Source organism: Schistocerca cancellata, chromosome 11 (genome assembly GCF_023864275.1).
Source record: "Schistocerca cancellata isolate TAMUIC-IGC-003103 chromosome 11, iqSchCanc2.1, whole genome shotgun sequence".
In the NCBI taxonomy this organism is placed as follows: domain Eukaryota; kingdom Metazoa; phylum Arthropoda; class Insecta; order Orthoptera; family Acrididae; genus Schistocerca; species Schistocerca cancellata.
Window position 1 is genome coordinate 121,867,511 of NC_064636.1, and position 144,179 is coordinate 122,011,689.

At 42.6% G+C, this 144,179-nt stretch overlaps 1 protein-coding gene across 2 annotated transcripts; it reads left to right on the forward strand.

Moving 5' to 3' along the window:
* Nucleotides 1-887: 887 nt before the first annotated feature.
* On the forward strand, nt 888-72,188 carry LOC126108824 (uncharacterized). Of its 2 annotated transcripts, none has more exons than XM_049914188.1 (4): nt 888-985; nt 56,713-57,286; nt 60,682-60,828; nt 71,778-72,188. In XM_049914188.1, exons 2-4 carry the CDS (start codon nt 56,724-56,726, stop codon nt 72,169-72,171), a joined length of 1,104 nt encoding a protein of 367 aa, XP_049770145.1. In that variant the 5' UTR covers nt 888-985; nt 56,713-56,723; the 3' UTR covers nt 72,172-72,188. The 2 variants fall into 2 exon arrangements, with proteins under 2 accessions (XP_049770145.1, XP_049770144.1); XM_049914187.1 differs by lacking the exon at nt 888-985 and adding an exon at nt 23,488-23,591.
* The last annotated feature ends 71,991 nt before the right edge of the window (nt 72,189-144,179 follow it).

Consider the following 144,179-nt stretch of genomic DNA (forward strand, 5'->3'; position numbering starts at 1 on the left):
TAGTTCACGTCCGTTTTCCAAGTAAAGGTCAGTTATGGTCAACTTGAGAAACTCCCTTTGTTTAATATCTTATGCTCAGTACAACGCTCTGCAACTGTGAATTGTCTGACGCATGTAAATGCTGCCACATTTACAAGGAACGCCGCACTTACTGGGCACATGAACAGCTGTGCTGCCTTTAAGGGGGTAGGACGTCAAACGGCCCGACTTGTAACAGGAGAGGCACCACAGGACATTTTATTCAGAAATCACACTCATAGCAGTGGAAGTTCAAAAACATAACAAAATAATTTTCTTTCTACATGTGGAATTTCAACATTTTTCACCCACTATTGGCTGCATTTGTTGCTATAGGTATACTTTTCTTCATAAGTAAGAGAGATTCTACTATGAATTTGGCACAGCATACAAACCATACTTACAGCTGTATGAAGCTCTAGAGTTTACTTAATTTATGAAAAAATGAGTAAGCTGTTACATTTTAAACTTTATGTTTAGATAAAAAATCTAATTTTATTGTCAATTATCTCAGTTTTTACCAGAGTTTTTATAGATTTGGAAAATTCTAGATTTTCATACACCTGTAAGCATGGTTTGTACGCTGTGCCAAATTAACCGAAGAGTCTGTCTTACCTATGAAGAAAAGCCGATATCAAGTGAAAAAATGATGAAATTTAATTACTTTATTTTTTTGAATTTATCAGCAATAACAAAATTATGGGCGACAGTCTTCGTATTACGTTCGCATGTTCTGCGCGGGGTCCCTGGGAGCGCTGCCCCCTGTGTGAGGCCCCATAGCAGACTGCAGTTGGTACCTGCCGACCTCGCAGCCGTTGGCAGCACTGACTGCGTGCCACAGCCCTGCCGCTTCAGGCGTCTGTCGCATTTGTAGCGAGTCGCGTCCAGAGTGACGTTCTGCGTTGGGATTTCGTGCTGCTGTTTCTGCGCCGAGAATTTTTTCTGCTACACCCACACCCTTAATAAGGTAAGGACGACTGTTTTCATGTGTTCCCACAGTATTTAATTATTTTCTTTGTTTTCTTTTGGTTTGTTTCTGCAAAGTCATGGTAGCTGTAAGGTTTCCTTTAGGTTCACTATGGAGACTATCGCGTATAAAACAAACCGCGTTCGTTTATTACGCTCTCAAAATACTAACGAATTTCGTATTACAAATCTTGATATTTTAAAGTCCTACCGACATTCCTATTAATTCTGCTGTTCTACGGACTTTAGGTATGAGTGAAAAGCATAGGCTCGGACGAGATTTCTACTTGTATTCGCACCATTTTGTTGAATTTTTTTTTCCCCGAAATGTAGGTTCGTATTTGTACACATGTGATCCATAAAAGGATTATTCTGCTTGTTAGGAATAACAGAACAGAATGACGGAACACTGCTTGTGCAAGTAGATAAGATGCTATGGCAACTTCGACTGTTGAGGAATTAAACAATTACTTTACGTCAGAATACTGCGTAGACCTAGGGACAGTCTGATCCTACTCCTGATGGCTTGAAATCAAACCAAGCGAGACGCATTTTGACAGTTCCGTAGTGGAGCATTGAATCAGATATTTCCCGAAGCAGTCGGCTCCACGAAAACTGCCGAATTTAGTACAACTAATCTGTTCGCGTCTTTCCCCCAGTCCTGCATTAGCAATCGTCAGCACGTTAAGTCACGCAAATGTGCTTTAGTACAGAACGCTGTTCCATTTAATTTCGATATCTTCACTTTTCTAGAGAAATGTTTTAGGTGACAAGGTAGTCTGTTGGGTAGTCAGTAAGACAGATAATTTTATCGTCCATTTCGTCTTTGTTCTATATGTGTAAGTGCAGAAATGAATGAATTCTTACGTTGACCTAAAATTGATCCTCTTGCTAGAAAAGTTGTCAAAATTCCCGGCGTTAGGGGCTTAGTCTTCACTTCTGTTAATAATCGTGCATCTCCAGGCAGTGACTGTGCCGTACACTTACCAAAAAAGTTGTCGGTTTTCTGCTAAGGGGGTATCTGGATGTGTGAAGCAGTGCCCCACGTAAAGGACCAGTACTCAAACATTTTTGAAGTAAAACCAGCCATCCTCAGAATCCTTTCTGACAAGTGTTTGTCATTGCTCAGAACGATATCAAAATACAGAGTATCAGTTACAAATCTCACTGCAGAACTCAACTATTGTATATATTCTTGATGGAACAGTCCATAGCTGTACTTTCGGTTCATAGCGTGCACGTTGGACACTACAAACAGGCATTTCACCTGTTGACTGTTCCATCAAAAAATAAGCTGGGAGAAACTGAAGATTCACATACATGTTCTTGTCAAACCAAACGGGTGCTCCTGAGTAATACTTTACTACGTCAAATAAAGAATTATTAAACTGTTGTGGCTTTAAGAAGAACGCATTGTTACATCTGTAGGTGCCTACAGTATAAAGTGTGTTGCTGTTGCGTAGAGAAAGGAATACACAGTTTATATCACAGCAAGCGGATCTCTTGACATTAATACGTTAAGAGTAATTTCATCGTCTTTTGTGGAAGTAAATGAAATATAGCAATGCAGGTGGTTGTAGACAAACTTCCACAAAGAAGGGCTGATACGATAGCCACCTCCTCACCTCCCTGAAATAAGGATTGTGTTGACAAATTGGTCTGCATACATACATACGTACATACAGACATACATACATTGATCCTTGTTGCGTAGAGCATTAATACATTTCGTAATGATGTGGGATGTGTCATTTTAACATAAGTTTTCTTTATACAAAATAGTAAATATTTTTATAGTTAATACTTCATGTCTAAAGATTCATCTATTCAGTAGGAGCTGTCATTCAGGAATACTTTTATTTTCTTTTAAATGTTCTTTAGATATCTGCCGGATTTTTAATGCTATTTGGCAAATGACCAAATATTTTTGTGGCAGCATAATTCACACCTTTTTGTGACAAAGTGAGATTTAATCCTGAGTAGTGAAGATCTTCGTTTCTTCTAGTGTTGTAGCTATGCACTTTGCTGTTATTTTTGAATTGGGGTGAGTCATTGACAAATGTCATAAATGAATATATGTACTGCGAAGGTACTGTGAATATCTCAAGTTCATTAAATAAATGTCTGCAAGGTCATCTTCGGTGGGCTCCAGCTGTTAGCCTGATGCTATGAATACTTTTCCTCTTAGTGACGAATTGCCCCCAAACACGATACCATGTGTAAGCAGTGAATGAAAATAGGCATAGTAGGCTAATTTAATGATGTTCGTCACCAATATTTTGCAATAAACCCAGTAGCATAAGTAGCTCAACCTAATCATTTCAGCAGATCATTGATGTTTCTTCAAATTCAATTTCTCATCAGTGTACACATCCAGAAATTTTTAATACTCTGCCTTAGCAATAGACTTGCTTTCATAGCCTATATTTATCAATGGTGTTACGCCATTTACTGCACAGAATTGCATACACTTTTTTCTCAAAATTTAATGAGAGTCCATTTGCAGAGAACCACTTAATAATTTTGTGAAAGACATTATTTACAATTTCCTTGAGTGTGATTACTGTACTTGTATCATTAGCAAAAAGAACTAGCTTTGCATGCATTAATATATATTGAGAACAGTAAGGGACCCAAGACTGAACTCTGTGGGACACCATTCTTGATACCTCCTCAGTTAAAGGACTCTGCTGATTTTTGCAGACAATCTGTAGTGCTAATTTCAGCCTTCTGCATTCTTCCAGTTAAATATGAATTAAACCATTTGTGCACTGTCCCACTCATGCCACAGTACTTAAGCTTGTGTAGAAGAAATTCATGATTCACACCATCAAAAGCCTTTGAGAGGTGACAAAATATCCTAATGGGTGATGTTGGGTTATTCAGTGCATTTAATATTTATTCAGTGAAAGCATATTTATAGCATTTTCTCTTAAAAAGCCTTTCTGAAAACCAAATTGACATTTTGTTAGTACTTCATTTTTACAGGTACGTGATGCTACTCCTGAATACATTACTTTTTCAAGACTTTTGAAAAAAGCTATCAGAAGTGAGACTGGCTGGTAGTTGTTAGCATCAGACCTATCCCCATTTTGGAAATACGCAAGCGTCCGATCTCGCCCATCTGCTTTGACGTCACAAATATGGCGGAAACGACCATAAACCACGATTCCAATATGGCGCATATAAAGTCGTTACATACACATTATGAGGACGAAAATACATCGAAAAACAAACGCACATACTATCCACAAAAAGCCTAATGAGGCTAACGGGACAAGCGCGGGAAATGGGGTGTTTTTGGGTGGGGGCAAACTAAATATAAACTAATTTAGACACCCACCCCAATACAAAACAACACAAAACTCTCCAAATACCACTAAACACAATATCATCTGGAATCGGACACTTCCCTTGACCTATATAGCTCAACAGCGCTCCCGATGCCATAAATTAGGATCAAACACTTTCCTTGGCCTATATAGCTCGAAAAACATCTGCCGATACCAATACCAACATATGCAGCCACACATTGGGATCGAACACTTCCCTTGACCTGTGCACTGTTAATTTTATCCGTCATATCCATTCCTGAACAAAAACAACAACCGATTAATTTTACTAAAATTACCACACGATGTACAGCGAACACTAAATTAACTTTCACACAAAATCGTTAACTCACTGAGACGAATTCCACCACAAACACAGCCGACACTCGAACAATTCTGGATAATGATCAAAAGCAAACTGAGCCCATTACACCACACAAACGAAAACCCTGAACGTTCCACCAGAGCACAACAAACCACAACACGACGACATCTACAAACACGCCACATTCACAAACCAAACTCCGCGCCGTCATGACGTCACACACGACACCCTTACGTCACGGGTCAAAGCCGACGCGTGAGATCGGACGCTTCTGTCGACCCCTCATTTTACGCAGTTTTTGAACAACAGCGTATTTCAGTCTATCAGGAAAAATACATATCTGGCTGAGACTCCTACTTATTTGTTGGGAACAAGCTTTCAGTACTCCGTAGCACAGCGAGAGGTCTAGGTTGGTGTGGAGTAAGGTGGTATTGCTGTGAGACAGGTAAGACAATGAACGTGAATGCGAAATAAAGGGTGGGGCTACGGGGTTCGTATGTAGCATGTACTTCATCATAAGAGCAAACCAGATGTAAACAAACGCAAGCGGGATGATTGGTCAGCAGCCGTAGCTCTCTTAAACTGGTGGTGTTCCGCTCTTGGAAGTAGGTCCAACTTAAGTGTTCGGTAGCTTATTAGTATGTCAGTGCGGAAGAACCTTTCAGACATTCTGACGTATTAACAGCCATCAACGTCTATCTTAATCGTACTTTACCTACGTAACTTTTATCTTAAATTGTGTACAGCCAGTGTCTCTGTAACCAGTACTTGTGCTCTGAGTGTCTCGCTGTTCATACGTACCGCGAAAATGGACGACACTGCTTCCTGCTTCGTAGTGAAACACGCGGGTGGAACACCGTTAATGGCGAGAAACAAGTAGTTAATGTTCTTCACAAGATTACAGACAAAAATCAGCTTTTGACTTTTTTCGAGTAGGACTATGTATCAGAAACAAGGGAGGTGTTAACTACATGCGTGGCGTGATAGACAGGGTCGTAGACTGACCATCGTGTGTGCCGGCGGGCGGTGGTTCTACACTCCTGGAAATTGAAATAAGAACACCTTGAATTCATTGTCCCAGGAAGGGGAAACTTTATTGACACATTCCTGGGGTCAGATACATCACATGATCACACTGACAGAACCACAGGCACATAGACACAGGCAACAGAGCATGCACAATGTCGGCACTAGTACAGTGTGTATCCACCTTTCGCAGCAATGCAGGCTGCTATTCTCCCATGGAGACGATCGTAGAGATGCTGGATGTAGTCCTGTGGAACGGCTTGCCATGCCATTTCCACCTGGCGCCTCAGTTGGACCAGCGTTCGTGCTGGACGTGCAGATCGCGTGAGACGACGCTTCATCCAGTCCCAAACATGCTCAATGGGGGACAGATCCGGAGATCTTGCTGGCCAGGGTAGTTGACTTACACCTTCCAGAGCACGTTGGGTGGCACGGGATACATGCGGACGTGCTTTGTCCTGTTGGAACAGCAAGTTTCCTTGCCGGTCTAGGAATGGTAGAACGATGGGTTCGATGAAGGTTTGGATGTACCGTGCACTATTGAGTGTCCCCTCGACGATCACCAGTGGTGTACGGCCAGTGTAGGAGATCACTCCCCACACCATGATGCCGGGTGTTGGCCCTGTGTGCCTCGGCCGTATGCAGTCCTGATTGTGGCGCTCACCTGCACGGCGCCAAACACGCATACGACCAACATTGGCACCAAGGCAGAAGCGACTCTCATCGCTGAAGACGACACTCCATTCGTCCCTCCATTCACGCCTGTCGCGACACCACTGGAGGCGGGCTGCACGATGTTGGGGCGTGAGCGGAAGACGGCCTAACAGTGTGCGGGACCATAGCCCAGCTTCATGGAGATGGTTGCGAATGGTCCTCGCCGATACCCCAGGAGCAACAGTGTCCCTAATTTGCTGGGAAGTGGCGGTGCGGTCCCCTACGGCACTGCGTAGGATCCTACGGTCTTGGCGTGCATCCGTGCGTCGCTGCGGTCCGGTCCCAGGTCGACGGGCACGTGCACCTTCCGCCGACCACTGGCGACAACATCGATGTACTGTGGAGACCTCACGCCCCACGTGTTGAGCAATTCGGCGGTACGTCCACCCGGCCTCCCGCATGCCCACTATACGCCCTCGCTCAAAGTCCGTCAACTGCACATACGGTTCACGTCCATGCTGTCGCGGCATGCTACCAGTGTTAAAGACTGCGATGGAGCTCCGTATGCCACGGCAAACTGGCTGACACTGACGGCGGCGGTGCACAAATGCTGCGCAGCTAGCGCCATTCGACGGCCAACACCGCTGTTCCTGGTGTGTCCGCTGTGCCGTGCGTGTGATCATTGCTTGTACAGCCCTCTCGCAGTGTCCGGAGCAAGTATGGTGGGTCTGACACACCGGTGTCAATGTGTTCTTTTTTCCATTTCCAGGAGTGTACACTCCACGTGGTGCGTAATTTTCTTTGTTCGGTTTGAATACCTAAAGCATATAAATATGAAACTCATCACATCTACGTATACATCTATATGGTTACTCTGCAATTCACACTCAAGTGCTGGGCAGAGAGTTTATCGAACCATTTTCATACTACTTCTCAACCATTCCACTCTCGAATGGCGCGTGGGAAAAAGGAACACCTACATCTTTCCGTTCGAGCTCTGATTTCTCTTATTTTAATATCATGATCATTTCTTCCAACGTAGTTGGGTGTCGACAAATTATTTACACATTCGGGAGAGAAAGTTGGAGATTGAAATTTCGTAAATAGATATCTCCTCAATCAAGACTGCCTTTGATTCAGTGACTCTCACCCCAACTCGCGTATCATATCAGTTACACTCTCACCCCTATTTCGCAATAACACGAAATGAGCTGCCCTCCCTTGAACTTTTTCGATGTCCTCCGTCAATCCTACCTGGTAAGGATTCCAGCAGAGGATGGACAAGTGTGATGTAGGCTGTCTCTTTAGTGTCCTGCCAACAAAGCGCAGTCTGTTTCGCCTTCCACACAATATTATCTATGTGGTCTTCCCAATTTAAGTTGCTCGTAATTGTAATTCCTAGGTATTTAGTCGAATTGACAGTCCTAAGATTTGTGCGATTTATCGTATACCCAAAATTACTCGGATTTCTTTTAGTACCCATGTGGATGACCTCGCACTTTTCTTTGCTTAGTGCCAATTTTCACTTTTCTTGCCATACAGAAATTCTCTCTGGGTCATTTTGTAGTTGGAATTGATCGTCTGATGACTTTAATAGACTGTAAATTACAGCGTCATCTGCAGACAATCTAAGGGGGCTGCTCAGATATCTCCTAGATCATGTATGTAAACCAGGAACAGCAGAGGGCCTATGACACTACCTTGTGGAACGCCTGATATCACTTCCTTTCCGCTCGATGATTTACCGTCTATCGCCACGAACTGTGACCTCTCTCGGAGAGGAAATCACGAATCCAATCACACAACTGAGACGATACTCCATACGCACGCAATTTGATTAATAGTCGCTTGTGAGGAACGGTATCGAAAACTGTATGGAAATCTAGGAATATCGAATCGATATGAGATCCCTTGTCGACAGCACTCATTACTTCATGGGAATAAAGAACGATATTTTCTGAAGCCGTGTTGGCTATGTATCAATAAGTCATTTTCTTCAAAGTGATTCATAATGTTAAAGTACAGTATGTGCTCCAAAACCCTACTGCAAATTGAGTTAGTGATACGGGTCTGTAATTAAATCGGTTACTCCTATTTCCTTTCTTGAATATTGGTGTGACCTTTGCTACTTTCCAGTCTTTAGGAACAGACCTTTCGTCAAGTGAGCGGTTGTATATGATTCATAAGAAAGGCGGTGTTGTCTGCATACTCTGAAAGCAACCTGATTGCTATATCATCTAGACCTGCAGACTTGCGTTAGTTAAGTGATTTGTTTCGCAACACCAATCTACTTTAGTCACTCACGCTAACAACTGTTCTGGTTTCGAATTCTGGAATATTTACTTCGTGTTCTTTCGTGAAGGAATTACGGAAAACTGTTTTTAGTAACTCCGCTTCGGTGGCACTGTCATCGGTAAGGCTGCGTTCACAGTGGCGGCCGGGCCGCGCCGACACGGCGTGAGCCTCCCGGAGCCGAGCCGGCCACATCGCGAGTGTCTTAATATTGCCGGCGCGAGCCGCCCGCAGGCGCGAGCCCGTGGAGCAACACTGCAGCTTCTGCACTACACGCCTTACACGCCTCCCTTCTGCTTTCATCTCAAGTGACAGCACAAGCCTTTTATTTCAAGATGTTACCTCACATTTCACAATCAGTGAGGAAAAAGTTACGTTTATTACAATGATACTTGCGAAATTACTTTTATTTCATTTATTTAATCTACCGTATTTACATGCATTTACAACAATAGCTTTCCAGCGATAGCGGCACTGCCGCCACTGAATAGATCGCATTTTCTTGTAAACGGAGACAGATATGAGTGAGTGTCACTGAGGGACGCAAATGTGTCCCTACCAGATGCCAATGCATTGTAAAGTCATGCTGTGGCACGTTACTATAAGCTGTTGTCTGTGACATCTTTTTGCGATGTTCTTACTTTAATGAATGCAGAATAACATATACGTGACATTAACTTGTGTCCATCAATTTGGGATCAGAAATTCGGCTAATATGGCAGTAATGATGCAGTTTCCAGATTATGGAACGAAGTAACCAAGGAGTGTGTTTCAGATAGTACACACAAATATAAATTATTTTCCTTTATATTTTTTTTGTTTTATTTACGATGAAACGAGATACACAAAAATACAATAAATAGCTAAGTACTTTCAATTCCTAAATTTATTTTCGAAAGGTTCTTTAATTATTTTAGGTCGCTTTTTAAAACTAAATATTCAACAAAATTGTTCCTGACAGTTTTCGAACGTAATGTGGAATTTCTGTTGAATGTGGCACCAGCTTTCTGCATATCAGCATTGTTACAAAACTTTTCAGCTTCAACATTGCATCCTTCTCTGTCAATGACAACATCATGAAGTAGACAAATGCACTTGACTCGGTCAAAGGGCATTATCTCAAAACTCTTCGCCTATAAATCTGTCTATCTTACAAGGTAATGAAAAGAATTCTGTGAGGTCATCAGTGGCTCCACATGATGAACCATCACCACTGCCAAGCGCTGCATCATGAAGAAAAAAGTTGGAAAATTCTGAAGGAGTATTTCTGCGATTCTTCGTTGAAGGCACAGCAAGACATTACTCAAAATGACGAAGCTAATTACTTCCTAATGATTCTCAGGACTCCCATAAACTCTTCCCCTCAGACGAAAACGTTTGTGAAATTTAAAATGCAAAAACATGACTACAATTAATTGGAGGTAGTGCATGCTGTGCAAAGTTCTACTGCAAACCAAAAAGTGTGTACTAACTTGCTTTATCGTTATACACAACTTTTCTTCTGCTGTTATACTTCTGCGAAAATTTGTGTTCTGTTTCGAAATTGTGTCTTGAATGCTCTGCAGCACATACTGAAAAGTATTATGATTCATTCTGTAATCTGAATAAAAAATTTTCTGGGTAGTTTTTAAAAAGTTCATGTAAAGATAAAAACTCTCCTAAATGTCTGTCGCTATTTATGGGATGAATCCATAACCTCCTAGTTCTTCTGTACTTCAAAACTCGACGAGTTACTGCAGAGTCAAAACAATACCAATAAGAGAGTGAAGACATTGTTGTACACGACAGCACAGACTAGCTGAAGGCGAGCACGTGTTGACTGCAGCTGCGTTTTCTACTGACTTGCTTGTCAGCTGTCGAAGGGTGGGGATTTTTAAATTTATTTATTTGGCGTCCGGCAGCTAACAGCCATTTAGCCAAAGAGTGGGGATTACCTTGACAGTGCAGCGCAGCCCGCCAAGGAAGAAAAAAAAAAAAAAAACAATGAAGAACAATGAAACGCACATCTGTGTCGATGTACAGCAGTTTCATTAACTCTCCATTATTTTTTCTGTCAAAGTAGACAACGAGACTATAGAATTGCGCTTCAGTTTCTCCAGTAAACGTATTACAAATCTCCAGTTCGTTTTTGTGATTAGTTTTACACCAAATGTTATCAGACCTATGTCATTGACACTTCTACCTGTACATGTGCGCAATCGCACACACATACAGACGATACATTTAGGTTTTTTAATGGGTTGATTGAAACGCTGTCCCACTCAGCTTTGGTTTCATTGTATTCATTTTCTGAAATAGACTGTTTTTAAGAGCTATCCACAGATATTTCTAAGTGGAGATAGGGTCGATCTAAAGAATGTAATTATTTACAGCTTGCGGTACTACACTCACATAAACTGTAAAAGCGATAAAAAATGAACTTTTTGCGCCTTAGTCAAACTTAGACATAGAAACATCTGTAAATGTATTTATATTTTTTAACATCTGCTGTTTATTGTATGCAACTAGAAAGAAATCATGTAGAATGTTGCAAGCTTTTATTACAATGCATCAGGAGCAAGATCTCATCTTAGATTAATATACTCTTATCTCTTAGTTCGACCGCGGTGGTCTAGCAGTTCTAGGCACGCAGTCCGGAACCGCGCGACTGCTACGGTCGCAGGTTCGAATCCTGCCTCGGGCATGGATGTGTGTGATGTCCTTAGGTTAGTTAGGTTTAATTAGTTCTAAGTTCTAGGCGACTGATAACCTCAGCAGTTAAGTCGCATAGTGGTCAGAGCCATTTTTTCTCTTAGTTCGAAATACGAAATGTACACTACACTAATTGTAGGATGTTGATGATAAATAATTGTTTGTGTTTTGTGATGCAACGTGTGGCCAATTATAAAAGCATAGCAGATGATTGTCCAGTAGCCGAGGGAAAAATTCTTGTACATTTGGATTTATCTAGACAATGAGATCATTAAAATAATAAGAGGGACCGACACTAGGTCTACGATGATCACTAGTAATTAGTTTTTTTCTGTCCCGCATTACATGACTACACTAAACCAAGCTGTAACCGCGCGAACTCGGTGGCTTACGGACGCGGCACTGACGCCGCTGAGTAGCTCGCATTACTTGAGACCAGAGACAGATATCAGTATCATTATCATTTCAAAAACTTTTTGGTACTTTTTGCTACATTTCATTCCCAGCAATGTATGGTCTAAAACGGATCTAACAGTAAGCTACCCGCTACAAAACTTTTTCGCTACAAGATCAGTAAATCAAGTGCACAATGTTGACAAATAGCATCATTTCACAATGACTGTTAAGAGATATGGAAAGATAAATGACTCAATACGAGGCTAAGATGTTACACTACCACGTGTACAAAAGTCAGATTTTTGAGCCGCACACTTTCTTCAAAACCTGTTGGAAAGCGTTACGAAACTAAGAAATCACGCTAAACGAAAAGTAGACTTTTTCTTTTTTCACGACGTAAGTAACGCTTTTAAGGAAAAAATAAGTTAATAAAACGATGTGGCGAAGACTTGTCTACCGCTAAGAATTTTTACAACATGAAAATCGGAGAAGTGGATTTTCCCCCATTTGGCCGTCCCGGCGCGGCGCGCAATGCGAACGCAGCCTAACTTCTCCATCGCTATCGCGCAGTGGCGGTGTTGACTGTTTTTTGCCACTGGTGTACTTTACATACGACCAGAGTCTCTTTGGGTTTTCTACCATGTTTTGAGACAATTCTTAATTGTGGAAACTATTAAAAGCATCTAGCATTGACGTCCACACTATTTCGAGGTTCCGTGAAACTTTGCCAGTCCTCGAGATTTTGCGTTCCTCTGAATTTGGAATGCGTTTCTCGTTGCTTATGCAACAGTGATCTGACGTGTTTTGTGTACCATCGTGGATCAGTCCCGTCTCTTAACTTAGGCGGCATGAATCTATTGCTGTCGACATTGTATCTGTGAATTTGAGCCATATCTGGTCTACACTTACATAATTAGCTTGGGAGGAATGGAGACTCTTTCTTAGGAAGGCATCAAGCGAATTTTTATCTGCTGTTTTAAATAGATATATTTTGCGTTTATTTTTAGTGGTTTTGGTTGATACGGTTTTGCGCCATATATGTCAATTAACTCATGAGTCACCAATTTTAAGAAAAATGCAGATCTTGTAGTTCACAATTACATATCACATGAAAATTTCAGGTTTTCATTGCAACTATACATTCTGAATTACCGATGTTTTATAAAAGATTGTAAAAGATGGTTGAAGATAAATCGTTATATAAATAAGTTTCTTGGAGAAAAATTGTGAAGTCAAGTACGCTCTTCGCATATGCCCATTGTTTTGTAGGACAGATGTGATCTAACATGAGCCAGAGTGATAAATGGCGCAGAAACATGGAAGACAATTTTGACGGCGTCGAGCACGCTGTACAAATGGAGCATTTTTAGAGTTGTGGTTTTAACACTGCAGTCTGAACCCGACAGAATTGATATGGAGCCAAGTTAAGGTATTTGTCGCGAGAAATAAGACATTAAGCTGTCAAACGTACTGCAACTAATGCACGAAGCTTTGTGACACGCCACTGCCAAACGTTCGAGAACTGCAGAACAGCACGTCACGAAAGAGAAGGAGGAGGAGGAAATGTGGACTTTTTTGTGGCTTGGGGTTCTGTCTCTGATAGACTCGTTATCAACGTAGCTGTACTGAAGTGTGTTCAGCGGTGTGCGATGTGGTAGGAGTTCAGAGATTACCAGACAACTGACTCAGATACCTTCAGTGGCTTACGTATTTTACTACATTACGCTACTACAGTGCGCTTTTACGCCACACATACCTCATGTAGAAAAATTACCCTCGTTAGTCACGGATTTTCATCACTCCTGCTTTTAATTAAAATACTATGTTCGCTAATATCGATGGCGTGTTATACTTTCCGTCCGGTCACCTGAGGAGAAAATCACCCGAGTTTTACCATGTATTATTTCCTTCTGTTTAAAAATTCACATCCAAAGCTGTGTCGTCCTCTGCTCGTCTCTGTTTACGTCTGAACTGCCACTGCTCACACCAGTGCACGTTAGCTGGACCACTTGCCCGGTCAGCGCTGTCAAAGCTAAACGCGCCGGTAAAGCTGTTGCCCCGTATTACAGCACAAGTCGATACGCACAGCACAAAACGAAACGTCATCATCGTACTTGATTGCACTTCTGACCGCTTGGTTTCCGCTCCACCTGAAACTAAATCCAAAGAGGTTCCAGCAAACGCGGAAGGGTACATAGTGTAATGTTCACATGAAGTTTAATGTGATGAACGGACTATAGTCCGATGTCCAGATTTGCAATATACTCAACGCACTTTGCCGTATATATCATGCCTTCCAAATTAAAATCTTAAACTGCTAGGGCACAACCACGTACTGTAAAACAAGACTCCCCACCGAGTGTCCTAGCTATGCCACACACTGGCTTTGACCTATGTCGTGATTTCACGGGACTCTCTCTACTCCCAGTGCAGAGGCAGAACACAGCACTGACGTTTGTTTCCCTCCCACATTGTTGCTTGGAAGGCAGGGTGTGATGACACGTTTCTGCAGCTGAGACTGAAAGGGCAGTTTGTGATTTGGTGAAGTGTATGAATGTGCTGTGATGGAAACAAACTAAATAGTCTTTGTTACTACACGTATTTTACGCATACTGCTTTTTGGTGAGTGGTTTATCCGGCATTTTCGTCGTCGGTCAAACACGGGCAGTGGTAACAACACGAACGGTACATTCTTACTGGTAGTGTGGACACATCTTGTAGGGTACTGGGGCCGGCCGCGGTGGTCTAGCGGTTCTGGCGCTGCAGTCCGGAACCGCGGGACTGCTACGGTCGCAGGTTCGAATCCTGCCTCGGGCATGGGTGTGTGTGATGTCCTTAGGTTAGTTAGGTTTAAGTAGTTCTAAGTTCTAGGGGACTTATGACCTAAGATGTTGAGTCCCATAGTGCTCAGAGCCATTTGAACCATTTTTGAACCATTTGTAGGGTACTGGTCCATATTTCCTTTCACGAAATTCGTACAGCAAGAATCGTCATATGCTGTTAAATGTGCATTCAGTCTGCGTCGGAAAACAATATCTTTACTATTCACTCTTTAGGTGTTTCTGATCATGTGATCTTCTGATGCAAACCTGTTAAGTGTTATACGGAACCCAGAATTCAAATGGTGGTTCACTCATCAGTATGCAAGTGTACAGACAGTAATAAATTTGTCATCGGAATGGAAGTTTCATTTTTAGCTACGTAATGCATACGAAGTTGTACGGAGAATTTTCCCGTCATTTACAATTAGCGGGAAGTCAGTGAATTCTCCCATGACTTCAGTTGTGTCGTGTTGTGGTTGGTTGGAAACAGCAGTCGCAGTAGACGCCAGGTTACATTCAGTTTCCGCGAAGCTTAAGTGGTGCATTTCGTAGTCCTTACTTACTAAATTGCACGCCACGAAACTCTTAGTGATACGTTTTAGGGTACATAGATATTGGAAAACGGAAACGTCCTTCGCAAGTGTGCAGTCCAGGCATGCAGTACGGAGCATTGGACAGCGTTTCCAGTACTTGGAGCTGGAACAACGGTTCTGCCCGCTTGGTCGGCTGTGTTCCTGTGAAGACAAACAAAGGAAATGGCGGAAGACCAGACTTGATGTGGGCCGTCAAGAATGGTTAAAAAAAGAAACTTATCACACTGTTATCCCGTGAGTTGACGACATTTGCACGTGACCGTTATAATTATTTATCCATCAAAAAAGTAGTCATTTGTCATGGCTGCTACTGCATATGAGGTCCTAAATTCCGTATTATGAAACAGCACCGTTTCAAGGCAACAGTACATGGAAGATATGTAAAAACACGTCACTTTCTTTCGGATGTGTTATAATCAGACGTCATGTAAGGACGTATCGGCTGCTGAAGCCTTCATTACATTCAGTTTACGGTGCGGGGGCTGATCTTCCAGCGGTTGATTGTGAGGCAGCGGCTGTAAGCGTTGAGTCACAGAGCAGAGGGTGGCTGCGGAGGTGACTCGCGTCCTACCATCTCACCTTCACGTTTTTAAAGGTTGTGGGACTTCTTTATTACGTTAATTGCAGTTAGTTCTTAAATATTAGATATTTTGTACGTACAGTAGTTCCCTCTCTCTGGAGGTGTGCGTATCAGGTCTGGGTTGTCATTGACAATAATTTACAAATCTACATAAGTGTGAAACTCGCAAATGCGAATAAATATGCACACGTTGATCATCTGGCAAAGCTAATTACCATTCAAAATAAAAAGCATAGAACTGACTAACACATTTGCAACAGAATAAAAAGGTGGCGTAGTCTCAGCTATACATAAAATTTAGCCATATGTCAAGTGTACAAAATACAATTTACCGGCTAGTTTTCCTAGGCCACTTCTTTCCCGGACAAAAATCTCCCATTAAAGTACCTCTTCAACCACTTACATTACGCTTTTCTTGATTTTATTACACCAACTGCTACAGATAGTGACGTGTTTTCCAGAGATGCTAGCTGTGTTGTTTCGAAACGGCTCTACTTACTGGACACAAGGTAAGTGAGCTGCTGGTTTACCTCACTTGTTAGAATGGCTACCCCCCTTTTTTTCTGACTACGGACCAACACCACACATCAGTTTTCAGATCATTTAAAAATTTTATTTTCTTGAAAAACTTGAATGAGCAGAATATTGGAATCTGTGCAGGCTGGCTTATGATTCTTTTTGCTTGTAAATCAGTTATTGGTCTCACTTTTGGTGTTGATGAAGGCGTATTAGCAAAAGCAGTTGGCACAACTTTTTCAGTAAGTTTCGGAGCTAATTCTTGCCAACATTATAATCTCTCCCTTATCCACAGCCCGGTCCACATGAATGCAAAACTTATGGTGTCAAAATAACGTCACGTTTGCAGAAACTCCTGTGAACTGTAGGTTGCCCTTAACACAGCTGCAAGATCACACTCTACGGAAGACGAAATACACTACTGGCCATTAAAATTGCTACACCAAGAAGAAATGCAGATGATAAACGGTTATTCATTGGACAAATATATTATACTAGAACTGCTATGTGCTTATATTTTCACGCAATTTGGGTGCATAGATCCTGAGAAACCAGTACCCAGAACAACCACCTCTGGCCGTAATAACGGCCTTGATACGCCTGGGCATTGCATCAAACAGAGCTTGGATGGCGTGTACAGGTACAGCTGCCCATGCAGCTTCAACACGGTAGCACAGTTCATCAAGAGTAGTGACTGGCGTATCGTAACGAGCCAGTTCCTCGGCCACCATTGACCAGACGTTTTCAATTGGTGACAGATCTGGAGAATGTGCTGGCCAGTGCAGCAGTCGAACATTTTCTGTATGCAGAAAGGCCCGTACAGGACCTGCAACATGCGGTCGTGCATTATCCTGCTGAAATGTAGGGTTTCACAGGGATCGAATGAATGGTAGAGCCACGGGTCATAACACATCTGAAATGTAACGTCCACTGTTCAAAGTACCGTCAATGCGAACACGGGGTGACAGACGTGTAACCGATGGCACCCCATACCATCACGCCGGGTGATACGACAGTATGGCGATGACGAATACACGCTTTCAATGTGCGTTCACCGCTATGTCGCCAAACACGGATGCTGTAAACACAACCTGGATTCATCCGAAAAAATGTTTTACCATTTGTGCATCCAGGTTCGTCGTTGAGTACACCATCGCAGGCGCTCCTGTCTGTGATGCAGCATCAAGGGTAACCGCAGCCATTGTCTTCGAGCTGATAGTCCATGCTGCTGCAAACGTCGTCGAACTGTTCGTGCAGATGGTTGTTGTCTTGCAAGGGTCCCCATCTGTTGACTCAGGGATCGAGACGTGGCTGAACGACCCGTTACAGCCGTGCGGATAAGATGCCTGTCATCTCGACTGCTAGTGATACGAGGCCGTTGGGATCCAGCACGGCGTTCCGTATAACCCTCCTGAACCCACCGATTCCATTTTCTGCTAACAGTCATTGGATCTCGACCATCGCGACCAGCAATGTCGCGATAGGATAAACCGCAATCGCGATAGGCTACAATCCGACCTTTATCAAAGTCGGAAACGTGATGGTACGCATTTCTCCTCCTTACACGAGGCATCAGAACAACGTTTCACCAGGCAACGCATGTCAACTGCTCTTTGTGTATGAGAAATCGGTTGGAAACTTTCCTCATGTCAGCACGTTGTAGGTGTCGCCACCGGCGCCAACCTCGTGTGAATGCTCTGAAAAGCTAATTGTTTGCGTATCACAGCATCTTCCTGTTGGTTAAATTTCGCATCTGTAGCACGTCATCTTCGTGGTGTAGCAATTTTAATGGCCAGTAGTGTATTAATAATAATAGTAACCTCAGAGTTTTTCAGATGATCCAGTTATCTGTAATGTATTGTCTGCAAGAAGCTGCATAAGTATTCAGTCAGATCTTGATAAGAATTCAAAGTGGTGGAAAAACGGCAACTTGATTTAAATGTTCATAAATGTAAGACTGTGCCTCCACAAAACGAAAAAACTGGTATTCTATGACTATAATATCAACGAGTCACTGTTGGAATCGGCCGACACATAAAAAGTACCTGGTATGAAATGGAATGACGACATACGCTTAGTTGTGGGTAAAGCTGGTGACAGACTTCCGTTCACTGGAAGAATACTGGCGGAGGTAAGTCAGCCTACAAAGGACTTTGCTTACAAACCACTCGTACCACAGGTTCTAGAATGTTGCTCAAGTATGTGGGATCCGCACCAAATAAGACTAACAAGGGATACTGAACGTATACAGAGAATGGCAGCACGAATTGTCATGGATTTGTTTGACCGTAGGAGTGTAACCGAAGTACGCAAGTAACTGAATTTCCAGACTGACAGACCCAAACTATCCCGAGAAAGTCTATTAACAAAGTTTCAAGAACCGCCTTTAGATGGTAATGCTAGGAATATACTTACAACCCTCTACGTACCGCTCACATAGGGATCGTGAGGATAAGATTAAAATAAGTACTATGCGTACAAAGGCATTCAGTCATTCTTCCCGCGCTCCATACGTGAATGGAACAGGAAGAAACCCTGACAACTGGTACTGTGGGACGCACTCTCTGCCACGGTCGTGTGCAGAGCATGTAGATGTAGATGTAGATGCAAATGTAGAAGATGCTGTTCAGCATCGTATTATCACAGCGTCTTCCGTAGTTTCGGGCAATTCTGGTTCTCATTTTCTTTTCTTTTTTCATCGCAGTGCATCTTAGTTTTCGTTACATCACAGACGCAGGGTTTCTGCTGAAGATTTCTTCTGCACTTTCTCGAGCCGGCCTATTCATCCACAGTTGTTCCTACGTGTACTTCGGTCGATTCCAAGTTGAGCTCCCATTTTCTCTTTCAAAATTACCTAATGTTGTTTCTCATTTCAGCTCGCAAATACTGTGGATTCCTATAAAATGTTAAAGATTCCAGTTTAAGTGGACTGCCTGTATGTATTTGTTACGAGTTGCCTAACGCTTCTGTGCATGTACTGTATTTGCAACATCGAGCGTTTCCTTAACTGTACTTTCCAGTTGCAAAACTCCTGCTGTTTATTCGCTCCCAAGTGTCTCGATAATGTCCGTACTTGGCGTACATACAGGGTGGTGCACGAAATAAGTTACCACTTTGTTTTTGAATATAAACTTTGTCAATACAATCTGAAAGAACATATACTACAATGAGGAGCCGTCCATGGAGATTTGTTCTAACTGAGCACATGCTCAATATGTCCGCCATTGGGGAGCCAATTTTGTCCGTCATTGAAGCGACCTGGGAGCCTGAGTGAAATGATCTGCACGTCGAAAAGCTCGTGTAAAAACTCCAATAGTCCAGACCTCAATCCACGTGACCTTCTTCTTTGGGGGTACCTAAAGGAAAAAATTTCCCCGAAACGTCCACTTGATTTAATGGAGGTCAGAAAACTTATTTTTCAAGCTTGCACTGAAATTGCGGAAGACATGTGCCGTAGGTAATCACTAACTTCAGTATTCGTTTGAAGGAAGGTCGGAAACGAAATGGTGGACATATTGAGTATGCGCTGAGTTAGAACAAATCTCCATGGACGACTCTTCATTATAGTATATGTTCCTTTCAGATCGTATTGACAGTAAAGTTCATATTCAAAAACAAAATGGTAACACATTTTGTGCGCCACCCTGTATGTTGCCAGTGAACATGAGCATTCGTTTTAGTAGATTAAAGAATCCCCTATGATCACCATCAGTCACACCCCCCATGCTCCTGTTCTAGCCTCCTGGCAACCAGCCTTTCCCGCTCACTCTTTCCTGTTCTCCTGCTGTCCCCTGTTTCCTGCCTCTCCAAGTGCCGCGCGGTTTGAGGCGCCGTGTCACGGATTGCGCGGCCCCACCCGCCGGAGGTTCGAGTCCCCCCACGGGCATGGGTGTGTGTGTGTTGTTCTTTGCATAAGTTAGTTTACATTAGTTTAAGTAGTGTTTAAGTCTAGAGAGCGATGACCTTAGCTTCTTCAAATTGCGCAGTGTCGTCCTTTGATTTTGATTGCTAAGTTCTGAACGTTTCTTCCATATCATCATCAATTTCTGAGCTCACTGATTCTACTGTATTCGTTAAGGTACCATATTCGGCAACTAAATCTCAGTTTAGCTGCTCCTTTGACGCCAGCAAGTCTGCAGTCTGCCTTTAACTCTTCGCTGTGTGCTTATTCTTTTTATCAGCGTGGCCAAATTGGCCAATCATGTTCTGCTCAGAGCTACATGCACTGCTGCCCTCTGTTCACTTCTCGTTGCTTCAGCCTCGCCCGCACTCACACTTAGTAAATTGTGCACTCGACCCGAAACACTGCTAGCTGTGAGTGGAACAGGCTGTGCACGTCCTAAATCTAAACATCTCCGCTGCACCACTGAAGTCTGGCTCACTCATCGGAGGAACCTGCTGTTTCATTTTGCACATTTTCGTGGCTAAAAGTGGGGAGAATCCATCTCCCACACGTCTCTGTACCGTCGCAGTCTCTTTTTTGGGCATTTCGTCTGCTGACTCCTCACCTCGTACTGCTTTTGGAGCGACTACACGTAAACTATTTTCGAATAACGCAAATGAAAATTTTATACAGAAAAAACACTAACTGAAACACACTTAAATAAAATGCTAAATTTTTACTAAGTTCGTCACACTGGCTAAACATGCGTATTCATCACATGCAACCTAGTAGAATGAAAATGAGCTTCACACGCAATTCCCAGCGAAAAATCGTCACACGAGCATTAATTACATTTAAAAAAAACTCCCCAATGAAAAGGATTGCAACGAAAAGCTCCCAAAGTACCATAAACACACTTCACACAAAATTCAAAACAGACATCAAAGACGACACTGTTTCATAAAGCAAGCAACAACGCTGATCAACCACAATGAAGTAATTGTGTGAGATCTGTAGAAAATAAAATTTACATGTTAGTACACCCTAACAATGTCACAGCATCAACATAAGATCCCTGGGTGACCGAAATCCTGTGCAAAAGGGTCTCGCCATTATGATGGCAACCTGTTCTCCGCAAAATTCAGATTTAATGGCAATGTCGGTGTTCAGAATGAAACATGTTCCTGACTTCAAATACCAACAGCCACCAGGCAAACAGAGGTTATTTTCGTTTTCGTTTCATTGAGCACGCACCAGACACACAAACTTAGATTGTGGCTGAAATTCGTTCAAGTACTGGAAAAATAGCCGAGAAAACCACCACCTGTCAGCCGGCCGAAGTGGCCGTGCGGTTAAAGGCGCTGCAGTCTGGAACCGCAAGGCCGCTACGGTCGCAGGTTCGAATCCTGCCTCGGGCATGGATGTTTGTGATGTCCTTAGGTTAGTTCGGTTTAACTAGTTCTAAGTTCTAGGGGACTAATGACCTCAGCAGTTGCGTCCCATAGTGCTCAAAGCCATTTGAACGATTTGAACCACCACCTGTCAGGCTGTTGTATGAGCTAAGGAATGAAATATCCTCGTACTGGATACACAAGACAACATATTACAATTTTGTTGATTGATCGCTATTAAGGGAAGATAAGAACTGAATGATTTGAGGGAGCTTGACTAGGAAGCAGATTGGCTCTATGAGGTGGTAAGTAAAGAGCCACTCGACATTTATGTCTGAATTAAAACACACGAAAATATTAAATGGTGCTTAAACTTCGACATATGGTACGTGTCTCTCGAATGCAGCCCCCAAATGCAGAACCCAATCTGCTAAATATGGGGTAGGATTTACTTGATGCAGACACTGACCATCCATACATTATATAGTTTTGAAGAATGCTTCCTTATTCTGCTTTTAAGTACACTGGGACAGACAACTTCTGAGGACAAAGGCCCGTTGCAAGAATTCACTATAAATCCCATAATTAGACAGTACAGTTACCGAATGAGAACACCTCTACTCTGTACTTGTCAAAGAATTTTATGTTCGGTGTTGGCCTCTAATATGAGACACACTAACACCTGTGGGGAATGAAGTGGTTCTGGCACTACAGATTCCACCCTCCAAAGGGAACTCACAATTGAAAATATTCTTTCCACGACAATATTTATGTCTGGTACAGCAGGAGCAAAACTCACAAGCGTGTCTATATTTTTACATGAAATACCTGTACTTTTAAGTGTATTGAATACATCGCATAGTCTCTCATCTGTTTCCAAATTATCTTTTTGCAATTCCTCAAGTTTGTGGGATACAATGTTGTTCACGCATCCTTCTCGTCTGAAACGTTGCACATGAGTCTACTGCCTTAAGAATTATCAGAAAATTTAAAAGTTCAGCCCAAGAAACAGTTTTTTTTTGTGTTCTCCAATGAAATGATTTCAGAGGTTGAAGTGGAGAACTCTACTTTTCCAAACAAGTCACAAAAGTGTCGAAGTGTCTTAGAATTGGTAAAAGGCTCGTATTTTGACTGAGTGAAAGTACCTTCGTTTTCCAAGTTAATTAAAATGGTATTTATTATTTCTTGAAGCAAGCTGAAACCGTGATTATTTCCAATTTTTGGATTGAATTTAAAAACATTTTCAATGGGCATTGTGTGAAATGAAGCCATAGAAGTGACTGTTGGTTTTCGAAAATTTGTTTCAGCAACGTGGGACACCTATTCTGAGATAGAAAACAAGATTTCAAAGGTTCAATAACTTTCATAACTCCTGGCAACAATGACAACCATATAGTTTTAATACTACCCAGAACTTTGCCGTATCCAGTATCAACGAAATCACAGAATGATTTCAGTTGGTCCACACGTTGAGGGTAAATGTGTGTCGTGCTCAGTGTAACTTATTTTAAGTTAGAGTAAGTAGTACGTGAGCCCAGGCACCGATGATCTCAGCATTGATATCCCTGTAACCTTCTTTAACGAAAACTTGTCACATTCGTCCGTCATTTCTGGTGTAGCAAATGATCGATACGAATCGCGAAGCTCGCGCGTAAGTCACTGGTACTCAGCACGATGACGGAAGATGTTGTGTTCACACCTCTCCTCATCCCGTGACCAAAATGCAGCGTCTTTGTTCCAACTTTGCGTTGACCAAAAGCGGTGCTGGGAAATCGGTTGACGAAATCCGGTTTTTGGGGCGCCAGGCGAAGGGGGTGTGTGTTGCCAGCTGCATAGCGCGGTTCGAGATAACTGACTGTGGCGTGGATGGGACGCAGGCGGTCCGGCAGTGCCGACACAGACGTAGACGCCCTGCTGCAGCAGTTCCCTCGCCTGCCGCGCGAGCTGGCAACGCCGCCCCGTGACGTCAGCGCTGGGTGGGGCAGCCGGCTGTCTGTGCGGCCCAGTTGTGACGCAGCAGCCTGGAGGGAAGCAGCGTGCCACGTTGTCCTGCCTGCCCAGACAGAGCTTGTGTATCTTGTGTCTGCACGGGAATACCACAGAAAGGTAAGGCAGGAATTTATGGGAGCGGCGGGTGTTCTGCACCCTTCTGTGTGGTTTGTCGTGTAACTCACTTACTGCTCTTGTCTAATACTTTGTCTTACTTTGAAAAATTACGACCGCTACGAACAAAGGGGGTGGCTAACAGTGTGTTAAATTACCGTTTTGAGTGTTCAGTCATTTATTGGTCGTTACTTATGGCCTTGCTCCAGACTATGAAAACTTGAGCGAGAATAACGTGTAACGAATGGAAAATAACGCCACATTCAGTCGGCTAGTGTTTCGATGTGCCAGTGTAGATTTCCACGGAATTCACGTACAACAGGCATTCAAAATGAAAACCTCGCGTTCTTGATTATGTTCGTAGGACGCAAGTTTACGAAAACCATCAAACGCAGAACTTTGCAGTAAGCGAGTTTTAGTGCGACAAGGCGTGTAGCGGCTTGCAGGCGTGGCAGAAATTTATTTTTTAATGTTTCGCGTAATGTGGCCGAATGCAGACATCTAAAATGTTGTCGTGATGTACTCATTCAGAAGTATAATCTTAAATTGCGGTTGTCACACAGTAAGAGAAGTACCGAAGTTGGAAACATTGCGCGTCGCGAGGTAACGTGACTAAGGGCGCTGAAATACGCGGACGTTATTCAGACAGTATTTCAGAATGAGGGCAGTTACCGACTTCCAAGAAACTGCACGCAAGACTACGAGAACTGGAGAGATTTTTCCGCTACCCCCCTACTCCGGCCACGTTGTCGCTGTTCATGGAGTCAACTTAGGCATCAGACGTTGCGGACAGTATCCCCACACCCCGTAGGGTATCTGCAAAAATTACATCGTCGTACGGCCCACACATCGGTAGACATGACGTGTCAAAAATTTAGACGCGCGATAAACGGGCTTTTCTTTAAAAAGCAGCGCAAATTAAGCAGACTGTGTTTACCCAGTATTTCGGAATGAGCACTTGCTTTCGAACAGACATTAAGAACAATTTCAAACCGTTTCTAAACTTTATCTCGCTTACATGCTTAACGTCAGACGTTACACACGTAAACTCGCCTGCAAAGTAATGAGACGTAGGAAGCTGTTTCGTGCGTGGGCGTTGCGGATCCTGAAATCCGTTCGCGAATCACAACTCGTGGCGTCACGCCGGCACGCTTGTGGGGATGAGACACAGCACTCGCGTTCATTTCCGTATTTTCACAATTTTCTGGAATTAAGGTGTAAGTAGGCTGCTTACGTTTTCTTATTGGCAACGCCACGTAGCGCTCTGTATGAAAATCACTGGCTGTGCTGTGTGCAGTCTGTGGCGCTCGCTGTATTGCAGTAGTTCGAGTAATGAAGATTTTTGTGAGGTAAGTGATTTGTGAAAGGTATATGTTAATGTTAGTCAGAGCCATTCTTTTGTAGGGATTTTTGAAAGTCAGATTGCGTTGCGCTAAAAATATTGTGTGTCAGTTTAAGCACAGTCGTATATAATAGTTCTAAGGGGACGTTTCAAAGGTTATGGTGAACGAGCAATCTGTAGCTTTCCCCAACACCCTCATTACAAACAGGCGACCATTTGCGTAGTAGTTGGCTAATTCTTGAGAATTTATCGTAATGTTCGTGCTTCACGAAATAAACATTTCGTATTTTTTATCGCTCTGTCACGTCTCCTCGTTTGTGATTTGCTGATGAAAATTTTTTTTAGCACTCTACAACGCTGCATCGCTTTGTTTGGCTGTTCTCGTGTTACTATTTGCCTGATGAGAGAGCCCGGTGTGTCGACAAAGCAACGCGTCAGCGACCTGTGAGACCGCCATGTTCTGTGCGGCCTGCGCTTCAGTCGTATATTATGTGAGGGAGGGATGAATGTCGGTGATTCTGACGCCGTCACTTACCAGCTTCTTTATTTGACGTTGAAATGACACGATTAAAGTGCAGTGTAGATTTCTATGTGCAGGCACTAATGTCGGCAGAACCTAGATTTAATTTGTGCCATTTGCAGTGCAACAGTTGAATAGAGGTAGATTTGTTGTTAGTTTCCGTCAGAGGACCTAATCACGTCAGAATTATAACATTTGTAGGGGCATTTGCTAATTATGTTTGACAGAAACATACAGCAAACATTATATCGTTTAGCCAGATACTGTTACAGAAACCGTACCCGTTATTGATGGTAAGTCACAGTTGCGGAATCGTGGGTGGCCACTGACGTCACATTTACCGACACTTGGGCGTGACAAAGTACTGAATATGACCTGTCTTGAAAAGTTCAGAAATTTCGTGTATCAGGTAGACTGCACATCGTCCTAAAACGCAAATTTCACTATCAAAACTATGAAATTGACAATTTTAACTTCGCAAACAGGTAGATCAACACGACTGTTCAGTGTGCTTCCCTCATCCACTGCCAGCAAAGAACGTGTGACGTCAGGGAAAAGTGACTGTCGTCACACGTGAGGGACCGGATGATTTGATAAAAGTTGCGCGAATTTTATGTATAATAAGTAACCCGGAATCTGTGCTCTAAATGCCCTTCGCTTTCGTGACGTGGAACTATGTGTGGTGGCTTTCGTATTTATACTCGCCTATCACAAAATATACAACGCAATTGATGCACGCCGTATTAAAGACCTGTTCAAAACGTGTCGTGTGTAGCGAGACAAGATTTGCTGAATTGTAGAAAACTGTGGCGTTCACGGATGAGCAGTAGCGGCAGCCAAAACAGTTTCCTAAGAAGGCCGCCATTTAATCGCGATTGTGTGGAATCGGCTCTTTAGGTCACACTTAGATATCCAATAATAAGGGAGTAAGGTCACTCGTGACTTGGGAATGTGTACAGTGTTTCCGGGTGCTTTCAATTCATTAGGTGTTCTGTCCACCAGTAAAATGTGATAGCTGCATAAAATTTCACACTGTGGTGTCTCACATGATACTTCGGCTGGCAGTAAACGTGGAGACGGTGGCGAGGTGTCGCCCTGACACGTGGCTGAGGGTAACCTGCGTGCAGGAGTAACCGTCCTGTACCGGTGTGCGGACATTCGCCACGATTTTAGCTGCTCCGAAGGGTTGGCTCCCTTGTCTCCCCCTCCCCCTCCGCACCCGCCGCGTAGTAAAGCTACTTACTGAGCCTTTCCGCTGGTTTACTTAACACAGGACCAGAAGCTCTTTGGAGTTTCCGCCACATTTATGGGGTATCAGTTCCGCCTCTTATTAATTTATTTGCTACGAATCTCTCGAGTGCTGTTGATAACATTTCTTTGACCTTTAAGCCTCATATGGTCTTCACTTACATAGTTTGGAAGGATTGGGGAGTGTCTCTTAGAAAGAAGTCTACCGAATTTTTAGCAGCTTTTATAAATAGATATATTTCGCCTTTAGTTTTGGTGAATTTCTTTTTTACGGAATTGATCCTCGCTATGACTGTGTGTTCACTAACCCTCTATCCGTCGTGATGCTCGTGATTATTTGTGGCGAAGAGGTCAAGTGTGTTTTCGTAACCATTTACAATTTGAACGGCCACGTGGACTAATTGTTGAAAATATTTCTTAAAAAAGCATTTAGAACAATAACGCAACTTGTTTTCTATCTACAATAGGGTGTGAAAATGTATTTTTCTCAACATACGGAAGGTATATTGAAGTCACTGCCAACTATAACTGTATGAGTAGGGTACCTATTTGTGATGACTCAAGTTTTCTTTCAACTGTTCAGCAACTGTTTCGTCTGATACCGGGGGTTGTCGAATATAATCTTTGCCCACACTAAGTGACAGGAACTATCTGCTTCAATGTCACTTGTGAGTTGGAACAGGCATTACATTATTTTTCCTTACGTTGTGCTTCTTGTTTCTGTTCTAGTGTTTTCCCTCCAAAACCTAGGATGTTTTCTCTGTGACTCTGTAAATACCAGAGCTAAACAATGTAGAACAACGTACGTTACAAGCATAGTATTGTGTATTACAACAGTTCCTTATCTCTAACATTTTTAAAAATGTACGTAGACTTTAGATGACATGCCAATCATAGAAGTTCTTATCTCTATTTAGTAGCGTATTTTCAGTCATGTTTTGAACATTGTCCCGCTACACTTTATTAACTAATGTTTCGCCGCAAGAGATATCGGATTTTAGAGAGTAAATTATATGGAGTATGTCGTTCTTTTCAAACGTTCACATACCTATTTCTTCTTTCCTTATTGTCTTTTGGGCATGCAGTTTTAGTAATTAAAGTAGGCACAAATGCAGCGATCAAAAAGAAATGATTAGCGTACATTCGCACTCTTTTACATCTTTCCGTCCTTGTTGTTCCCTTGGCGATGGACTGTTTCTATCTCACTATCAGACTTAATCGTCGGTATTGCTTTCGTTTCCCAAAAGTTATAAATGTTTCGATTTCGGAGAAGAAGCTCTGTATTTCCCCAAGATGTCGATGAAGGAGGTCCCTTATGTACTGGTTTTATTGAGTAAGATGTGGAGACAGCGGTTCGAAAGCGGACACAAGTAGTACGAGGAAGGGCGTCCCTAACCTGAGGGATCGCTAGTCAAGCTAGTCAAGTGTTGCATATGTCCAGCGTGGCAAATGTCCGTCATTCGCTGTACCACTGTGTGCTTGTAGTCTGAAGTTGAGCCACTCACAGAGGTCCATCGTGGGCTGTAACTGCTGTATGGCAGCGAAACTTGGTATGCTAATGCGCCCTTGCGGAACCGATTTACACTGGAAAGAAATGTTCCCATATCTAATGCATTGGGAACGGAACGTGCGCAGGAAGGGACAAAAAAGTGAGAAAGGCAGAATGTCGATATTGTTAACCGCCACTTGCAGAACTTGTTCAGTGTGAGCACCGGAGACTTCCGCGAGGTGTTGCACAGTGACAGATTCGCACCTGCTAACCAACATTGGAATTGATTTCCTCCGGCGCCAACTGGTTTCGCGTTAACGCATTAGCATGTCTACAGTGTTTCGCTGCCTTACCATACTCAGACCACAGTGGATTTGGGTCAGTAGCTGCATTTTACTTATGAACACCCGGTACTTCAGTGTCTCAGATGAAGAAAAAAAAACGGTTCGCGAAAATTTCGCTGTCACCATGGTGGTCCATTTGGTGATAAACCATTCAGTAGTTAATCAGTTAAAAAAATCTGCAGTTTTCTCAGACTTCCGTCGTGTGTTTCACTTTTCTCAAAGCATCAAGGCTCTGCAAGTACCCGTATTTCCAGTACAGGCGGCTGCCTGAACTGGAGCAGCTCGCAGCTGCTGATAGCGGCCGTCGGCATTGACCCGTGGCGTAATGGTGTGCTGCGTGACGTCACACACACTCACGGATACAACAGAACGCGTGGCTGCTATATTATTTTCTGTAAAGTGAGTTGTGGTGGAAAAGTCATCTGTTGCTTGGCCAGAGTTCTGGGACAGGTTGTCAGGTTACAGTATGGTTGTCAGTCAGCGGAGCCAAAGAAATGGAATGTTACAGTAACAGTTTTTGTGTGGCACGTATTTCACGCATGTTAGCTTTCGAAAAGTGTTGTATGTCCGTTTTGGTGACGCACAGTTGGAATCGGCAGGTTCAGTGCTGGGCGCCGCTTGTCCCTGGTGTGGAGGCAGGTCAGGTCGACACCTGTGCAGCCGCGCACGCCCCTTGACACGTGAGCACGGCGGCCCGCGGCAGCCCCCACTCTCCGGACGAGCGCAGACCGCGCTCTCCCGCCCACCGTTTTTTTGTCTTTTGTACTGCGTCTCACTGTTGCGTCCCTGTGTTTCGCGCCCTTTCAAATTTTCGCAAGCCCATTGGCCGAGTGGTCTAAACAGAAACAAAATGGCTCTGAAGATCATACCTGTGACGCGAGTTCTCGGTAACATCCATTATGGCCTCTATTTTGTGTAGTCAGTGATCGAGTGGCCTTCTGCTAATATTTCAAGTTCATTTGAGACAGCCACAGTGCAATGAAACCCTACTTTAATCGCTACATTTTCGAAAATAAACACTAAGAGAAACAAAGCTGTAGTAGAATTATAAACATTATGACTTAAATATAGGAGACAACCGCAATTACGACACACACTGTTTAATTACACAAACCCGTGACCAGTTTCAGATTTTCAAACATCCATTGTTAAGTGCTTTTGCAAGCTGATCAGTACTTGCGCTAACCGCCTACGGGCAATCCAGCGATGCGAAATTTCGTCGTTTAGGTAGCAACAAACATCGATGCTCCCTCGAGGGTAGGCTTGTATTGCTGGAAGATGAAATTTCTGGAATCCGGAATGAGCAGTCCAAACAACTACAACTCCAACATATCGAGATAAGATGTATCCGCCACAGTTGTCTCACAGTATTAAAACGGCATTTTGGCAAGTCGCTGAATTCGTAACGGCATGCAATCATATTCGTCCACTTAATACTTCGGAAAAATTCGAATTCTGCAAACTAGTGAATCGTTGACGGTAGCCCTCTGTTTCGCCTTTTACCCGTCGTCTTTAGTTTCTGCACCAGTACGGTACTGAGCAGCCCAACTCATGATCTCGATCCCCTTGCTCATTTTACACAAGGCCAAGAAGTCTTTAAATTCTAATTCAGTCTGGTTGACAATATTGCATTTACAAATTATTTCAATGACGTACATAATATCTGTACACATAATGTGCTTCCAGGAACACCCGCGAAATGTTAACCATCAAATTCACAGAATCTGGTACTTTCTGAACGCGCTTGGTTACACTTCACGTGCTGACTTTAATCCCAGTACATACACTGTGTACCTTAGTGTCGGGAATCTTTCCGTAAGCAATGAAAGATAATGTACGTAAGTGATCAGTATACGCCTACTTCTATTGAACCCATATCACTCCTCCGTGGTACACAAGTTAATTATGTACGTACATGTAACCGATGCAGTTCCGCGTGTAACTGACGTATACAAAGACGCGGGTATCGTTAATAGGTCGAGTGTAAGTGTTTGAATTCTAAAATTGGATGTAGAAGTTCGTTATGTGGAGAGCCAAGTACGAAAAACCACTGCACCAATGGCTTTATTCTTCTTTCAAAATAATGCTGAGAAATTTATACACGAGTGCTTTCTAACGCGTAAATACCTAGTGTATGGTGAGCTGTCAGTGTTGCTGTTCATTAACTTGTAATTCACGCCCCACCTACCCTTAGTTCACTTCCAGTATCCTTTCCGTACGTAAAACTGCGATAACAAGTTACGAAATGCCACAGTAGGTGAAGTAACGTCCTCTATAAAGCACTGCAGGACCTTTGCTTGTCTCTGAGTTGCACAGCAGATACAATGAATTTTCGTTACCACTCACGAATAATTCCGTCTCTCGTTTATTGACGATTAAAATGCTTAATACTTGCGCAAATCTGCTGATAGCAAATATCGTTCTCCTTACTGTTTATTTAAATATGCCCCCGACCTTCATGCCTTCTTTCTTCTGTCGTGTAAATTTTGACAACTCCAAGGAAACAGGACGGCCGGCAAGTCAGGGATTTCAGTCCCCTTATCTGTCAGTTTCAAACAGCTGTTTGTCTTTCTTTTTCTCTAACAGAAATTAGTATTGCGTATTTCTTTATACTTACCGCGTGTACAAATTATTTCCTCTTTTTTACTTATTTACATAAAAATATGCGAATAATCGTTACCACCTAGATGCTCGTACAACATGAAAATTATATCTGTGGACGGTTAGTCTCTAAATTGGCTAAAAGAGAATTACTACCATCTTTGTAGTCTCTTTCATGTAGGTGCTTTAAAAATATATTCATTACGTGATGAACGGTGCAGTTTTTTATAAACTCACGCAAAGATTTATTAACGTGACTTTTCTCGACCGAAATATTTCAGAAAGGACTAAAGAAAACAACGATGGCGTCAACTCTTGACAGTTTTTGTGTGGTGATCCACAGTGAGGACCATACTGTAGTTACTTTCTTACTGTGCTTAGTTTGAAGCGTCAGAAATTAAACTTGGTATTTGAACCTAAAGTAAGTGCAGCTTGCGGGGATGACGTGATACAGCGGTATTCTGCGCGGTTATATTGTAAGAATTCGTACCTGTAGCTACGAGATTTCGAGGGATTTTTTCCTTGCTCTTGGTTCAATACAAAGCCACAAAATGTGGCACCAGTGCTCCGGTAGTATAAAACCGAATACGGCGACCGGTCAGTCTCTTCTGCATCAACGAATCACAGCGCAGACAACAGCCACTTACTGGGAACTGTTGAAAGTGACCAGCCCAAATATATAAGGGTTACCGCAAAAAAACAGCCGCCACAAAATAAGTTCCGGCCATCGTACTCGGCGCAGCACGAGGGAACAGACAGGAAAAATTTAGGTTCCTGTTCCGCCCACGAATGGCGCGTGGGTAGGGTGATCCTCCGTAAGGCGTCTTTATTGGCCGCAGTTTCTCGATTGTTCTCGTCATTTCGCTGCAAGCCTGGAAGCTTCGAGGAGACGTGCTGGCGCTGCGGAACAGCGGTTTGTGGGCGGGAAGCGGGCGTCCGCGCAGTGCAGACAACTGCGAGTCGCCAGTCCAGGGTCAGCGGGTGACGTCACGCGGCGAGGCTGGTGGAGACCGGCTGCTGCGAGCACCCCGTTGAGGGGGTGGGGGGAGGGGTGCGACGGCGGCAGCAGCAACACTGACGTCACGGCGCAGCGAAGAACCGCTTCGGTGAACGAAGTACCCACCATCACATTCCGCAAAGTCGTCTCAGGTTTGGATCTGTAGGTGGTTACTTAGTTTCACTGCATGCCCCATCACGATATTAATTTTGTGGTGCTTTAGGTTTAGATTTGATTGATACACGAGAAGTGTGTTGAAAAGGAGCACCGCAACGTATTACGGTTAGGCACATGACGGTATACAGTTACATTCATGACGGTGCATTTTGTGTGCTTCATATCGTTTGAAAGCGATGTTTCACGCTGAGCCGGAAAACATTGGCGCGTAAAAAATGTGTACGCCACAGGAAGTTTTCAGGCAGAAGAACGTTTCCTTCAACTTGGCCGATCTGCTCGGCGGTGGAGATGACCCGAAGTTACGGGGGCGGCGCAGACACCCAGACCCCGAGAGAAGGAAATTAGCGACTCGGCCGGGAATCGAATCTGGGACGCTAAACACGGACTGCGGATTTTGCTGCACGGACCGTGAACACGAGTCGGTCTAGGATACGCTGTGTAGGGCTCACCACCTCTCTTCCCTGTTAGAAGTAGTCAGTGTTTCGAAATTCTTCCGTTCATTACCGCCTTAACAACGTCGCGTTTTGTCTCTGGGGGGGGGGGAGATGTGAAGATGTTCTACAAAACAAAAATCTACTCGCATTTTGACCTAGAACATGCGAATTTCTTCTCAGATGGGTCTCTGATAACAGCCGTGCTGTCCGTTCAACGGAAACAACGATTGTGTTTTGCGGCATGGAATATCCGCTAGCAAAATTCGGGGTCACGTTATTCTGTTTACACTTGTTAATAAATGAAATGGCCATGCTAGTACTCCGAATTATGTAGAAAAATTATATTACAAATCGCCTACTTTCAAAAAGAAATTCATAGCTCAGATCCTCAATAACAGAATTGCGGAATTGTATACAAAGAAAGGTTGGTTAAACAAGAAAGCTTATTAGGTGTATCTTGAAATATCGATGCACTATTCGAAGTCTTAAAATTATCGAATAGATGATTTTTGGGCACAGGCCAGTGATTTCATTGCCAAACAGAAAGAAGAAATCGCTGCAAGGCATGCGAAAAAACTGTCAAATTTGTCTAAGGGTGTTACCAGAGGTAACCAACAAGGATGTTCCAATAATACAGGTTTCACACCCACGTTCTGTGAACGTGTTATTAATAAAACTTCTATAATGTTTTCAACAGCTAAGACCCAGTTACTGTCCAAAGCGCTGAAATTCAATATCGCACCTGCGATTAAGGAACCACACGTGGTAGACAGTTTCATAGCAGGCCTTAAATTAGGTTTGGAGTGTACCAAAACGCCAAAGAATGTTCAAACGCGGTTAGGTTAAGAATTCTGTGAAATCTTAGAAAATGAATTGTCTGTCGCTCAATCAAAGCATTACGTTATAGACCGGTGAAAAGCATTAATCGTAAACTGGAGAATAATGGCGCCCATACTAACGAGTCAATTACAACGGAGGGGTATCTGTTGAGAGGCCAGACAAACGTGTGGTTCCTGAAGAGGGGCAGCAGCCTTTTCAGTAGTTGCAAGGGCAACAGTCTGGATGATTGACTGATCTGGTCTTGTAACAATAACCAAAACGGCCTTGCTGTGCTGGTACTGCGAACGGCTGAAAGCAAGGGGAAACTACGGCCGTAATTTTTCCCGAGGGCATGCAGCTCTACTGTATGATTAAATGATGATGGCGTCCTCTTGGGTAAAATATTCCGGAGGTAAAATAGTCCTCCATTCGGATCTCGGGGCGGGGACTACTCAAGAGCATGTCGTTACCAGGAGAAAGAAAACTGGCGTTCTACGAATCGGAGCGTGGAATGTCAGATCCCTTAATCGGGCAAGTAGGTTAGAAAATTTAAAAAGAGAAATGGATAGGTTAAAGTTAGATATAGTGGGAATTAGTGAAGTTCGGTGGCAGGAGGAACAAGAGTTCTGGTCAGGCGAATACAGGGTTATAAATACAAAATCAAATAGGGGTAATGCAGGAGTAGGTTTAATAATGAATGGGAAAATAGGAATGCGGGTAAGCTACTACAAACAGCATAGGGAACGCATAATTGTGGCCAAGATAGATACGAATCCCACACCTACTACAGTAGTACAAGTTTATATGCCAACTAGCTCTGCAGATGACGAAGAAATTGAAGAAATGTATGATGAAATAAAAGAAATTATTCAGATAATGAAGGGAGACGAAAATATAATAGTCATGGGTGACTGGAATTCGAGTGTAGGAAAAGGGAGAGAAGGAAACGTAGTAGGTGAATATGGATTGTGGCTAAGAAATGAAAGAGGAAGCCGCCTGGTAGAATTTTGCACAGAGCACAACTTGGTTTAAGAATCATGATAGAAGGTTGTATACATGGAAGAACCCTGGAGATACTAAAAGGGATCAGATAGATTATATAATGGTAAGACAGAGATTTAGGAACCAGGTTTTAAATTGTAAGACATTTCCAGGGGCAGATGTGGACTCTGACCACAATCTATTGGTTATGAGCTGTAGATTAAAACTGAAGAAACTGCAAAAAGGTGGGAATTTAAGGAGATGGGACCTGGATAAACTGACTAAACCAGAGGGTGTACAGAGTTTGAGGGAGAGCATAAGGGAACAATTGACGGGAATGGGGGGAAAAATACAGTAGAAGAAGAATGGGTAGCTTTGAGGGATGAAGTAGTGAAGGCAGCAGAGGATCAAGTAGGTAAAAAGACGAGGGCTAGTAGAAACCCTTGGGTAACAGATGAAATATTGAATTTAATTGATGAAGGGAGAAAATATAAAAATGCAGTAAATGAAGCAGGCAAAAAGGAATACAAACGTCTCAAAAATAAGATCGACAGGAAGTGCAAAATGGCTAAGCAGGGATGGCTAGGACAAACGTAAGGATGTAGAGGCTTATCTCACTAGGGGTAAGATAGAAACTGCCTACAGGAAAATTAGAGAGACCTTTGGAGATAAGAGAACCACTTGTATAAACATCAAGAGCTCAGATGGAAACTCAGCTCTAAGCAAAGAAGGGAAAGCAGGAAGGTGGAAGGAGTATATAGAGGGTCTATACAAGGGCGATGTACTTGAGGACAATATTATGGAAATGGAAGAGGATGTAGATCAAGATGAAATGGGAGATATGATACTGCGTGAAGAGTTTGACAGAGCACTGAAAGACCTGAGTCGAAACAAGGCACCGGGAGTAGACAACATTCCATTAGAACTACTGACGGCCTTGGGAGAGCCAGTCCTGACAAAACTCTACCATCTGGTGAGCAAGATGTATGAAACAGGCGAAATACCCTCAGAATTCAAGAAGAATATAATAATTCCAATCTCAAAGAAAGCAGGTGCTGACAGATGTGAAAATTACCGAACAGTCAGTTTAATAAGCCACAGCTGCAAAATATTAACACGAATTCTTTACAGACGAATGGAAAAACTAGTAGAAGCCGACCTCGGGGAAGATCAGTTTGGATTCCGTAGAAATACTGGAACACGTGAGGCAATACTGACCTTACAACTTATCTTAGAAGAAAGATTAAGGAAAGGCAAACCTACATTTCTAGCATTTGTAGACTTAGAGAAAGCTTTTGACAATGTTGACTGGAATACTCTCTTTCAAATTCTAAAGGTGGCAGGGGTAAAATACAAGGAGCGAAAGGCTATTTACAATTTGTACAGAAACCAGGTGGCAGTTATAAGAGTTAAGGGACATGAAAGGGACGCAGTGGTTGGGAAGGGAGTAAGACAGGGTTGTAGCCATCCCCGATGTTATTCAATCTGTATATTGAGCAAGCAGTAAAGGAAACAAAAGAAAAATTCGGAGTAGGTATTAAAATCCATGGAGAACAAATAAAAACTTTGAGGTTCGCCGATGACATTGTAATTCTGTCAGAGACAGCAAAGGACTTGGGAGAGCAGTTGAATGGAATGGATGGTGTCTTGAAGGGAGGATATAAGATGAACATCAACAAAAGCTAAACGAGGATAATGGAATGTAGTCGAATTAAGTTGGGTGATGCTGAGGGAATTAGATTAGGAAATGAGACACTTAAAGCAGTAAAGGAGTTTTGCTATTTGGGGAGCAAAATAACTGATGGTCGAAGTAGAGAGGATATAAAATGTAGACTGGCAATGGCAAGGAAAGCGTTTCTGAAGAAGAGGAATTTGTTAACATCGAGTATAGATTTAAGTGTCAGGAAGTCATTTCTGAAAGTATTTGTATGGAGTGTAGCCATGTATGGAAGTGAAACATGGATGGTAAATAGTTTGGACAAGAAGAGAATAGAAGCTTTCGAAATGTGGTGCTACAGAAGAATGCTGAAGATTAGATGGGTAGATCACATAACTAATGAGGAAGTATTGAATAGGATTGGGGAGAAGAGAAGTTTGTGGCACAACTTGACTAGAAGAAGGGATCGGTTGGTAGGACATGTTCTGAGGCATCAAGGGATCACCAATTTAGTATTGGAGGGCAGCGCGGAGGGTAAAAATCGTAGGGGGAGACCAAGAGATGAATACACTAAGCAGATTCAGAAGGATGTAGGTTGCAGTAGGTGCTGGGAGATGAAGCAGCTTGCACAGGACAGAGTAGCAACGAGAGCTGCATCAAACCAGTCTCAGGACTGAAGACCACAACAACAACAACAATGTAATCTGCCATGCCACATCAAAGCTGGCTCCCTTTCATTTTTCCAGCCTCTCTACCAACGTACTTGTAGATCAGACTTTAAATATTCCGGAACGGAACTTACGCTTCCATAAGAAATTCCCAGATACTGAAATTGATGAGCTCATAAATCTCCTGCGCATTGATTTGAAATAGTCATTTTTGTTTTAATGACAAAATTTACTCACAACCGTACGGGTTAGCAATGGGTAATCCTCTAGCAGGGATTCTTTCCGATATATTTATGAATGTGATAGAATCTCAATTTTTTTTAGTAATTTAGAGATCGCGGAGAAAATAAAGTTAATGCAAGATACGTGGATGATATTCTCATGCTAATTGACTCGTCCCAAGAAGACATAGATCAGATACTGGTAGTGTTTAACGATCTCCACGAGAAAATTATTTTTGCTCTTGAAAGCAAGTCACCCAGTAGGACGTTAAACTACTTATATCTTACGTTATCTATAGTAGATGATCAGATTGAATATGACATCTCCATCTCCACGAAGCATAAATTTTCTGAGAATGTCATACCTGCCGATTCTGCACACCCGCTGGCGCATAAAATGGCACTTTTTCACTCTAGTATACATAGAGCGATATCCATTCCCCTATCCGCAGAAGCCTTGGAACACGAACTGGCAACCCTTGAAACAACAGCGCGAAATAACGGTTACGAGCTTGAAATGGACACGGCTCTAAGACAGGAAAGTAAATAATAATGGAACTAAAAGTTGCACATTAGGTATCATGCCAGAAGTTAGTCCCTTCATAGATAAAGTTTCATATTAAATAGGGCGTCTTCTAAAGAACCCGGAGTTAGACCATTTTGCCTACTAATAGTAGGCTGGAGAAGAACCTGATTCACACTTTAAAAAAGCCTAAATTGTCATTATCTGGAGTTTACAAGATTGCATGTGTCAATTGTTCGAAATTTTACATCGGCCAAACAGGAAGAGCCTTACTAACGAGATACAAGGAGCCTATCCCTACTAAAGTTGCGGATGGCAAGCGTGGTTCGACATTCGCTGGACACTTGGTGCAAACGGCTGACGCACCCAACCCTCCGAATAATACTCAGCTCTTGCATTGCGAAGTTCACGTACTACATGACAAAAAATAACCTTGTTAACAACCAGCTGCAGCTGCGAAGCAAAAACTTGTTTGAAGGAAGGTGTTCAACCGTTATTCCATCCGCCATAATCGTAGGGAGTAATCATTATACCCTTGGCAACATGTTTTAGCACTCATGTTTAGCCGAATAGCTGGGATTATCCGGTATTTCAAACCCGTAGTTATTCCCATGCGGTCAAGTTCGATGTTCAGCTCAAATATGCTAGGTTGGCTTAAAATAGTAAACGCATTGGTCGCTTCACTTCTGACGTCCAACAAATTATTACAAATGTTAAGACAGTCGCTATATCTGTGCTCCTTACAGGACAACGTGTACTTCAATTTCGTTAGCCGCACCTGGTTGTTCATAAAACTTTAAGTTCAGGAGTACACGTTGGTACGAGTGTCAACACACAATGTCGCGCATGCGCTCTCGAGGCTGTGGACAGTACCAGTACAACGTCCGTTGCTGCCACACTGCGGTCGCGGAGTGGGGCCGTGGCTGTTTCCCGGATAAGTTATTACGATGTGGCGACGTATTTCTGTACTATAGTTTTTAGTTTCTGACGTTGCCCAGTATGGACAAATCGTAGTTCCTTTTATTCTGAAGATGGTTGGGTTGTCCCAACTGAAACCTAGGTAAAATTAGGTAAACATTGCAACTGAGGCTGTTGTTAATTTCAAATTAATATTTATACAGGTGCTGACAGGGCCGCGAAATGTTGAAAATGTTACAATAACCTCATCTCCTCTTCATTACTGCTCACACATAAGCAGCTTATTTTCTGGAGTTGGGCTTTAAGAGCGTCGTTGGTGGCTGCTCCACACGCCGTGCAGCGCGGCGTGAGGCGCACACAGATTGTCCCTGCAGCTGAAAGCAGCGTCGTGCCGTATTCGCGGTGCGCGCTAAAGGCTGCCGAAGCTGCCGACACAGACTGCCGCATATCGGCGGCGGCCATATTTGTCTGCACGACATGCAGCCCGTCTTGTTCTCTGGAGTGCGTTAGCTTTTTTCACAAAAACATAACTGGTTTTGGTAGTTATATGCGGACATCAGTTTGAAGAGGTACGGACACAGACAAATTTCAAAATTACCGGTACCGGCTGTGTTTTACACATAAGGACGTTTTGAGATCTCGTGATACCAGAAGACAGGAATGTGCTGCAGGAAACTCTCGTGCCTACGTCACTGGCTATTGCAGTTCGCTGCTGAGCTCGGAATAGAAGTGAAAGAAAACTACAGGTTCCCTTAGAAACGTCCTTTCGTGCAAGAAATATAACTGCGTCTTTGCAAAACAAAACGGAAGCTAATCCTGCCGCTGATGAAGAACAGAGCATACTTTTAAAGTGGGCCAAGCCAAAGCTCCAGTCTCGTATTTACGCCGTGACAACAGTATTGTGGGAAATCGTAACCCATTAGTCTCCGTCAATGCACGATAATTCCAATTGCATATTCCAGTGTACTCAACGAGATTCTAAATCGAAATACAGTGATACGTAGTTCTGAAATTCAATTCCATGTTTGCAATCTACGTGTTAATCTCATCTCCGGATCACACTTCAGTGCCCTTGAGAGGTGCAGACACTCTCTTGTCACGAGTACAGCTGTGGTAAACATTACCAAATGGTTTCGCGTTTTACGAACCCGGATTGACGTGAGCTGTGGAAGTTTGTGCGGCATTCGGGTTAGAGTTCAGATCCGGCCCAAATTCTCGTGTTTCGCAAACAGCGGCGGTCAGTCCGGATTCGCAAAATTCGAATACAGTACCCAATAAATGTAAAACTGTTTCCCGTCTACACGAACCTACCGTTATATATAGGGATATGTTTGTCAAGCCCCAACAACTTGTATATCGGAAAAAAATCAGAATAAATGGCGATTTCGTAAGTTTTTCATTACTGTCAGATGTTACGCTTGCACATGTTCTGTAAAAAGGAGATAACTTAAAGTGAATCGTTACCACTGCCTGGTTGCTTATACTGTTGTAAAACTTGCTGACACTTTAGTTTTGTGAAGCACGATGGATGAAGCTTGCGTATCTAGACATGTTGAAATTTCTGCCGTAAGGCGTGGGCGGATACCTCAGCTGGCAACAGTGAAGCATCCACGTTGGCAACCTCATGTGGGGCGTAAACGTCTCAACAGCCAGAATACGCGGGTGTGGTTGACGCTTTGCTGATAGGCGCGGAGGCAAATACTCTGCCTGCGAGGCTGAAACACTGAGGAGACACACAGCCACTGCGAGAGAGAGAGAGAGAGAGAGAGAGAGAGAGAGCGGTCTGCCACCGGGAAGCGGCCAGCCCAGGCTCCACAGAGGCCGGGACTTCCCCCGGCAGCTGGCGCAGTGCGGCCACACCCGCGGAAAAAAAGTACCTGTTGCTGTGGGGGAGAGGAGTGTGCGGCAGCGAGGCTGACGCGGCGACGGACCGCACAATGGCCTTCCTGCCCCAAGTACCCTCCGCCACACACCGTAAAGTGGCCGGAAGTAGCTGTTCTTTTATTTTTGGATCGCATTCCAGCTCAGGACTCATTTTGTACTGCTAGATGTAGAATGTCGTATCAGAATCAAAGTTCATCGACGAAGCATGTTCGTCGTAAACGATAGTGAAATATAAATATAGCTGTGTCATTGCTTAAAAGAGCTATTTTTGTTTCAATTAAATCTTCCGTAGCTTTAGTAGCTTGCTAACTGTGGACTTTGTTTTAAAGTGACTTCACATTTTTTCAGTAATTAGAAAAATGGTTCAAATGGCTCTGAGCACTATGTGACTTGGCTTCTGAGGTCGTCAGTCCCCTAGAACTTAGAACTACTTAAACCTAACTAACCTAAGGACATCACACACATCCATGCCCGGGGCAGGATTCGAACTTGCGACCGTAGCGTCGCGCGGTTCCAGACTGTAGTGCCTAGAACCCCTCGGCCACTCCGGCCGGCTTCAGTAATTACAGTTTTTAGGTAATTACAGTAATTACGTAATCCAAAACCTGAAAGACGGTACCCATTGTGCTGCACATTACTTTCTATCGATCTGGTCATTTTACACTTTGCCCATAATTCCTTCACGTCCATCATAACGAAAATAAATGATGCACATTGTCTTACGATACTAACAACTGCTTAGCTACTCTTTCCATCGTAAATATTGTTGTGGACTGACAAGACAGCCAGTCCACAGTGACGGGTAACCGAAAGGCACGCGTTTACACACGCCGGCTGGCGTTATGTAATAAATGCTATAAGAAAAGTACGTAGCTGCTGGAATACTTAACTTTAATCCATCATTTGTATACAGCATTCTTGATGATACAAGTGAGACTCTCTCTAGAAATGGTTAATGGCGCCTTGCTAGGTCGTAGCCATGGACTTAGCTGAAGACTATTCTAACTATCTCTCGGCAAATGAGAGAAAGGCTTCGTCAGTGTAGTCGCTAGCAAAGTCGTCGTACAACTGGGGCGAGTGCTAGTACGTCTCTCTAGACCTGCCATGTGGTGGCGCTCGGTCTGCAATTACTGACAGTGGCGACACGCGGGTCCGACATGTACTAATGGACTGCGGCCGATTTAAAGCTACCACCTAGCAAGTGTCGTGTCTGGCGGTGACACCACAAATATTCTCCTAGACTTGGTGAAGGATGTATTGGCTTCAGTAACCATCGCCCCTACGTTGAAATCGTGATCATTAATCCCTATGTCTATAGTCTAATCAGTTGCCATTCTGTGTGGGTTCTCGAATTAGCGGTTCGAGACAGTTGTCGGAAAATGCGCAGTAGCGTTCTCTCCTGTGTGATTCCAGTTGCTTTTCTATCACATGGTCGCATCTTTCGATATCCGCCATTCTGATATTCCTCCGATGGTTAAAGCGGAACTAGGACTAACACCGTCAGTGAAACAGTTTTCGGAGAAGACGTTGGGGCCTCTCTCTGTAATCGCCGTTTTTATGCCATTGTGCTAGAATGTAATAACTCAGATTCCAAACAAAGTAGGTGCTGACAGGTGTGAATATTACCAAAATAGTATCAGTTTAATAAGTCATGGTGGCAAAATGTTGATACGTAATATCTGCAGAAGCTTGGAAAAACTGGAAGTCGTTGACCTCGGAAAAGATGAGTTTGTGCTGCAGAAAATTGTAGGGACGTGACAGTAGTGACCCTATGACTCCTCTTAGAAGATAAAATTAAGCAAAGACAAACCTGTTTTTATAACGTTTTTAGACTTAAGAACACTTGGCAATGATGACCGGAATATTCTTTGAGATTGTGAAGGCAGCAGGAGTAATGAACAGGGAACGAATTGTTCTACGCCACTTGACCAGAACCCAGACAGCAGTGACAAGACGTGGAAGGGAAGGACATGAAAGGGACGCAGTGTTTGAGAAGCGACTGAGACAAGATTATAGCTTATCCCCGATGTTATTCGGTCTTTGCATTGGACACTCCGAAAAAGAAACCAAAGAAAAATGTGGCGAAGGAATTAAAGTTTGTGGAGCAAAATGAATGTTTTGAGGACAAAACGGAATGGACAGTGTTGTGGAAGGAAGATATCATCAAGCGATGCAGTGTAGCCGAATTAAATTAGGCAATGCTGTGGAAATTAATTAGGAAACGACACTAAAATTAGAAGGGTTTTGCTATTTATTCATAACTGATGAGGAACAAGGTAGAGAGGACATAAAATGCAACCTGGTGTGGCCAAGAAAAGTATGTCTGAAGAAGAGAGAGGTTTCAAATTCCAATATAAATTCAAGTTTTTGCAGGTCTTTCTTGAAGGGATTTGTCCGGCACGTAGCTTTGTCTGGAAGTGAAATGTGCAGGATAACGCGTTAGACAGTAGGGAATAGTAGGTTTCGGATTGCAGTGCTGCAGAGGAATTCTAAAGATTTGATGGGTAGATGACGTAGCTGGTAGAATACTGAAGATGGTTCAAATGGCTCTGAGCACTATGGGACTGAACATCTTAGGTCATAAGTCCCCTAGAACTTAGAACTACTTAAACCTAACTAACCTAAGGACATCACACACACCCATGCCCGAGGCAGGATTCGAACCTGCGACCGTAGCAGTCCCGCAGTTCCGGACTGCAGCGATCAGAACTGCTAGACCACCGCGGCCGGCCAAAATACTGAAGAGAATTTGCGAGAAAAGAAATTCGAGGCACAACCTTACTAGAAGAATGCATCGGTTGATGCGGCACAATGAGACAGGGGGATCGCCAGTTTAGTAATGGAGGGAAGTATACAAGGGGTGGGGGGGGGGCAGCTGGACAGATGGTTTCGACCTATTTGTTGACTTAAAACGATCGACAGAATTTATACTTGTAAATTCGTTGAATGCTGCACATAAGGCTCACCGTACGCTAATTTAATTCTGCTGTGGGGCTTTGGCCGCGGGTAGTTTTGCAGTTGAGTTGTGTTGCTCTCTAACGCTGATGTGGAACCACGGCCGGTCTTCGCCCTCCCCCACTACTCTGCCCGGCGCGCGCGCACACACACACACACACACACACACATACGTCTGAAGCGTGTCGCACAGGACTCCAGAACTTTTTCCACTCGTGTTCAACACAGCCACCGGTGGTGATATTTTCATGCTGACCCCTCAGATAACCTGCCTTCCTTTGTATGCGCATTTACAGCCGTACTCAGTGACGCTGTAAGGTACAGTTACCTGTTTGATGGCTCGCTTCAGAAATTGTTGTGGAACATAACAGTGCAGTGGTACTTCAACGGTGATTAATCCGTCACTTATTCAGTATTCTATTTTGGCAAAGTAAATGTTGAGTATCAAGGCACGTCCCTTGGACCTCATACAACCGCTCTCTCGACGAAAGATCCGTAGCTAAAGGCTGGAAAGTCGCACAGGTCACACCAGTATTCAAGAAACGAAATGGAAGTAATGCCATGAACTACAGACACATATCACTGGAATTGATTTGCAGTAGAATTTTGGAAATTACACCTTGTTCGACCATGAGTTACCTCAAGGAAAAGATATATTGACACACACATATAACATGGATTGAGAAAAATTTTCTTGTAAAGCACAAGTAGCTCTTTATTCACACGAAGTAATGAACACTGTTGAAAGAGGATCTCAAATTGATCCCATATTTATAAATTTCGAGAAGGCTCTTGACGGTGGCCAAGCGACTGGTAATCGAACTGCGCACCCAGGGAGTACCTTCTCAGTAGCGCGACTGGATTCGTGGTTTCCTCTCAGAAAGGTCGCAGTTCGCAGTAATTGAAGGAAAGTCGTGCAGTAAAACAGAAGGTGCATCTTTCGTGCTCCGAGCAAGTGTTGAAGGCCCTCTGCTCTTACTGATCTGCGTAAATGCTTTAGGAGACAATGCGAGTAACCATTTTAGATTTTATACAAATGATGCTGTCATTTACCGTCTGGTAAGGTCAGAAGAACATTGAAACCAAATGCAGAATGTTTTGGAGACGATAACTTGTTGGTGAAAAGTGGCAACTGCTCCTAGGTAATGAAAAGTGCGAGGCCAAATAGAGAGCCGACTGAAATTACCATTACGAACAACTTAAATTGGAAAGAACACAAAGAAAATGTTGTGGGGAAGCCGAACCGAAGACTGTGTTTATTCGCAGAACAGTTACGTGCCACAGGTCCACTAAAGGGACTGCCTGCGCTACGCTTGTCCTGCCTCGCTGGGAGTGTTTGCTGTGCGGTGATGGATGGTGACCAGGTGCGACTGACTGAGGACGTCGAGAGTGTCCGAAGAAGGGCAGCTCGTTTGGTTTTATTGCCGAATGTGGGAGAAAGTGTCACGGATATGATACGCGAGTTGGGCTGGCAATAAGTAAAAGGCCATTTCGTTGCGGTGACATCTCTTCACGAAATTTCAGTCACGAGGTTTGTCTCGCGAATGCGAGAATATTCTGCCGAGCCTCACCTGCACGGAGAGAAATGATCAGGGTAGTGAGACAAGTTGTCGTGGGACGTTTTGAAGTGTCCATTCTTCTCCCGCGCTGTTGGAAAGTGGAACGGGAAAGAGTTAGACGGAGGGTAATTCGATGAACCCTTTGCCAGGCTCTTAAGAGCGAATTGTGTGATACTCATGTAGATGGATAAAATGTGGTGTGGCTTAAACTAGATGAATACTTCAGCTGGATAACTTAGTTTTGTATTGGATGATGAAATACACGTAATTTTTTGTTACGTAATATCTTCCTTGGTGCCACAGCGCACACAAACTGATTTCGCCATAAGACGAGAAGCGCATATAGATGCCACAGTAGGTGATGTAACGTGCTGTTAAGCGCAGTTGTACCTCTATTATATCGCTGACTCGTACCGATAATATAATTTTTCGTTACCACTCACGAATGTAACTGTCTCTCGTTTATTTACGCTTAAAATTCTGAATACGTACGCAAATCTAGTGATAGCAAATATTGTTGTACTTACAGTTTATCAAAAAATGGCTTCGATCTTCACGTCGTCTTTCTTTTTTCGTGTAAATTTTGCGAACTGCAAGCCGACAAGTTAACTGGCAAGTCAGCCGCATAATTTGTCTCCTTATTTAACAGTTTCAGAAAGGTATTACTCTTTATCTTTTCCTATTATGAAAATTAGTATTGAATATTTCTTTACACCATCGCGTGTACAAGTGATTTCCTCTTTTTACTCCTTTGCGTAAAAATATCCAAATGATCATTACCGCCTAGCTAGACGTGAATCATGCCAATTGTATCTGTGGACGGTTACTCTCTAATGAGGCCAAGAGAGAATTACTATAATCTTTGTAATCTCATTTGTGTAGTTGTGTTTAAAAATATTTCTTTAATTTTTTTCTGTGTGGCTCAAGATTAATAATGGAGGTATCCTGTTTACTTGAAATGAGAATGAGTCAGCTTACTTATTAATCACATCCTTATTTGATGTTTATTGTAGTCACAGCTGTTTATCGTCGCCTATTAACGAGTATCAGGAAAGCTGAATACTCGGACCAACAGCGATGGTGAATAATCACGAAAAGTGCGAGGAGACAACCCCAGGCGCGCCCTGTGCGGCCGTGGCCCAGCAGGTCGGGCAGCGCCTGCTCCACAGCACGGTGAGGCGCGGAGGAGCTGAGGAGCTGCTGCTGGGAGAGAAGCCGCGACCCCTTGCGTCGGCGCAGTGCAGTCAGGACTCGGCAGCCGACACGGCGCTCACGTACTGTCCCAACGTGTGCAGTCGTCACCCAGGAGGTCACGAAAGAAGTATAAGTGTGGGGCAGTGTGTCTTCTCACAGTATGAGAGATGCAATAGTCAGCCTTGACGTGACGAATGGCGCTGTTTTCATAAGTACATGCAAAACTTTACGGTCGTATCCCGTCTACAAGTAATTCCGGTATTGTCCGGAAATGAGGTGGACGGTGCAAAGCACAGTTTGCAGTTAAACTGCAAAGCAGGGCCTCGGGTATTGAAAACAGGCGCTTACGATCTCAGTCGTGTCGTTCCTGAACAGGGCTGAGTGGAGGTAGCCGCAAGCAGAGGACGGAGTTGTTTATTCGGAACGCGGCGTTCTGTCGCAGGACTTGCGTGTGCTCGCTACGTGGAACAAAATAAGACTACACGAAGCGCGAAGGTCACGGCTTGCAGTGTCATAGTTCAGTTCTTTTATCTTGGCGGCTCCCGCATGCCCGCCCAGACGCGGGAGATTGCTGCGTTGCCAGTTGCACACGACGCACGCGCCAATAGAAGCAGCGCCATAGTATAGCATAGTTCGCAAGCTTACATGTAGGGGGGCAGCGCGCAGTTTATGAAGTAAAGCCACCACGGCCGCATTAACCCTTTCGCTGCTACAAAGACGTGCTCCCTGCATTCCGCGCTGTGCGCGATTTTGTCACTGCACTGCTCGCCTGTGCACACACATCGTGTTCCGACTGCTTTGACACTCTTATCAATCGATTCCACAAAAACTATTTGGCCAATCTTCTTGACTGATACCTTCCCCCCATAAATGACTTAATTTTGTTTCGATGTTCAACGCAGTTATTATGCAGCATTAAATATAGTAAACCACTGCACGAAATTTTGAAGAGTTTGCAGAGTTAAAATTCCATAGAGTATACTTTCCGTATGGTCGATTTTAGTTGCCACAATGTTGAGAATGAAATGTGGACAAGATACCTAAATTTCATATAAAATTTACTGTATAACAATAGCTCATTTAAGTACAACATAGGTGTCGTACGTAATATTGAGAAATATTCCGTCTTTCGCGACTGTAACAAAAGTTTTATTTACACTGAGCACGTTTGGCTTTATTTTAAAGCACTTCAATCAATCAAAAGGAAGTAGACAAAATACATTAAACAAAACTGTGGACTTACAAAAACGTTAGGACTTGAATATACCGTCTGTCAGTGAAGTGCTCTGAGCTATGTCAAATATAATTTTTGTGTGTGGCACACACAAACATCATTTATTTGCTAAAACACTGATCTGCCAACACAAACGTTGAATATTGTGTTACCGCAGCACAAAACTACGAAAGGTGACTTGATAATGGAGGAGACAAAATACTGTCCACTGAAGATGCTTCAAAAGAGAGGAACACGTCTGGTCTAAATAAGTCCCTTATTACAGTTGCAGAAGAGGAATATATTTCAGTACCATTGGTAAAACTTCGACTGTGGAACAAAAACAAGAAAGAGAACATGAGTACCATTGTGTATGTGTCATACCTTTCCTTGAATGAAGTGCTTTAAAATAAAGCCAAACGCGTCCATTGTAAATAACACTTTTATTACAGTCGCGAAAGACGGAATATTTCTCAATATTACATACGACACCTATGTCGTACTTAAATTAAATGAGATATTGTTATACAGTACATTTTATATGAAATTTAGGTATCTTGTACACATTTCATTTTCAACATTGTGGCAACTAAAATCGCCCATACGGAAAGTATACGCTATGGACTTCTACCTCTGCAAACTCTTCAAAATTTCGTGCAATAGTTTACTACATTTAATGCTGCATAATAACTGCGTTGAACATCGAAACAAAATTAAGTCATTTATGGGGGGAAGGTATCAGTCAAGAAGACGTGTAAAAATCAAATTTTTGGGCCAAATAGTTTTCGTGGAATCGAATGATAAGTGTGTCAAAGCAGTGGGAACACCCATGTGTCTGCACAGGCGAGCATTGCAGTGATGACAAAATCGCACACAGCGCGGAATGCGGGGAGCACGTGTCTGCGGCAGTGAAAGGGTTAATGAAGAGACAAAGCACTTGAACTTTCAAAAAATTGCAGTCAAACGAATATCATTCGTGAAGGAAGGCACTTCGATATTGTTTTTAAATAATGAAAATATTAAGCACCGCATGAGGTTTGAACTCTTATCCTTTCGTGTGGCAGCCTAACACCTTAACCATTACGCTAACGCACCTCGACTCATACTGTAACGCGATGAGGAATATAACATGTCACGCAAACTACTGACAAACACTGTTGGTATGACTATGAATTACTCACGCTTCGTCGAAGTACAATAGGAAATAAACAATTACCGCTGTTCTTTATTGCGAAAAAGCGGTTCGTGAGAGTGATACAAACACCTTTCCTTGCTATCGCCTGAATTAGGAGTCTTATTGCATGTTTGGTTTAATTAATTAATAGAATATGAAGCAATTGGTATAAAGAATGCTTTTTCCAAACTTTCTATAAAAGAATGTCTGCTTTCAAGACATTGCTTTTGTTCTATTACTTTATTTATGACTGAACGTTTCTAAAACTGAAGACACTCGTCCATGCTCTGCACTGCAGTCGAGATGTGGCAACGCCGTTCTCTGTTCATTGGCTGACTGTGTTTTGTGACGTCAGATGCGCAGAACGAACCTAAACTCGGCCGCCAACATAAATGACACGCACTTTAGTTGCTGGCGGTAGGGCGAGGGGAGAGGGGGTCACGTGACGTCAGAGCGGCTGCCCCGCCCCGCCACTCGCTTTCCTACGGCAGGGCGAGGGGAGGGGGAGCAGCAGCAGGTGGGAGGGAGCCTCCCTCTTTCCTGGAGACGGGAGGCTGGACTGGACTGGACTGGGACACGGGAGCACGTTTTCGTAAGGCGCTTCGCAAATATCGAAAAGTTTGCAGTGAAAAATAGGGCTTACGATAATTTTGTGTTTGGTGCGTATGAAGTGCTCCTCCGTATGAAATTTAGATGGAAGTGAAACATGGACGATAACTAGTTTGGACAAGAAGAGAATAGCTTTCGAAATGTGGCGCCACAGAAGAATGCTGAAGATTAGATGGGCAGATCATATAACTAAAGAGGAGGTATTGAATAGGATTGGGGAGAAGTTTGTGGCACAACTTGACTAGAAGAAGGGATCGGTTGGTGGGACATGTACTGAGGCATCAAGGGATCACAAATTTAGTATCGGAGGGCAGCGTGGAGGGTAAAAATCGTAGAGGGAGACCAAGCGATGAATACACTAAGCAGATTCAGAAGGATGTATGTTGCAGTAGGCCCTGGGAGATGAAGAAGCTTGCACAGGATAGAGTAGCATGGAGAGCTGCATTAAACCAGCATGGAGAGCTGCTGAAGACAACAACAACAATGAAATTTAGTTAACAACTTGAATCTTTGTTTAGACTTGTTAGGCGGTCTCGATTTCGAGAAAATGGATCCTGCGTAGCGCCTTCGTTCCCTATCTCGCGTCCACGGGAATGAAATACACTCCTGGAAATTGAAATAAGAACACTGTGAATTCATTGTCCCAGAAAGGAGAAACTTTATTGACACATTCCTGGGGTCAGATACATCACATGATCACACTGACAGAACCACAGGCACATACACAGGCAACAGAGCATGCACAATGTCGGCACTAGTACAGTGTATATCCACCTTTCACAGCAATGCAGGCTGCTATTCTCCCATGGAGACGATCGTAGAGATGCTGTGGAACGGCTTGCCATGCCATTTCCACCAGGCGCCTCAGTTGGACCAGCGTTCGTGCTGGACGTGCAGACCGCGTGAGACGACGCTTCATCCAGTCCCAAACATCCTCAATGGGGGACAGATCCGGAGATCTTGCTGGCCAGGGTAGTTGACATACACCTTCTAGAGCACGTTGGGTGGCACGGGATACATGCGGACGTGCATTGTCCTGTTGGAACAGCAAGTTCCTTTGCCGGTCTAGGAATGGTAGAACGATGGGTTCGATGACGGTTTGGATGTACCGTGCACTATTCAGTGTCCCCTCGACGATCACCAGTGGTGTACGGCCAGTGTAGGAGATCGCTCCCCACACCATGATGCCGGGTGTTGGCCCTGTGTGCCTCGGTCGTATGCAGTCCTGATTGTGGCGCTCACCTGCACGGCGCCAAACACGCATACGACCGTCATTGGCACCAAGGCAGAAGCGACTCTCATCGCTGAAGACGACACGTCTCCATTCGTCCCTCCATTCACGCCTGTCGCGACACCACTGGAGGCGGGTTGCACGGTGTTGGGGCGTGAGCGGAAGACGGCCTAACGGTGTGCGGGACCGTAGCCCAGCTTCATGGAGACGGTTGCGAATGGTCCTCGCCGATACCCCAAGAGCAACAGTGTCCCTAATTTGCTGGGAAGTGGCGGTGCGGTCCCCTACGGCACTGCGTAGGATCCTACGGTCTTGGCGTGCATCCGTGCGTCGCTGCGGTCCGGTCCCAGGTCGACGGGCACGTGCACCTTCCGCCGACCACTGGCGACGACATCGATGTACTGTGGAGACCTCACGCCCCACGTGTTGAGCAATTCGGCGGTACGTCCACCCGGCCTCCCGCATGCCCACTATACGCCCTCGCTCAAAGTCCGTCAACTGCACATACGGTTCACGTCCACACTGTCGCGGCATGCTACCAGTGTTAAAGACTGCGATGGAGCTCCGTATGCCACGGCAAACTGGCTGACACTGACGGCGGCGGTGCACAAATGCTGCGCAGCTAGCGCCATTCGACGGCCAACACCGCGGTTCCTGGTGTGTCCGCTGTGCCGTGCGTGTGATCATTGCTTGTACAGCCCTCTCGCAGTGTCCGGAGCAAGTATGGTGGGTCTGACACACCGGTGTCAATGTGTTCTTTTTTCCATTTCCAGGAGTGTATTTAGAACGTGCGTCATATCTCACAAACCGCTACAGACATGGAAACGAAGTATTGCCGAATGATGGCACACAAGGAGGAGATTATTTAGCTTTACCGGTTCATAAACACATCGAACTTTATCTGTGGCGATTTATCTGAAGTTGTGCTTTCTATTTTAGTTGGTAGATTCCAACGACTGTAAATCTTAAGAGTTATCGCAGCTAGCGAAACAAGACTTTCCTAGTATGAAAATAAACAGGAAATTTCTTCTCTTATGCTAAAGTGCGCATCATTTACGATGGCGGCCGAGTTTAGGTTCGTTCTGCACATCTGACGTCACAAAAGTCAACCAATGAACAGAGAACGACGCTGCCAGAGTTCGACTGCAGTGCAGAGCACGGACGAGTGTCTTCAGTTTTAAAAATGTTCAGTCAATAAATAAAGTAATTGATCAAAAGCAATGTCTTGATAGCAGACTTTCTATAAAAGAAAGTTTGGAAAAAGCATTCTTTATACCAATTGCTTCATATTCTATTAATTAATGACACCAAACAAGCAGTAAGCCTCCTAATTCAGGCAATAGCAAGGAAATTCTCACTAACCGCTTTTGCACAATAAAGAACAGCGGTTATTGTTTATTTCCTATTGTTCAAAATGGTTCAAATGGCTGAGCACTATGGGTCTTAACTTCTGAGGTCAGTCCCTTAGAGCTTAGAACTACTTAAACCTAACTAACGTAAGGACATCACACACATCCATGCCTGAGGCAGGATTCGAACCTGCGACCGTAGCGGTCACGCGGTTCCAGGCTGTAGCGCCTATAACCGCTCGGCCACCACGGCCGGCTATTTCCTATTGTACTTCGACGAAACGTGAATAATTCATAGTCATACCAACAGTGTTTGTCGGTATTTTGCGTTATACTTTAAAGTCCTCCAGGAATTATGTTGAATGACGAGCTGCGTTAGCGTAATGGTGAAGGTGCTTGGCTGCTAAGCAAAAGGTTCTGAGTTCAAACCTTGTGCGGTGTTTAATGTTTTCTTTATTTAAAAACAATATCGAAGTGTCTTCATGAATTTTATTCGTTTGAATGTAATTATTTGAAATTTATAGTGGCAACTAAAATCGACCATACGGAAAGTATACGCTGTGGACTTTTACCTCTGCAAACTCTTCAAAATTTCGTGCAATGGTTTGCTACACTTAATGCTGCGCAATAACTGCGTTGAACGTAGAAACAAAATTAAGTCATTTATGGGGGGAAGGTATCAGTGAGGATGTGTTAAAATCAAATTTTTGGGCCAGATAGATTATGTGAAATCGAATAAGTGTGTCAAAGCAGTCGGAACAACATGTCTGCACAGGCGAGCAGTGCAATGATGACAAAATGGCACACAGCACGGAATGCGGGGAGCACGTCTCTGCAGCAGCGAAAGGGTTAATGCGGCCGTGGTGGCTTAACTTCATAAACTGCGCGCTCCCCCCTAAACGTAAGTTGGCGAACTATACTACACTATGGCGCGGCTTCTCTTCGTGCGTGCAACTGGCAACACAGCAATCTCCCTCGTCTGGGCGGGCATGCGCGAGCCGCCAAGATAAAAGAATTGAACTATACCACAAATCGACACAATGAGGTTCTTGGTAAGCTATTGAGCTCTCTGGTCGCCAATTACTTGCTTAATGAGACACACTGTTTCAGAATTGTCACAGTAGCTGTTCCAAAAATGAATGTTAAAATTATAGTGTGTTTCGGCAAGAAGTACAATTAAACCGGTGAACAAGAGGAATATGGGAGTTACTCACAAATAGTGATGCTTATTCGAATTAGAAAAGGTTGACAATTCACACAAAAATAAACCGTCAGTGCTGTTGGAATTGTGATTGAATCCCATAACCCAGCGTATTTTTAACACTGAGCGACTGGAATGGAAACTTAACAAAGGATTTTATTCCTTTTCTTCATCTGAGGAGTATTAAAATAATGACGAGCATAGACGTCGGGCAATACGAGACGCACATGCCATATACTGGTTACTGACTTACGGCTTGCAAACTGACAAAATGCGATTCGCGAATAAAACGGTTGTTACTGAGAAAAGTAAACAGTTGATAGGTGGCACAACACATTGCTCAGTGAGCTGAGAATAATGCGCTCGACAGGAATACGGCAGCTGGCCGTGTGTGCCTTGAGAGAGGAAGAGAACACGTCGTTCGAAAGACATCGCCATGTAATTAGATCTGCCTTCATTGGCAATACAGTTCAACAAGTTAAATACATCAAATCACCACAGACTTTGACGATACTCGTACTTTCGAAATAATACTGACCACTACTTGATTTGTGTAGACTGTTGTATAATTCGTTTATTAATGCTGAGAGAGAGAGAGAGAGAGAGAGAGAGAGAGAGAGAGAGAGAGAGAGAGAGAGAGAAGCATAAATGGTCATGAGTGAGCTATCGTTAAAAGAAATACATCGTATGTCATAGTCCCACTTTCCTGTTTGACGATGGCAATTACCTTTTATTTGTTTTTCCTAGTTGTTACGCTTGGAATTGTCGTAATGCATGTGATCTAAGGCGTAGGATTTGGGTCTAAGAATGTAGTCGCTGTCATGTTGACGCCAGCTACACTCAGCTGTGTAATGTCCCTGAGCTGTCGAAGTCATTCCTAAAGCTCAAGACAGCGTCGCGTTTTATTTCGAGGCTCGTCTAAATGCGCTCGGACCTGCAGGCACAGAACATCGCGTATCCAGTGACACACGTACTGTTCTGTGAAGTGAGTAAGCTTTATTTTGCAGTTGTTGCCGGTAGTAATACCTTGAATTCAGTATAAAGAGCGGCAAAGTAGAGACTAGTATTACAATTAAATAGTCGCCCAGAACAAGGTTGTAACAGACAAAACTAATTTCCTTTTTCATGAAGAAGGAAACATTCTGTTGCACACAGGTTTATACCGCGAAAGACAAAGTTACAATGAAACAAGTGTACTGACCTCGTTATTTGACTAACAAGCACTTGTAAGGGTCACATGTAGATTAAAAAAGAAGTACTTGAAAAATAATCTTGCTCTACATACCTCATCTGGTGATTTTGCCACTATTAACACCCCTTCTTTGATACTTCTGTACACTACTGGCCATTAAAATTGCTACACCACGAAGATGAGGTGCTACAGACGCGAAATTTAAGACAGGAAGAAGATGCTGTAATATGCAAATGATAAGCTTTCCAGAGCATTCACACAAGGTTGGCGCCGGTGGCGACACCTACAACGTGCTGACATGAGGAAAGTCTCCAACCGATTTCTCATAAACAAACAGCAGTTGACCGGCGTTGCCTGGTGAAACGTTCTTGTGATGCCTCGTGTAAGGAGGAGAAATGCGTACCATCACGTTTCCGACTTTGATAAAGGTCGGATTGTAGCCCATCACGATTTCGGTTTATCGTATCGCGACATTGCTGCTCGCGTTGGTCGAGATGCAATGACTGTTAGCAGAATATGGAATCGGTGGGTTCAGGAGGGTAATACGGAACGCCGTGCTGGATCTCAACGGCCTCGTATCACTTGCAGTCGAGATGACAGGCATCTTATCCGCACGGCTGTAACGGATCGTGCAGCCACGTCTCGATCCCCGAGTCAACAGATGGGGACGCTTGCAAGGCAACAACCATCTGCACGAACAGTTCGACGACGTTTACAGCAGCACGGACTATCAGCTCGAAGACAACGGCTGCGGTTACCTTTGACGCTGCATCCACAGACAGGAGCGCCTGCGATGGTGTACTCAACGACGAACCTGGGTGCATGAATGGCAAAACGTCATTTTTCGGATGAATCCAGGTTCTGTTTACAGCATCACGATGGTAGCCTCCGTGTTTGGCGTCATCGCGGTGAACGCACATTGGAAGCGTGTATTGGTCATCGTCGTACTGTCGGGCGCTGATAACCACGCAGTTGAGCGCCCCACAAACCAAACATCATCATCATCGCCGTACTGTCGTATCACCCGGCGTGATGGTATGGGGTGCCATTTGTTACACGTCTCGGTCTGGACACCAGTGTCCAAAGTTTTGAGCCTATAACATTGAGTTCATACTTGGTATGGGGAGGCGAAATAACCACAAAGCGATGTAAAACGGAAACATGTGTACAATTAACTAACGAGGGATGGGAAAGGAAGACTTGGGTTGGTCGGGTGGCTTCCAGAAGACTGCAGTGCACGTGTTGGCCTGCGACCCTGCGCTGACCTCCGGCGCTACGCTCTGTACAGCACTGCCTCGGCGTCTCCATCCACGTCGAGCGGCGGCGACAGAAGCCTTGGGATGAATTCTTATGCGCCCTCCTGGCACCGTAACGGTCCGGCAGACGTCTTTCGCTGGTGGAATGGAGGTGCTAATTCGGCACGATTCGAAAAAAGTGGACGCCGTTCTCGCGAAACCCACTTGTCTGAATTTACGAAACCAGTTTACACTGTAGGGTGTGGAACTATTTCACTGACTCCGTCGTTTGCCCCTCATACGACCAGGAGAGTAAAGAGTGATGTCGGAGCTGTGATAGAGCTTACTTTGGTTTAGCCATGATGTATCTGTCATCTAATAAGTATCCGAACGTTCTGTGGGGGAAAGATGCTATACAAACACGTCCACGCCAAAAGGAGATACAAATATATATTTGTGCGAAAGTTCCACAACACACGTTCAGGAAATGGAGGCAACGAGTTTAATTCCTAAACTGCTGAACCTGGAAATACCTGGGCACACCATAGCTTGCAACATTCGGATAAAATGGCGACATGATTTATGATTGTATTATGCAGCATTGTTTACCACGGAGGTGGGTGCTGAATCTTTTTCTTAAGAAAGAAGACACAGATATCAGTCTGTTAAAAGGAGAGTTAAACATACTAATAAATTTAGACTCTTACAGTGGTTCAGAGGAGTTCATATGGCTCTGAGCACTAAGGGACTTAACATCGGAGGTCATCAGTCCAATGGAACCTAGAACTACTTAAACCTAACTAACCTAAGGACATCACACACATCCATACCCGAGGCAGGATTCGAACCTGCGACCGTAGCAGGCGCGCGGTTCCGGATGGAAGCGACTAGAACCGCTCGGTCAAGGCGGTCGGTCAAGTTTAATCATGCCTACCCTGAGACATTCACCGAGGAAACTGATTTCTGCATTACATGTACATTGCTTCTGATGTGTCACGGATCTGTGGAACCTGAGATAAGGAGGAAGAAAATTTTTCTCAGAGGTGCCACGAGCTTGGATTTACATATAAGTCCTGTAACTTTAGGGCTGAAAGACGTTGTTGCTTTGCCAATTTTTTTGCTATGACATAAATAAACCATCTTTTGACTGAGAACGATAACATTTTTGGAAGGTGAAAGCAGTCTATCATAGTACCACGCTGGTAGTTACAAATCTTAGGTGATCACGAAGCAGTACGGACCCTTGTCATTTGAAGGAAACTGGTGACGAAATTGATTTAGGGTGGACAACACTCACCAGCTGTTGTTCCATTTCATACAGGTCTGCATGCGCTTCGTACAAGTGTTGAGGGTGCAGTGTGAGGGCTGCTCAGTGTCACTGTGTTTCAGGACCACCCACCATGTCGGCAGTTACGGAGGTTCAGAACAACACAACCGAGGCCCTGGCCGCCCTGCTAGACGGGGGTGACGGCGCCCTGGTGACGCTGGTGGCGGGCGAGACGAGGGTGGCGTCTCACAGGGCCGTGTTGGCAGCCGCGAGCCCCGTGTTCGAAGCGATGTTCGCGCACGACATGCTGGAGGCCAGCTGCGGCCAGGTGAGCATCGACGACGTGGAGGGCCCGGTGCTGAGGCTCCTGGTGGCCTACACGTATACCCTGCAGGCCCCCCAGCTGCCCGACACGGCCGCCCAGCTGCTCTCGGCGGCCGACAAGTACGGCTTGTCGGGCCTCAAGGCTGCCTGCGAGCGGCAGCTGATCTCGCAGTTGGCCGTCGAGACCGCAGCGGCGACGGCCGTCACGGCAGTGAGGCACTCGTGCCCGGACGCCACCAGGGCTGCCGTCACCTTCATAAAGGACCACCTGCAGGTGATGGCCACGCGGGGCTGGGCGGACGCTGTGCTCGAGTACCCACAAGAAGTCATTGAAGTCAGCAGAATGCTCGGTGAGCCACCAGCAGAAGCCAGGTAAGCACGATTCCCTTTTTGCCAGTGCTAGTGTGAATTTGACGTCGCCCTTGCTTTGTTCGTCATCTACTTACTGATCGTCAGTCACGATGCTAAGTCTCTCGCTGTTTTCACTTCTTCTGCTTCTTATCAATTTCGCCTTTCTCTGATTTACTCCGATTCCATATTCTGTACGTATTAGGCTGTTCATTCCATTCAGCAAACCCTGTAATTCTTCTTCACTGTCACCGAGAGAATCAGTCATCAGCAAAACTTATATCATTTCACCCTGAATTTTAATTCCACTCTTCAATCTTTCCATTATTTCCGTCATCGCTTCTTCGGTATATAGATTGAACAGTAGAGGCGAAAGATTACATCCCTGTCTGACACCCTTTTTAACCCGAATACTTCGCTCTTGGTCTTCCACTGTTATTTTACCTTCTTGCCTCTTGTACATATTGCAAATTACACGACTTCTCCTGTGGCTTACCCGTATTTTTCTCAGAATTTCAAACATCTTGCAACATTTGATATGGCCGAACGCTTTCGCCAGGACCACAAATCCTATGAATGTTACGGAACGTCAATTTTCTTTTCCGTTCTCCTGTGTATTATCCTTGTCAGAAACGTGGATGTTTGAGCTGTTAAGCTGATTGTGCGATAATTCACACACTTCTCTTCTCTTGCAGTCTCCCAAATCGTGATGATTATATTTCTCTCTGTCAGATTGTATATTGCCAGACTCATACATTCTACACAACAGTGAGAATAGACCTTTTGCCACCTCCTCCAATGATTTTAGAACTTGTGATTGAATGTTGTCTATACCTTATGCCTTCTTTGATCTTAAATTTTCCAAAGCGCTTTTAAAATCTGATTATAATCACCAATATTATCCATACCGAGTCCTGCTTGTTCTTCTGTCACGCCATCAGACAAGTTGTTCCAATCAGAGAGGCCTTCAGTGTACTCTTTCCAACTATCCGATCTCGCCTCTGTATTTAACACTGGAATTCCCATTCTGCTCTTAATGTTACCACGCTTGCTTTTAATTCCGTGGAAGATTGCTTTGACTTTTCTATATGCTGCGTCAGTTGTCCCAAGAATCATTTCTTCTTTGATTTCTTCACTTTTTCGTGCAGCCATTTCACGTTAGCTTCTCTGCACTTCCTATTCATTTCATCCTTAAGTGACATATTTCTCAATTACTGAATTTTTCTGGATATTTTTGAACTTCTGTCTTTGATTGATCAACTGAAGGATTTCTTATGTTTTCCATGGTTTCTTCGCAGTTAGCTTCTTTGTACCTACGTTTTTCTTTCCAACTATTGAGCTGTTAATTATCGCAGCATCTGTAGCCTCAGAGAACATAAATCTCATCTCTTCTTTCCTTAGTACTACTGTATTCCACTTCTTTGTACATCGATTGCTCCTGACGAGTCTCGTAAAATTCAGCCTGCTCTTCATCACCGCTAAATTGTTATGAGTCTATATCTACTCCTGGGTATGCTTTACAGTCCAGTATCTGATTTCAAAATCTGACTTTAAACCTCCCATGTTTCGGTCCTTTCCCAAGTATACCCCCTTGTCTCAAGATTCTTGAATAGACTATACCAGCTATTACTAGGATAAATTTACTATAGAACTTAAGTAGCCTTACTTCTCTCCTATTCCTATTATCAAGTACATATTCTCGTGTAACCCTTTCTTCTTCTCCTTCCCCTACAGTTGCGTTTCAATCCCTCCATGACTATCACATACGTACCGAATTACTTGTTCAATATCCTCACTTTTTCTCTCTTCACCTTCAACTTGCGACGTCATCATGTATACCTGAACTATGGATGTTGTTGGTTTGCTTTCGATTCTCACGAGAACATCTATACTCATCCGTTCACAGTATCTCACTTTCTGCCCTGCCTTTCTATTGATACTGAATCCTGTTATCTGCTGCTGTTGCTATTACCCTATTCTCATGTGACCAGAAATCCTTTCCTTTCCTTTCCGCGTCACTGACACCCACTACAGCTGGATACGTCCTCAGCATTTCCCTTTTCTTATTTTCTAGCTTCCCAACCACATACAAATTCCTTACTTTCCACATGACGACTCGTAGAACGTTATCCTTTTGTTGATTACTCAACTTTTTTCTCATGGTCACCTCCCCCTTGGGCCTCCTCGCCTGGAGGTTTGAATGGGGGACTAGTCTTCCCAGTGGAGAGTCTGTACAGCACAGACTTATTGAATCACATGCCTCATTGACGGACCTTATGTATCTTTATGCAGTGGTTTACATTGCCTTCTGTATTCTCACGTTGTCGATCATTGCCAATTCGTCCTCATTTAGCACCAGTTTCCGACCTCAAGGGAAAGAGAGTGCCCTGAAGCTCTGTCGGGCCCTCCGCCCTCTTTGGAAAGGCTGTTGGCTGAAAGAGGGTGACACCTGATGCTGGAAGTCTTCAGACACCAATGCTGCTGATTCTTATTCAAAATTCAAATGATGGTGAGGTTCCAACCCGGGACTGAGGACTTTCCTGATTACTAAAAAAGACGCTACCACTGGGTGACTCCCTGATATATCCAGTAAAGCAGGAGCTATGAGCACTGGGGCTACTCATACACACTGGGGGCAAACAAGAAGAGAATGCTCCAGGCAGCACAATAACATTGTCACACTCAGTGCTGTGCCTTACAATAACATTTCCTTCTCATCTCTGTTCAGCTATCGCCCTGAATATTTTCCGTGCACTCCCTTTCACTAAACAGACAGGCAATCTCTGCCCCCCCCTGTCTTGTTTGAAGTTCCCTGTGGCGTTACGAGGTCGTCCAGGGAATCCTATCAGGTTTCCTGCTACTGGGATATAGCAGATTATATTCGCTGTCCATCTACAGGTGTACGACATATCTCCCACAACATCAGTATTGATATGACGTTTTCATCCAGCTATCATTTGTTGCCTCTGTCTCCCGGGTACATATATCTCTCTCTCTCTCTCACTCTCTCTCTCTCTCTCTCTCTCTCTCTCTCTTCCTCCATTGATATAATTCAGCATCCATATATCAGTTTTCAAATTACCTCAGAACCAAAAGTACCAGCCAGTTGACTGTAACTGCTTCTAAATTGTGTCTGATAGTTGTTCTGTCAGGGCAGCAAAATTGTTGGCCCTTATGTTTGGGATTTGGTTTATGCTTCATTGTGAACAATTTGTTGTTTTGCATCTTAAGCTACGCCAATGGTGAATATGGCAGTAGTAGTGCAGAAAAAGACCAGTTAATTGGTGGCACAGTCACGTTACAGGCTGGTGTTGTTGGCACTGTGTGTTCTGTTGCCCTGGTGGACAGTCCCTCAGCTGTACCGCCTGCAGTGAGCCCCTGTGTGAACACGCCCACCCACACAGTGTTTCTCTGTGCAGCTCGCCGACCGCCACAGGGGGCGGGCCCACCCCCAACTCTGACCGTCAACCCCACAGCGGCCACAGCCGGACTCCTGCTGCAGCTGCGCCTCCCACGTCTGCCCGACACACCCCTCCACCTGATGACGCAGCCGCCTCGCGCTTCCGGTGAGTTGTGTTGCCACACGTGCCCAAGTCTTACCCTCACAGTACTGCTTATTTTGGCATTAACCAGCCGATATAGTAAATAAAATAAAATACAGATTCCTTCAGTTTTTGGATAGAGGTTACAGTTGCCATTAAACATTACTCCTTTCTCACTGTTTTGGCTATGATATTTTGAAGATTGAGCACATATGCAGAAGATTTCTCGTTCTCTGTATTTGCAGTGAGAATTACGTTCAGTTCAGTCACTCAACTGTAGTTACGTAGGAAGTGTCCCATACAAATCATACCCATTTGCAAAGATTCTTTATATATTGATGTGTTGAATCTGATTTTGTTTTTAGTAACGATTGTGTGTCTTACAAATTGATTCTGAATTAAATGGGCGTGGAAACGGGATTTTTCACACAATTCCACTCAACAAAACTTATGTGAATGGTTGTAGATATAAGTTATTGAAGACACTCAGGAAGAAATGGCGAAAGAAATACAAGTAATAATGACAAAAAGTTAATATTTAGTACAGTAATGAGGATTCAGCTTGTTTTGAGTATGTCTTAAAATGTAATTCGAATATTCCTTAAATGGTTCCCTGGTCAGTTACATCTGTAGTGACTATTGAAAATCTGTGCCGCACTGCACCAGGAACCCAGATTTGCTGCTTATTGCAGGCAGTCTCCTTGAGCAGTAGGCTGCCTGAGCACACCTCCACTTCTGACTCAGTGTCTCATCGACACTTGCACTAGAGTTTATCCCGGGGGACTTGTGGAAAGAGCAGCAAAAGGGAAATCGAGTCAGTGGATGTTATCCTACTTCAGGGGATGTACATGAGAGTCTCTGGCGGTAGTGTTTGCAAACCATGGGTAAAAAACGTCATCCACAGTGGCAGTTCCAGTTACGCCAGCAAACGCACTCAGCTGGTCTAATGGTTGAGGTATCTGCTCTCGAGAAGTGAGAAATGCAGTGGGTGTGGTTGAGTGGAGATGTGTACAGCACTGTATGGCTCGTCACTCGTAAACAAACTCCTGTATTCGATGCATGATGGTCACCAGGTGTGGTGAGTAGTGGATTTGATTCACCGAGGAGAAGTTTTGTATAATTCCATGGTACAGTTAACTATTATTTTTAGAAAAGGGCAACCGACGTGGGCAAAGATAGTTGGTCCTACTGAAAATATATATATAACAAACAGCAGAGTTTCCACAATGATGGTGGTGCCACTGCAGCGGAGTTACTAAATACAGTTTTCCTTAATTCCTTCACGAAAAAAGACAAAGTAACTATTCAAGAATTCGAAACCAGAACAGCTGTTAGCATGAGTGACATAAAAGTATATATTTTAGGTGTTGTGAAACAACTTAAATCACTCAAGAAAGGCAAGTCTTCTGGTCCAGATGGAATACGAATCAGGTTCCTTTCAGAGTATGCAGTGCCTTTCTTAGCAATCATATACAACCGTTTACTTGGCGAAAGGTCTGTTCCTAAAGACTGAAAGTAGCACAGGTCACACCAATACTCAAGAAAGGAAATAGGAGTAACCTATTGAATTATAGACGCATATTACTGGCCTCAATTTGCAGTAGGATTTTGGAGAATATACTGTACTCGAACATTATGACTCACTTTGAAGAAAATGACTTATTGATACATAACCAACACGGATTCAGGAAATATCGTTTTTGTGCAACACAGATTTTTATTCCCATGAAGTAATGAGTGCTGTCGACAAGGGATCTAAGATCTATTCCATATTCCTAGATTTCCAGAAGGGTTTTGATACCATTCCTCACAAGAGACTATTACATGGTGTATACGACCCAGGAGATCCGGGAAAGCCCCAGGAATTTTTTCATCCTCAAGAAAACCGGGAAAAACAGGGGAATTTTCTAGAATCCCGGGAGTTTTTTTATTGATTTAGTTTTCAGTTAATTTTTTGGCATTTTGACTGGTAATAACCGATACTCTAACAAAGGACATTACTGTATTCCGCTACTGCAGAATAATACTGCAGCAAAAAAATATGAACGAGGGAATGAAATTTAAATTGCAAAGGAAATGCTTCGTATATAAACAAAAAACACACAGTGCTCATACAAGCATCTGCCAACAGCAAAATGTGTGAAAGGCTGTAGGAAGACAATGCAGTGCTTCGTAACAACAAATTACCTCCGATGAGCGTTAAGTCACAACTGTTTACATCAGATTCATTTAAGCAGTTACGAGCGGAATCACGCGCATGCGCAGTTGAGTCGCTTCTGAGTAGTACCTTCTCCCGCTTCTGGAAACAGGAATGTCGCTGTTGGTTGTGTACGCAGCAAACCGGAGTATCTGAACCAGGCGGCAATTTCGGTGGCGAGGGGGGGAAAATTCGTATTGTTGAGGAAAAATAACCTTGTTTCACAAAGCACCTAGCATCTAGCGCACATTGGTCTATCGATTATTCAAAAGAGTTTGAAGCTCATCCCTGTTGCTATTTGAACATTTTTGATCACATTCTAAGTTGATTTCTGAAAAAATCATAAGTTGATTTTTGAATGCGTGCATAGTGTACGTGATGTACCTGCCAGGGGAATCCTCGTCGCATCTGGAAATAAACTTTCCTGCAGACAAGAGGGGACGGGGCTACACGAGCTGAGCGGAATAAAGCCGCACGGGTGAATGTAGTATGTGTGTGTGACTGACTGGTATGCAGATGATGAGTGAATGGCTACGTCCATAGATTCAGACTACCAGAGTGGAAATGAACGACCAACAGGAATAACAGATACAAAATGTTAACGTATTATCTTGTCTCTGTATCAAAGAAAATGAAAGTTTGACAGAAAATTTTTGACCAGGTCGCTACACTTGAGAGGGCAAGTTGTACATTTCCTGGTTAGCAGCCTTTAAGTTCCATTCTGGGAGTAGTGCGGAAAACGCGTTGTACGAACACGTAATAACGCCTAACCGGAGAATAATCGCTGGATAATTACTAAACCGGTGATTCTGGCAGAGTCAGTGGAGTTAACTGGCGAATGAGCTTTGACAATGATAGGAATAGTTGCAGAATTAGGGATGGGAAGATTTTGTTAGAACGAGGAAGGAGAAGAAACGGGGCGGTTCCAAATTTATACAAAAATTTCGTACTACTACTTTTCTACTTTTAGATCTCATGCTTAAGAAACGGGAGCTTATGAATGAAACATGAAACTATTTCCTAATATAAAGCCTTTTGCTTGTAGTAGGCCAAACAGGCATTTCATATTATTACTTGGCAGAGTTTTATTCTGCCGTATTATAAAAATGACCATTATTACCAAAACAGTCTCGCTTGTTTGGTGTGTGTTACAGTTGCTGCAATATTAGAAAGACGTATTTTCTTTCGTCCTGCAAACAGTGACTATAGACGAAATGAGATCGAGAAACCACACCAGTCTTTGGTATAATTTGTATTAAAAGCTTTTTGAGTATTAGACAACGACATTTCGATTTTTCACGTAGCAAAACATTTGACGAATTTTGATGAGGTAACAGATTCTTTCGCAGAAAGGAAAGCACAGCATGTAAAGCTAGAGCGAGATTAGTGAGAAAAGAACGCAAGGATTGAAGAAATATGTACTGTCTTGCTTGTCTCTTGTCTTACCTGGTTTTGTGTGTCCTGTATTTCATTTTATGTCACACAGAACAAAGTTATTAGCAATTAGGCAATAAAGAATCCTAATTTTCTGAAGAGTTCTTCTTCTTCCGGCTACAAATAATTCCATCCAGTATTAATTGAGACGTTATTTTGTTTAAAATCAAAGGACATTTTAATTTTTGCTCTCCTGAATGTAGTTCGATGGCATCCGTTGCAAAATACACATTTGAGTCCCACAGTGCGAAGTGCAGTGACGTGCAGTGCAGTAAGAGAACGCTGTGTGAAGAGGCGTGGCGCTGCACTTTGGCACACTTAAGACCAAATACCGCGTCTTAAATTTCCTCGAAGTTATATGTTTTATGCATAGGACTCTTCAGGAAGAAGTGCGCTACAAAATGAACATTGTCTTTTTTTTTTTAATTTTGATGCCCTATCTCAAGCGCTCCAGGGTGGGAGGGGGGGGGGGGGGCGCCGCCATCTAACCGTCTAGTATTGCCCCGGTACGAAATATCATAGATCCAGGGTTGATGCACAGATCAGGTTGACTTGTAGTGGGGAGGGGTGTAGTGGGGACGGGGGGGGGGGGTGATCTGTGTTCACATTTAGTGACTTCGCTGTTTCCTCTTTGTTCACTGCTGTCATGTCAAATGAAAGAGAGTGGTTTCTGTGGCTGGGAGATATCAAGTGAATTAAAATACATTCACATAATTACGGAAGATTAAAATATGTCATTAGTTCCAGATTTTAATACAATTTCCATCTTTCTGATAGTCAAGCATTAATTATCTTGCAGAACAATTAAGGTACTTTTGTCGCTTTCCTGAAGTAATTCGGCTTTTATTGATCTTTCCGCTGAGGCAGCTAGTTTATTTGAAACGAAGTGTTCAATTCCACACTATTGGCTAGTTTCAACTGTTCGCTGCATTTCAAGGGCACATTTTCATCTTCTACAGGCTGTATACGACCTGGGACAACCGGGAGATCTGGGAAAAACCCGGGAATTTTTTCATCCGGGAGAAAACCAGGAAAAACCCGGGAATTTTTTAGAATTCTGGGAATTTTTCATTGTTTTAGTTTTCAGTTAAATTTTTGTAATTTTGACTGGTAAGAACCGTTACTCTAACAAATGATATTACTGTATCCTGCAACTGCAGAATAATACTGCAACAATGAAACTTAATGAGAGAAAAAACCAAAATAACTTAAAATGCAAACGAAATGCGCCATATACGACGATGACACAGTGTCCTCATGCAAGCGTCTGCCAACAGCAAAATGTGTCAAAGGCTTTAGGAAGACTGTGCAATACTTCGTAACAACAAATTCCTTCCGATGACCGTGAAGTCACAACTGTTTACATTACATTCGTGGTAGCAGTTACGAGCGAGCTCATGCGCGTGCGCAGTTGAGTCGCGTTTGAGAAGCAGATTCTCCCGCTTCTGGCTACAGGAATGTGGCTCTCCGCTGTGCAAGCAGTCGCAGCAAGCAGCTAGATGGTACCGGGAAAAGGGGGCGCCAAATTCATATTCTCAAGGAAAAACTTATTTCACAAAGTGCCTAGCATCCAGCGCACGTTGATCTATCAGTCATGTATATGATTTTGAAACGCATCCTTGTTGGTTTCTGAACACATTTTAAGTTCATTTCTGAATGAATCATAAGTTGATTTTTGAATGCATGCGTAGTGTACGTGATGTCTGTCAGGAGAATCCTAATCGCATCTAGAAAATAATCTTTCTGCAGACAAAAGGGGATGGGGCCGTACGAGCTGAGCGGAGTAAAGCCGAACGGATAAATGCCAGTCACTGTCTGATTATGTGGTTGATTGGGTTTTCGAATGATCAGCTTTCTTATAATTCGTAGCGAAATCCATAGATTCAGTCTACGAGAATGGAAATAAAAGACTGCAGGAATAACAAGTGGGTAAGATTACGTATTATCTTCTCGTTGTATCCAAGAAAATGAAATTTTGACAGAAACTTTCTGGCCAGATCGCTACACTAGTAAGGTCCAGTTGTACAGCCCCTGGCTAGCAGCCGCTTAAGTTCTGATTCGGAAGTAACGCAGAAAACGTTTTGTACGAATTTGTAACAACGCCTAATGGCAGAACAATCGCGGGGTAACTAAACCGGTGATTCTGGCGGGGTTACTGAAGTTAATCGGCGAACAAATTTTGACAGTGGCAGGAATGTCCACAGAATTGGTGATGACAAGATTGTTAGAACGAGGAAGCAGAATAAACGGGGACATCACACAAATTATGGAAGGACGAGACTATTCCTAATTTATATAAGAATTTCGTAATACTACTTTCCGATCTCATGCTTGAGAAACTGGTGCGTATGAATGAAATGTGAAACTATTTCCTAACATCAAGCTTTTTGCTTGTTGTGGGCCTAATAGGCATTTGATATATGAACGTAGTGAATTATATTCTATCGTGTATTAAAAATGACTATCTGTGCCAATACAGTCTCGCTAATATGGTGTGTGTGTGTGTGTGTGTGTGTGTGTGTGTGTGTGTGTTTTATAAAATTTGCTACTATATTAGAAAGGCCTGTTTTGTTTTATTTAGCATACATCGACAAAATAGATGTAATCAGATCCAGAAACCACACCAGTCTTGGGTATTATTTGTATTAACAGCTTTTTCAGTATTAGATAACGAAATTTCGAATTTTCATGCTGCAAAAAGTTTGACCAACTTTGGTGAGGTAATAGATTCTTGTGCAGAAAGCAAAAGCACGCCATTTAAAGCTGTAGCAAGAGTAGAGAGAAAAAATGCTAGGAGGTAAGAATTGAAATGTGTACTTTCTTGCTTGTCTCTTGTCTATATTGGTTTTATGCATGCTATATTTTACTTTCGTCACACAAAACAGGAAGTTATTAGCTATTAGGCAATAAAGAGTCCAAATTGTCTGAAGAGTTCTTGTTCTCCCGATTACAAATAATCCCATCCGCTATTAATGGCGAGTTTTTTTAAAAAAATAAAGAGGGGCAGGCTGTCAAACTGGCTGACTGAGAGCAGGAGAGGCAGCACAGGACATTTCTATTTCCACAGTCCTGAATATAGTTTGATGTCATCGCTTACAAAATATACCAGTTTCAATTCCACAGAGTGAAATACAGTGACGTGCGATAGAAGAATGCTGTATGAAGAGGCGTGGCTCTGCACTTTGGCACACTTAAGGCCAAATAACATGTCTTATATTTTCTCGAACACGTATGTTTTTGTTTCAAATTTTTCAGAATGATGTGTTTTACAAGATACCCTAGGGTATGTTCGAAAATTCGATTTTTTTAGTGTTGACCGGTTCGCAAATATCGTAGATGCGAGGCTGATGCGCAGAGAAGTCTGAACTACAGTGGGCAGTCTCCACGTGGCCCGCGTTAACGTTCAGTGGTTTTGCTGTTTCTCCTTCGTTTACTCTCGCGTCACATGAAAGCAAAACGGATATCTTTGGCCGGGAGGTATCAAGTGAATTAAAATACATTCACATAATTACCGAAGGCTGATATACGTTATTAGTTTCAGATTTTATTTTGTTTCCACCTTTCTGACAGTCAAGCACCAGTCGCCTTGCAGAACAATGAAGTTATTTTTGTCTCTTTGCTAAAGAAATTTGGCTTTCATTAACCTTTTCCGCAGAGGCATCCAATGTATTTGAAACGAAATGTTTAATTCCACAGTACTGGCTAGTTTCAACTGTTCGCTGCATTTCAAGTGCAAATTTCCATCTTCTATCACGTATGGCATTATGCCATAATAAAGAACCAAACATGAGATAATGCAGCACTGGTACTCCAAGAAAATTTACATCTGAATCTGGACACACGAATGTGCGCTTTAAGTTGCAGTTTAAATGTGCACATTTTAGTATGGTTCACGAAATTCTGATATCTTGGAGTACCCTGTGACGTCTTACTGCTTTTACAACGTAATGTAAGATCTTTTAATGTTGTACATGTACGTACATACGGGCTTCCTACGTCATGTTAGCTGCGCAAGCGCGGGCGCCTCTTACCTGGCGCTCTCCGGCAGCTGCTGGAACGAACCTGTTTCCAGCAGGTCGTGGAAAAATATTGCGAATGTTGGTTTGAAAAGCGTTAATTTCAAAGTAAATATCTTTTAATGTAAGTTGGACTATGCGCGAGGATGTACCATGAAATTCTTAAATCAGTGTAGAAGAATTTCGAACCCTGAAGATCAGACATTTATGTCATTATTAAAAATTTTACTGCCACATTTGTGTGATGTATCTTAAAGTGTAACACGCGCAAAAAATCAACATTATATCGAAAGATTAGCTTCTCTTGCAGCTTATTAACCTTAATGACCAATATTATATGTGGAAGCTTTGCTTTTCTTGTAGCAACACTATGTATATTAATGTAAGCCATTAACTCGTGTGTTACCGCTGCTTAGCAGGGATGTTGCTATTGGCTGACTACATCACGCGTCCTATGCTCTGAATACTCGCTGTCATGAGCTGGCGAGATCACGTGACATGAGCTGTGACTGGCTTACAAAAGCGCATCGCAATCTCGATTTCTGTGATTCGGAAAGTAACATGCGGTGTTTGGTGGAATTCCATTGTGTGCTGTCGTAATACGAAAATACGCAACGTACATGTTGCTGCACATCAAAGATATTTCCAAAACGTGTCTTTATCTCTGAGTTTCGTTTTATAAAGTGCCAGGAAATTCTACGCCCATGTCCAAAACCATAAACATTCAAAGGATTGATAAGTTTTGCACTTCCGAGGGAAAATATACTGTCACTTAAGACGGAAAAAGAGTTTTCACGCGGGAGAAAGTGTATTTTTAAGCGGGGAATCCGGGAATTTTTTTCCTTGTCCACGTATACATCCAGTATTAATCAAATTTGATACGTATGAAGTATCGTCTCTATTGTGTGACTGGATTCTTGATTTCCTCGCAGAGATGTCACAGTTCATACTGATAGACAGCAAATCATCGAGTAGAATAGAAGTCATATACGGCGTTCCGCAAGGTAGTGTCATAGGCCCTCTGGTGTTCCTCATTTACATAAGTGATCTAGGTGATAATCTGAGCTGCCCCCTTAGATTGTTTGCAGATGACGGTGTAATTTACCGTCTAGTAAAATCATCAGACGATCAATTCCAATTACAAAATGATCTAGAGAGAATTTCTTTATGATGCGGGAAGTGGCAGTTGGCACCAAACAAAGAAAAGTTCGAGGTCATCGACATGGGTACTAAGAGAAATCCGCTAAATTTTGGGTATACGATAAATCGGACAAATTTAAGGGCTGTCAATTCGACTAAATACCTAGGAATTACAATTACGAGCAACTTAAATAGGAATGACCACAGAGATAATATTGTGGGAAAGGCGAAACAAAGACTGCGCTTTGTTGGCAGAAACTTGGAAGATGCGACAAAGCTACCAAAGAGAGCCTACATTACACTTGTACGTCCTCTGCTGGAATATTGCTGCGCGGTGTGGGATCCTTACCAGGTACGATTGGCGGAGGACAGCGAAAAAGTGCAAAGAAGGGCAGTTCGTTTCTTGTTATCGCGCAATATGGGTGAGAGTGTCACTGATATGATACGCGAGTTGGTGTGGCAGTCACTGAAACAGACGGTTTTCTTTGCGACGAGATCTGTTTACGAAATTTCAGTTGCCAGCTTTCTTTTCCGATCGTAAATATTTTGTTGACATCTACCTTTCTAGGGCGAAATGGTCAACATAATAGAATAAGAGAAATCAGAGCTCCAATGGAAAGATTGAGGTGTTCCTTTTTCCTATGTGCCATTCGAGAGTGGAATGGTAGAGAAGTAGCATGAAAATGGTTCATTGAACCCTCTGCCAGGCACTTCAGTGTGAATTGCAGAGTAACCATGTAGATGTAGATGTTGATTCCCTCCTGTATAGAGATTCAAGTACTTCCTGCTTTGATTGACCAAGATAATCAGCTGAAGATATCGACTTTGGAATCCAGTGAGCATTTAAAACCCTCCTGCACCTCAGGCAGGCAACAGAAGCACACCCATTTCGACTGGCAGTCATGGAAGACACAGAGAATTAGTGTTCAAATTATATCAGGAGCAGGCAACAAACAGAAATTTTTCAATTTTCATGCATACAAATCATGCGGGTAATAACGCGTAATTTGGCGCAGGAAGTACATACCTACAAGTAAAACAATTTTAAAAACGCTCGATATAAGATGACACACACCTACATGTGATACATGCACACTGAAAACATCATCGATAGTGTCGAATTGTATACTTAGTGTCCAGGATAAACAAAGCAGAAACCAATAGAACCCCAGGATGAGATGCAAGACTTGGAAAGGTAGGAAGTGGGGAAATGTTTGGGATGCAAACACAACAGGTTATGTTACAACGAAAAAAGTGAGAAACTTACTGTTAGAGAAGGAAGCAATGGACTTACAGCACACACAATAACAAACTAGGACAATGACAAACAAAGAATAACGTTTTGGGGGATGAATCTGTAGCTTTCAGAGAAGGTAGCAAAAGATCAAATAGGTAAAAACAGGGCCAAATAGAAATCCTTGGTTAATGCAGGAGATACTGAGTTCAACTGTTAAAAGAAGAAACTATAAAAATTCAGCAAATAAAGCATGCAAAAGGAAATATAAATGTTTAACTAATTATTGACAAGTGGAAAATGGATAAGGAGGACTGTGTAGGTGTGTGTGTGTGTGTGTGTGTGTGTGTGTGTGTGTGTGTGTCAGGGAGAGTCGACCTGGTGCCCTTGTTGTATTTGAAATATGTCAACCAACTTACTGTGTACGAAGCAGTGACTTATATTTTTTGTCGGTACGTCAGGAAATTTCCATGTTACTGGTCTAAATCACTTAGCTGTCTGGTGAGGAAGTAGTATTTCAGTGCTTACAGATGCGTTTAGTTTCTAGTGTTTTCTTCCTAAGTGAGTGAAGGGATTGGTACCCAGAGAAGGTAGTTTCAGGGGTGTGTTTGAATGTAGATGAAGGATTGTGTAGCAACTGCATGCCGAGGTGAAAGGAGGCGGATCTGTGGAGTGAATTATGAGGAAATGTGCCAAATGAATTTGTTACAAGATGGAGTGCACCTATTTTTAATGGCAGATGGCTGAAGTTTTTGATTATGGGCTAGTGCTGTGGATCTGTCTGTAATACGCTGGTTAACCCGTATCGCAGAAGCGAGATTTCTAGATTTGTGACTTGTTGCTCGGAAGAAGTGTATTTCGAATTGTTGGCAGTTTTGCGGCTGTGACAGTTTCTTTCATTTGGTGTGTGTGTCTCGATAGTAGACAGTAAGTGTGTTGATGTTTTGTGCAGGAGCCTTTCTGGGGCAGAGCGAGGCAGGAGGCTGATACAGGCGGCTGTGGAGGGGGCGGTGGAGGAGGTGCGGCTGTTGCTCACGGCTGGGGAGGACGTGGGGGTGAGGGACTGGCGCGGGTGGACCGCCCTGCACAGGGCTGCAGACAGAGGCCACGCGGCTGTGGTGCAGCTGCTGCTGCTGCTCTCTGCGGCGTCCGACCCCAACGCCAGGGATCAGTGGGGGCGGACGCCGCTGCACTTGGCGGCATGGAATGGCCACGCAGAAGCGGCGGCTGCGTTGCTGCAGGCCGGAGCCGACAGGGGGGTGAGGACTGATAGTGGGTGGACCCCCCTGGACCTCGCCAGGCGGCGACACCATCAGCAGCTCGTCGAGATGCTAACAGAGCGTTAATACGCGCCACTAGAGGAAATGACATCCTGTACTTCATTGTACATAACATTAAAAAAAAATTGAAAAAAAAGATCGCTTTCTCTATTCATTTCTACCTTTTGCAGTCCACACAATTTCTCCAGTAACACCACAACTACTGCATCAACAGGAGATATCTGTAAACCAACGTGACAAACCTTCCTTTTGAGATTTCACTCTGTAAAACATTTCGCAAGCAATTTCTGCAAAAGCTCAGCAACAATTGACAAATACTCCACTCCATTTATAAACTCCACTTCTCTCTCCCTCTCTGTCTTGTTTCTCGTCCCACATACAATATTCAAATGAGCTTACAAGAATACAGCCGACGTCTTTCACAACCGTCTGAATTTCGAAACGTAAACACCCAATCTCTTCCAAGACACAAATGCGAGAATACCGTTTGTTGTGTAACACGTCGTCCAGCCGCAATAACGTCACTTCTTTCCACCAGTCCGCTACATTACCAAATTACTGCAAACTATTTGCTAGCAGTGTCTATGGTGCTACATTACATCACTGTAAACCGCACCATACTCAGATTACTGGCATATAAGCTGTTCACTTAGAATGTATCTTCACTTCAGATTTCACACTGAATTCACTTCTGTGCATGCACTGCACAAGTACTTTTCGTGTTTAATTGTAATGTCACATTTGTAGCACTGCTCACACCACATCATGCTCACACCATCTGCAGCCTTCTTGCCAGCTCACCTTCAAATAAAGAGAATTGAAAAACCACTTAAAATCATTCCTCTCCCACACACCTCCCTTGCTGCTCTTACAGAATAAACTACCATCTCTCAGGGAATTATACTCAATCGTGTGAGACATGCAGCCAGTAGTGGAAATATACATCACTTTCAAAAAGTACACTTTTGCGTCTCTGTAGGCGTTTTGGGAGCAGACCGCATTTGCAACATTCATTCCCCTGTCTGCTGTGATACAATTAGACTTGGCATCCCCGTCCATTCATCTGTCACCAAAGTGGCAGACTGCATTCTGAACAAGAGCTTCTGTGGCCCTCATGTGGCGGCGTTACAGACGGAAGCTCCTTAACATTCTCTGTGAGGAAGCAGCGACGCCAGAAGGCAGTATTGACTTGGTGAGTGACCTCCACGGCACTGATGAATACTTCAGGCTCGGCCAGTTGATCCTCAACATAAATAAATGTAATACACTGTGCATACACAGGAAAAGAAATCGACTACTGTACAATTACACTGCTGATCACAAATTGCTGGAAACAGTAAGTTACGTAGGAGTAACTATCCAGAGCCACCCTACGTGGAATGACACCACTTACTAAGAAACTGCGGCAGGTCTTTTCTCAGCGATTCCATATTAATATGTTTTGGGCTCCTAAATCCAAATTTCGTCCTTCTTGCCTTGTAGTATGTCGGCTTCACAACAAAAGCCTCACAATTTTCAGACTTTTCACAGATTTTCCTTTCTTTGACAAACAAAATTAAATTGGACAAACTGCTCTACAAAATGCGGCAATCAGGCATGATTTTCTGACGGCGAGCGGCGACGGCGCTACATCCTGCTGAAAAACGGCGACTTCCCAAAATTCGGAACGCGCCTAACGCCATTCATCTGTTGCACTCTATTACGACACTTTGGAATGGTATGGCAGTCTTCAGCACAGGGAAAACAGCCCAGAACTCCATCTGCGTTCTTCGCATCATCAAACACAGTGGCATATATTTGAAACGTGTTCGTATTTCCAGAATGAGATTTTCACTCTGCAGCGGAGTGTGCGCTGATATGAAACTTCCTGGCAGATTAAAACTGTGTGCCCGACCGAGACTCGAACTCGGGACCTTTGCCTTTCGCGGGCAAGTGCTCTACCAACTGAGCCACCGAAGCACGACCCACGCCCGGTACTCACAACCCCAGGCTGTGACTAAGCCATGTCTCCGCAATATCCTTTCTTTCAGGAGTGCTAGTTCTGCAGGTTCGCAGGAGAGCTTCTGTAAAGTTTGGAAGGTAGGAGACGAGGTACTGGCAGAAGTAAAGCTGTGAGTACCGGGCGTGGGTCGTGCTTCGGTGGCTCAGTTGGTAGAGCACTTGCCCGCGAAAGGCAAAGGTCCCGAGTTCGAGTCTCGGTCGGGCACACAGTTTTAATCTGCCAGGAAGTTTCGTGTTCGTATTTATTTGAAACGTCTTCGTATTTATTTAAACTCGTTGTTTTAAGTGTGTGGTTGGTATCTGAGAAATTGCTGAAATTTATTTTGATATCGAAATGCGTAAATCTCAGTCCAGTGCGACAGAACTGTGTAAAAATTTAACTTTGAATGGAAGTATGCGAAGCACATGCTACACGATGCGAAATCCGGGCTGGCCGGTACATCAGACAATTCGCCTGCGAGAGAGGTCGTTTTCAATGTAATTTATACATACCATTTGTCTGCAAAACAGATAACACAATTTAAAATATTGGTCCTGAATACTGTAAATCTTCACACTTGTAAACAATAACTGAACCAGATCTGCTATCGTATCTGTAGTGCAAATGAAGATAAAATGTGACGCATCCCGCTTTGTGTCAAAACTGCTCCAAAATTCACAAGATAACGCCTTTCTGAAATAACTTACCGATTTGGAAAGTCTGAAATAATGATTTCACAAATACATTCTGGTGTGTGGCGGAGGACAGTTTGAGTACCACAGCTGTTTCGGCCTTTTACTGTTGCAGTCACGGTGTGAATCACTGCTGGTAAGCCACCGTGTGACCTCGGTTCTCCTTAATTTTTACTTTCACGTTCCCTCCTTAATTTTTACTTTCACTCTCCTTCTACCGGGACGCGTGTAGCAGGTAGCAATATATCGGTTGAGTCAGGTGTAGAGAAACTGAAATAGAGCTCAAGTCTTCTTCATGTCCCTGTTGTACTCTCATAAAAATGTTTGCAATCGACTGAAGTTTCATGTCGACAAGAATGAACAGTCTTTGTGTCTTTGCCCAACTTAGCGGTTTCCGTTAAGACTAGGAGAAGGGCCGAGTACGTCTTTCAAACACTGGCTGTGAAATTGCATTGTCCTGCTTTTCCTAAAAGCTACCTCAGAACAGTGGCTGACAGGGTCCTTTCGCACACTAGGCTTACTGTAACTCAGCCACCAATCAAGAATCGAGCAGAAATTTTGCCATTCGTATTGACATGCTTACCAGATTTCGGAATGGAGGATTGTAGAATATTAAGTAAAAGACCGTCTCAGGTTAGTCCTCAATGACGATGCGAGAAATATCGTCTAGGAAGAGCTCTGAATAGAAAGTAAGAACATCTGGCGTGCATTTCCAGTTTAATTATACTTTTAGGTGGAACCTTTAACCTGCCACCTCTGCAGTGGGCGACATAGGTGGCTGAGACTGAAGGCAGACCCAGAGAAAAGTGAGAAACTGATCCAAGTGCTTTACTCAAATACTACCTCAGGCCACTAATCTGAGAAACGAGACGTGAAGACAGTATCTTACACTTGCAAGTGACCCCCCTGCGGGTCCGGGGATTAGAATAGGTCCGAGGTATTCCTGCCTGTCGTAAGAGGCGACTAAAAGGAGTCCATCCCCCTCACGGGGGTAGTTAGCGCCTGCGTCCGGAGACGGACGGTTCCACGACCTATAATTGTGGTCTTTTTGGTTTTTCACTTCTCGTTTCTTCCTTCCTTTTGTTGGTTCCTTTCTTTGCTCTTCTTCACCTCACTGTCTCCCTTACTCTTTCCCTTGACTTCTCCTTGCCTTCTCCTTGCCTTCTCATTGCCTTCTTCTCCTTGCCTTCTCATTGCCTTCTTCTCCTTGCCTTCTCATTGCCTTCTTCTCCTTGCCTTCTCATTGCCTTCTTCTCCTTGCCTTCTCTGGTCTCCGCCTCGGCGTTTGAGACAGTCTGTCCTCTTTCTCCCTCTCTCTTCTTTTTCCTCTTCTTCCTTCCTCCCTGTGCGTGCCTGACGGCCGACCCACGTGTTCGCACGCGTAGCCGGTGACGGGGTAACGCGTAATTCCCCGCCCTGGGTAGACATGTAAGGCACGCGCATACCCCCTGGTAAAGGCCAGGCCCGGGGAGGGGTGATTGCCTGAGCTGATACCTTCTGACCATGCCGATTGGTCCCCCGTCTGTTTCTCGGGAGGTGTGACCTGAGGTGTAAACATTCACCTAAGGCGGGAGTGCCCTCTGTGAGGGTCCCCACAAGGAAGGAGCGCGCCATCGGAGACGCTGGCAATCATGGGGGATTCCTCCGCAATGGATTCTACTCCATCTCTCTCGACTTCTGCCCAAAAACGGAAACGTGACCAGCCACCAGTGACAAAAGTACTACCGCCTGCCCCACAGTTCCTCGTCGTTTCTCGATCTGAGGACGGAAAGGATTTTTCCTCTGTCAACCCTTTCGTTATCCAGAAGGGCGTAGATGCCATAGCCGGATCTGTCAAATCTTGTACCATGTTGCGTAACGGTACATTATTACTAGAAACTGAGAGTGCCTTTCAGGCACAAAAACTGCTTCGGGCCACACTCCTGTACACATTCCCTGTCCGGGTGGAGGCCCACCGAACTTTGAATTCGTCTCGTGGTGTAGTCTATACTAGCTCCCTCGACGGATTGACTGACGAGGAGATTCAATCTTTCCTCGCTGAGCAGGGTGTGACGGCTGTCCATAGGGTCATGAAAAAGGTCAACAATGACCTTGTACCGATCCGGACATTTTCTTGACCTTCGATAGTGTTAAGCTGCCATCGCGCATCAAGGCGGGCTACGAGGTTATTTCTGTTCGCCCCTTTGTCCCGACACCTACGCGCTGCTACCAGTGTCAGCGTTTCAATCACACTCGACATTCTTGTTCCAATGCGGCTAACTGTGTCACTTGTGGCAGGGATGCCCATGAGGGTGACTGTCCACCTCCGTCTCCTCGTTGTGTGAACTGTCAGGGTGACCATGCCGCATCCTCCCGCGACTGTCCTGTCTATAAGGAAGAACGCTGTATCCAAGAAATTCGGGTCAAAGCGAAAGTGTCCACCTCAGCTGCTCGCAAGCTATTGGCTAGTAGGAAGCCCGCGCTGCTCCCAGCGGGAAAATACAGTACTGTCCTCGCCTCTCCTCAGACTACCAGGGAGGTAGCAACCCAGACATGCGATCTGACCTTCAGCACCACGGTCGTCCGTTCGGCCAGTGCTAAGATCGCGTGGTCGACGTCTCCTCTTCCTCCCATCACCCCACAGACACCAGCTCCTTCATCAGCTTCTGCTAAGACGAAGACCCCGAAGTCAGATGCACGGGCCTTCAAGAAGGAACCATCCCGTGCAGACTTCCTACGTACCTCGACCTCCCAGCCTTCGACCGGTACTTACACCAAACGTCCTTCCAAAAAGGCTCATAGGAAGCACAGTTCTCCTTCTCCGCCACGGCGCATTTCTTCTCCTGCGCCACCCAGCGGTTGCCGCCCCACCCATCATCCGTTTCGCCTGGCCGCACTGCTGGTAGCCGTACATCTGGCCGTTCACCGGCGGAGGAAGCTCCCCCTCTCGGCCATCCTCCCGAGATGGCTGATGAACCTATAGACCCAATGGACGATGACTGTCCGCCTACTGATAGCGGCGGCAGTGCTCGCTCGAAGCCAGGCCCTCAGCGGCCTTCGAGGTGACCCCTTCTTTCATCTTCCTTTTCTTACGATGGCACTTAGTCACTGGAATATTCGCAGCATTCGCTCCAACCGAGAGGACTTGAAGTTGCTGCTCCGCTTGCACCGTCCGCTCGTCGTAGCCCTCCAGGAAACGAAGCTACGCCCATGCGATCAAATTGCCTTGGCACACTACACCTCTGTGCGTTTTGACCTACCCCCTGTGGTAGGTATCCCAGCTCATGGAGGGGTTATGTTGCTGGTCCGGGATGATATTTACTACGATCCCATCACGTTGCACACCGGCCTGCAGGCAGTTGCCATCCGCATTACTCTCCCCACTTTTACGTTTTCCTTTTGTACCGTTTACACTCCATCGTCATCTGCCGTTACCAGGGCAGACATGATGCAACTTATTGCTCAGCTACCTGCACCATTTTTGTTAACTGGAGACTTCTATGCCCACCATCCCCTTTGGGGCTCTCCAGCATCCTGCCCGAGAGGCTCCTTGTTAGCAGACCTTTTCAACCAGCTCAATCTTGTCTGCCTCAATACTGGCGCCCCTACTTTTCTTTCGGACACATCTCACACCTATTCCCATTTAGACCTCTCTATATGTACTCCCCAACTTGCACGCCGGTTTGAGTGGTATGCACTTTCTGATACATATTCGAGCGACCATTTCCCGTGTGTTATCCATCTCCTGCAGCATACTATAACGATATGTTTACGTAATGTGTATACATAAACATACAGTTATAAATGTCCCCGTTCGTCGTCTGATCAGTCGGAAGTTGCATTGCATAGGAGAGTAAATGCCTACTCAAAATATAATTATTTTGGATAGCTCAACATGAATTTCCTAAGGGACCGTAGTTTATCATGCATTTACCAGTAGAATATGGCGCGGAGAAAGTATTTCGCCGCATGCAACTTCCGTCCGAACTCGACGAAAGAATTCGTGACTGTGAACTCTCTATTTGGCAGAAACATAAAGAAAATTAAATAACTTCATGAAGGAGTGAGACATAGATTCTATATTAAATAAATAGTCCATACACCAGTTCCATTTACGTCTGAATTTATGGCAATTAATAGACGAACTTACACTGCAATGAAGGATTTAACATGGATGCCGTTTTGACTGGCACTTCTCTTAATGAAAACAATTCCTTCGACGTTTTCACATACACGTCGCACAATAAATCTACTGCTAGGCACTTTTAGTATTACACATTCACTTTTCACTAAAACAATATTATTTTTAACGATAATAATACGGCGGCAAGACATGCGCGTCCGACACAAGAGACAAGAGAAGAAATGAGTAACTGTTCATCGAGAATATCTAGTACCTCAAAAAAAAAGTGTAAAAGTGTTCTTCTTCTGTCCGTTTTTCGCGCCGCGGTTTTCAAAGTCAATAACTCACTCATCTCTGACGGCGCTTCGACAATAAACAAGTTACGTCACAGGTCCTTCACCTTTTACATTCTCGCAACATTATTTGCTAACTGTAGCTGTTGCCGAGCGACTGCTCGATTAGTGAATGATTTAAAATAAGACAATCACATAATGTTACATTGCCTTCCATGGGAATCTTGGAAATCAAGGAGATTACCAAGATTCACATGTCGCCGTTAACATTATGGGATTGAGTACTTTACAGATTTACATTGATCAAACGCAGTATTCCTGTCATTTGATTATTAGGATTACACAAATATGGTGATCTCTCATTCATAGACAAAGACAGTTCTTAAGGTAAAGATACATAAAAAAATTTAAAAACTAAGACAGTAAATCTACGAAGTTTACAATGGACATTATACTCATTACAGTCTTTTTTTTTTACAGAGTTCATACCGACCATCCTTGTGGCCTCAAGTTATTGTCCAGAGCTCATAGGCTCTTTGCTCCTGAAAGAAAACACATAGGATTCATCTTTTTATACGCACATAATTCTCACACATGGAATTTCTCACACGTGTCTATTTTTATACACATATAATTCTCACACATGGAATTTCTCACACGTGTCCATTTTCCATTGCTCACTAGTTGTCATGATTTTTACGCTTTCACTGTTTGTGTATTGACAGGTAAGTTAAAATTTGATTCTTCTCCAGGTGAAGCTTATGCCTTGAGAAGTTGGATCGTTACTTTGCGTTCTCCGAGTAGAAAACTTTTCATTAGCTCGAGCGGGCGAGTCTCACTCGCACGTTACGTACACACGTTACATGTAACAAAAGAAATATAAATACCCATTAGTCTAAAAACTAAGCTTAAATCTAATTTTAGGACTTGGGATTCATAGGAATTTGACTTTGTCACTATTCGCGTGTGGTTTGGCTGTTCACATTTCATCCACGGGATATAACATTAGCATAGTATGTGATATGTTATGAACTCATATAAAAGTCTTTTATTTTGGGAGCGGCTTTCATGGAAAGTCCGTTTCGTCGAACTGCAGCGGGAGTGCTGTGCTAGTACATCACTTTAAATTTAACGCGTTTGTTGCGTCGATGGACGTTGGCACAGGCTGATTGTTAGAGCTGAATCGCAACTCGAGGCGCTCACTAGCCTCCACGCGGTACTTCAGCTTTTCCGCGCACGGTTCAGTGAACACGTTGCGTCGATGGTGTTGTGGTATTTTGTGGTTTGCTGAGGCTGGTGAGGAGGGACGAGGATTACCAGGGACAGAGACTCCATTGAAACCATCCCTGTCTCCACATTTTCCAGCCGATTTTGAAGATTTTAAGGTAGGCTAGTGCTCGCACTTTGCAAAGCAGCTAACACACTTGGTTTCCGGTGCACTGCACGTAATCACATCACCGCCTTCGGTTACACAACCGGACTATCATTGTCCGTCGGCCTATCTGCACGTTTAACACTTTTTTCTTCATCGTGTCTGTGGCAGACTTCCACACCATTTTAAGCCTTCACTTATACACTACTACGTACACAATCTTTTTTTACAGTTTATAATCAAATAGTTTGTCTCACTTTGAAGCTTGTTAATTCAGAGCTTTGATTATCATGTCCATTTCAATTTCTGTTACTTTGTTGGTAACTTCCTTAACATTTCGCTTTACATGGTTCCTCATCTTTCTCTAAGACTAATTATGCTTTTAGTTCACAGTCACAATACATTAGTTTCTCCGATCTGTTAGCGATTATTATTATTTTAATTCATTTCAATCGTTCTTTCTATTTATTAGATTCATTAAAGTTATCACTGTCATTTCAACAAAAATTCTCTTTTTACTAGATGTGAGGATCAATCAGTCACATTTGATTGCCCTCTCACATGAGAACAGAACACCATTCAAGATCTCGGATTGCGTCTCGGATTGACTTTAAAAGGAAAAATAAAGACATTTCAAAACTAGCTTCTCCCGATTTCGTTCACGCGTTTCCTTTTGAAAATCGTATGCCAAACCAGCCTTCCACGTCAACCGCATTTCTCAATCTGTGACGTCAAGTCTACGGGACGGGTTTAGGCGGGTTAGGATATTTACACAAATTCAGAAGAAAGACATAGATATAATAGTACATAGAAGAAGAAATCTAGCAAACAACTCCTTGTTCCTTATGACTCAGAAATTAATTTTCCTTTGCGCCGTACGTCTGCGTACACGCTCCAATTACAAACTAGCTACTTTGTTTTGCCGGCGGTTTCATTGTCATTTTATTCTCGCCTTGACGCCTGCTTGCGCTACACTGCATTGGCCTCTATGTATGACCTTAAGTCATAATTGCTTTGTCCTTGCCACTTACGCTCTAATACTTGGTATTTATTTCACTTGTGGCTTTGAATGTATCTGTCCTGCATACTGCAATTACAATTAATGCTACTTTGTTTATCTGGCTGAAGGATAGCGCTTTCGTGGTCATGTTGGTACTTACAAGTAACTCACATGCTTCGTAAACATTACGTTATTTTAATGCAGAGATGAACCTGTTCCAGATTTCTATGTACATTGGAACTTAATCTAGACATAGCTGACTTAGAAACTAGTTACATGTTTTCTTTTTTAGTGGGATCAGGAACCAATAATTGTCAAGCGACCCTTGTCCTTGACGAAAATAAATTTCGTTTCTGGATCATTACTCCTTGAACTTAAAAAAAATTCTTACATACTATGTTTTATTTTCACTTCTTTAGCATTTCATATTGCAGAAGCCGGCTTGTTAGGCACATCCTTCGCTTTATATTTCATTTCTCTCTCTTAAATATTATCTCCTTAAAACTAAATCTTAAAACTAGAGTTCTTGGAGTTGATCACTTTCTTTGTTAAACAAGATTTTTTTTTTTCAGCTTGTCTGTACTTAAATTATGGCTCAAGATAACATATTTTAAATTGTCTGCTGTATAGCAAGATAGACTCACTGTCGTGTAATATATATTCTAAGCATTTTTTTTTAACGAAGTCAAATCAGTTGTCACTTAGTCACTAGCGGCTAACCTTCTCTTGTCATTATAAAGCTTTCCTTTTGACTTATTCTGTAGCATGATATTTTTTAAGATCAGAGTGATGGTATAATCCTTTTATTTTTCCATTTGCGGGATCAGAAATCAGATAACAACCTGTATGCGGTATACGAAGGATCTCGTAAGGTCCCTCAAAAAGACTTTGCCATTTTCGATTTTTGTGTAAGAGCAACGATGGTTTAAAGTGTGTTTTTAGCAAGACCTTTTCGCCTACTTTATAAGTTAACGCCGTATCTCAGTACAAGTACGTCATGGTTAGTCTCTCCGTCGAAGTGGTAGCCCCATTCTGTCTCACAGCAGCACTTAAGGAGCTTTCAGATGCTGGACTTAGTTTTCCTGTTTGTGTGGTTTTGATTGGCCTTCATCATTAGAAAGTTCGACCAATCTGACATTATGAGAACACTGAGGAACAAAATTACTGTTATGCACAAACCTCGTGTTAAAATGTTGCTGCGTTTGTTCTGGTGTCCAATACGTGTTACTGTCTTCCGCGTTTGCGAAAAATACAGGGGGATTGTAATGCCTTCGCGGGGTCTGATGATTTTTATTACTATTATGATTTCCGGAATTGTTACTGTGAAATCCACCTTCACACTGTGGGTTGCCGTTAAACTGTGTGTTTCTGTACATTCCCTGCGCTTGATTTTTACTAGGCGCGGAGTTGTATTGGTATGAGTGGGCGTTATCAGCTGTTTGTTGCTGCCCGTAATTTGAGTGTTGGCTGCGCGAGTACGGTGCATTCCATTGCGATCCGCTCTGCTGTTGCCAACCTTCTTGACTGAAACCGTTTCCAAACTTCTGCTTGCACGATTGATTGCCGTACTGGTTACCAGTCGTGTTATACACGGGATTGAATCGGTTGTGTTGATTATGTCTATTCCTTTTGTGCGGATACCCACTGCCTTTATTTCCGTTTTGCCAATCGTTACTACTTTTTGAACCGTTCCCTGGCTTTTCATAGCCGTTACTGTCGTAATGTTGTGGCCAAGAATTGTGCGGAGTATTCCGCGGTTTGTTAGCTCTCATGTCCTCATAGATCAGGTCTAGGGAATATAACATCGACAGAAAGGTATCTGGATCATCATCTGGTATGGCTATCAGCTTTTCACGAATCGAAATGGGTAATTTAGACTTGAGAATCATAATTACATCTTTACTATTGATAGGGTTATCCCAATACCTAATTTTGCCAAGATATTTTTCGAAGTACATTCTCAGGCTACTATTCCTGGGGTCAAATTGTTCTGCATTATAGACTTCTTTACGAAGGCGCTTCTGAACACCTTCGCTCCAAAATTTGCTGAGGAAACAGTGCTCAAACTCCTCATATGTTCGACACTTATCAACCATTTCTGTTCCCCATATTGCCGATTCGACACCTATATATCCGGTAACAAATTGGATACGCTGTCTATCAGTCCACGAATTTGGAAAAATGCCGGAGAATCCACGAAGAAAGACAATTGGGTGGATATTTCGTTTTTCTGGGTTAAAGGTTTGAAAAACTCGATGCTTTATCATGCTTTCTTCCTTCATCATTTTTACTACTGAGTCAGATTCTTGATTTCGGTGACTAACTGGAATATGTGGTGGTGAAGTGTGTTCATTAGATACAACAGGTATTCGGAATTGCCGAAATAATTCATCTTCTTCCTCTGAGGCTAAAGAGTTAGGATAATTCGGTCTCTGTATTCGGGAACTACTACTCACTTGTACCTTCAGGTTATTTAGCTGTTCCGTTACCTCTTGCTTCCAATTTGGTAATTCTTGCTGAAGGGTACGCCTAATGCTACCGAGTTCAGACATTACGGTATCTCCGGAGCTTCCAGGAGCTGACAAGATACCAAGAGTGGTTGCTTTCACAGTCTCTGCTAGGTCTTTGTTAATTTTATCTTCGACAAATTTGTCCTTTCCAGCAATCCAGTTCTCATACTTTTCTCTAAATTCTCTCTCATGACTATCTAGCCTCTCCTTTACTTTCGTTTCCGTTTCCAGAGTCAAATTTGACATTCCCTCAGTTAGTTTTTCTACCTGCGTAGTTACTCTGTCTAATCTGTGATTAACCGTGGTTACGGTGGAGTCAAGATTCTTGGTTGCGTTTCGGATGTCAGCTGTCTCGCTTTGCAAGGTAGCTAAAGTGTCATTCAGTTCGAAAATTATTCCACTTCGCATTTGAGAAACAGCATCCTTAACTTGCTTTGCTACTTCTTTGGCTACGTTTTCTCTAACAGTTTTTATTTCTTCGCTTACTGTAAAAAGTTTATCTTCAATTACTGTAGAAAGTTTATCTTCAAGTGAGGCTAACATTTGTCTATTTTCGTCTTTCAAATCATCTTCAAGTGAGGCTGACATTTGTCTATTTTCGTCTTTCAAATAATTTTTAATGGAATTCACCATTTGGCGATTTCCGTCCTGCATCATTTGACTTATTTGACTCAGTAGCTGTTCGAATACATCGTCTGTCACTACCCCTGAATTGCTTTCACCTGCCTCCCTTGTAACCGGTATATGGCTACGACTATTAGTGGCAGAAACTATGCTGGCATTGTCTAGTTCAGTACCGGTAACACTATGGTGTGAGGCACCAAAGTCCGTAAGATTTCCCACTTCACTTTCTACAATTGTTTCAATTGGTGTCTCAGCCCTACTAATTACCGTGCGGGACCGTAAGCGACGCGACACTTCACTCGTTTCATTCCGTTCATTTGAATCTAGTGATGACATTTTATCGTCTGCCATAGCTCACTTATTTACAAACAGTAAGTCAATGAAGTTCGTTTGAGCTACGGCCGTCAGCTGTCGACAGAGATGTAATTTATCGGTTGCGAGTCGGTTGTCACTGCTACGTCACAAGATCGGAATGTCGGGAGATGCACGTCACGAGAACAAGAGACTATTCTGGACCGTAAAGAAAGTACGGCTGCGCACTGTTCAAAATAAATGGAAACTAAGGCTGGTCAGCTCCGTGAACAGGCAGCGGACATTTAAAAACAAATGATATGCAATACACAACAATGGAATTTAAACAATACTTGAAGAAATTACTAATCTACTAAATGCAATCTACCGAATTCAAAGCAAATTATACTGCAACTAATAAAGATCGTCACAAATTGATTAATGTCGGCTGATATTAAGGAAGCTTGGCTACGGCTAACGAAATTTTTAACTTACGTTACTGATGACTTGGGCGTTGCAACTAGATTTTCGCACAAATTCTGTTCCAAAAAAAAATCTCTCTTCCATAATTTTCTCTGAATATGTCGTTTCTTTCGCTCAATGGAAATTTTATTGGATGGCGTTTGATGTCATGTAACAAATAAAAAGCACAAGATTAGCTACAATTATTTATGAATATTCCCACAATGCGTATCTTACATAAATTTTTATTCCTTTGAGTATATTTTTTAAATTCAAGTCCCTGTTCGGGCGCCAATTATAACGATATGTTTACGTAATGTGTATACATAAACATACAGTTATAAATGTCCCCGTTCGTTATCTGATCAGTCGGAAGTTGCATTGCATAGGAGAGTAAATGCCTATTCAAAATATATTTATTTTGGATAGCTCAACATGAATTTCCTAAGGGACCGTAGTTTATCAAGCATTTATCAGTAGAATATGGCGCGGAGAAAGTATTTCGCCGCATGCAACTTCCGTCCGAACTCGACGAAAGAATTCGTGACTGTGAACTCTCTATTTGGCAGAAACATAAAGAAAATTAAATAACTTCATGAAGGAGTGAGACATAGATTCTATATTAAATAAATAGTCCATACACCAGTTCCATTTAAATCTGAATTTATGGCAATTAATAGACGAACTTACACTGCAATGAAGGATTTAACATGGATGCCGTTTTGACTGGCACTTCTCTTAATGAAAACAATTCCTTCGACGTTTTCTCATACACGTCGCACAATAAATCTACTGCTAGGCACTTTTAGTATTACACATTCACTTTTCACTACAACAATATTATTTTTAACAATAATAATACGGCGGCAAGACATGCGCGTCCGACACAAGAGACAAGAGAAGAATGAGTAACTGTTCATCGAGAATATCTCGTACCTCAAAAAAACAAAATGGAATAAAAGTGTTCTTCTTCTGTCCGTTTTTCGCGCCGCGGTTTTCAAAGTCAATAACTCACTGCATCTCTGACGGCGCTTCGACAATAAACAAGTTACGTCACAGGTCGTTCACCTTTTACATTCTCGCAACATTATTTGCTAACTGTAGCTGTTGCCGAGCGACTGCTCGATTAGTGAATGATTTAAAATGATAAGACAATCACATAATGTTACAGCGAATACCCACAGTGAGTACCCCTCTGCCTCCACCCCATTGCCAACTAAACGAAACGTCACACACACATTGTTTCTCGTCTCTGTATCACGTTTAGATAAAAAAAATTGTAGTTATTCTCAACGGTTTTGAAATACAGCGCTGCTGCTTGCTTCGCCACTGAGACACCGCAGCACCTGTAAAAACTATACTCGGATTGTGACTCTATTCTTCTTTATACACCATTCATGCATGATAAATGCTCCGTCATAGTGTTGGCCAGTCCGCAGCACGTGGTCTAGCGGCTAGCTTTGCTGCCTGTGGATCACGGGACCCGGGGTTCGATTCCCGGCCGGGTTGGGGATTTTCTTTGCCCTGGGGCTGGGTGTTTGTGCTGTCTTCATCATTTCATCCCCATTATCATCATTCGTGACAGTGGATAGATTGGACTGTGTAAAAAAATTTGACTGTGTGAAAATTGGGACTTTGTACGGGCGCTGATGACCGCATACTTGTGCGCTCCACAAACCAATCATCATCATCATTATGTTGGCCAAAAAACTTGTTCGCGTCTTGATCCCCTTCGTTCTATATATTGAGTTAACTGATGTTCGAGGTCGGTTTTTGGCATGGATGTAAGAGGTAAAATTCTGATACTTTAACCGCTGAAAGATATACAAGACAATAGAGCCAGCTGAGTCTATCGATAGATCGGGTTTCGCTAGGCGTAGCGTGCGTCTCGATCGGCATGGGATGAGGAGTTGGCGAAACTTATGGGTGACAGTGTAGTGGAGCGGGAGGGATCACCTATGGGAAAATTCCCGTAGTTGTTGGTGCTAGAGCTTTTTTGGATTGAAATCAGCTGGTAGGTACCTCTGCTTAAGGGAAGTCTCTCTAATGAAGAATTCTCCTTCAGAAAAAGTCAGGTATCTAAGTAATGAAGGGATTAGCACAGTTTATCAAATATAAAAAGTAATAGAGTTAAAATTAGTGAAATGCGTATAGATGTTGACTCTGCCATTGTTGGTATATCAGAGCATCGCTTAAATAATATGACAGTTCATAGGCGTCCTTTACCAGGATACAGATTAGCTGGCTGTTTTTCATGGAGCTTTTCTCGGAGGGGGTGTGGTCATGTAAGTGAAAAACGGTATTCCAGTTGAGTCTGTTGACATGTCAAAGCAATGCACCGTATATGTCTTCGAATGTTGTGTGGAAGTAGTCGAATTTAGTGAAATTTTAAGTTTTAACTACAGTTATGGATAGGTCCCCTAACTCTGATTTCAGAACATTTTCGTTCCAGTTAGAGAGAACTCTTGGTTGACTTTACAGAAAGCACCAAATATTAGTTTACGTGGTGACTTTAATATTAATTTTACAAGTGACTGTGCAACAAAAAGAATGCTGAAAGATATCCTAAATTCACATCATCTAATGCAGATTATATTCTTTGTGAGCAGAGTGCAGGGGAACGGTAGCACAACCACAGACATTTTGGTTCATTCTTCATTGCTAGACAGACATTCTGTTGGTGAAAGGGTGAATTGCCTTCCAAAACATGATGCACAAATTTTAATACTAAAAGAAATCTGTGCATACACTAATGGTAAATATAACTGGAAACTATTTAGAGAAGTTAATCCAGCGCCAACAGACGTTTTTTCGAACCTCATTAAAGAACAAGAGTGGCAGGACGTTTATACTGCTGGTAACATAGACGAGTGACAAATAAACGCTTTCCTTATCACATTTCTCATGCTGTTTGAAAGTCGCTTTCCATTAGAACATTGAAAACAGGATGCTAGCACTAACAGGCAATCTAGGTGGCTGACTAGTGGGAGCTTATAGTGAGAAATAGCCACAATGGAGTTGCAGTAGCACATTACAAACAGAACTGTAAACTGCTTAAAAGTGTTATTAGGAAGACAAAAAGCGAGGTATGCAAATAGAATACCTAATACTCTGGATAAAATTAACACCATATGAGCAATATAGCAGGTGAATTAAACAAAAATTCAGTTTGTATGGGGAATCACATAACTCTCACACAGAAAACGGCTTTCCAAGACTGCTCTCTAAAAACACGCCTCAGTGAGACTGATAGAGGGGGTACTTAAGTCAATAACCAGATCGCTGCAGACTAAGGGCTCTGGTAGATGTGACGCGGTACGTAGCAGAATACTAGAGCACCGTGATGCGTATGTTATCCCAGTAATTTTTCTTTTAAAAATGGTCGGTTTCCTGAACGATTTAAGTACTCAGAAGTGAAACCACTTAATAAAAAAGGAGAAAGGGATAATATCGACAATTTTAGACCTTTTCTATGCCATCGATTTATGCTGAAGTTATCGAAAAGACTGTACATATAAGCTTAATTGATCATTTTAGTTCACAAAATTTGCTGTCAAGCCATCAGCTTCATGTGCTTTAACAACTCAAAATGCTGTATTCTTTTTTCTCTGTGACTCACTCGAAGCACTAAACAAAAATACGCGAACACCGGGGATGTTTTTTGATTTAAATAAGGTGTTTGATTGCGTTGGACACAAAATGGAAAACAAATGGAAATGCCGTGTGGCTAGTGCCTCCCGTCGGGTAGACCGTTCGCCTGGTGCAAGTCTTCCCAGTGGACGCCACTTCGGCGACTTGCGCGTCGATGGGGATGAAATGATGATTATAAGGGCAAGACAACACCCAGTCCCTGAGCGGAGGAAATCTTCGACCGAGCCGGGAACCGAACCCAGGCCGTTAGGTATGACATTTCGTCGCGCTGACCACTCAGCTACTGGGGGCGGACGGTCACTAAATGTTATTGCAGAAGTTGGGCCATTATGAAATAATATGAATAAAACCCAACTGGTTCACTCATATCTTAAGAACATGCAGCGAAAGATGATGTGTCCATAGTAAATAAAAACGGGCAAAACATGGACTCTGACTGGGAGACCGTTATGTAAAGCGGGGGTGGAGGGGGGGGGGGGGGCGTTGAGAGGGTGGTGCTGGGACCGTTCCCGTTTCTTATATATGTGAATGATATATGTTCATATATGACAGGTGATTATGAGATATTTCTGTTTACTGATGACACTAACTTCATAGAGAAGTTTGTTGAGTGCAACATAGGCAAAGTATCAAATGGTGCAGTTCAAGACTTATAGAAATAAAATTGATGCTAAATTACATTAAAACTCAAATTTTACAGTTTCTGTCACTCAGTTTAATCAAAAGCGTCGTTCTGATTTACACAGAATGGGCAAATCATAAGGGAATCCGAACACTCCAAATTCCTAAGAGATAAGCTGTCAAGGAAAGCCCGTCTTCAAAAACATGATGCTGCTTTATTTACTATTAGTACAGTATCTGCAGTAAGTGGTAGTCGAACGTGGAAATTAGTCTACTTTGTTTATTTTCATTCATTTATGGCATGTAATAGTACTTTCTCTGGGATAACTCTTCCCGTTCTCAAAGGGTATTTTTGGCTCAGAAATGGGCAGTTCGAGCAAAATGTGGTACACGATCGCGAACCTCTTGTCGACCCCTGGAATTCTGACACTGGCCTCTCAACAGGCATTTTCTTCAGTTCCGTTCGCTGCTAACAACATGAGCCTACTGCCGAGAAGCAGCAGCTGTCCGCTCGGTTAATACCAGGCAGGAATCCAGTCTGCACTTGGTCCGCAACTCCTTTACTACTGTGCAGAAAGGCATGTTGTACTCCGGTGCATCCATTTTCGGTAAGCTGCCGCGAAGAAAACAGCTCACTCCTTCTAGTGTGTCAGCGAGTTCCCGGATAAAAGAAAGAAAATTAGTGTGTTATATTGTTGATTATGCTAGTTTTTGTTCATTATCGTGTAGATGTTATCTGTTGTCAACGTTTCTGATGTTAATTTCATGTACTGTCTCGTTCCATGACCACGGACATTTGCTCGTAGACTTGGTCCTAATGAGCAAGACATGTAAAATAAAAAAATAAATAAACTACTTTCCAGAATGAAATTTTTACTCTGAGCAGAGCGAGCGTTGATGTGAAATTCCTGGCAGGTGTGCTGGACCCAGAATCGAACTCGGCACCTTTCCCGTTTGCGGGCGAGTGGTCTACCAGCTGAACTACCCAAGTAGGACTCACGCCCCGCCCTCACAGCCGTACTTCCGCCAGTACCTCGGCTCCTACCTTCCAAACTGCGAAACGTGCAAGACCGGCGCTCCTGGAAGAAAGAAACTTGCGGAGGCGTTGCTTGGCTTCAGCCTGGAGCTACGCCGTGTCTCCGCAATATCCTTTCTTTCAGGACTCCCGGTCTTGCATGTTTCGCAGGAGAGCCTCTGTGATGTTCGGAAAGTGTTAGACGGGGCAGGAAGTAAGGCTGTGTGGGCGTTGTTTTCGGCGAAATTGCCCCGGACACCACAGCCCATATACGCCTCCTGTAATTATATGGCGATAATTGTACTCATACCCTCTTAGAGTAAACAACAGCAATCGCGACGTGACGCAGTTTTCAACAATACAGGAGTCTCTTCGACGTCCCGTGTCGTGTCTTAGCAACAGTCTCAGACGAGTCGAATGGCGAGCATCACGAATGGTCCTGTCCGCGTTCAGCAAAACCTTAAAAAACCGTGAAATGCTGTAGCGGCACGGGCAACGCCAATAGCCGTCTCTGGTAAGTCTTGAATCACCATCTGTTTTCCGCCAATCCTTGGCAGCCAAAACACAGGCGTTAAATCGCTGCACGATTCCGCGGACGCATAACATTACTTCTCACATCACGTATGTTGGGTGAATACGGTCTTCGACACAGCAGTTATATTCGAGGTAATTTAGTTTTGCAAAACAGGCGTCCAGACTTTTCATTACGGTTCGTCTAAAGCAGTTTGTGTTGGAGAACCGTTAACTTCACAAATCTTGTAATCAGAGTAAGCTCGGAATTACTACAAATTACACATGGTGCTACGAAAATGCCCATCCGAAGTGCTTGCTGTATTCGCTCGCGTAGACAACGTGACATGTTCAGTACATCACCGTGCTGCCGTGAAACACACATTTTCCAGGGCAATATCGTAAGAAGTAATGTATTTTAAACACTTTCTAACTTATTTTAAATGAATTTCAGGCATTAAGTTCTATGTTGAAACAAATCTAGTGTCCGTTTCTACCTGTCAGCTTTGACCAATGAATTCCCGAGTGAAGGACGCCATGAGTTTACGATGTTCAAGTGGCTTGTTATTAAATTTTATCTGTGGTTGTCTTAGTGTCTGACGTAAACTACGCTGTTTATTACAAACATATCTCGATTTACCAGGTTGTGGTTAGTCAAGAACCTAAGTGCACAGCTTAAGTTGCTGCGTGTCAATCAAGTAGCAATTGTATTTATAATCGTATTCTCGTAAATATATATGGCTATTTTTTCCTAATACGGCATGATTTCCGAAGGCGGGGTTAGACAGGAACTTAAAGAGTGTAGCTGGAATTGCTGCGCGTGAGGCGATCCTCTGTTGTATCTATAATCTTGCTTCTCACAAATATTTGGCCGTTTTTTTCCGAATGTGCCACGATTGCCGAGGGTGAGGTGTGGCAGCAACCAAAGACGACAGTTACATAGGTCAATTCTAGTTCTCCATCCCTCGGTTCGTTATTTTTCGTGGTTTTTCAAAAGTGTTATTTCTTCTAGGATTATTTACTTATTTATTGTCTGATATACGCTAGGTTAAGTTTAGTTGTCGATTCCAAAGTTAGTAATGTTTTTCGTGCTTCCAAGAGCATAGCAAGCGATACGAAAAAGTTAAACCCTTGACGAAATAATTAACAGCCAATAAAAATCATGAATAATAATAGAACGTGGAATCAACAAATGGAGTGATACCATACATGGCAATACTCAAAGAATGGACAGTACACAGCTACAGTAACAATAGTAGTACCGAAAGCAACACCAAAACAGATGTTGTTGTCTACAGTCCAGAGACTGGCATGGTATAACAAACCATTGCACACTCCTGCTATGCACTCTTTTAGAATTTTCAAGTTGGTGTCGCTCTAATTATTGACTCCACATTCCTTTATTACGTCATTTTCAGGAGGCGTGAGTCCCTAGTTCTTTCAGGACTTACCTGTACTCTGTCAATTCTCTCTGGTAAGGATCCCTCACCGGGCAACACTATTCTAAAAGACGGCGGACAAGCGTAATGTAGGCAGCCTCTTTAGTAGATCTGTTACATTTCGTGTCCTGCCAATAAAACGCAGTCTTTGGTTAGCCTTCCCCACAACATTTTGTGCGTATTCCTTCCAATTTAAGTTGTTTGTAATTGTAATTCCTAGGTATTTTGTTGAATTTACGGCCCTTGGATTCGACTGATCTATCGTGTAACCGAAGTTGAACGGTTTTCCTTTAGCACTCATGTGGATGACGTCACACTTTTCGTTATTCAGGGTCAACTGCCAGTTTTCGCACCATACAGTCATTCACCATGATGACTTCGCACGGCGCCGTCAATGTTTCAGGCTGCCCTATGTTGCACTTCTTGTTCTTCAACCGTTCACTCTTTCTATTTTGCTTTTTTTTTTCACTGTCCAGTACAGCGTCTTCCTGTTTTCATGATTGGTCTGTGTTCAGTTTTTGACGGGCTATCCTGTCCACTGGGCCATCTTACCACTAACTATGACGGGGGTGCGATGGGCACTTAACGTTGTAAGTAGCGACTTTGACTTAGGTATGACGTCATTGGTGGAAGCCGACAGTTGGAAACGGAAGCAAGAATTTATCCTCTATTTTCGACAGAACGCTTATTTGCCATTTCAATCATAGCTGTCTAGTTCCTGGAAGGAAATGCCTTTCGAAATTGTTTTTCTGTTCAAGGGGACCACACCCTGCCTATCTAACCCATGTTAATTTAGGCAAGTATTTGACCCATTTCTGAAATAAATTATTTGATGCAAGACGTTAATATTTTTACTGTATGTTACATGATGCTAATAGAGTCAACTGTACTAAAATCTACTTTATCCATTTTATAGTCTTCAAGATATACTTTTTAAATTTATTAACAAAAATATTAAGTTTTTTCAGCAGAAAATATATTTTTGTTAACTTTCTAATGGGGAAATATTAATGAATGTAGTACCAGAGGTGGCTTTTTATGTTATGCAGAGTCTCTGAAAATTTCATTCATTTATCTATGGCAGTTTCAGATATAAGGGGCATATGTACTGAAAATTTTAGTTTGCGGAAAATTGACTTTAAAGAAAAAAACTTTTGAAATTTGTTATTTACAGCTAATTAAAACTGTCCTGCTGCATATGATGGCCCTTCTTTGGCCTCTAGCAGGTCTTCCAGCTTCTTTTTCACCTTGCTGGATGTCTGTCTAGCTTTCTTGGCCATATTAGATGCAGACCTTTCTGCATTGGGTATCCTCATTTTATCGCAATGTTGCAGCCCAGTGATCATATTTTCACCAGGATTAATTCCCAGCTTTTTCAGTACTCAACACTTTCCAATATTACCAAACTGAATGTAATAACAGCATCATGAACTCCTAGTTTCATTGTACGCATGCCTACAAATACAGTTTTAGGAAGGTGGTTCCAAGTTATGCTGTTGAAACATTCAATTGGGTTCTGTGTCTGCCCCCGCAGACATTTCGTTAGAAGGTCAGGATGAGCCAAGTCTCTGAAAATAGGTTTAATTGCTGTAATAACAGGAGCAGGAAGAAAATGCTGGTGAGAATAAGATTCTCCAGTTGCCTGAGCCCTATTGTATTTGCACCACGAATTTTCTCCTGATGGACACAATCCACGACATGGCCTATCATCAGTAGAGGACTTACGGAAGAATGTGGTCCTAATATCTCTCTTCATTGCCTACAGATTTTCTTTATTTCTCCTAATTGCCTGCCCATAGTGTACCTGCAAGTTTTCTATAACAACTACTCGCAATCACACTTGAACAAAACTAACCGCGTTTTTGAAAATGTGTTGTTTAGAAATAGCAGAAACAAAAGAACACCGACTGTTGCATTCCAAGGATGGCCAACACACTCGGAAGTAAAAAAAAGATCCTAACGTGCAATGTAGGGGATATAAAGATCTAAAATATATGCAGAAAAGTGGGTGACAGGAAAGTGGGCGTGGCACATGAAAACACGTGGTAGGAAAATGCTCGAAAAAAATTTTTTTCAGCACAATCCTTTTCAGATTATTTAAATAAAACCGAAATCCATCGAAATATGATGAAAACCGAAAATCGACTATTTTCGACCTGAACCACGGTATGGTACCTTTAAGTGTCGTTAACTATGGCGGGGGTGCTTTATCGCCTTTGTGCTAGTGCAGTTCGCATCGTTAATAACAGTTAAGTGCTCCCACATTTCCTTGGCTTCTCGTCTCCTTTGTGATGAAGTGGTAGCGTTCGCTCAAATTCCAGCTTCTGATAGGTGATTCATTTCGCAATCAGGTCGTACTGCGCGCCATGTGCCAAACGCCATAGTCGCCAATGCTTGTAAAAAAAAAAAAAAAAAAAAAAAAACAAAAAAAAAGCTGAAAACTGTTAAACCTTTCTTCAAAGTCAGTACCGATATTAGACTGTTGTTTATCTGGTGTTACATTTACACTTACAAGATAAATTTCGGCTTCAAAGTGCCATTATCAAGTGTTTTAAGTGTTATACAGTGCCTAAGATGGCATACTCTCGTATTTAAAATACACTATTAGACACATTGTCTAAGGGTCGAGCCGGCCGGGGTGGCCGAGCGGTTATAGGCGCTACAGTCTAGAACCGCGCGACCGCTACGGTCGCAGGTTCGAATCCTGCCTCGGGCATGGATGTATGTGATGTCCTTAGGTTAGTTAGGTTTAAGTAGTTCTAAGTTCTAGGGTACTGATGACCTTAGAAGTTAAGTCCCATAGTGCTCAGAGCCATTCTAAGGGTCGATATTTCTGGTAAATCCTACTGCTTTGTTTCATCACTGGGTTTACCATTTTGCAAATAAACGACAGTATAATGGCAGTACTGACCTTAAGGAAATATGTTATGACTGTGGCCCCGCATTATGAAAAATAAATCGGTTAAACATGCTTTGGAATGTCTCCGGTTGGAAACCGTAACATATCAACTTTGATGGTATTCAGATTTTAGTTATTTACTCTTCTTTCTCCTGTCTTGTGTCCTATATCTTCATAGGGTCAGTATATTAATCTGTTAGTGGTATAAGGTGGCAGGATTAATTAATTCTGTCAACTTATATGTCGTACAACAAATTTTATGCTGTGCTGCGATGATTGTCATTAGTTAATTTTCCTCAAAACTGCCGGAACGAAGTGCTCACGACAAGTCAAACCTCTTCATGCAATATATGTGTTTTTGCTAACTCATGCCCCGATCCCCAGAAATCCTGAAGATAGACGTTGACTGTGGATATTGGATCACAGACACAGTCCTTTTGACTGTTCAGAGATCTCACTAAACCCGCCCAAAGGTGTAAACAACCATGCCTCTTAGACGTCGGGGGGCCGACAGCCGATCAGTTCCAGACATTCCAACAAGAAGAAGGTACACGGCTCGTATTGTCTGTAGTTCAACCGACAATACCGCGGTTCGATCGCGTCCGCATTGTTACTTTGTGCCAGGAAGCGCTCTCAACAAGGGAAGTGTCCAGGCGTCTCGGAATGAACCAAAGCAATGTGTTCGGACATGGAGGTGACACTGAGAGACAGAAACTGTCGATGACATGCCTCGCTCAGGCCAGCCAAGGGCTACCACTGCAGTGGGTGACCGCTACCTACGGATTATGGCTCGGAGGAACCCTGACAGCAATGCCACCATGTTGAACAACGCTTTTCGTGCAGTCACAGGACGTCGTGTTACCACTCAAACTGTGCGCAATAGGATGCATGATGCGCAACTTCACTCGCGATGTCCATGGCGAGATCCATCTTTGCAACCACGACACCGTGCAGTGTGGTAGAGATGGGCCCAACAATATGCCGAGTGGACCGCTCAAGTTTGGTATCATGTTCTCTGCACTGATGAGTGTCGCATATGCCTTCAACCACACCATTGTCGGAGACGTGTTTGGAGGCAACCCGGTCAGGCTGAACGAATTAGACACACTGTTCAGCGAGTGCAGCAAGGTGGAGATTCCCTGATGTTTTGGGGTGGCATTATATGGGGCCGACGTACGCCACTGGTGGTCACGGAAGGCGCCGTAACGGCTGTACGATACGTGAATGCCATCCTCCGACCGATAGTGGAACCATATCGGCAGCATATTGTCGAGGCATTCGTCTTGACGCGCGACAATTCGCGCCCCCGTCGTGCACATCTTGTGAATAACTCCCTTCAGGATAACTACATCATTTGACTAGAGTGGCCAGCATGTTCTCCACATATGAACTCCATCGAACATGCCTGGGGTACATTGAAAAGGGCTGTCTATGGACGACGTGATCTACCAACCACTCTGAGGGATCTACACCGAATCACCGTTGAGAAGTGGGACAATCTGGACCGTCAGTGGCTTGATTGACATGTGGATAGTTTGCCACAACGAATACAGGCATGCATCAATGCAAGAGGACGTGCTACTGGGTACCGGTGTGTACAGCAATCTGGACCACCACCTCTGAAGGTCTCGCTGTATGGCGCTACGACATGCAATGTGTGGTTTTAATGAGCTATAAAAAGGGCGGAAATGGTGTTTATGTTGATCTCTATTCCAGTTTTCTGTACAGGTTCCTAAACTCTCGGAACCGAGGTGATGCAAAACTTTTTTTGATGTGTATAAATAGCGTCATATCAATGGCTGGAAAAATTTGGAGGATTATCTCTGTAAACATACAGGTTGACAGAGGGCTAGTGCAATCGGCGGTGCTATTTACAAAACTATACATTACTTCAGTTAATATATTTTATTTTTAGCTCATGTCAAAATTCTGTACGACTAATGCGCATCTTTCAGTAATATTCGCTGCGAGATTGTTTTTCCCGCCACGTATTATTTACTCTCTGAGCGTTTCCCCGCGACGAATAATTGCTCTCTGAATGACGTATTTATACGAGCAGCTGTCGGTTAGCGACACTTGTCTTGCTGCGCTGCCCTCGAGAGTTACATACGACGCGAATTCGAAGCTTGCAGAATTCTGTAACAGAGTTCTGTAACAGAAGCTTTTATTTTCGGTTTCCAGCGTCCACCAGAAAATTCTCTCGGCGAAAAGGTAAGAGATACTCAACTTTTGTAGCACAAGATATGGCTGACGCGTAATCAATAGCGATCGTGCTTATAGGTAGTTGCGAAAATGTGTGATGTTGGTGTTCTTCTAGGATGTAAAGGTTTTTGCGTCTTTATTAGACATGTCAACATATATGAAAAACATACGTGGTCTAACTGCACGCAGTTTCTCGTGTTCTGCAGCTTCTGGGACAGTCATTCCCTTCATGATCACCCATAAGCAAAATCGCTGAGATAACTGAAATGGTGTTTCTTTTGGTTGTCAGTGGCTTGGAATAGTAAAAAACTAGCTGCATGTGTCTTTAGTGTCGCTGCTCCTAGTAAGTTCCTGGTCAGTTTTATGTTCATGATCTACTGCCTGTCGAGTTCAAAACGTACAGCCGGCCGGAGTGGCCGTGCGGTTCTAGGCGCTACAGTCTGGAGCCGAGCGACCACTACGGTCGCAGGTTCGAATCCTGCCTCGGGCATGGATGTGTGTGATGTCCTTAGGTTAGTTAGGTTTAATTAGTTCTAAGTTCTAGGCGACTGATGACCTCAGAAGTTAAGTCGCATAGTGCTCAGAGCCATTTGAACCATTTTGTTTTCAAAACTTACAAACATTCTGTTGATGGCAATGGCTGCCTTGTACGTTTAGTACCACACAGCTGGTGCTACAGTTCCGTGAGGCGTTTTCTCTAGAATGCGTTTAGTCAGTCTTGGCACTAGGTGCAATAACGTAAATTATTTGTTAGCAGGTTGCGTAAAAGTTTCATGAGTTCATTTTTGACACTGTATTTGAGCGCGCAAACTCGCGCATGCGCACACCTACACGCTCTCATGTGCGCGCACGGACGTGTGTGTGTGTCTCTCTAGATGGGAATTTTGCGCACTCCCCCCCCCCTAACCCCCCCTCCCCACCACACAAACAGTCACATCCCCCTCTTCACGGAGTAACATTAGATGCAACTTCAACGGCATTTTAATGAAAAATTCGTATTCCTCTGTTACAAGTTTCAGGTCACAAATATAACGCGGGTTTCTATCAGTTACGTAGTCTCTTGTCATAATATAATAAATGGTAGATTTCTTACGTTTCGTGATCATTTATGAGAAGGTATTTGTTAATGTGTGGCTGCAATTGAGGTCTTTCTGTCGAGTTGTAAAATTACATCATGAGAACTATTGGGACAAAAATTCTGCTTTATCTCCATCCAGACTGTCTACTCTAATCATCCTGATTTAGTGACCGTTTTTTCTCAGCAGTTGTCCGCTGAAACGTATAACCATTCTGAACGGATATTCAAATACACCCGGTCTGTGTTGGTCAGATGGAATCTTTCAATATAGATACAGCAGAGTTCGTATCTCGGCAAGAAGTGCAGAGCGCGCCTATACGCTCATTGTTAACTGCACAATGCAAAGCGTCCCTCTACAGTAATTGCTGCTCACAGTCGTAGCGAAATCTTCTTTACGTGGCCTGATGAACGTAGAAGAGTTTCTTCTTGATAATTCTAAACTACACGTTATCAGAAACCTTAGGAGCTCCCGTATTTACAGCAAACGCAGCAGGGGCCTATGGAAACCAGGAAAGAAAATCGAGATCACAGTAAAGAATTAGGCGGCGAAAGAAGCAGCGATCTTTCAGGTAGGAATACGTCCTCTTGGAAGTACAGTCAAAGAACTTACGCCATTGTGTAAACATCTACAATTGTAAATCTAGTTTACTGTGCAAGGGACAATTGTTTGAAACAGGGTTGTGGCAGCTGTTCCAGAGAGTGAGGACCCGGTGCTCGATGGCCTCCAACCACTTTTGAGGAGGCGGGTGTGCGACGCATTCGGTGAGTAAACTTCGTTTGATAATCGAATGTCTGTCTCGTGTAGGTCATCACGGAATACCCGCCCTATTTTGTCTTTGTGCTGCAAGTACCCATGGGCCGAAACGTCTCCACACCATGTACACTATGTGATCAAAAGTATCCGGGCACCTGGCTGAAAATGACTTACAAGTACGTGGCACCCTCCACCAGTAATGCTGGAATTCAATATGGTGTTGGCCCACCCTTAGCCGTGATGACAGCTTCCACTGTCGCATGCACACGTTCAATCAGGTGCTGGAAGATTTCTTCCCGGAGTGCTGTACTGAGGAGAGGTATCGATGTCATTTGGAAAGACCTGAGACGGCGTTCCAAAACGTCCCAAAGGTGTTCTGTAGGATTCAGGTCAGGACTCTATGCAGGCCAGTCCATTATTGTCGTGGAACCACTCCGCCACATGGCGTTCATTATGAACAGAAGTTCGATCGTGTTGAAAGATACAGTCACCATCCCCAAATTTCTCTTCAACAGTGGGAAGCAAGAAGGTGCTTAAAACATCAATGTAGGCCTGTGCTGTGATAGTGCCACGCGTAACAACAAGGGGTGCAAGCCACCCTCCGTGAAAAACACGATACACCACCACACCACTGCCTGCGAATTTTACTGTTGGCACTAAATACGCTTGCAGATGTCATTCACCGGGCATTCTTCATACCTACACCCTGCCATCAGATCGCCACATTGTGTACCGTGATTCGTCACTCCACACAAAGTTTTTCCACTCTTTGATCCATCAATGCTTACACTCCTTACACCAAGCGAGGGTTTGTTTATTATTTACCGGCCTGATGTGTGGCTTACAAGCAGCTGGTCGACCATGAAATCCTATTTCTCACCTCCCGCTTAACTATCATAGCGCTTACAGTGGATCCTGATGGAGTTTGGAATTCCTGCGTGATGGTCTGAATAGATGTCTGCCTATTACACATTATGACACTGTTCGACTGTCGGCAGCGTCTGTCAGTCAACAGACGAGGTCGGCCTGTACGCTTTTATGCTGTACGTGTCCCTTCGCATTTCCACTTCACTATCACATCGGAAACAGTAGACCTAGGGATGTTTAGGAGTGTGGTGATCTCGCGTACAGACTTAGGACACAAATGACACCCAATCACCTGACCATGTTGGACATCAGTGAGTTCCGCAGAGCACCTCTTTCTGCTCTCTCACGATGCCTAATGACTACTGAGGTCGCTGATATAGAGTACCTGAAAGTAGGTGGCAGTACAATGCACCTAATATGAAAAACGTATGTTTTGGGTATGTAAGTATATTTTTGATGACATAGCGTATGTGCGTGCATTCCAAGTCCCTAAATTGCTGAATTCGTGCACAAACATCATATACTTGTTTTCTCCTCGACTAAGGCAACCCAGAAGTCTGAGTGCCAGAATTCACGCAGATTTTGGGCAGTCTGTCAGGATCATTTAATACGAGTAACGCCAGGATCACTAACTATGATCATCGTTCTACTGAGAAAGGGAAAATTTATGATTAACCTTAAACGACAGTATTTCAGACGAAAGTGAGACGTATTTATCAATTTAATCCACTAATATAATTCAGTAATAATATTGCAACAGAGTTTCTGTGTTGATCAGACCTACTTCAGATAACGTCATAGACCATCTTTTTCTTTTCTGTGTAGCAACTGCGGTTTACTTAATATCTGCGCAATCAATGAATACGTGATCGAAATTTTAGAGTTACGATATCAAAAACTTCAACTCGCTAAATACACTGACGGAAAAATATCGCACTACATCTGGAAAATGGTTGTTGTTGTTGTGGTCTTCAGTCCAGAGACTGGTTTAATGCAGCTCTCCATGCTACTCTATCCCGTGCAAGCTTCTTCATCTTCCAGTACCTGCTGCAACCTACATCCTTCTGAATATGTTTAGTGTATTCATCTCTTGGTCTCCCTCTACAATTTTTACCCTCCACGCTGCCCTCCAATACTAAATTGGTGATCCCTTGATGCCTCAGAATATGTCCTACCAACTGATCCCTTCTTCTAGACAAGTTGTGCCACAAACTCCTCTTCTCCCCAATTCTATTCAATACCTCGTCATTAGTTATGTGATATACCCACCTAATCTTCAGCATTTTTCTGTAGCACCACATCTCTAAAGCTTGGATTCTCTTCTTGTCCAAACTATTTATCGTCCACGTTTCACTTCCATACCTGGCTACACACCATGCAACTACTTCCAGAAACGACTTCCTGACACTTTAATCTATACTCGATGTTAACAAATTTCTCTTCTTCAGAAACGCTTTCCTTGCCATTGCCAGTCTACATTTTATTTCCTCTCTACTTCGACAATCCTCAGTTATTTTGTACCTCAAATAGCAAAACTCCTTTACAACTTTAAGCGTCTCATTTCCTAGCCTAATACCCTCAGCATCCCCCGATTTAATTCTACTACATTGCATTATTCTCGTTTTGCTTTTGTTGATGTTCATGTTATATCCTCTATTCAAGACACTGTCCATTCTGTTCAACTGCTCTTCCAGGTCCTTTGCTGTCTCTGACAGAATTGCAATGTCATTGGCGAACCTCAAAGTTTTTATTTCTTGTCCATGGATTTTAATTCCTACTCCAAATTGTTCTTTTGTTTCCTTTACTGCTTGCTCAATACACAGATTAAATAACATTGGCGACAGGCTTCAACCCTGTTTCACTCCCTTCCTGACGACTGCTTCCCTTTCATGTCCCTCGACTCTAATAACTGCCATCTGGTTTATGTTCAAATTGTAAATAGCGTTTCGCTCCCTGTATTTTACCCCTGCCACCTTCAGAATATGAAAGAGTGTATTCCAGTCAACATTGTCAAAATCTTTCTCTTAAGTCTACAAATGCTAGAAACGTAGGCTTGCCTTTCCTTAATCTATTCTCTAATATAAGTCGTAGGGTCAGTATTGCCTCACGTGTTCCAACATTTCTACGGAATCGAAACTGATCTTCTCCGAGGTCGGCTTCTTCCAGCTTTTCCATTCGTCTGTAAAGAATTCGTGTTAGTGTTCTGCAGCCGTGGCTTATTAAACTGGTAGTTTGGTAATTTTCACATCTGTCAGCACCTGCTTTCTTTGGGATTGGAATTATTATATTCTTCTTGAAGTCTGAGGGTATTTCGCCTGTCTCATACATCTGAAAAATGATGTATGTTCCTATTTCTTGCCAGTCGCATAGGAGTGGTGATAGTAGCGCCACTACGAGACAGCAAATCAGGTTTGCTCTAAATACGCGCTGTAACGGTCGTGAGCGTTAGTTACCTTTGAGACTGGACGTGACGAGTTGATGTTAGTCGAGAGTGCCTTTAAGGCGAGAACGACGCCATTATCAACTGGTGACGGCTATCCAGGAGGCCCTCCATACTCTTGCCCGTCACGGCCGCTCTGTGGTCTCTGCGTGGACCTCGGGTCGTCTCGGCATCCCTTGAAACGGACGTGTCGACGCGCCGGCCAAACGGGCTGTCGGTGCACCGGCCTCAGAGATCGGCCTTTCGGAGAGTGACCTCGGGTCAGTTTTGCGGCAGAAGGTACTTCGCAGCTGGGGTGAAGAATGGCGCACCCTTTCTTCACCCGTCAAACTTCGAGCCACCGAGGAGGCTACCGGTGCGTGGCGAGAGACCCGCCAGGACTCTGTTGTCCTCTGCCGGCTGTGCATGGGCCACACCAGGATGACGCACAGCTATTTATTGAACCGCGAGGATCCACCTTTATACTTCTGCGGGTCAGCTTCGGCGGTGGTCCACATCTTGTCGGACTGCTCGCTTTTAACTCCGCTCGGGCTGACGTTTGCGCTGCCCGGTGTGCTTCCCGCACTTTTATCGGACGATGTTGCAATGGCAGATTTAGTTTTGAGTTTTATTCGTGCAGGGTTTTTTTATCGCTCGATCTAAGCGTTTGTCCCTTTTTTTTTTGTGTCGAGTCTGGCCTTTGGCCTACGGTTTTAGACTGGGTTTTTTAGTGCGTTTCTTGGTGGTTGGCTTTTCCTTTTTGTTTCTACGGTTGGCCAACCACTGTCACATTCGGTGTGATTTTAATTCCTTTTTTCTGGTCTCTGTCTAAGTCTTTCTTGTCCTGTGTCGTCTCTCGTCATGACCAGTGTTTGTTCTTATTCTCTGTGAGTGTTTCAAGTTCGTGGGAAAAGGGACCGATGGCCCTAGTAGTCTGGTCCCTTCAATCCTACAAGCCGACCGGCCAATTTGAACGAGGTCGCGTAATTGGATTACGAGAAGCCGGATGTTCCTTCTACGGCATTGCAGAGATACTCGGCAGGAATGCAGGCACTGTACGTGACGGCGGGCAGCGTCGGTCACCAGGATGTACGGTCGCAAGAAGTCTGGGCTCCGGACGCCCACGCGGCACTGCCGAGAGCGAAGACCGTCGCGTTCAGACGTGGCTCCGTCGCATCGCTCTGCATCCGCTGCAGCAATCTGAGCAGCAGTCGGCACCACAGTGACACAGCGAACTGCTACAAATCGGTTACTTAACTGACAGCTCCGAGCCAAACGCCCTGTAACGTGCATTCCACTGACCCCAAACCACCGCCATTTACAGCTTCAGTGGTGACAGCAGGAGCGCTCTCGTGATTATCCCACGCTCCCTGATTACAAATCTGATGATCCGACACGTTGTACTTCCATTCTTGAACAACACCGCAGTAGGTGTTTTCCAACAGGATAACGTTCTCCAGCAAACCAGTGTTATAACCCGACATGCTCGTCGACACGTTGTCGTGGCCTGCTCAATCACCAGATCTGCCTCGAATGATATCGTCGGACAACAACTTCAGTGCCATCCACAAATGGCATTAACCGTCCCTGTTTTGACCGACCGAGTGCAACTGGTACGGATCTTCGACCCGCAAACTGACATCCGGCACCTGTACAACACAATGCGTGCACGTTTCCATATTTGCATGCAACATTCTGGTGGTTACACTGGTCATTGGAAATGGAAATGAGCGTTTGGCGTCATTGCCCGGGAGGCCCCTTACGGGGCAGGTCCGGCCGCCTCGGTGCAGCTCTTATTACATTCGACGGCACATTGGGCGACCTGCGTGCCTAATGGGGATGAAATGATGATGAAGACAACACAACACCCAGTCCCTGAGTGGAGGAAATCCTCGACCCACCCGGGAATCGAACCCTGGCTCCTTAGGATGGCAGTCCGTCACGCTGACCATCGATGCGGACACACTGGTCATTAATGTCCTAGCATTTCACAATTGCAATGGCTTATTTCGCACTTACATTAACGTGTGATCTCGCAATCTTAATCACTTACATATATTACTAGACAAATGAATTTGCAAAATTTCATTACTCTATATTAATTATTTTTTGGTGTTGCAGTTTTTTTCCGTCAGTTTATTTTTAGTAGCCTGATGAACCTATGCGCTAGATTGCAACTCTGTTCGACACTGATTTCGAATTACATATAATCAGTGCTTTTTTTTTAAAATAAATGTTGAGGGTACTCCGACATGGGATATAATGCAGCGAAAAATAGTTATAATTGAAGCATGGGATACCACCGTCAGCTTTTAGCCATGACGTCATCAACATGTCGAACTACGAAAACAAAAATTGGTGTCGGACTCTTAAGTTGACTTTACAGCTCAAATGAAGCAGGCGATGCCGAGAAACAGTCAAGAGAAAGTGGTATCGAACACTTCAGTTTACATCACCTCAAGTGAAGCATGCGATTTGAGCGTACGCATATCCGTTTAGCACTACCATCGCCCACTATTAACGGGCGAAGGCACTGTCCAATTGGCTGCCAGCGATTCAGTTGTCGAAAACGGTTGCCGCAGCTTCGAAATGCTTGAAATAGTCAATGACATCGATTTTCCCACCAACAACTGCACTGGTATCGTTCGTATTGCAATTGCCAACACGACAAAAAGAAATAAAAAATTTACGTCCGTGAAACAAATTTTTGGCAATTTTCCAAGTTCTCAACATCGTAAAAAAATTAATTTGTCGACGAAAATGTTTAGGGGTACGCATCCCCCAGCGTTCCCCAGAAAAACAGCACTGCATATAATGCTTACAGGAACAAAGTTCAGTGAAACCCAAATATGATTAAGCCAGCATGGAACAAATATAATTCAAGGAACTTGGCGTGTTAGCGTCACAAGTCCTTTAATAAATGTCGTCACCCTCTTTATGCTGCCGAAAACGCTTTCCGAAAGTTGGAAAAAAAAGAAAACTACATCAAACATCACTGCGTAGATATCTGGACCTAGTAATAAATATTAGTAGCAAGGGACATTTTATAACATTACCTAGTGAGTAATTCTCGTAAGCATCGTATTTTATGAACAGTGTTCGTACTCTAATGAAATAATACGATAGGTATAACTGGAAACACTGAAATCGGTTGTACACTATCTAAATTGAATTTAGGTATAATATAGAGTTTACACTATGTGATAAAAAGTATCCGGATACCCCCAAAAACAGACGTTTTTCACTTTAGGTGCATTGTGCTGCCACATATTGCCAGGTACTCCATATCAGCGACCTCAGTAGTCATTAGACATCGTGAGAGAGCAGAATGGGGCGCTCCGTGGAACTCACGGGCTTCAATCATGACAGGTGATTGGGTGCCACTTGTGTCATATGTCTGTACGTGAGATTTTCATACTCCTAAACAAGCCTAGATCCACTGTTTCCGATGTGATAGTGAAAAGGACACGTACAGCACAAAAGCGTACAGGCCGACCTCGTCTGTTGATTGACAGAGACCGCTGACAGTTGAAGGGGGTCATAATGTGTTATAGGCAGAAATCTATCCAGACCATCACACAGGAATTACAAACTGCATCAGGATCCACTGCAAGTACTATGACAGTCAGGGGGCAGGTGAGAAAACTTGGATTTTACGGTCAAGCGGCTGCTCATAAGCCACACATCACGCCGGTAAATGCCAAACAGTGCCTCGCTTGGTGTAAGGAGCGAAAACACTGGACAATTGAACAGTGGAAAAATGTTGTGTGAAGTGACGAATCACAGTAGACAATGTGGTGATTCGATGACAGGGTGTTGGTATGGCGAATGTCATCTGCCATCATGTGTAGTGCCGACAGTAAAATTAGGAGGCAATGGTGTTATGGTATGTTCATGTTTTCCACCCTTGTTATTCGCACCCCTTGTTGTTTTACATGGCACTATCACAGCACAGGCCTACATTGATGTTTTAAGCACCTCATGGCTTCCCACTGTTGAAGAGGAATTCGAGGATGGCGATTGCACCTTTCAACACTTTCGAGCACCTGTTCATAATGCACGGCCTGTGGCGGAGTGGTTCCACGCCAATAGCATCCCTGTAATGGACTGGCTTGCACAGAGTCTTGACCTGGACCCTACAGAACACCTCTGGAATGTTTTGGAACGCCGAGTTCGTGCCAGGCCTCACGAACCGACATCGATACCTCTCCTCAGTGCAGCACTCCGTGAAGAATGGGCTGCAATTCCCCAAGAAACCTTCCAGCACCTGATTGAACGTACGCCTGAGAGAGTGGAAGCTGTCATCAAGGCTAAGGGTGGGCCAACACCATACTGAATTCCAGCACTACCGATGGAGGGCGCCACGAACTTGTAAGTAATTTTCAACCAGGTGTCCGGATATGTTTGATCACGTAGTGTACATGTATAAATGATCTCGTCTGAAGTATCCAGAAAACACAGTGTAATGACGAATCAAACAATAGATGTTACAAAAGGCGGAACCACCAATGCGAAAGAAGCCAGAGAATATTATGTTGTCAGTAGGGAAGCAGTAACTGCAGAGTGGGTCAGTCGGAAGAGCTCCCTGACTTCCATTGTCGACTAATCAATTAGATGTCACCCTTCACAAGCACCCCGAGTCGACTGTTGGTGGTGTGACTGTGAAGTGGAAATATGAAGGAACGATCTCACCTAAACCGAGACCGAGCAGACCACACGTAGTGATGGACGGGGACTGTCGAGCACTGTGGAGGGGGTTGTAGAAAATCGCATGAAGTCAGTGAAAGGAACAACTCGTGAGCTTCAAAGTGCTGACAGCAGTCCAGATAGCAAAACAACTGCGCATAGAGAATGAAAAATGATGACATGTAATTGCCTAGGTGCTCCTCATAAGCTGCGCCCGGATCTGAGGGGAGACGGGAAGCGAGGGGGAGTGGGGGAACCGGGGTATCTGCCTTGGGTGACAATTTCAGGGGTGCTAAATTCATTTTTATTACACTACTGGCCATTAAAATTGCTACACCACGAAGATGACGTGCTACAGACACGAAATTTAACCAACAGGGAGAAGATGCTGTGATAAGCAAATGATTAGCTTTCAGAGCATTCACATAAGGTTGGCGCCGGTGGTGCCACCTACAATGTGCTGACATGAGGAAAATTTCCAACCGATTTCTCATACACAAACAGCAGTTGACTGGCGTTGCCATGTGAAACGTTGTCGTGATGCCTCATGTAAGGAGGAGAAATGCGTACCATCACATTTCCGACTTTGATAAAGATCGGATTATAGCCTATCGCGATTGAGGTTTATCGTATTGTGACATTGCTGCTTGCGTTGGTCGAGATCCGATGACTGTTAGCAGAATATGGAATCGGTGGGTTCAGGAGGGTAATACGGAACGCCGTGCGGGATCCCAATGGCCTCGTATCACTAGCAGTCGAGATGACAGGCACCTTATCCACATGGCTGTAACGGATCGTGCAGCCAAGCCTCGATCCCTAAGTCAACAGATGGGGTCGTTTGCAAGACAACAACCATCTGAATGAACAGTTCGACAAAGTTCACAGCAGCACGGACTATCAGCTCGGAGATCGTGGCTGCGGTTACCCTTGACGCTGCATCACAGACAGGAGTGCCTGCGATGGTGTACTCGACGATGAACCTGGGTGCACGAATGGCAAAACCTTTTCGGATTAATCCATGTTCTGTTTACAGCATCATGATGGTCACATCGGTGTTTGGCGACATCGCGGTGAACGCACATTGGAAGCGTGTATTCGTCATCGCCATACTGGCGTATCACCCAGCTTGATGGTATGGGGTGCCATTGGTTACACATCTCGGTCACCTCTTCTTCGTATTGATGGGGCTTTGAACAGTGGACGTTACATTTCAGATGTGTTACGACCTGTGCCTCTACCCTTCATTCGATCCCTGCAAAACCCTACATTTCAGCAGGATAATGCACGACTGCATGTTGCAAGTCCTGTACGGGCCTTTCTGGATACAGAAAATGTTCGACTGCTGCCCTGGCCAGCACCTTCTCCACATCTCTCACCAATTGAAAACGTCTGGTCAATGGTGGCCGAGCAACTGGCTCGTCACAATACGCCAGTCACTACTCTTGATGAACTGTGGTATCATGTTGAAGCTGCATGGGCAGCTGTACCTGTACACACCATCCGAGCTCTGTTTGACTCAATGCCTAGTCGTATCAAGGCCATTATTACGCCCAGAGGTGGTGGTGCTGGGTACTGATTTCTCAGGATCTATGCACCCAAATTGCGTGCAAATGTAATCACATGTCAGTTCTAGTATAATATATTTGTCCAATGAATACCTTGTTAGCATGTGCATTTCTTCCTGGTGTAACAGTTTAAATGGCCAGTAGTGTATATTATTTTAGTTTATTGCAAGTTCCGTTAATACTGATAGCAATAGAGTTGCTAGCATATGAAACAAGTCAGTATTTTTACAACGTTAACAATACAGCAGCACACAATATAGTTAATTCATGACAATATTACAGATGTCAGAATTAATACCTATGCATACACATTCAGATTAACAATATCAAAGTATTTGAGCTACAATATAATACTACAGCAACAAATAGTTTACATTTGTGCTTACTGTAAATGGCTAACTCAGTTGTATAATAAAAACTAAACTTGCTCCCATGCACTAAAAAATTCGCTAACTGGATAGAATGAAACTTCCTGGCAGATTAAAACTGTGTGCTGGACCAAGACTCGAACTCGGGAGCTTCGCCTTTCACGGCAAGCACTCTACCGACTGAGCTACCCAAGCACGACTCACGCCCCGCCCTCACAGCTTCTGTGAAGTTTGGAAGGTAGGAGCCGAGGTACTGGCGGAAGTACGGCTGTGAGGACGGGGCATGAGTCGTGCTTGGGAAGCTCAGTCGGTAGAGCGCTTGCCCGCGAAAGGCAAAGGTCCCGAGTTCGAGTCTCGGTCTGGCACACAGTATTAATCTGCCAGGAAGTTTCATATCAGTGCACACTCCGCTGTAGAGTGAAAATTTCATTCTGGATGGAATGACTTTTGTATTAGGTATTCGTTCAGTTTGCTCTTGGACTTTGGTGTTTCAGGAGCAAGACTTTTGATGATACTGGGTAGAGCACTGTAAATCTTTATGCTGATATAATTTACTCCTTTCTGTACAAGGGTATAGTTTGACTGGTTGCCATGGAAGTCCTTTTTTGACCGTGTGTTGTGACCGTGATATTCACTATTGGTTTTGAAGGGAGAGTGGTTTTTATCAATGAAACATTCAAGGGAGTATATGTACTCAGATGACACTGTAAATACCTGTAGTTTCCTAAACAGATTCCTACATGAGTGGCTTGGTTTTGCACCACTCATGATGCCTACAGCTCTCTTCTGAGCAAGAAAAGCTTTTTTTGCCAGGGGCTGGTTAACCCAAAAGATGATTCCGTAAAACAAAAGTGCACAGAAATATCCGAATTAAGCAGCTCTTATGGCATCCTTATGTGTGGATGATGTAGTTATTCGTAAGGCAAAGTTTGCGGAATGTAGCCTTTTTTATAGATCTAAGATATGACTGGACCAATTTAGTTTATAGTCTATGTACACACCCAGGAACACAGTCGACTTGCTTTATTTGTTGCCCATTATATTCTATATTTGTATCCCCCAGTTCTTTATATGCCACATAAAACTGCACGTGCCGGCCAGAGTGGCCGAGTGGTTCTAGGCGCTACAGTCTCGAACCGCGTAACCGCTATGGTTGCAGGTTCGAATCCTGCCTCGGGCATGGCTGTGTGTGATGTCCTTAGGTTAGTTAGGTTTAAGTAGTTCTAAGTTCTAGGGGACTCATGACCTCAGAAGTTAAGTCCCATAGTGGTCAGAGCCATTTGAACCAAAAACTGTACGTAATGAGTTTTTTTGATATTGAGAAAGAGTCCATTTCAGAATGTCATCAAATGCATTGTTCGCAGATGTTTCCTGGTTGTTTCCTGTCATGTTACCAACTAGAAGAGAAGTATCGTCAGCTAATATGGTGAATTTACTCACTGACATGGTGCAGTGTGGGAGGTCCTTTATAAATATAAGAAACAATTAGGGTTCCAATACCGAGCCTTGAGCCACTCCAGTGTTGACTGTGCCTCACTTACTGTTGATTATTCCTATGATTTAAACATTTTCAACACATTGTAAGTTGATTTGTGAACGAATCATAAGCTGATTTTTTAATACAAGCGCAGTGTAGGCCTACGCGATGTGTCTGGCAGGCAAATCGTCATCACTTTTAGAAATAAAAACTTTCTCATGGAAAGCTACATGAGCTGAGCCTAATAAACCTGAAAGGGTGAATGCCAATTGCTGTTTGTTTATGTGGTCGAATGGGTGGGTGAATGATCAGCATTGTTATAATTACTAGCAGAATCCATAGATTCAGACTACTAGAGTGGAAGTAAATGACTAATAGGAATAACAGGCTTAGATCACATATTATCTTCTCGGTGTATCCAAGAAAATGAAATTTTCACAGAAAATTTTTGCCAGATCGCTATATTACTAAGGGCCAGTTGTAAAGTCCCAGGTTAGCAGCTGCTTAAATTTTGTTCTCAGAATGGAACAAAAAACACATTGTACGAACACACAGTAATTCCTAATGGGAGAATAAATGCGGGATACCAAACTGATGATCCTGGCAGGGTTAGTGAAGTTTTACAGTGGCAGGAATAGTTACAGGATTAGTGATGACAAGCTTGTTTGTTAGAACGAGAGAAAACAGGGGACATCACAGAAATTATAGAGAAGAATATGATTCCACATTTATATAAAAATTTCGTACTACTGCTGCTTTTCCATTTCATGCTTGAGATATTGTAGCACATGAATGAAATGGGAAACTATTTCCTAACATTAAACTTTTTGCTTATGGTAGGCTTAATAGGCATTTGATATTAGTACATTGTGAATTACATTGTGTCACATTATTTATGTAGATGAGACAGATAAAGATTACCATTTGTGCCAAAACAGTCTCGCTTATTTGGCGAGTGTAACAGTTTCTGCAATATTAGAAAGGTGTCTTTCATTTTATCTAGCAGACAGTGATGAAATAGGTGTAATGAAATTGAGAAACCACACCAGTCTTGGGTACTATTCATGTTAACAACTTTTTCAGTATCAGACAACAACATTTTGATTTTTCGTGAAGCAAAATGTTTGACGAACTATGATGAGGTAATAGATTCTTTTACAGACAGAAAAGAATGTCATGTAAATCTGCAGCAAGATTAGAGAGAAAATAATGCTGGAACCAAAGGACTGAAGAAATGTGTATTGTCCCTCTCAGTGTTAATTGTGAGTTTCTTTTAAAGGGGTAGGATGTCAAATCGACCAACTAGGAGCAGAAGAGACACTGCAGAACATTTTAATTTCCACTGTCCTCACTATAGTTTTGATGGCCTCCATTACAAAATATATACATTTACAGTGACGTGCTGTAGAAGAATGCCGTGTAAAGAAGCATGGCGATGCACTTTGGAATACTTTGGACCAAATAACATGTCTTACATTTCCTACAACATATATGTTTTACATGTCAAACTCTTCAGAAAGATGTATGTTACAAAATGAACATATTTTTGAATTTTTAATGTCCTATCTCAAACGCTTGAGATCAAACCCATGAATTATTTCTGAAATATCGTAGATCCGGGGCATCATAAGCCACACATTTTGTGTTATCAGTACTAAGTGACCTTTAAGATTGTGTAAAGGGCAGATGCCACTGGACAGTGAACTATCGGAAAGGAGTGATTTGCTGTGATATAGAATGCTACAGACAGTGGCAATCTGATGGAAGGCTCTGGGTTTGGAAAATGCCTGAAGTGACAACTGTGAAATCAGAGGAGGGCATGTTACTGTTTGAAGGTGTTCGTCATGGGTAGGGGTAACACCCTAACTGCTCTTAAGAAACTGTTCAATATGGAAGGATATGACTAAGGTGGCTATACCGGTATCAGTACAATCTACGTTGTTGCAGATCTTCCCAAGGCCTCACTGTCCTTCTCGGTCAGTGTTAGACAATCGCCTTCCTTCAAGGCCACCAGCCAGTATCCTCATCGGTCGAAGCCCTGAGGCATTTTTCCTCGTCTTCGAGGTCATGGGGATCCACTGTTGTCTACAAGTAAGTAACAGTTAATTATTACCTGTCACTCATAACAACATTACTTATTGATTAGCTAATGGACAATAAGTATTTATAAACAAATCATGAGGACATAATACTCAAAAAAGATAGGATTTTCACAAACAAGCTGAACCGTAAGACTGTTGCCAGTGTTACTATACTCCCAATTATTTAATTTCAACTACATTCCAAGGCTATTCAACAAGCCACTGTCAACTACTCTTTTTAATGTTAACCAATTATTTAGCAAGTTTGGCAAAAGAAAACACTCACGGAAAAATGAAATGAAGGGATAATTAAGCTTCAAGTCACATGGTTCAAATGGCTCTGAGCACTATGGAACTTAACTTCTGAGGTCATGAGTCCCCTAGAACTTACAACTATTTAATCCTAACTAACCTAAAGACATCACACACATCCATACCTGAGGCAGGATTCGAACCTGCGACTGTAGCAGTCGCGCGGTTCCAGACTGTAGCACGTAGAACTGCTCGGCCTCCCTGGCCGGCTGAGTCACACGATTCACTTGTGTGTATTAGCACTCAGTAGCACAAAAAGGTATATTTATTACCACATTGACATGGGTATGTGTTTCCAAAAATTAATTCCCTCCAGACAGAGTTTCTGCGGCAAATGTGTCATCACCTGCACTGTATGTAACATTGAGAGTGTGGAAATTACTACATTTTCTTTCTTTTCGTAAGTACTTCCTTCAGTTACAAATTTTAAAATTAGATCCTGAAAGTTAAGATAAGAATGAGCTACATCATTTACAAAATGTAGTAAATTTTTTGTTGTATTCAGCAAGGTGGTCTAGTTCTGTGGCAGAAGTGCTTACACCCCCATCAACTGAATTATTGTTCAAATTGAGACACTTTATGCACTGTACCAGCCATGAAACTTCAAAACTTCATGAAAACACATGTTTTAAGTAAATCCACTCTCCATTTTATATTTCTAAGTATAAGATACATCAAGTTCATATATGTAATCACTAACGTGATTTACAAAATGTGGTAAATTGTTTTTTCTTCCCAGCAGGGTGATCTTGTTGTGAGGCAGTAATGCTTATTCTTCCATCAACTGGATTAGTGTTCGAAATGAGACACCTCATGAACCAGACTAACCATGAAATTCCAGAAATTCAAAAAATCCTTCATTTATTAAGTTCTTACTATTTTCTTATTTAAAGGTAAGACCATGAAAAATCAGATTGGATTGCTTACATTACTTACAAAGGGTAGTAAATTTTAAGTTCTTCCCAGCATAAAGGTCTCAATGTATGATAGCAATGCTTATTCCATCATAGACTGGATTATTGTTCAAGTGGAAACAAATCATTCACAGTACTAAACAAGCAGTTTCAGAATTTAAAAATTTCTTCCCTTTGGTAACTCCTTCGGGTGTTTTATGTTTTAAGATACTAGATATAGCAAAATCAAATATGAATGACTAATGTGATTTACGAACTGAACTAAATTGTTTGTCCTTTCCAGCAGAGTGATCTGTTTGTATAGTAGCAATGCTTAATGTCTCACCGAATCGATTACTATATGAAAAGAGATGCCTCGTCAGCCATATTAACGATGAAATTTCAGAACTGCAAAATTTCTTTCTTTTGCTATGCCCATCATTGATTTATATTTTTAACTGTAAGATACTGCTATTTCAGATTTGAATGACTTACGTTAGATACAAAATGAACCAAACTGTTTGTTCTCCCCAAAAAGTTGCTATGGTTGTATGGCATTGAATGGATTAATGTACGAAAAGAGACAAATCCTCAGCCATAAAAAATGATGAAGATTCTGAACTGCAAAACTTCTCTCATTTGGTAATTCATTCTTCGTTTTATATTATTAACTGTAAGATATTCCTAGTTCAGATTTGAATGACCTACCAAAATTACAAATGTACTAATTTATTTGCTCTTCTCAGCAGGGTGATATGGTCATATGGCAGGAAGGCTTAATGGCTCATTGAATTTATTATTCTAACAAACAAGACACCTCTTCAGCCATTCAAACGATGAAGTATCCGAACTGCAAAACTTCTCTCTTTTGGTAAGTACTTCCTCGTCTTATCTCTTTTATTGTAAGACACAGCTATTTCACATATGAATGACTTACCTATGTGCGAAATGTAATAACCTGTTTGCTCTTCACAGCAGGGTGATATGGTCATATGGCAGGAAGGCTTAATGTTTTCTTGAATTTATTATTGTAACAACGAGACAACACTTCAGCTATACAAACAATGAAGTATCTGAACTGCAAAACTTCTCTCTTTTGGTGAGTACTTCTTCTGTTTTTATTATTAGCTATAAGATATTGCTAGTTCAGATTTGAATGATCTACCTTAATTAAAAAATGTACTAATCCTTTTGCTCTTCAGAGCAGGGTGATATGGTCATATGGCAGGAAAGCATAATGTCTCGTTGAATAGATTACTGTAGGAAATGGGACATTTCTTCAGCCTTAGGAATGATGAAGATTCTCAACTGCAAAACTTCTCACTTTTGCTAAGCACTTACTTGTTTTATATATTTTTTTTGTAAGACACAGCTATTTCAGATATGAATGACCTACCTTAATTACAAATTGTACTAACCTGTTTGCTCTTCGCAGCAGAGTGATATGGTCATATGGCAGGAAGGCTTAATGTCTCATTGAATTTATTATTGTAACAAATGAGACACCTCTTCAGCCATACAAACGATGAAGCATCCGAACAGCAAATCTTCTCTCTTTTGGTAAGTACTTCCTCGTATTATATTTTGTATTGTAAGACACAGCTATTTCACATATGAATGACCTACCTAAATGCGAAATGAACTAACCTGTTTGCTCTTCACAGCAGGGTGATATGGTCATATGGTAGGAAGGCTTAATGTTTCGTTGAATTTTTTATTGTAACCAACGAGACACCTCTTCAGTTATACATACGATGAACTATCTGAAATGCAAAACTTCTCTCTTTTGGTAAGTACTTCCTCATTTTATATCTTTTATTGCAAGACACAGGTATTTCAAATATGAATGACCTACCTTAATTACAAAATGTACTAATGTGTTTGCTCTTCACAGCAGGGTTATATTGTAATATGGCACGAAGGCTTTATGTCTCATTGAATTTACCGAGCAGGGTGGCGCAGTGGTTAAACACTGGACTCGCATTCGGGAGGACGACGGTTCAATCCCTCGTCCGGCCATCATTATTTAGGTTTTCTGTGATTTCTCTAAATCACTCCAGGCAAATGCCGGGATGTTTCCTCTGAAAGTGCACGGCCGACTTCCTTCCCAATCCTTCCCTAATCCGATGAGACCGATGACCACTCTGTCTGGTCTCTTCCCCAAAACAACCAACCGCATTGAATTTATTATTCTAACAAATGAGACACCTCTTCAGCCATACAAACGATGAAGTATCCGAACTGCAAAACTTGTCTCTTTTGGTAAGTACTTCCTGGTTGTATATTTTTTATTGTTAGACACAGCTATTTCAGATATGAATGACCTACCTTAATTACAACATATAATAATCTGTTTGTTCTTCACAGCAGGGTGATATGCATATATGGCAGGAAGGCTTAATGTCTCATGGAATTTATTATTGTAACAAACGAGACACCTCTTCAGCCATACAAACGATGAGGTACCCGTACTGCATAACTTCTCTCTTTTGGTAAGTACTTCCTCATTTTTTATTTTTTATTGTAAGACACAGCTATTTCAGATATGAATGACCTACCTAAATTACAAAAACTACTAATTTGTTTGCTCTTACAGCATGGTGATTTGGGTATATGGCAGGAAGGCTTAATGTCTCACTAAATTTATTATTGTAACAAACGAGACACCTCTTCAGCCATACAAACGATGCAGTATCCAAACTGCAAAACTTCTCTCTTTTGGTAAGTACTTCCTCGTACACTCCTGGAAATTGAAATAAGAACACCGTGAATTCATTGTCCCAGGAAGGGGAAACTTTATTGACACATTCCTGGGGTCAGATACATCACATGATCACACTGACAGAACCACAGGCCCATAGACACAGGCAACAGAGCATGCACAATGTCAGCACTAGCACAGTGTATATCCACCTTTCGCAGCTAGGCAGGCTGCTATTCTCCCATGGAGACGATTGTAGAGATGCTGGATGTAGCCCTGTGGAACGGCTTGCCATGCCATTTCCACCTGGCGCCTCAGTTGGACAAGCGTTCGTGCTGGACATGCAGACCGCGTGAGACGACGCTTCATCCAGTCCCAAACATGCTCAATGGGGGACAGATCCGGAGATCTTGCTGGCCAGGGTAGTTGACTTACACCTTCTAGAGCTCGTTGGGGGGCACGGGATACATGCGGACGTGCATTGTCCTGTTGGAACAGCAAGTTCCCTTGCCGGTCTAGGAATGGTAGAACGATGGGTTCAATGACGGTTTGGATGTACCGTGCACTATTCAGTGTCCCCTCGACGATCACCAGTGGTGTACGGCCAGTGTAGGAGATCGCTCCCCACACCATGATGCCGGGTGTTGGCCCTGTGTGCCTCGGTCGTATGCAGTACTGATTGTTACGCTCACCTGCATGGCGGCAAACACGCATACGACCATCATTGGCACCAAGGCAGAAGCGACTCTCATCGCTGAAGACGACACGTCTCCATTCGTCCCTCCATTCACGCCTGTCGCGACACCACTGGAGGCGGGCTGCACGATGTTTGGGCGTGAGCAGAAGACGGCCTAACGGTGTGCAGGACCGTCGCCCAGCTTCATGGAGACAGTTGTGAATGGTCCTCGCCGATACCCCAGGAGCAACAGTGTCCCTAATTTGCTGGGAAGTGGCGGTGCGGTCCCCTACGGCACTGCGTAGGATCCTACAGTCTTGGCGTGCATCCGTGTGTTGCTGCGGTCCGGTCCCAGGTCGACGGGCACGTGCACCTTCCGCCGACCACTGGCGACAACATCGATGTACTGTGGAGACCTCACGCCCCACGTGTTGAGCAATTCGGCGGTACGTCCACCCGGCCACCCGCATGCCCACTATACGCCCTCGCTCAAAGTCCGTCAACTGCACATACGGTTCACGTCCACGCTGTCGCGGCATGCTACCAGTGTTAAAGACTGCGATGGAGCTCCGTATGCCACGGCAAACTGGCTGACACTGACGGCGGCGGTGCACAAATGCTGCGCAGCTAGCGCCATTCGACGGCCAACACCGCGGTTCCTGGTGTGTCCGCTGTGCCGTGCGTGTGAACATTGCTTGTACAGCCCTCTCGCAGTGTCCGGAGCAAGTATGGTGGGTCTGACACACCGGTGTCAATGTGTTCTTTTTTCCATTTCCAGGAGTGTATTATATTTTGTATTGTAAGACACAGCTATTTCACAAATGAATGACCTACCTAAATGCGAAATGAACTAACCTGTTTGCTCTTCACAGCAGGGTGATATGGTCATATGGTAGGAAGGCTTAATGTTTCGTTGAATTTTTTATTGTAACCAACGAGACACCTCTTCAACTATACATACGATGAACTATCTGAAATGCAAAACTTCTCTCTTTTGGTAAGTACTTCCTCATTTTATATCTTTTATTGCAAGACACAGGTATTTCAAATATGAATGACCTACCTTAATTACAAAATGTACTAATGTGTTTGCTCTTCACAGCAGGGTTATATTGTCACATGGCAGGAAGGCTTTATGTCTCATTGAATTTACCGAGCAGGGTGGCGCAGTGGTTAAACACTGGACTCGCATTCGGGAGGACGACGGTTCAATCCCGAGTCCGGCCATCATTATTTAGGTTTTCCGTGATTTCTCTAAATCACTCCAGGCAAATGCCAGGATGTTTCCTCTGAAAGTGCACGGCTGACTTCCTTCCCAATCCCTCCCTAATCCGATGAGACCGATGACCACTCTGTCTGGTCTCTTCCCCAAAACACCCAACCGCATTGAATTTATTATTCTAACAAATGAGACACCTCTTCAACCATACAAACCATGAAGTATCCGAACTGCAAAACTTCTCTCTTTTGGTAAGTACTTCCTGGTTTAATATTTTTTATTGTTGTTGTTGTTGTTGTGGTCTTCAGTCCTGAGACTGGTTTGATGCAGCTCTCCATGCTACTCTATCCTGTGCAAGCTTCTTCATCTCCCAGTATCTACTGCAACCTACATCCTTCTGAATCTGCTTAGTGTATTCATCTCTTGGTCTCCCTCTACGATTTTTACCCTCCACACTGCCCTCCAATGCTAAATTTGTGATCCCTTGATGCCTCAAAACATGTCCTACCAACCGATCCCTTCTTCTAGTCAAGTTATGCCACAAACTTCTCCTCTCCCCAATCCTATTCAATACCTCCTCATTAGTTACGTGATCTACCCACCTTATCCTCAGCATTCTTCTGTAGCACCACATTTCGAAAGCTTCTACTCTCTTCTTGTCCAAACTAGTTATCGTCCATGTTTCACTTCCATACATGGCTACACTCCATACAAATACTTTCAGAAACGACTTCCTGACACTTAAATCTATACTCGATGTTAACAAATTCCTCTTCTTGAGAAACGCTTTCCTTGCCATTGCCAGTCTACATTTTATATCCTCTCTACTTCGACCATCATCGGTTATTTTACTCCCTAAATAGCAAAACTCCTTTACTACTTTAAGTGTCTCATTTCCTAATCTAATTCCCTCAGCATCACCCGACTTAATTTGACTACATTCCATTATCCTCGTTTTGCTTTTGTTGATGTTCATCTTATATCCTCCTTTCAAGACACTGTCCATTCCGTTCAACTGCTCTTCCAAGTCCTTTGCTGTCTCTGACAGAATTACAATGTCATCGGCGAACCTCAAAGTTTTTACTTCTTCTCCATGAATTTTAATACCTACTCCGAATTTTTCTTTTGTTTCCTTTACTGCTTGCTCAATATACAGATTGAATAACATCGGGGAGAGGCTACAACCCTGTCTTACTCCTTTCCCAACCACTGCTTCCCTTTCATGCCCCTCGACTCTTATAACTGCCATCTGGTTTCTGTACAAACTGTAAATAGCCTTTCGTTCCCTGTATTTTACCCCTGCCACCTTCAGAATTTGAAAGAGAGTATTCCAGTTAACATTGTCAAAAGCTTTCTCTAAGTCTACAAATGCTAGAAACGTAGGTTTGCCTTTTCTTAATCTTTCTTCTAAGATAAGTCGTAAGGTCAGTATTGCCTCACGTGTTCCAACATTTCTACGGAATCCAAACTGATCATCCCCGAGGTCGGCTTCTACCAGTTTTTCCATTCGTCTGTAAAGAACTCGCGTTAGTATTTTGCAGCTGTGACTTATTAAACTGATAGTTCGGTAATTTTCACATCTGTCAACACCTGCTTTCTTTGGGATTGGAATTATTATATTCTTCTTGAAGTCTGAGGGTATTTCGCCTGTCTCATACATCGTGCTCACCAGATGGTAGAGTTTAGTCATGACTGGCTCTCCCGAGGCCATCAGTAGTTCAAATGGAATGTTGTCTACTCCCGGGGCCTTGTTTCGACTCAAGTCTTTCAGTGCTCTGTCAAACTCTTCACGCAGTATCTTATCTCCCATTTCGTCTTCATCTACATCCTCTTCCATTTCCATAATATTGTCCTCAAGTACATCGCCCTTGTATAAACCCTCTATATACTCCTTCCACCTTTCTGCCTTCCCTTCTTTGCTTAGAACTGGGTTGCCATCTGAGCTCTTGATATTCATACAAGTGGTTCTCTTCTCTCCAAAGGTCTCCTTAATTTTCCTGTAGGCAGTATCTATCTTACCCCTAGTGAGACAAGCCTCTACATCCTTACATTTGTCCTCTAGCCATCCCTGCTTAGCCATTTTGCACTTCCTGGCGATATAATTTTTGAGACGTCTGTATTCCTTTTTGCCTGCTTCATTTACTGCATTTTTGTATTTTCTCCTTTCATCAATTAAATTCAATATTTCTTCTGTTACCCAAGGATTTCTATTAGCCCTCGTCTTTTTACCTACTTGATCCTCTGCTGCCTTCACTACTTCATCCCTCAGAGCTACCCATTCTTCTTCTACTGTATTTCTTTCCCCCATTCCTGTCAATTGTTCCCTTATGCGCTCCCTGAAACTCTCTACAACCTCTGGTTCTTTCAGTTTATCCAGGTCCCATCTCCTTAAATTCCCACCTTTTTGCAGTTTCTTCAGTTTCAGTCTGCAGTTCATAACCAATAGATTGTGGTCAGAATCCACATCTGCCCCAGGAAATGTCTTACAATTTAAAACCTGGTTCCTAAATCTCTGTCTTACCATTATATAATCTATCTGATACCTACTAGTATCTCCAGGATTCTTCCAGGTATACAACCTTCTTTTATGATTCTTGAACCAAGTGTTGGCTATGATTAAGTTATGCTCTGTGCAAAATTCTACAAGGCGGCTTCCTCTTTCATTCCTTCCCCCCAATCCATATTCACCTACTATGTTTCCTTCTCTCCCTTTTCCTACTGATCATATCTGAAATTTTATTGTTAGACACAGCTATTTCAGATATGAATGACCTACCTTAATTACAACATATAATAATCTGTTTGCTCTTCACAGCAGGGTGATATGCTTATAAGGCTGGAAGGCTTAATGTCTCATTGAATTTATTATTGTAACAAACGAGAAACCTCTTCAGCCACACAAACGATGAGGTACCTGAACTGCATAACTTCTCTCTTTTGGTAAGTACTTCCTCATTTTTTATTTTTTATTGTAAGACACAGCTATTACAGATATGAATGACCTACCTAAATTACAAAAACTAGTAATTTGTTTGCTCTTACAGCAGGGTGATTTGGGTATATGGCAGGAAGGCTTAATGTCTCACTGAATTTATTATTGTAGCAAACGAGACACCTCTTCAGCCAATCAAATGATGCAGTATCCAAACTGCACAACTTCTCTCTTTTGGTAAGCACTTCCTCGTCTTATATTGTTTATTGTAAGACACAGCTACTTCACATATTAATGACATACCTAAATGCCAAATGTACTAATCTGTTTGTTCTTCACAGCAGGGTGATACGGCCATATGACACGAAAGCATAATGTCTCATTGAATCGATTACTGTCCGAAACGAGACACATCTTCAGCCTCACGAACAATGAAGTTCCTGAACTGCAAAACTTCTCTCTTTTGGTAAGCATTTACTTATTTTATATTTTTTATTGTAAGACACAGCTATTTCTGATATGAATGACGTACCTCAATTACAAAATGTAGTAATCTGTTTGCTCTTCGCAGCAGAGTGATATGGTCATACGGCAGGAAGGCTTAATGTCTCACTGAATTTACTATTGTAAGAAACGAGACACCTCATCAGCCATACAAACGAGGAAGTATCCGAACTGCAAATCTTCTCTCTTTTGGTAATTACTTACTCGTCTTATATTTTTTATTGTAAGACACAGCTATTTCAGATATGAAAAACCTTCCTAAATTACAAAATGTACTAACCTGTTGGCTCTTCACAGCAGAGTGATATGGTCATATGGCAGGAAGGCTTAATGTCTCATTGAATTCATTATTGTAACAAACGAGACACCTCTTCAGCCATACAAATGATGAAGAACCAAAACTGCAATACTTCTCTCTTTTGCTAAGTACTTCCTCGTATTATATTTTTTATTGTAAGACACAGCTATTTCAGAGATGAATGACCTACCTAAATTACAAAATGTACTAACCTGTTCGCTCTTCACAGCAGTGATGGTCATATAGTAAGAAGGCTTAATGTCTCAATTGAATTTATTATTGTAACAAACGAGACACCTCTTCAGCCATACAAATGTGGAAATATCCGAACTGGAAAACTTCTCTCTTTTGGTAAGTACTTTCCGTATTATATTTTTTATTGTGAGACACAGCTATTTCAGATATGAATGACCTACCTAAATTACAAAATGTACTAACCTGTTTGCCTTTTCCCTCAGCAGAGTGATATGGTCATATGGCAGGAAGGCTTAATGTCTCATTGAATTTATTATTTTAACAAACGAGACACCTCTTCAGCCATACAAACGATGAAGTACCCAACATTCAATACTTCTCTCTTTTGCTAAGTACTTCCTCGTCTTATATTTTTTATTGTAAGACACAGCTATTTCACATATGAATGACCCACCTAAATGCGAAATGTACTAACCTGTTTGCTCTTCACAGCAGGGTGAAGTGCTTATATGGCAGGAAGGCTTAATGTCTCATTGAATTTATTATTGTAACAAATGAGACACCTCTTCAGCCACACAAATGATGAGGTATCCGAACTGCATAACTTCTCTCTTTTGGTAAGTACTTCCTCATTTTTTATTTTTATTTGTAAGACACAGCTATTTCAGATATGAATGACCTACCTAAATTACAAAATCTACTAATCTGTTTGCTCTTACAGCTGGTTGATTTGGGTATATGGCAGGAGCGCTTAATGTCTCATTGAATTTATTATTGTAACAAACGAGACACCTCTTGAGCCATACAAACGATGAAGTATCCGAACTGCAAAACTTCTCTCTTTTGGTAAGTACTTCCTCGTTTTATATTTTTTTTTGGAAGACACAGCTATTTCAGATATGAATGACCCACCTAAATTACAAAATGTACTAACCTGTGTGCTCTTCAAAGCAGAGTGTTATGGTCATATGGCAAGAAGGCTTAATGTCTCATTGAATTTATTATTGTAACAAACGAGACACTTTTTCAGCCATACTAACGATGAAATTTCAGAACTGCAAAACTTGTTTCTTTTGGTAAGACCGTCATTGTTTTATGCTTTTAACTTCCTCATTTTATATATTTTATTGGAAGACACAGCTATTTCTGATATGAATGATCTACTCATCATCATCATCATCATTTAAGACTGATTATGCCTGTCAGCGCTCAGTCTGGAGCATAGCCCCCCTTATAAAATTCCTCCATGATCCCCTGTTCAGTGCTAACATTGGTGCCTCTTCTGATGTTAAACCTTTTACTTCAAAATCATTATTAACCGAATCGAGGTACCTTCTCCTTGGTCTGCCCCGACTCCTCCTACCCTCTACTGCTGAACCCATGGGTCTCTTGGGTAACCTTGCTTCTCCCATGCGTGTAACATGACCCCACCATCTAAGCCTGTTCGCCCTGACTGCTACATCTATAGAGTTCATTCCCAGTTTTTCTTTGATTTCCTCATTGTGGACACCCTCCTGCCATTGTTCCCATCTACCAGTACCTGCAATCATCCTAGCTACTTTCATATCCGTAACCTCAACCTTTCTGATAAGGTAACCTGAATCCACCCAGCTTTTGCTCCCATACAACAAAGTTGGTCGAAAGATTGAACGGTGCACAGATAACTTAGTCTTGGTACTGACTTCCTTCTTGCAGAAGAGAGTAGATCGTAGCTGAGCGCTCACTGCATTAGCCTTGCTACACCTCGCTTCCAGTTCTTTCACTATGTTGCCATCCTGTGAGAATATGCATCCTATGTACTTGAAACCATCCACCTGTTCTAACTTTGTTCCTCCTATTTGGCACTCAATCCGTTTATATTTCTTTCCCACTGACATTACTTTCGTTTTGGAGATGCTAATCTTCATACCATAGTCCTTACATTTCTGATCTAGCTTTGAAATATTACTCTGCAAACTTTCAATCGAATCTGCCATCACAACTAAGTCATCCGCATATGCAAGACTGCTTATTTTGTGTTCACATATCTTAATCTCACCCAGCCAGTCTATTGTTTTCAACATATGATCCATAAATAATATGAACAACAGTGGAGACAGGTTGCAGCCTTGTCTTACCCCTGAAACTACTCTGACCCATGAACTCAGTTTACTGTCAACTCTAACTGCTGTCTGACTATCCATGTAAAGACCTTTAATTGCTTGCAAAAGTTTGTCTCCTATTCCATAATCTCGTAGAACAGACAATAACTTCCTCCTAGGAACCTGGTCATATGCCTTTTCTGGATCTATAAAGCATAGATACAATTCCCTGTTCCACTCATAACACTTCTCCATTATTTGTCGTAAGCTAAAGATCTGGTCCTGACAACCTCTAAGAGGCCTAAACCCACACTGATTTTCATCCAATTGCTCCTCAACTAATACTCGCACTTTCCTTTCAACAATACCTGAGAAGATTTTACCCACAATGCTGATTAAAGAGATACCTCTGTAGTTGTTACAATCTTTTCTGTTTCCATGTTTAAAGATTGGTGTGATTACTGCTTTTTTCCAGTCTGATGGAACCTGTCCCGACTCCCAGGCCATTTCAATTATCCTGTGTAGCCATTTAAGACCTGACATTCCACTGTACTTGATGAGTTCCGACTTAATTTCATCCACCCCAGCTGCTTTATTGCACTGCAGTCTATTGACCATTTTCTCCACTTCCTCAAACGTGATCCTATTTCCATCATCATTCCTATCCCATTCTACCTCGAAATCTGAAACATTACTGATCGTATTTTCACCTACATTGAGCAACTCTTGAAAATATTCCCTCCATCTGCCCAAGGCATCCACAGGATTCACCAGCAGTTTTCCTACCTGTCCAAAATACTTGTCATTTCCTTCTTACCTCCCTTTTGAAGACTGCTAATTACTCTCCAGAATGGTTTTCCAGCAGCTTAACCCAATGTCTCCAACCTGTTTCCAAAGTCTTCCCAAGATTTCTTCTTGGATGCTGCAATTATCTGTTTGGCTTTGTTTCTTTCTTCAACATAACTTTCTCTGTCTACCTGAGTTCTAGTATGTAGCCATTTTTTATATGTCTACTTTTTCCTTTTACAGGCTGCCTTGACTGTGTCATTCCACCAAGCTGTTTGCTTCCTCCTACTTTTACACACTACTGTTCCAAGACATTCTTTAGCCACTTCTAGTACTGTGTCCCTGTATCTTGTCCATTCCTTTTCCAATGACTGTAATTGACTACATTCAACTAACTGGTACCTTTCTGAGATCGCTGTTATGTACTTGTGCCTGTTTTCCTTATCCTGAAGTTTCTCCCTTCTTATCCTCCTACATATGGACCTGACCTCCTGCACTTTCGGCCTCGCAATCCCAATTTCACTGCAGATTAAATAATGATCAGTGTCATCAAAGAATCCCCTGAATACACGTGTGTCCTTCACAGCCTTCCTGAATTCCTGATCTGTTATTATATAGTCAATGACAGATCTGGTTCCCCTGCTTTCCCAAGTATACCGGTGAATGTTCTTATGTTTAAAAAAGGAGTTTGTGATTACTAAGCCCATACTGGCACAGAAATCCAAGAGTTGCTGCCCGTTCCTGTTGGCCTCCATATCCTCTCCAAATTTACCCATAACCTTTTCATACCCTTCTGTTCTATTTCCAATCCTGGCGTTAAAATCACCCATGAGCAGAACACTGTCCTTGTCCTTTACTCTAACAACTACATCACTGAGTGCCTCATAAAAACTATCCATCTTATCTTGATCAGTCCCTTCACAATGCGAATATACTGACACAATCCTAATTTTCTTGCTAGACACTGTCAAATCTATCCACATCAGTCATTCGTATACATACCTTATTGCAACTATACTGGGTTCCGTTTCTTTCCTGATGTAAAGCCCTACACCCCATTGTGCGATTCCTGCTTTGACTCCTGACAAGAAGACCTTGTGTTCTCCCACATCCTCTTCTTTCTCACCCCTTACCCGAATGTCACTAACAGCTGAAACATACAGCCCCACCTTACTTGCAGCCTCTGCCAGATTTACCTTCTTCCAAGAGTAGCCCCCATTGATATTAACAGCTCCCCATCTCATTACCATTTGTTTGCCAAATCGTATCTTAGGAGTCTCTGGTTTGTCAGTTAGAGGTGGGACTCCGTCACCTCCAAAGGTCCGAGGCATTTTGCTCTGATTGTTACCAGCATCATATTTAAAGTACCAGGGAAGCAGGTAGAGAGCCATACTTGCCCCAAGTCCCATTGGGTTTTACCCCTAACGGCTGAGGGACTAACCGGTGGATTTGGTAGACTTTGCCATTTTAGCACAAAGGTGACCACGAGTCAGAATATGTCCGAGATGCCCAGCCTTATTCCAAAGTACCTGGTATCCCGACTGTCAAGACCACTTACTTGGCCACTCATACGTTGCTCGTGGTTCATGAACTAGGACATGACTACAGGAACCCACACCATGAACCACATGATCTACCATAATTACTAAATGTACTAATCTGTTTGCACATCACAGCAGGGCGATATGGTCACATGGCAGGAAAACATAATGTCTCATTGAATGGATTACTCTACGAAACAAGATACTTCTTCAGCCTTACGAACGATGAAGATCCTGAACTGCAAAACTTCTCTCTTTTGGTAAGTACTTCCTCGTTTTATATTTTTTATTGTAAGACACAGCTATTTCAGATATCAGTGACCTACCTAAATTACAAAATGTACTAACCTTTTTGGTCATCACAGCAGAGTGATATAGTCAAATGGCAGGAAGGCTTGATGGCTCATTGAATTTATAATTGTAACCAACGAAACACCTCTTCAGCCATACAAACGATGAAGCTTCCAAACTGCAGAACTTCTCTCTTCTGGTAAGTACTTCCTCGTATTATATTTTTTATTGAAAGGCACAGCTATTTCAGATATGAATGACCTACCTAAATTTCCAAATGTACTAACCTGTTTGCTCTTCACAGCAGAGTGATATGATCATATGGTAAGAAGGCTTAATGTCTCACTGAATTTATTATTGTAACAAACGAGAAACATCTTCAGCCATACAAAAATAAAGTATACAAAATGCAAATTTTCTCTATTTTGGTATGTCCTTCTTTGTTTTATATTATTAGCTGTAAGATGTTGCTAGTTCAGATTTGAATGACCTACCTTAATTACAAAATATACTAATCTGTTTGCACTACACAGCAGGGTGATACGGCCATATGGCAGGAAAGCATACTGCCTCATTGAATGGATTACTGTCTGAAATGAGACACTTCTTCAGCCTTACGAATGATGAAGATCCTGAACTGCAAAACTTCTCTCTTTTTTTAAGCATTTCTTACTTGTATATTTTTTATTGTAAGACACAGCTATTTCAGATATGAATGACCTACCTAAATTACAAAATGTACTAACCTATTTCCTCTTCACAGCAGAGTGATATGTTCATATGGTAAGAAGGCTTAATGTCTCGTTGAATTTATTAATGCAACAAACGAGACACCTCTTCAGCCATACAAACGATGAAGTATCCGAACTGCAAAACTTCTTTCTTTTGGTAAGTACTTCCTCGTTTTATATTTGTTATGGTTAGACACAGCTATTTCAGATATGAGTGACCTACTTAATTACAAGATGTACTAACCTGTTTGCTGTTCACAGCAGAGTGTTATGGTCATATGGCAAGAAGGCTTAATGTCTCATTGAATTTATTATTGTAACAAACGAGACACCTCTTCAGCCATACAAACGATGAAGTATCCAAACTGCAAAACATCTTTCTTATGGTATGTACTTCCTCGTTTTATATTTATTATTGTTAGACACAGCTATTTCAGATATGAATGACCTACCTTAATTACAAAATGTACTATTCCGTTTGCTCTTACAGCAGGGTGATTTGAGAAAATATAGCAGAAAGGCTTAATTTCTCATTGAATTTATTATTGTAACAAACGAGACACCTCTTCAGCCATACAAAAGATGGAGTATCCGAAATGCAAAACTTCTCCCTTTTGGTAAGTACTTCCACTTTTTATATTTTTTATTGTTAGACACAGCTATTTCAATTATGAATAACCTACCTTAATTACAAAATGTTCTAATCTGTTTGCTCTTCCCAGCAGGGTGATATGGGCATATGGCAGGAAGGCTTAATGTCTCATTGAATTTATTATTGTAACAAATGAGACACCTCTTCAGCCATACAAATGATGAATATCCGAACTGCAAAACTTCTCTCTTTTGGTAAGTACTTCGTCATCTTGTATTTTTTATTGTAAGACACATCTATTTCAGATATGAATCGCCTACCTAAATGCGAAATGTACTAACCTGCTTGCTCTTCACAGCGGGGTGATATGGTTATATGGTAGGAGGGCTTAATGTTTCGTTGAACTTATTACACAGCTCTACGAAATAAAATTTTTTTTTCGTTGCCATGGAAGTTTGAACGAAAATGGGATATTGTTATGATACTCATTCCGAATATATCTGTACTTTTTCCAAATTGGCTCTGGTTTTTGAGATATAGGTTATTTGTGGAAATGAGAGTTTCATGTGGATAATATCGACTGCAGGGTCCATATATGGTGTAATGTATTTGCTACCTGTTACTTAATTAGTGATATTGTACTATCTTTATTAAAGAATTGTGCTCAGGGAGTGCATCTGTATGTTTGAGGATTACATCATGCAAACATCACACTGTCAGCATGTGTTCAGTCCGGTTGTGCGGTGCGTGTGTTGAAGATATTGAGGGTTGTGCAGATTTGAATTCGGTGGTACTCGACTTTGCGTGAACCATCCAGATGAGTTCTGCTACATTTGTGGTGAATACGTTCTTCAAAAGAACAGGAAGAATATCACTCCTTTTGTGAAGGAAGCGTATCTGGCATATTTCGGAATTAAACTTGGAGATCAAGACAAGGCGTGGGCACCCCATAAAGTTTGTAAATGCTGTGTGGAGTGCTTACGGCAGTGAACAAAACGAAAAAGGAAAAGCTTAAACTTCGGAGTGCCTATGGTATGGCGAGAGCAGAAGAACCATACAGATGATTGCTATTTTTGCATTGTTAATGTGAAAGGTTTTAATAGGTTCAAAAGACGAAAGTGGGAATATCCTGATTTGGAGTCAGCAAGAAGACTGGTGGTGCACAGCAACGATGTTCCTGTACCAACCTTCACAACATTACCCACGCTAACATCATCAGATGACGAGGTGCACGGTGAGGAATGTACAAGTAGTGGTTCGGAATACGAAGGACGTGAGACGCAACCCCAGCAGTTCGACCAGATGGAGCTCAGTGACTTGATACGAAAACTCAATCTTTCAAAGCAAGCATCAGAACTCTTAGCATCCAGGCTTAAGGAAAAGAACTGTCTTCATCCAAGTGTTAAAATAACAGCTTACCAGACGAGAGAAGAAAACCTTCTTCCATACTTCAACCAAGAAGAGGTTATAGTGTATTGCAGCAATATACCTGGACTTTTACTTGAATTGGGGCTGCCGGAATATAGACCAGAGGACTAGCGTCTTTTCATAGACAGTTCCACTAGAAGTTTAAAATGTGTTCTCCTACACAATGTCAATCGTTACGCATCTATTCCAATTGCCCACTCAACAAAACTTTGTGAAGCATATGCTAACATCAAGATGGTTCTGCAGAAAATTCAGTATATGCAGCACCAGTGGTTGATTTGTGTTGATTTGAAAATGGTGAACTTCTTGCTTGGCCAACAAAGTGGATACACAAAGCACCCATGTTTTATCTGCATGTGGGATAGTAGGGCAAAGCACGAACACTGAAAGCAGAAAACATGGCCTCCAAGGGAACATATGGCTGTTGGTGAAGCAAACATCATTAATGAACCTCTGGTTAGTAGGGACAACATTGTTCTTCCAGCATTACGTATTAAGTTAGGACTAATGAAGCAATTCACTAAAGCTTTTGACAGAAAAGGTAATTGCTTCACATACATCTGCAATACGTTCCCTGGACTCAGTAGTGAAAAACTTAAGGCAGGAATATTTTATGGTCCTCAAATTCGCAGGCTCATCAACGATACCAATTTTACAAGTGTCATGACTGTCACTGAAGCATCGGCCTGGAACAGTTTTGTCGCTGTTGTAAAATGTTTTTTGTTCAATCATAAAGCTCCCAATTACGAGGAACTGGTCAAAAACATGCTCACTAACTTTCAAAACTTAGGAGCTAACATGAGCATAAAATTGCACTTCCTTCACAGCCACTTGGATCGATTTCCTCATAATCTAGGTGATTTCAGTGAGGAACAAGGTGAGCGGTTCCATCAAGATATGAAAGGAATAGAGGAAGGATATAAAGGAAGATGGGACAGGCATATGATGGCAGATTATTGCTGGAATCTGCAACGTGACTGTTCTGAAGAGACCTATAAAAGGAAAGCATGCAGGAAGCGGTTCGTCATGGACGGAAAATGATATACTTATAGAGAAACTTTTCAATTATTTTTTATACGTGGACAAATGCCTATCAGGTTTTCATAGAAGCTATTTATAAAGATTATTTTCTTTTTTCATTGTAGTTTGTAGCGCTCGAGTTCAGTATTAGCAATTTTTTCTAATTTTTTGAGTAAATCATGCATTATCTCAAAACCTAGAGCCAAACTGCATAAATGGTTGCTATATTCGTCCTCAGCACCACTAACCCATCCTAAAGCCACTCAAATATCCTTGGCAAGAAAATGAGTGTTGACCAGTGTTATTGTAACAAACGAAACAGCTCTTCAGCTATACAAACTATGAAGTATCTGAAATACAAAACTTCTCTCTTTTGGGAAGTACTCCCTCATTTTATATTTGTTATTGTTAGACACAGCAATTTCAGATATGGATGACCTACCTTAATTACAAAATATACTAATCTCTTTGCTCTTCACCAGCAGGGTGCTATGCTTATATGGCAGGAAGGATAAATGTCTCATTGAATTTATTATTGTAACAAACGAGACACCTCTTCAGACACACAAACGATGAAGTATCCGAAATGCAAAAGTTCTCTCTTTTGGTAGGTACTTCCACGTTTTTTTATTTTATTGTAAGACACAGTTATTTCAGATACGAATGACCTACCTAAATTACAAAATGTACTAACCTGTTTGCTCTTCACAGCAGAGTGAAGTGGTCATGTGGTAAGAAGGCTTAATGTCTCATTGAATTTATTATTCTATCAAATGAGACACCACTTCAGCCAAGCCATATACATACAATGAAGTATCCGAACTGCAAAACTTCTTTCTTTTGGTAAGTACTTCCTCGTTTTAAATTTATTATGGTTAGACACAGCTATTTCAGATATGAATGACCTACCTTAATTACAAAATGTACTATCCTGTTTGCTCTTACAGCAGGGTGATTTGGGCATATGGCAGGAAGGTTTAATTTCTCATTAAATATACACTCCTGGAAATGGAAAAAAGAACACATTGACACCGGTGTGTCAGACCCACCATACTTGCTCAGGACACTGCGGGAGAGGGCTGTACAAGCAATGATCACACGCACGGCACAGCGGACACACCAGGAACCGCGGTGTTGGCCGTCGAATGGCGGTAGCTGCGCAGCATTTGTGCACCGCCGCCGTCAGTGTCAGCCAGTTTGCCGTGGCATACGGAGCTCCATTGCAGTCTTTAATACTGGTAGCATGCCGCGACAGCGTGGACGTGAACCGTATGTGCAGTTGACGGACTTTCAGCGAGGGCATATAGTGGGCATGCGGGAGGCCGGGTGGACGTACCGCCGAATTGCTCAACACGTGGGGCGTGAGGTCTGCACAGTACAACGATGTTGTCGCCAGTGGTCGGCGGAAGGTGCACGTGCCCGTCGACCTGGGACCGGACCGCAGCGACACACGGATGCACGCCAAGACCGTAGGATCCTACGCAGTGCCGTAGGGGATCGCACCGCCACTTCCCAGCAAATTAGGGACACTGTTGCTCCTGGGGTATCGGCGAGGACCATTCCCAACCGTCTCCATGAAGCTGGGCTACGGTCCCGCACACCGTTAGGCCGTCTTCCGCTCACGCCCAAACATTGTGCAGCCCGCCTCCAGTGGTGTCGCGACAGGTGTGAATGGAGGGACGAATGGAACCGTGTCGTCTTCAGCGATGAGAGTCGCTTCTACCTTGGTGCCAATGATGGTCGTATGCGTGTTTGGTGCCGTGCAGGTGAGCGCCACAATCAGGACTGCATACGACCGAGGCACACAGGGCCAACACCCGGCATCATGGTGTGGGGAGCGATCTCCTACACTGGCCGTACACCACTGGTGATCGTCGAGGGGACACTGAATAGTGCACGGTACATCCAAACCGTCATTGAACCCATCGTTCTACCATTCCTAGACCGGCAAGGGAACTTGCTGTTCCAACAGGACAATGCACGTCCGCATGTATCCCGTGCCACCCAACGTGCTCTAGAAGGTGTAAGTCAACTACCCTGGCCAGCAAGATCTCCGGATCTGTCCCCCATTGAGCATGTTTGGGACTGGATGAAGGGTCGTCTCGCGCGGTCTGCACGTCCTGCACGAACGCTTGTCCAACTGAGGCGCCAGGTGGAAATGGCATGGCAAGCAGTTCCACAGGACTACATCCAGCATCTCTACGATCGTCTCCATGGGAGAATAGCAGCCTGCATTGCTGCGAAAAGTGGATATACACTGTACTAGTGCCGACATTGTGCATGCTCTGTTGCCTGTGTCTATGTGCCTGTGGTTCTGTCAGTGTGATCATGTGATGTATCTGACCCCAGGAATGTGTCAATAAGGTTTCCCCTTCCTGGGACAATGAATTCACGGTGTTCTTATTTCAATTTCCAGGAGTGTATTATAGTAACAAACGAGACACCTCTTCAGCCATACAAACAATGCAGTATCCAAACTGCAAAATTTCTCTCTTTTGGTAAGTACTTCCTCGTCTTATATTTTTTATTGTAAGACACAGCTATTTCACATATTAATGACCTACCTAAATGCCAAATGTACTAATCTGTTTGTTCTTCACAGCAGGGTGATACGGCCATATGGCACGAAAGCATAATGTCTCATTGAATCGATTACTGTCCGAAACGAGACACTTCTTCAGCCTCACTAACGATGAAGTTCCTGAACTGCAAATCTTCTCTCTTTTGGTAAGCATTTAGTTATTTTATATTTTTTATTGTAAGACACAGCTATTTCAGATCTGAATGACGTACCTCAATTACAAAATGTACTGATCTGTTTGCTCTTCGCAGCAGAGTGATATGGTCATATGGCAGGAAGGCTTAATGTCTCACTGAATTTATTATTGTAAGAAACGAGACACCTCATCAGCCATACAAACGAGGAAGTATCCGAACTGCAAATCTTCTCTCTTTTGGTAAGTACTTCCTCGTCTTATATTTTTAATTGTAAGACACAGCTATTTCAGATATGAAAGACCTACCTAAATTACAAAATGTACTAACTTGTTGGCTCTTCACAGCAGAGTGATATGGTCATATGGCAGGAAGGCTTAATGTCTCATTGAATTTATTATTGTAACAAACGAGACACCTCTTCAGCCATACAAACAATGAAGTACCAAAACTGCAATACTTCTCTCTGTTGCTAAGTACTTCCTCATATTATATTTTTTATTGTAAGACACAGCTATTTCTGAGATGAATGACCTACCTAAATTACAAAATGTACTAACCTGTTTGCTCTTCACAGCAGTGTGATATGGTCATATGGTAAGAAGGCTTAATGTCTCAATGAATTTATTATTGTAACAAACGAGACACCTCTTCAGCCATACAAATGTGGAAGTATCCGAACCGGAAAACTTCTCTCTTTTGGTAAGTACTTCCCATATTATATTTTTTATTGTGAGACACAGCTATTTCAGATATGAATGACCTACCTAAATTACAAAATGTACTAACCTGTTTGCCTTTTCCCTCAGCAGAGTGATATGGTCATATGGCAGGAAGGCTTAATGTCTCATTGAATTTATTATTTTAACAAACGAGACACCTCTTCAGCCATACTAACGATTAAGAACCCAACCTGCAATACTTCTCTCTTTTGCTAAGTACTTCCTCTTCTATATTTTTTATTGTAAGACACAGCTATTTCACATATTAATGACCCACCTAAATGCGAAATGTACTAACCTGTTTGCTCTTCACAGCAGGGTGATATGGTCGTTTGGTAGGAAGGCTTAATGTTTCGTTGAATTTATTATTGTAACAACGAGAGAAATCTTCTGCTATACAAACGATGAAGTATCTGAAGTGCAAAACTTCTCTCTTTCGGTAAGTACTTCCTCGTTGAATATTTTTTATTGTATGAAACAGCTATTTCAGATATGAATGACCTACCTAAATTAAAAAATGTACTAACCTGTTTGCTCTTCACAGCAGAGTTATACGGTCATATGGCAGGAAGGCTTAATGTCTCATTGAACTTATTATTGTAATAAACGAGACACCTCATCAGCCATACAAAAATGAAATATCCGAACTGCAAATCTTCTCTCTTTTGGTATGTCCTTCTTCGTTTTATATTATTAGCTGTAAGATATTGCTAGTTCAGATTTGAATGACCTACCTTAATTACAAAATGTACTAATCTGTTTATTCGTCACAGCAGGGTGATACGGCCATATGGCAGGGAAGCGTAATGTCTCATTGAATCGATTACTGTCCGGAACGAGACACTTCTTAAGCCTTATGAACGATGAAGATCCTGAACTGCAAAACTTGTCTCTCTTGGTAAGCACTTCATTATTTTATAGTTTTTATTGTAAGACACAGCTATTTCCGATATGAGTGACCCACCTTAATTACAAAATGTACTAACCTGTTTTCTCTTCATAGCAGAGTGATATGGTCATATGGCAGGAAAGCTTAATATCTCATTGAATTCATTATTGTAACATACGAGACACCTCTTCAGGAGGTCATATGGCAGGAAGGCATAATGTCTCATTGAATGGATTACTTTAGGAAATGAGACACTTCTTCAGCCTTACGAACGATGAGGATGTTGAACTGCAAAGCTTCACTCTTTTGGTAAGTACTTCCTCGTTTTATATTTTTTATTGTAAGACACAGCTATTTCAGATATGAATAACCTATCTTAACTACAAAATGTACTAGTCTGTTTGCTCTTCACAGCAGGGTGATACGGCCATATGGCAGGAAAGCATAATGTCTCATTGAGTCGATTACTGTCCGAAACGAGACACTTCTTCAGCCTTACGAACGATGAAGATCCTGAACTGCAAAACTTCACTCTTTTGGTAAGCACTTCCTTGTTTTATATTTTTTATTGTTATACACAGCTTTTCAGATATGAATGACCTACCTTAATTACAAAATGTACTAATCTGTTTGCTCTTCAGTTCAGGGTGATATGGTCATATGGCAGGAAGGTTTTATGTCTCATTGAATTTATTATTGTAACAAACGAGACACCTCTTGACCCATACAAATGATGAAGTATCCGAACTGCAAAACTTCTCCCTTTTGGTAAGTACTTCCTCGTTTCATATTTTTTATTGGAAGACACAGCTATTTCACATATGAATAACCTACCTAAATTACAAAATGTACTAACCTGTGTGCTCTTCAAAGCAGGGTGTTATGGTCATATGGCAAGAAGGCTTAATGTCTCATTGAATTTATTATTGTAACAAACGAGACACTTCTTCAGCCATACTAACGATGAAATTTCAGAACTGCAAAACTTGTTTCTTTTGGTTTTTTATATTTTGAACTTCCTCATTTTATATATTTTATTGGAAGACACAGCTATTTCTGATATGAATGATCTACTCATCAGCATCATCATTATTTAAGACTGATTATGCCTGTCAGCGTTCATTCTGGAGCATAGCCCCCCTTATAAAATTCCTCCATGATCCCCTATTCAGTGCTATTATTGGTGCCTCTTCTGATGTTAAACCTATTACTTCGAAATCATTCTTAACCGAATCGAGGTACCTTCTCCTTGGTCTGCCCCGACTCCTCCTACCCTCTACTGCTGAACCCATGGGTCTCTTGGGTAACCTTGCTTCTCCCATGCGTGTAACATGACCCCACCATCTAAGCCTGTTCGCCCTGACTGCTACATCTATAGAGTTCATTCCCAGTTTTTCTTTGATTTCCTCATTGTGGACACCCTCCTGCCATTGTTCCCATCTACTAGTACCTGCAATCATCCTAGCTACTTTCATATCCGTAACCTCAACCTTACTGATAAGGTAACCTGAATCCACCCAGCTTATGCTCCCGTACAACAAAGTTGGTCGAAAGATTGAACGGTGCACAGATAACTTAGTCTTGGTACTGACTTCCTTCTTGCAGAAGAGAGTAGATCGTAGCTGAGCACTCACTGCATTAGCCTTGCTACACCTCGCTTCCAGTTCTTTCACTATGTTGCCATCCTGTGAGAATATGCATCCTAAGTACTTGAACCATCCACCTGTTCTAACTTTGTTCCTCCTATTTGGCACTCAATCCGTTTATATTTCTTTCCCACTGACATTACTTTCGTTTTGGAGATGCTAATCTTCATACCATAGTCCTTACATTTCTGATCTAGCTTTGAAATATTACTCTGCAAACTTTCAATCGAATCTGCCATCACAACTAAGTCATCCGCATATGCAAGACTGCTTATTTTGTGTTCACATATCTTAATCTCACCCAGCCAGTCTATTGTTTTCAACAAATGATCCATAAATAATATGAACAACAGTGGAGACAGGTTGCAGCCTTGTCTTAGCCCTGAAACTACTCTGACCCATGAACTCAGTTTACTGTCAACTCTAACTGCTGTCTGACTATCCATGTAAAGACCTTTAATTGCTTGCAAAAGTTTGTCTCCTATTCCATAATCTCGTAGAACAGACAATAACTTCCTCCTAGGAACCCAGTCATATGCCTTTTCTGGATCTATAAAACATAGATACAATTCCCTGTTCCACTCATAACACTTCTCCATTATTTGTCATAAGCTAAAGATCTGGTCCTGACAACCTCTAAGAGGCCTAGACCCACACTGATTTTCATCCAATTGCTCCTCAACTAATACTCGCACTTTCCTTTCAACAATACCTGAGAAGATTTTACCCACAACGCTGATTAAAGAGATACCTCTGTAGTTGTTACAATCTTTTCTGTTTCCATGTTTAAAGATTGGTGTGATTACTGCTTTTTTCCAGTCTGATGGAACCTGTCCCGACTCCTAGGCCACTTCAATTATCCTGTGTAGCCATTTAAGACCTGACATTCCACTGTACTTGATGAGTCCCGACTTAATTTCATCCACCCCAGCTGCTTTATTGCACTGCAGTCTATTGACCATTTTCTCCACTTCCTCAAATGTGATCCTATTTCCATCATCATTCCTATCCCATTCTACCTCGAAATCTAAAACATTACTGATCGTATTTTCACCTACATTGAGCAACTCTTGAAAATATTCCCTCCATCTGCCCAAGGCATCCACAGGATTCACCAGCAGTTTTCCTACCTGTCCAAAATACTTGTCATTTCCTTCTTACCTCCCTTTTGAAGACTGCTAATTACACTCCAGAATGGTTTTCCAGCAGCTTAACCCAATGTCTCCACCCTGTTTCCAAAGTCTTCCCAAGATTTCTTCTTGGATGCTGCAATTATCTGTTTGGCTTTGTTTCTTTCTTCAACATAACTTTCTCTGTCTACCTGAGTTCTAGTATGTAGCCATTTTTTATATGCCTTCTTTTTCCTTTTACAGGCTGCCTTGACTGTGTCATTCCACCAAGCTGCTTGCTTCCTCCTACTTTTACACACTACTGTTCCAAGACATTCTTTAGCCACTTCTAGTACTGTGTCCCTGTATCTTGTCCATTCCTTTTCCAATGACTGTAATTGACTACATTCACCTAACTGGTACCTTTCTGAGATCGCTGTTATGTACTTGTGCCTGATTTCCTTATCCTGAAGTTTCTCCCCTCTTTTCCTCCTACATATGGACCTGACCTCCTGCACTTCGGGCCTCGCAATCCCAATTTCACTGCAGATTAAATAATGATCAGTGTCATCAAAGAATCCCCTGAATACACGTGTGTCCCTCACAGCCTTCCTGAATTCCTGATCTGTTATTATATAGTCAATGACAGATCTGGTTCCCCTGCTTTCCCAAGTATACCGGTGAATGTTCTTATGTTTAAAAAAGGAGTTTGTGATTACTAAGCCCATACTGGCACAGAAATCCAAGAGTTGCTGCCCGTTCCTGTTGGCCTCCATATCCTCTCCAAATTTACCCATAACCTTTTCATACCCTTCTGTTCTATTTCCAATCCTGGCGTTAAAATCACCCATGAGCAGAACACTGTCCTTGTCCTTTACTCTAACAACTACATCACTGAGTGCCTCATAAAAACTATCCATCTTATCTTGATCAGTCCCTTCACAATGCGAATATACTGACACAATCCTAATTTTCTTGCTAGACACTGTCAAATCTATCCACATCAGTCATTCGTATACATACCTTATTGCAACTATGCTGGGTTCCATTTCTTTCCTGATGTAAAGCCCTACACCCCATTGTGCTAATCCTGCTTTGACTCCTGACAAGTAGACCTTGTGTTCTCCCACTTCCTCTTCTTTCTCACCCCTTGCCCAAATGTCACTAACAGCTGAAATGTACAGCCCCACCTTACTTGCAGCCTCTGCCAGCTCTACCTTCTTCCAAGAGTAGTCCCCATTGATATTAGTAGCTCCCCATCTCATTTCCATTTGTTTGCCAAATCGTATCTTAGGAGTCTCTGGTTTGTCAGTTAGAGGTGGGACTCCGTCACCTCCAAAGGTCCGAGGCATTTTGCTCTGATTGTTACCAGTATCATATTTAAAGTACCAGGGAAGCAGGTAGAAAGCCATACTTGCCCCAAGTCCCATTGGGTTTTACCCCTAATGGCTGAGGGACTAACCGGTGGATTTGGTAGACTTTGCCATTTTAGCACAAAGGTGACCAAGAGTCAGAATATGTCCGAGATGCCCAGCCTTATTCCAAAGTACCTGGTATCCCGACTGTCAAGACCACTTACTTGGCCACTCATACGTTGCCCGTGGTTCATGAACTAGGACATGACTACAGGAACCCACACCATGAACCACATGATCTACCTTAATTACTAAATGTACTAATCTGTTTGCACATCACAGCAGGGCGATATGGTCACATGGCAGGAAAACATAATGTCTCATTGAATGGATTACTGTACGAAACGAGACACTTCTTCAGCCTTACGAACGATGAAGATCCTGAACTGCAAAACTTCTCTCTTTTGGTAAGTACTTCCTCGTTTTATATTTTTTATTGTAAGACACAGCTATTTCAGATATCAGTGACCTACCTAAATTACAAAATGTACTAACCTTTTTGGTCATCACAGCAGAGTGATATAGTCAAATGGCAGGAAGGCTTGATGGCTCATTGAATTTATTATTGTAACCAACGAAACACCTCTTCAGCCATACAAACGATGAAGTTTCCAAACTGCAGAACTTCTCTCTTCTGGTAAGTACTTCCTCGTATTATATTTTTTATTGAAAGGCTCAGCTATTTCAGATATGAATGACCTACCTAAATTTCCAAATGTACTAACCTGTTTGCTCTTCACAGCAGAGTGATATGGTCATATGGTAAGAAGGCTTAATGTCTCACTGAATTTATTATTGTAACAAATGAGACATCTCTTCAGCCATACAAACGATGAAGTATCCGAACTGCAAAACTTCTTTCTTTTGGTATGTACTTCCTCGTTTTATATTTATTATTGTTAGACACAGCTCTTTCAGATATAAATGACCTACCTTAATTACAAAATGTACTATTCTGTTTGCTCTTACAGCAGGGTGATTTGGGCATATGGCAGGAAGGCTTAATGTCCCATTGAATTTATTATTGTTACAAACGATACACCTCTTCAGCCATACAAACGATGAAGTATGCGAACTCCAAAACTCCTCTCTTTTGGTAAGTACTTCCTCATTTTATATTTTTTATCGTAAGACACAGCTATTTCAGATATGAATCACCTACCAAAACGAGAAATGAACTAAACTGTTTGCTCTTCACAGCAAAGTGATATGGTCATATGGTAGGAAGGATTAATGTTTCGCTGAATTTATTATTGTAACAAACAAGACACCTCTTCTGCCATTCAAACTATGGAGTATCTGAAATGAAAATTTCTCTGTTTTGGGAAGTACTTCCTTGTTTTATATTTTTTATTATCACACACAGCTATTTCAGATATGAATGACCTACCTTAATTACAAAATATACTAATCTCTTTGCTCTTCACAGCAAGGTGATATGCTTATATGGCAGGAAGGCTAAATGTCTCATTGGATTTATTATTGTAACAAACGGACACCTCTTCAGCCACACAAATGATGACGTATCCGAACTGCAAAATGTCTCTCTTTTGGTAGGTACTTGCTCGTCTTTTATTTTTTATTGTGTGACACAGCTATTTCAGATATGAATGACCTACCTAAATTACAAAATGTACTAATCGGTTTGCTCTTACAGACTGGTGATTTGGGTATATGGCAGGAAGGCTAAATGTCTCATTGAATTTATTTATGTAACATATGAGACACCTCATCAGTCATACAAACGATGAAGTATCCAAACTGCGAAACTACTCTCTTTTGGTAAGTGCTTCCTTGTTTTATATTTTTTATTGTAAGAAACAGATATTTCACATATGAATGACCTACCTAATTACAAAATGTACTAACCTGTTTGCTCATCACAGCAGAGTGATATCGTCATATGGCAGGAAGGCTAAATGTCTCATTAAATTTATTAATGTAACAAACGGGAAACCTCGTCAGCCATACAAAAATAAAGTATACGAAATGCATATTTTCTCTCTTTTGGTATGTCCTTCTTCTTTTTATATTATTAGCTGTAAGATGTTGCTAGTTCAGATTTGAATGACCTACCTTAATTACAAAATATACTAATCTGTTTGCTCCACACAGCAGGGTGATACGGCCATATGGCAGGAAAGCATACTGCCTCATTGAATGGATTACTGACCGAAACGAGACACTTCTCCAGCCTTACAAATGATGAAGATCCTGAACTGCTAAACTTCTCTCTTTTTTTAAGCATTTCTTAGTTCTATATTTTTTATTGTAAGACACAGTTATTTCAGATATGAATGACCTACCTAAATTACAAAATGTACTAACCTATTTCCTCTTCACAGCAGAGTGATATGTTCATATGGTAAGAAGGCTTAATGTCTCATTGAATTTATTAATGCAACAAACGAGACACCTCTTCAGCCATACAAACAATGAAGTATCCGAACTGCAAAATTTCTTTCTTTTGGTAAGTACTTCCTCGTTTTATATTTGTTATGGTTAGACACAGCTATTTCAGATATGAGTGACCTACTTAATTACAAGATGTACTAACCTTTTGCTCTTCACAGCAGAGTGTTATGGTCATATGGCAAGAGGGCTTAATGTCTCATTGAATTTATTATTGTAACAAATGAGACACCACCTCAGCCATACAAACGATGAAGTATCCAAACTGCAAAACACCTTTCTTATGGTATGTACTTCCTCGTTTTATATTTATTATTGTTAGACACAGCTATTTCAGATATGAATGACCTACCATAATTATAAAATGTACTATTCCATTTGCTCTTACAGCAGGGTGATTTGGGCATATAGCAGGAAGGCTTAATTTCTCATGGAATTTATTATTGTAACAAACGAGACACCTCTTCAGCCATACAAAAGATGGAGTATCCGAAATGCAAAACTTCTCCCTTTTGGTAAGTACTTCCACGTTTTATATTTTTTATTGTTAGACACAGCTATTTCAATTATGAATAACTTACCATAATTACAAAATGTTCTAATTTGTTTGCTCTTCCCAGCAGGGTGATATGGGAATATGGCAGGAAGGCTTAATGTCTCATTGAATTTATTATTGTAACAAATGAGACACCTCTTCAGCCATACAAATGATGATGTATTCGAACTGCAAAACTTCTCTCTTTTGGTAAGTACTTCCTCAACTTGTATTTTTTATTGTAAGACACAGCTATTTCAGATATGAATCACCTACCTAAATGCGAAATGTACTAACCTGCTTGCTCTTCACAGCAGGGTGATATGGTTATATGGTATGAAGGCTTAATGTTTCGTTGAATTTTTTACACAGCTCTACAAAGTAAAATTTTTTTTTCGTTGCCAGGGAAGTTTGAACAAAAATGGGATATTGTTATGATAATCATTCCGAGTATATTTGTACTTTTTCCAAATTGCCTCTGGTTTTTGAGATATAGGTTATTTGTGGAAATGAGAGTTTAATGTGGATAATATCGACTACAGGGTCCATATATGGTGTAATGTATATGCTACCTGTTTTTTAATTAGTGATATTGTACTACCTTTATTAAACAATTGTGCTCAGGGAGTGCATCTGTGTGGTTGAGGATTACATCATGCAAACATCACACTGTCAGCATGTGTTCAGTCCTGTTGTGCGGTGCATGTGTTGAAGATATTGAGGGTTGTGCAGATTTGAATTCGGCGGTACTCGACTTTGCGTGAACCATCCAGATGAGTTCTGCTACATTTGTGGTGAATACGTTCTTCAAAAGAACAGGAAGAATATCACTCCTTTTGTGAAGCAAGCATATCTGGCATATTTCGGAATTAAACTTGGAGATCAAGACAAGGCGTGTTCACCCCATAAAGTTTGTAAATGCTGTGTGGACAAAACGAAAAAGGAAAAGCTTAAACTTCGGAGTGCCTATGGTATGGCGAGAGCAGAAGAACCATACAGATGATTGCTATTTTTGCATTGTTAATGTGAAAGGTTTTAATAGGTTCAAAAAACTAAAGTGGGAATATCCTGATTTGGAGTCAGCAAGAAGACCGGTGGTGCACAGCAACGATGTTCCTGTACCAACCTTCACAACATTACCCACGCTAACATCATCAGATGACGAGGTGCACGGCGAGGAATGTACAAGTAGTGGTTCAGAATACGAAGGACGTGAGACACAACCCCTGCAGATCGACCAGAAGGAGCTCAGTGACTTGATACGAAAACTCAATCTTTCAAAGCAAGCATCAGAACTCTTAGCATCCAGGCTTAAGGAAAAGAACTGTATTCATCCAAGTGTTAAAATAACAGCTTACCGGATGAGAGAAGAAAACCTTCTTCCATACTTCAACCAAGAAGAGATTATAGTGTATTGCAGCAGTATACCTGGACTTTTACTTGAATTGGGGCTGCCGGAATATAGACCAGAG

What these genes read in the sequence shown, in the direction of transcription:
- LOC126108824 (XM_049914188.1), top strand. Translation starts at nt 56,724, where the DNA reads ATGTCGGCAGTTACGGAGGTTCAGAACAACACAACCGAGGCCCTGGCC. An exon ending in GAGCCACCAGCAGAAGCCAG is followed by an intron (nt 57,287 to 60,681) that starts GTAAGCACGATT and finishes TTCTCTGTGCAG; the next exon opens with CTCGCCGACCGCCACAGGGG. An exon ending in GCAGCCGCCTCGCGCTTCCG is followed by an intron (nt 60,829 to 71,777) that starts GTGAGTTGTGTT and finishes TGTTTTGTGCAG; the next exon opens with GAGCCTTTCTGGGGCAGAGC.